The sequence below is a fragment of the Sus scrofa genome, chromosome 9 (genome assembly GCF_000003025.6).
Source record: "Sus scrofa isolate TJ Tabasco breed Duroc chromosome 9, Sscrofa11.1, whole genome shotgun sequence".
In the NCBI taxonomy this organism is placed as follows: Eukaryota; Metazoa; Chordata; class Mammalia; order Artiodactyla; family Suidae; genus Sus; species Sus scrofa.
The window spans coordinates 4,699,607-4,804,942 of record NC_010451.4 but is presented as its reverse complement, the minus strand read 5'-3'; the positions used below and the strand labels follow the sequence as shown (position 1 = coordinate 4,804,942).

General features: G+C 42.8%; 10 protein-coding genes and 2 pseudogenes across 10 annotated transcripts; 10 read left to right on the top strand and 2 right to left on the bottom strand.

Moving 5' to 3' along the window:
* Positions 3,002-4,260, top strand: HBB (hemoglobin, beta). The gene is given in 3 exon segments (NM_001144841.1): positions 3,002-3,145; positions 3,263-3,485; positions 4,132-4,260. Coding segments are annotated over 3 exon segments (444 nt in total). The 5' UTR covers positions 3,002-3,053.
* LOC100621181 (olfactory receptor 51V1) lies at positions 13,098-14,057 on the top strand. Its single transcript, XM_005653640.1, has one exon. The coding sequence runs from the start codon at positions 13,098-13,100 to the stop codon at positions 14,055-14,057; it is 960 nt and encodes a 319-aa protein (XP_005653697.1).
* On the top strand, positions 22,575-24,079 carry LOC100520088 (olfactory receptor 52Z1-like). Its single transcript, XM_013999070.2, has one exon. It carries the CDS (start codon positions 23,099-23,101, stop codon positions 24,059-24,061), a length of 963 nt encoding a protein of 320 aa, XP_013854524.1. The 5' UTR covers positions 22,575-23,098; the 3' UTR covers positions 24,062-24,079.
* LOC100620971 (olfactory receptor 52E4-like) lies at positions 25,961-28,407 on the top strand. The gene is made up of 2 exons (XM_003357161.1): positions 25,961-26,242; positions 27,853-28,407. Exons 1-2 carry the CDS (start codon positions 25,961-25,963, stop codon positions 28,405-28,407), a joined length of 837 nt encoding a protein of 278 aa, XP_003357209.1.
* LOC100515618 (olfactory receptor 52A1-like) lies at positions 35,624-38,162 on the top strand. The gene has a single exon (XM_003129514.3). The coding sequence runs from the start codon at positions 35,951-35,953 to the stop codon at positions 36,884-36,886; it is 936 nt and encodes a 311-aa protein (XP_003129562.1). The 5' UTR covers positions 35,624-35,950; the 3' UTR covers positions 36,887-38,162.
* LOC100519910 (olfactory receptor 52A5-like) lies at positions 46,739-48,266 on the top strand. The gene has a single exon (XM_003129529.4). It carries the CDS (start codon positions 46,739-46,741, stop codon positions 47,693-47,695), a length of 957 nt encoding a protein of 318 aa, XP_003129577.3. The 3' UTR covers positions 47,696-48,266.
* LOC110255365 (olfactory receptor 52A1-like) lies at positions 53,905-54,935 on the top strand. The gene has a single exon (XM_021062367.1). It carries the CDS (start codon positions 53,905-53,907, stop codon positions 54,868-54,870), a length of 966 nt encoding a protein of 321 aa, XP_020918026.1. The 3' UTR covers positions 54,871-54,935.
* On the bottom strand, positions 67,063-68,021 carry LOC110255371 (olfactory receptor 52A1-like). Its single transcript, XM_021062374.1, has one exon. The coding sequence runs from the start codon at positions 68,005-68,007 to the stop codon at positions 67,063-67,065; it is 945 nt and encodes a 314-aa protein (XP_020918033.1). The 5' UTR covers positions 68,008-68,021.
* LOC110255367 lies at positions 75,617-77,470 on the top strand (annotated as a pseudogene).
* Positions 83,835-84,960, top strand: LOC100737197 (annotated as a pseudogene).
* LOC110255368 (olfactory receptor 51V1-like) lies at positions 92,589-93,828 on the bottom strand. The gene is given in 2 exon segments (XM_021062370.1): positions 92,589-93,120; positions 93,123-93,828. Coding segments are annotated over 2 exon segments (954 nt in total). The 5' UTR covers positions 93,817-93,828; the 3' UTR covers positions 92,589-92,860.
* Positions 98,491-99,739, top strand: LOC100737110 (olfactory receptor 51V1-like). Its single transcript, XM_021062369.1, has one exon. The coding sequence runs from the start codon at positions 98,589-98,591 to the stop codon at positions 99,543-99,545; it is 957 nt and encodes a 318-aa protein (XP_020918028.1). The 5' UTR covers positions 98,491-98,588; the 3' UTR covers positions 99,546-99,739.

The following is a 105,336-nucleotide window of genomic DNA, read 5'->3' as shown; positions in this document are numbered from 1 at the left end:
GACAACGTGCAGCCTTGTCCCTTCAAGGTCAGGGACAGAAGGCGAAGCCTGTCTCACCCTCGGTCATACTAAGTGGCAATGATGAAAGACAGCGCGGCTCTTGCCCTGAGACGAAGACCCTGGCGGCTGCAGTTAACTGTTCGTACAAAAGAGTGGCTCCTAGGCCATCTATGGCAGAGGAAGGCAGAAGAAAGAAGACAGAATATAAGAATTTATGAACTGCTACTCAGCCATTGAAAAAAGGATGAAAATTTGCCATTGCAACAACATGTATTCACCTGGAGGGTATCATGCTTAGTGAAATTAGTGAGACAGGGAAAGACACACGCTGTATATTGTCCCTTAACATGTGAAATCCAAAAACCAAACACACGAATATAATAAAGCTGAAGCAGACTCACAGATAGAGAGAAAAAACTAGTGATTTCCAGTCTGGAAGGAGAGGGTCAGGGAGAGGAGATTAAGAGATACGAACTGCGACGTATTAAAAAAACCACCACATTAAGACATGGAAATATGGCACAGCATAGGGAATACAGCCCGTACTATAACTTTAAATGGAGCGTAATCTCTAAAAATATTGACTCACTCTGTGTAGACTAACTATACTTTAAAAAATCAATTAATTAAAATTAAAATAAAGAGAATTTAGGGAAACTGCTTCTGAAAACAGGAAGCGGCCCCTCTTTAAGGACGGGCTGCTCTCTGCCGATCAAGACCACAGCAGTGTAGCCTTGGCAATTTTGCTCTTCACAGGAAAACACAGATGTTTTCCTTATCCTCATTTGGTAAGGTCTAGGAGTTTTCCATGACAGGTTTCCTGCAAAGATACGTTCCAACTTCTCCAAAAGAGGTGTTGCATATACAATATGCCTGACCTCTGATATCAGGGCTGTGAAACAGAGACTTGAAAACAGTATGAATGCAAAAGATAAAGTGCATGGAAGTTTAAACTTCATAAATGAAACTCAAAACCTAAAGGTCACACCAAACATGGGAGCTTTTTAAAAAATTGTTTCTTTTGTTCTTAACATTGAGATCATGCGAAAGACCTCTTTTCCTCAGAGTCAACATGTGGAATTTTTTTCCCCAGGGATGGACCAATCATAAGGCCCTCTTGGCTTCAGGATTTTAGCAAAAGGAATATAAATTGAAAATGTTTAAATGCTATTTTTTTTACCCCTATCATGTTGTATGGGCATGTAATTTCACCCCAACCTCTAGACAGCCAGACGAGAGCTAAGCCTTTTCTGCATGTCTGAGAATTGTCATAGTGAAATTTGTCCTTAATGGGGCTTGGGGCAGGTGAAAGAGAGGAGTCTTTATTTCATCTAGCAATGGGAGCGACAATAAAACTGAGCAACGAGAGTGGGAGTTTTATGAATTTCTTTGCAAACACTTAGAAACAGAGGAGTCCTTTCTTCTTCTAAAAACATTTGAGTCGGAGGTTCAGAGCCTTAGGGCTGACAGGATGAGAGATTCTTCTTAAATATGCGTTGCCAGCAATGGCTCAGGAGAGAGGAAGTGGATGCTAGACATCAAGGCGCCTGAATCAGGAGAAGATTCTAAGGTAGACGAACCACGATGGTTCAAAGCCTATGGCCCTTTTCTTACCGAAAGGAATGGGAATTCGGGAAAAGGGGAGAAGCTGCAGGTGGTGGAGCTGATGGAAGGGAGGGAGATGAGGAACAGGGTCCCGGGGCTGAGATCCTATGAGAGGCTGGCTCAGAAACACGGGCTGCTTCGGCGCTTCTCAGCGCACAGCACACGCCCTGTGTTTCAGCAGGACAAGCAGACGTCTACACTTGGGAAGACTTCCTGCCTAGGAACTTGGTAGGATTCGTTACGCGGGGAAGAGAAAGGGTGAAGGGATGTTGGAGGGATACTGGAAAAGCTGCGTAGGTGGAAGGGTAAATTCTGGTGAAGGCAGGTGTAAACAAACGAAATATACAGAGGAGACAGGACTGTGGGTGATGAGTTTCAACAAAAGACATGATGGTAAGCTCAGCATGCCAAGTGGCCGGGGGCAGAAAGAAACACTCTGAGCCAAGGTGGCAAAGCTGCTCCAAAGCTCCACCCCTCCTTTTATTTTTTTTCATTTTATAATGATTTTTATTTTGTCCATGACAGCTGGTTTACAGGTTTCTGTCACTTCCTTTTAAATCACGGGGAAGCTTCCCTGATTCCCCAGCCCTTTTTCCAGGTCAGCGCAGGGAAAAAACATGTTCTCTGTCCCTGGTTATACTGTTTAGAAACATCACCTCCCTCGGCGTTACTAAAACTTGGGGGTTGCAATTTATTCCTTGCTTCTTTGTATTTCTTACCACATTGAGAGAGCTCTAGGTTTTCATCCGCAGATTCCCAAACCTTCGCAGAGGAGCTGTTTCACAGGACCGTGATTCAAGTTTACTCTACTTTTCCATCATTTATTTGGTCATATGTTTAAATGAAGAAAGAAAGGAATGAAGATACCTGAATGAAATGAGTATTTGTTTTCTTACCAGCAGGACTGAATACAAATGAAGAGAAGAAAAATACGCACATTTAGGACTTGGGCAGAGGTTTTATCCACGCTCTCCTTGTGGTTATTTCCCATATTCAGAAGGCACAGGAGAGGATTCGTCTGTATGGTCCTAAATTGAACCACAGTGGTCAAATCCCTCCACTTTCTGCTCCTTGGATTCTTCGTTTGTGTACTAAGAAAATGGGGAGGCAGTCTCTAAGAGATTGCTACAGTGGGACTCAACTCTAAAAGTTGTACAGACTTGCTAAGGAGGATGAAATTAGTAGCACTTTGCACTGTGAGGATGGGACCTAGAGCTCCCCAGAGAAGGGCTGAAGGTCTGAAGTTGGTGCCAGGAACGCCGAAGACAGGTATACTGTCAACATTCAAGCCTCACCCTGTGGAACCACGCCCTGGCCTGGGCCAATCTGCTCCCAGAAGCAGGGAGGGCAGGAGGCTGGGGGGGCATAAAAGGAAGAGCAGAGCCAGCAGCCACCTACATTTGCTTCTGACACAACCGTGTTCACTAGCAACTGCACAAACAGACAACATGGTGCATCTGTCTGCTGAGGAGAAGGAGGCCGTCCTCGGCCTGTGGGGCAAAGTGAATGTGGACGAAGTTGGTGGTGAGGCCCTGGGCAGGTTGGTATCCAGGGCTTCAGGAGAGGGAGCGGGAGGTGGGCAGGTGGGGACAGAGCCACCCCTGCCTTTCTGACAGGTGCTGACTCCCTCGGGCCTTGCGCTCTTTTCACCCCTCAGGCTGCTGGTTGTCTACCCCTGGACTCAGAGGTTCTTCGAGTCCTTTGGGGACCTGTCCAATGCCGATGCCGTCATGGGCAATCCCAAGGTGAAGGCCCACGGCAAGAAGGTGCTCCAGTCCTTCAGTGACGGCCTGAAACATCTCGACAACCTCAAGGGCACCTTTGCTAAGCTGAGCGAGCTGCACTGTGACCAGCTGCACGTGGATCCTGAGAACTTCAGGGTGAGTCTGGGGGACCCTCACGTTCTCCTTCTGCTCCTTGGTCATGGCTGAGCTCGTGTCATGAAGAGAGGGCCGAAAGGCAGGATGCCGTTTAGAATGAAAAGGAAGCATTCTGGTTACATAGCTGGGGACTCTGCAGGACCACTGAGTTTCTTTTCCCTCTTCTTATTCACAGCCATCATTTCCTCTTACTCTCTCTTGTTCTCCTCTGTTTTTTTTGTTTTGTTTTGTTTTGTTTTGTTTTTTTTCCTCTGCGATGTCTTCTCTCTTTTAAGTTAAACTTTTTGAGTGTTTTGTTAAAAAAAAAAAAACTTTCTTCTTTTAAGCCACTTTAAAAAATGTTATCTAACAGTTGCCCCTTATTCTTTCCTTTTGAGGCAAGAAGGATAAAATGTTTATTGCTTCCTGGCATGGTTCTAAAGCATAAAAAGGATAACATAAATTCAAGACTAAGGTAGAAAGAGAGAAACATTTCTAGCTGTCATTCAGGTTGCCATGGGTGGATTCACATCAATAGTAACGTCTACACGGCAGCTCACTTTCTGTTTATCTTCTAGGGGCTCAGCTTGGGATGAGACTGAAATACTCCTGGGTCTAAGCTGGTCCTCTACTAATCAGGCCCTTCCTTTTTATCTCTCTCCCACAGCTCCTGGGCAACGTGATAGTGGTTGTTCTGGCTCGCCGCCTTGGCCATGACTTCAACCCGGATGTGCAGGCTGCTTTTCAGAAGGTGGTGGCTGGTGTGGCCAATGCCCTGGCCCACAAGTACCACTAAGTTCCCCTTCCTGATTTCCAGGAGGAGCCCTTTTTCCTCTGAACCCAAAAACTGGATATGGAAATATTATGAAGAGTTTTGAGCATCTGGCCTCTGCGTAATAAAAACATTTATTTTCATTGCACTGGTTTTTTAAAATTATTTCAGTGTCTCTCACTCAGATGGGCATATGGGAATGAAAGGTATTATAAAAAAATGTAAATAAATGAGGGGCTAATTGAGACTTTGAAGAAAGCTCTCTGTACCTTGGACCCCATGAAAGGAGTGGTTGTAAAGCACGCATGTGAGTGGGAATACACTTATACCTCTTCCTTTCCTTTAGAAAAGGAATCAAGCTTGATTGGCGAGTTCGATTACTGTGATGTTTCATTAAAATCAATTATTTCACTTAACCTTCCTTGTCAATGTTTGCTCTCTCTTTGATTGTCCGGAATCCACCAGGTTCCTCTGCCTAAAGACACCGTGTTCCTCTAAGACTTTTCCTTGCACGTTGTCCTGCCTCATGGCTCCTCCTCCCCTGGCCACCCTTGTCCTTTCCTCCATCATCTTATAAAGATGCGCAGGCAGGACAGAGCGCACAGGAGCGGTAGTTTTTGCCTCTTCCCTTCAGCCTTTCACAGCCTCTGCTGGAAGAAGGGCTGTGATACAGAGGACTGAAGAGACTCTAAAAAGGGGCTTGATTTTTCACTGCTGTCCTGGAACCCTTCATGGGCTTACACTCAATGGAGTCCATTCTCCTGAGGATGCTCAGGCGTCCACATCCAGGAAGTGACTGGGAGTTGGCTCTCTTCCTTCGTCTGTCCCCACTAGTCTCCATGCGTCTGTCATGGTTAGCATGGTGCTACCGGCAGCCATGCAGGCCAATTTAAGGTTCTCGCTCAGGAGCCACATCTCTAGCTGCTTGACTCTGGAAGTAAGAGATGAATTTCAAGTAGTCCTGGTCCCCTCCTTCATGCCAACCCTGAATCTAGTTAGGAAGATTCTGGAGGCAATGCATCTCACAAGTGACCGTAGATGTGTGTACAAGGCTTGATGGGATCAGAGGGTGACATCCTTGGTGTGAAATGAATGATAAAGATAAGCAGATACTTATCCGAAGGAGAAACAACTCAGAAAAGAAAGGGAGGGTTGGGAGTTCCCATTGTGGCACAGAGGAAATGAATCCAACCAGTATCCCATGAGGATGCAGGTTCAATCCCTGGCCTCGGTCAATGGGTGGGGCATCTGGCGTTGTAAGGTTGCAGCTGTGGTATAGGTTGCAGACAATGCTTGGATCCTGTGCTGCTGTGACTGTGGTGTAGGCTGGCAGCTGTAGCTCTGATTTAGCCCCTAGCCTGGGAACTTCCACATGCCACAGGTACAGCCCTAAAAAAAAAAAAAAAAAAAAAGGAAAGAAAGAGAGGGAGTTCCTGCTGTGGCACAGCGGGTTAAGGACCTGACTGCAGCAGTTCGGATTGCTGCAGAGGCACAGGTTTGATCTCCGACCCCACTCAGTGGGTTAAAGGATCCAGCATTGCTGCAGCTGCACTGTAGGTCACAGGTGTGGCTGGGATTCAACCCTGGCCCGGGAACCTCCATATACCGCAGGTGCACCTATAAAACAAAACTTTAAGAAAGGGAAAATAGCATATGCCAAATCCCTGATGTCTGGGTATTCTTTGAATTTTGAGTAAGTAGGAAAGCCCACTGAAGCAAAACTGCCCTGGAATGGAAAAGGGAGGGAATAGAATAGATCAGAACAGAACAGAACAGAATAGATAGAATATGATGGAATAAACAGAATATGGGTATGAACAGAGATTTTGGTGAACACATGGAATGTATATTTAAAATGAAAAATTCACAAGCAAGAGGATATAATCCAGCCATTATACATAAGATGGCCACAGTTAATTGACAATAAAACACGTTTAACCGTTTAGAACATGATTTTGATATCAGACAGCCTGACTTGAAAACATTACCACTTATTAGCTCTGACCTTATGAAAAATCAGCTAAGTTTGCTGACCTTCATTTTTCTAACCTGTAAAATATCCCAAATGATATATGTCCATCTTTTGGTGCGACGGTAATGATTCAATGAGATCAAGCGTACGAACAAAAAGTTATTGCAACATCTGACACTTTACAATGTTTGACGCATGGCTCAGCCAAAGTAAACTAAATTGTGTTTTTGTTTCCAGGAATAATAAGGGTAGAAGGGCCATCACTGATAATGATGCCTGAAATAGCTGTCTTCTACAAGGGAAAAATCATAACTGGAAATGTTATTTCTTGTCTGGTGCCACCCCTGAACCGCCCCCTCTTACATGCAGGGATCCCTGTGATTTGTTCATCCCCGAATAGCCACAGCTGAATGTATCCGTCGGGGTCCAATGAGGAGACTGAAATCCATCGTTAAGTAGAAGAGAAGATTGAAGAAAAGGAAGACTGACTGATAAGGAGTGAAGAGGACTCGAAAACTCCGAGAGAAGAAGATAGAGGAAGCAGTTACTGTTCCTAGTGCTGAGGTAGAGCATGCAAGCGAGGGACAGGGTGAGAGAGCATGCCCAAGCTCAGTGCATCGCTGCAAACAAATTGAGGCTGCAAAGCTTTCTGAAGGGAGGAGTATACACAGCCGCCCCCTGGAGTGCCATGTCAGCAGCATGTATTAAAAATCGGCTCCCTGGCTGCCGGGGGAAGCTACTCAAGTGAAGGAGCAGCACCGCCATCAAGGGACGACCAAGGGACCCAAGAGGGTGTCAGAGGGAGCCGTTTGCAGGCGGGGCTGCCCTGGCTGTCCTCCACTGCAAAGCCAGGTGTGGTGGAGCCTGGCCCTGCAGAGGCTGAGCACCTGGCCGTAGCCTGGTGCTGTAGAAACGGAGGTGGTGGCAGGGAGCTGCCTGGAGAACCACACCAGAACTAAGAAGAGGATCCCCTCTCTCCTCGGTGCTTCTCTCCAGAACACTCTCCTGAGAAAGTTTAACGTGGTGCCCATTGGCAAAGGAGAATTTTGTCAGAACTTGTATCAGAGTCTACCTCCGTTATCACAGAATGGGCAATTAAGAGTGGGTTAGAATCAAGAGGCAATGCACTGATAACTGACACACCTGACACACAGCAGGTGCTTGTGTCACTTTAGAGTACACAGGGCCACATGTAAGAAAAACCAGATGAGAACTAGCGAATGATGAAGCAGTGTTTAGAGGCTTATGAAATCACTAAAACAGCAGGGCAGACTTTATCACTGTTTGCATTAACCACTTCCCCTCTGTATAAATCTGATATCTTTTTCAGATTATTCAGATGCTGGGCAAACAAACGGTGTATGTTTATTGTCTTCCCACATCCCACAGAAAGATGGTTCACATAACTTTCACTGTTTTTGTTTTGTTTCCATGATGAGCATAACATTTCAGATTCAAGCCCAGAGGCTGACTTTATAGCAGATTCTCAACACCGCTCCATAAACGGTTTTATGTTATTGTTTCCATTTATCTTTCCTGCTTACATTGTTGTCACTTCTAACATACTTAGCAACTGTTCATGTTTTCTTGTAAATGCCACAGTAACATGTTGCTGTTGCTGAGTATTTCCAAGAAGAGATAATAAGAGCATAGAAGCATTGCTGCTGATACACTCTAAAAAAGGTCTAAAAAATCCTGCCGTGCCCAGAAGCTGGATCTGCAGTGAGTCCTTGGGCCCTTTGAAATGTCTCAGGTGTCAAATGGCCCTCACCCGAAACTCCTGTCTGTCGTCTTCAGACTCTGGACTTGGGATGGACCCTGTCTCTTGTTGAACATTCCACAGAGTCACGGGTCCACATATGACTCAGTATGCAAGGAAGCAAACAAGACATCAACTGAAGTGCCTTTGAAAGCCAAGGAGTATTCAGAAAAGCAAAATGTGAAGTCAAGAAAAAGTCAAGGATTGATAAGGGTCTCCACTTCTCTTTGCCAAAGATAACTGGCAAAATTGATAGAAGAGTCTGATCAGGTCTGCTGGCTGCTAGGACATGCCCACAGCCTCGCTGTGTACGCTTCCATTTTTCTTAGATTATCCATGAAAAAACCTACAATTGCACACCCGAGTCTTTACCTGTTCTTCTATGTGCACGATGAGAGAAATTTTGTTACTCGCCACTCTTTACCTCTTTAGTTCAGTTTTATTCAATAAGCATTTAGACCAGTCCTACATATTAACCTATGAAATACGGAAGTCTGGGAGTTCCTGCCGTGGCTCAGCGGAAACCAATCCAACTAGTATCCACGAGGACGCAGGCTCAGTCCCTGGCCTCACTTAAGGATCCATCAGTGTTGCCATGAGCTGTGGTGCAGGTTGCAGACGAGGCTGGGATCTGGCATGGCTGTGGCTGTGATGTAGGCTGGCGGCTACAGCTCCGATTCAACCCCTAGCCTCCGTATGCTGCAGGTGCAGCCCTAAAAAAAAGGCAATACATACATACATATAGACTGTTCTAGGTGCTGGAGGTTTAAAAAAAAATGTCATTTTTGCCCTCACAAAAATATAAGCAATTTAGTCCAAGCTCATTCTGCTTCTTTAAAGATGCTCAGTTACCTCTACCGTTCTCTTCCTCAGATGAATGTGGCAATAGAATATTCCCACGCAGATGTAGGATGCAGCTCTTGGTGCATTTAAGTTGAAGATCGTGCTCACCTGCCCCTTAATACAGTCTGCTCTCCCTGTCGAGCATGAAGCTGCAAATCTGGGGACGGAGAGCTTCGTCTTTTAGAGGAGGATGGAGCTGCACGTTAATGGCAGGACAGGGATGCGAAGTTTCACTATCAAGCAGGTGAAGATGATCATCTGAATTTCCTTGAATAAACCTTGATTCTAGATGTAATAAAATTCTACATAATATCTGGATGTTTTCTAGGTCTCTGTTTGAAGACCTTACTGATTTAATCTGACAGTATTTGCTATTGTCGTTGTTGGTAGCAAAGCTATTCCTTTCCTCTCCGTGAGGATCCGAGAGCACGAGCAGTGATAGAAGATTGTTATTCTAGATGGTTTCACTGAAGCCACAGACATACCTGGAGAGCATCAGGACCTGGAGTCTAGTGGCTGGAATTTTGGTACCCAGTTTCTTAGAAAGTTCCTCCAAGTTTCTTTATCTTGAAATGAAAGGATTGAATTAGACTATGTTGGCCTATTTTGTAATTTTCATGGAAATTTTTTTTTTTTTTTGGCTGCTCCTGTGGCATGTGGAAGTTCCCAGGCCAGGGATCCTGAGCCGCAGTAGTAACAACGATGGTCCTTAACCCACCGTGCCACAAGGGAACTCCTCCAGGTAAGCATTTGAATTATGCGTACCACTTGAAATATTTATACTGCAAATGTAACTGGTTATTATAATTAAACATAGATTTAGTTGTCAGGCCCTTCGTAGTCTTCTGCTTGCTTTTCATCTTTCACTCAGCCTTTGTCATTTGAATACGTCTGATTTTCACTAAGTTCTCTCACATTTTCTTAAATATAAAGTATTAAAATAGTTAAATTTCCCAGAGAGTGCATTTATGCCATAGTCTAAACAAATCATACAAATCATGATGAAAACTTCTCAGACAACCAGATGGCCACAGTTTGATGTATTAATGCAGTATAATTTTTATCATACTTCTAAATTTTGGAAAATCATTTTTTCAATATTTGAATCATGATGAGAGTGTTATTTATAGATATACAATGCAAACATAAAATCACATATATAAATATGCAAATAATGTATAATAAAGGAGAGTATGAGAAACAATGAGTAGTTGTAACTATTCATGGAAACTGGGAATTTAAGCCTATTCGGGGTTTGTGGTGAACAGACTATCTCTGATGCGAGCATACTGAGAGCTCCTGAACAGTCAGTTCTTCGAGCTAGCTTTAAAGCAGGTTCATATCTTTTCAGCCATGCCAAACCCTTAAAGGCCTGGTCCTACTCATATCTGTTTACTTCTGAAACAAACCTGCTTTATGCATCTTAAAAGAAAGGAAAAAAAATTCATGGCCTGCTTCTGCCCCCTGCTGGTTTCCAGGTGAGACCGCTAGAGGAACCATCCATCAAAGAGTGACCACATACTGTATTTTTCAAAGCAGGTCCTGTATGCGTGCCATTAAATAATTATGCTGAAGTGCAAACAAAAATCTGGAATGTCCTGACAAACAGAGAAGTTTTTCATTCAGTGTAATTGTAAAGGTACTGACTTCTAAACTCACCCTCTTCCTCTATGCCTTTAGGGTCAGCAAGGGCTGTGCGGCATTACCAGTCAGGAATCGTTTCCCAAGGACAGAAAAACAGACAGATGCCTGAACATGTAGGTCGGTTTGAATTTGAGAACATAGGAAAAACCTTCCCTGAAAAAATATTCTGTTTAATTTCAGGACCGATATGCTTCCTGCAAATTGCAGAGATACCATGATTCTATCACTGCCTGGGACTGAAATTCATCACTGCTTGTCCTAATTATCTATTTTATGCCAAACATCGTTCTGGTTGCTAGAAATACAGAATGAAGAATTATGCACACTGACTCTGGGGTGGTTACACAGCACAGCCTGATGTTTTGGGAAATGATTTTTTAAATGTTTTTAATTTTCATTTATTTTATTTTTTTTTTTAGGACAAAGCACATGGCACATCTGAATACTCTCCTCTTGAAATCTTCATTTAAGTAGTCTCATCAACACTATCCTCTCCGGAGTCCCATCCAACATCTCAGAGCAGAACACCAAAGACGCTCCAGCATGAATTGCTCTGCTACTGCTAAAATCTTTGTGGCAGTGCCGTTAACATTTGTGGCTAGGTTGAATAAGCTTGGATGAGAGTATGTGCTTTCAATGCCTGTTTGCATTCAACTCACAGAATATTTGCATTTTTGTCATCAATCCCTGGGGCTGGCCTGTATGTCTGGGTCAGGCAGGGCATGATGGAAGCATGTTTGAATTCTGAGTGTTATGTCCAAGGTGAGCAAGAATTCCTGGAGCAGCACCTGTTTTATACATCACACAAATCTTTTTACATATGATGATGCCTAATTGGTAGGGTGTGGCCAGCAAGAATCAGCAGTGTAGCTATTTTATGATATTAGGAGGAAATAGTAAGATAATTGATTTGAGAGAAAATCAAATATTTGATGGTCATAAATCGAATTTTTAGATGAGATACTCAGAAGGAGATACCAAGTAGACAATTGTATCCATGAGACTGAAATCACAGGGCGGGTGGGGACTTGGCTGTGTAAATTTCAGGCTACTCCAGTGAATGAACATTGTTCAGGGAACTTACGATTCAATGGGTAACAGAAACATTAATCAGACAAGTAGGCTAATGAATATGAAATTACAAATTGAATAAGATCCATAAAGATAAACATATGTTACCAAAATAATAGGTATGTGGGGGAAATCTCTCCTCTTAAGGAGTTTCCTGCAAAATGATGATTGAGAGGAAGAGGAACAATTGCAAAATTGTTTCAAAAAAAGAAGCAAAAACTTGGGGAGAACACCATAGGCAGAGAAAACATCAGGAGAAAAAGCTCATGACAAAAGAGCAATGCTGTTTTGAAAAATATACGTGTTCAAAGGCTACCGAATTTTTCCTCAAAGGGCAAAGAAACTTTAAGGATTCAATGAGGGGAATAGATGAAGAATTGCGAACCATGTTATGTAATGCTGAGTTCGGAGCAGGCAATAAAAATAACCAGGCTCCTAGGATAGGGGGCAGGGGGTAAGGGCACATTCAGCCTGAGGAGCTGCCTGGGAGGCCAGGACGACAAAGATGAAGAGTCACAAAAGGAAGCTGCGGAATCTGAAGCTACTTTGACATGTTGGAACAATTACAACAAACACGAAACTCAATAGGACTTTTAAACACCTGCCTACATTATAAAAACCTTTACATCTTTGGGGATGACTCCCAGGGCCAGCATGGACATCAGGAAAACAATGGGAAGAAGCAGCCAATCAATTCTGTGGCACTGGGTCCTTTAAAAAGGCTAGTTATTCGGCACCAGTGTCCTGAGCTGTAGAATGGCAGGTTCTAAGCCAGAGAAAACAACAGCTCATCCTTTCCATAAAAGCCTTTTAAGTGGCTGTTTAGCCAGCTGATAACACGAGTGGATGCAGGGGTGGAGAAGGCTGGGCTGATGTCAGGGGCTGAATGTCTCCACCGAAGTCTCAGAGCGCGAATGGGTGGACCACCTCCTGGAGCGAGAACTCCTGCGGGAAATCCTTCACCTAAGGTCTCATGCAAAGATGTCCCTCTCTGCTTATCCCCAACGTGGAAAATATAACTGCTGGCTCTGCCATTTGGAGTGGGAGAAAACACACACCGTCACTGAGTCCTACGAGGGGAAAGATGCACTCGGAGGCAGCACAAGACGGGAAATCATGGGTGCAAAGTGACTACCTCAAGGGACTTTGGATACTTAACGGCCACCTGGTACTCGTCACTTTAAATGCTGAGGGAATCGAAAGGAGGAAACTAATAATTCTTTGGAGAATCTTCTCTCTCAATTCTACGGGTACCAGCATCTCCGGGAAAATGTCCCGGGTAATATATCCTTTTTGAAACCTGCGGTTTCTCCGGACATCCCTGTACTCAGGCTGTGGATGAATAATTCTGGAGCAGGACATCATTCTCTTCCAGCCAGCAGATAATATGCCTCTAAAAGACAGAGGTGCTTGACCACATTTTGTAATGTGAGTTAACTTTTAGCATAATTTGGTTTACTTAGAAATTCTAGCTACCTCATCTGAAATTGGAGCATTCGCTTTGAAAAATACTTTACTGCTGCCTAGAAAAAGTATCTCAGCTCCAAAACGATTGCTCCTGTAAGCTCTGGCATGAATTTCTCCTCCTTTCTTCTCACCGGATTTTCTGGTCTGGAGCAGCACTATCCCTGGATCTCCATCCCCTTCTCCTGTATCTACGCTGTGATGCTTTTGGGTAACTGCCTGGTGCTGCATGTGATCCGGACGGAGCCCAGCCTGCACCAGCCCATGTTCTACTTCCTGGCCATGCTGGCCGTCACGGACCTGTGCATGGGGCTGTCCACCGTGCACACGGTGCTGGGGGTCCTTTGGGGACTCATGCAAGAGATCAGCCTGGATGCCTGCATCGCTCAGTCCTACTTCATCCACGGTTTGTCCTGCATGGAGTCTTCTGTTCTTCTTACCATGGCCTTTGACCGGTATATTGCAATTTGCAATCCACTGCGCTATTCCTCCATCCTGACTAATTCCAGAATTATCAAAATTGGACTCACCATCCTAGGCAGGAGTTTCTTCTTTATTATACCCCCCATCATTCGTCTGAAGGGCTTCTATTACTGCCGTCCCCACATCCTCTCTCACTCATTCTGCCTGCATCAGGACCTTCTCCACCTGGCCTGCTCGGACATCCGATTCAACAGCTACTACGCCCTGATGCTCGTTATTTGCACATCATTGTTAGATACTGTTCTTATTTTCTTCTCCTATGTCCTGATTCTTAAGTCAGTGCTGGCAATTGCCTCTCAGGAGGAGCGGCACAAGTCATTTCAGACCTGTATCTCCCACATTTGTGCTATCCTCGTGTTCTACGTTCCTATTGTTAGCCTAACAATGGTGCACCGATTTGGCAAGCATCTCTCCCCAGTGGTCCATGTCCTTATGGGCAATATCTACATCCTTTTCCCACCTTTGATGAACCCCATCATCTACAGTGTCAAGACCCAACAGATTCGTAGCGGAATGCTCAGACTCTTTTCTCTTGAAAACGAGACACTCAGGTTTTCAAGAAACAAAAAACCACAACCAAACTAAACACGCAAATATCCATGCAAAAAAAATGAGTCTTGCTCGAATTAGAGCTTTATCCTTGAGTCCATGAGGCTTGATTTTAGAACACACTTTAAATGTAGGTAGAGAATCACCTGCAAAGAAGTCCCTTTACCTATGTCTTGAAAGTGAGGTGTTCTTAGGGCTGGAGGTGGGAGACTCCACCTGAAACATTTTATAAAGCCCTTCTTGATTTGTGTAAACAAGACATAGGTAGGGTATACCATACACATGACCATACTGAGGAAAGTAGAAAACTAGTTAATGTGCCTAGAATGGATTTTCAAGCCCTTTCTTTGCACTAAAACAAAGCAAGATTGAAATACCTAGTCTTTCTAGTCTTTGCCTAGTCTTCCAGGTTCAAGGTGGATAACTTGATGTGTCTTCCATTCTCTGAGACTCAGTTGCTTAATCTTCAAAACGGGGAAAACACTCAACTCACAGAAATGTTGTGATGATTGTATGGACTGTGTTTTTTCAAGAGAATTTTTCTACAATGCTAAGAAATGTTCAATAACATAAGGTAAGAGAGACCAACATAGAACAGTCATCATCCCCGTGGCTGCTGAACCCTTGAGAGTTCGACCAAGTAGTACTACCAGGCAACTACATGTTCAGTTCTCATTAATTCATATTTTTTTGTTAATTCCTATTTAAAAGGTACAAGGCCCTTACCTTGGACCAAGCAGTGGCTACTGTATTAAGCCAGGCAGGTACGGAGCAGAAAGAAGACACCTAACAGAATGTGATTTTGAACTCAATTTTGACCACATCTACTTGAAACTGGAAACCTCAGTTGTTATTGTATTTTATACATGGATTCTGCTGCCATTGGGCTGGAAGTGGATTTTTCTCTGACTCTTTTTGCCTTACATCTAAAGAGGTGAGGGTTCTGAACAGATGCACCTGTTCGTTTATGACAGATTCTGAGTTCAAATACAAAGCAACCTAAACTTGCTCCTGTCTAAATGGATTAGTTTAGTTTTCAAAAGAAGGAAAGAAAGAAATGAATCAGTTATGTATTTGTGTAGCGATAAAGAGAAAAGTGACTGGTTTGTATTTCCATAATCTCTTAGGACCTAAAGAGGAAAGTACTAGCCCTCACCAATGAGCACGTCAGAGGAATTCTACACCAAGAAAGAATTTTAACATACTTTTTAGATGTAACGGTAAACCCGTGTCTTTAAAACCTGCATTTAATCTGTGTTTATGCCCTTCCCTCCTTTTTTGGTACTTAATTCAGTTAAGAAGTCTCTGGTTTTGACTCAGTCTAGAAAGGAATAATACAGGCTTTCGTTTCCAATAGTTTAAGCCTCAACGAGGAAACTAATTCCTGGATAAAGTATCTTGGTCAGAAAGATGAACATAAAATTATCTGTGTGACAATAAATCAGGACTCCTGGGTTAGAGTAGGGGATTAGTTACAAGAAAAAGAGAGTGAATTTTCGGACAACAATGGAGATGTATTATACTTTCTGCCAAAGCTTTCAGATCTGAAGAGCATAAGGTCGGGCCTAAATGGGCTGACAAATGACAGTGTTCCAATTGCTCACTTCAACGGGATTCATCCTTTTGTGGCATAAGGATGATAGGATAATTCATTAAGTTAACATGAATGTCAGGTACCCTCCTAGGAAGAAAATGCCATGTTGTAAAATTACACATATTAAATGTGTGCAGTTTGGGTATATCAATTACACCCCCAAAAAGCTGCAAAGAGACATGGATTTGCTGAAATCTTAGCTAAATCTCATTCTTCTCCAGAATCCTATAATAACGGTATGATCTTCTTTGACTGGGAAATGTCCTCTGGTTTTGGGGTGCTGTCTTCCTCTTTGCAATGAGTCAGTAAACCTCATGTATATTGCAGTTTGTGTCTGCTGTCTTTATATATTGTCATATGTCACATCATATCATGTTTTACTCAATCGTTCAGTTTTAGATATTTAGTCCCACAAAATAACATACCAAATATTCTCTATGACATATGAACACACTACTATAAATTCGAAAAGCTATTAACTGAATATATTTTATATGTTGGATTACTTAATAAATGCATTTTCTTTCTTCATGCTTATCACTCACCATCTATTACTCTGTCAATCTCTCTTATCTGTCTATTGAAAAAAAAAAATCCCATCCGTGTATTTCATGACATCCTTTTCCCCTGATAATTATTCCTCAGTCAAAACTGAATGCTCAAGAAAAGACAGAGTGAATAAATTACGGCATATTCATCTGCTTAGTATTATGTAGCTGTTGCAAACAATTAGATAGATCAACATTTATTACACTGGAGATGTCTATGATTTCTTAAGCAACAACAACAAAAATAAGATGCTAAATAAAATATGCAATATCTTCCAATTGGGATAACACAGATAAAGGTTTTGTGTCTCTGAATATAAGTTAGTTGTCCAAAAAAAAGGAACCCTCCTACACTGTTGGTGGGAATATAAATTGGTGCAGCCACTTTGGAAAACAGTGTATATTCCTTAAAAAAAACCTGAAAATAGAGCTACTATATGATCCTGCAATCCCACTCCTGGGCATATATCTACAGAACATAATTCAACAAGATACATGAACCTCAATGTTCACAGCAGCATTATTTGCAATAGCCAAGACCTGAAAGCAACCTAAATGTCCATAGACTGATGAATGAATAAAGAAGATGTGGTATATTTATACAAAGGAATATTACTCAGCCACAAAAAGAATGACATAATGCCATTTGCTGCAAAATGGACAGACCTAGAAATATCATACTAAGTAAGCCAAAGAAAGACAGATATCATATCATTTATATGTGGAATCTAAAAAAAGGATACAAATGAACTTAATTACAAAAAATACTCCCACAGATGTGGAAAGCAAATTTGCAGTTACCAGAGAGGGAAAGGAGGAGGGAGAAATGAGGAGTTTGGGTTTAAAACATACACACACTATATAGAAAATAGACAACCAAGAAGGGCCTATCATGGAGCACAGGGAACCACACTCCATATCTCGTAATAGCCTATAATGGAAGAGGATGTTAAAAGCATGTATTTACATATTTGTACATATATCTGTGTATGTAGAATGGAATTACTTCACTGTGCACATGAAACTGACACAATATTATAAATCCACTGTATTTCAATAAAAGTAAATACATAAATAAATAAATGAATTTGCTGTCCAAAATAAGGACTATCTGGGATTCCTTTCTCATCTTTCCCTATTTAGGTCCCATAGTAAAATGAAGGCTTTAGGAGAATTCTCTCTACTTTAGCTGAGGACAGAGCACTCAGGACCCTGCCTGTCTATAAGACAGCTAGCCAGGGTCAGTTTGAATCACCTTAAATGTTAAAGAAGATTTAGGGCGAAAATCCCAACTAATCGACAGCCTCAATGTACAGAAAAGCTTAAGGCTCAAGGAATTTCTACCACGATCCTAGTTACAAAGCCCAATCCCATATCCATTCCCTTGAAATCCAGCGAGTTTTGATACTTGAAGCTTTTGGTTGCACAGCCTGACCGAAAGTCATGGCAAAACCATCAGTTAAATATTTACACCTTCTCTGAAATAATATCAAGGTTTTGGATGATGAAGACGTCACCAAGACCCCAGTGATAATGTTACCTGATATCAAGAACATAACCATGCACTTTTCCAAAATCTGAAAAAAACAAATTCCTAAAAAGGTGTGGCTGCAGGATTTCAGATGGTGAACTATAGATATCTGTAAGAGAGAATGCATATATTGAAGGTGATGGATAATGATCAATTCATCTGCAGAGGATATTACTGGAGATGAGTTTGAAACTAGTGACAGTTCACTGCCCTCTTGTGTATTATATGTATATGAAATTATGCACCAAAACTTTGCTCTTTGTCTTTTTAGGGCCACATCCACAGCATATGGAGGTTCCCAGACGAGGGGTCGAATCGGAGCTCTAGCTTCCAGCCTATGCCCCTGCCACAGCCATGTGGGACCCTTAACCCACCAAGTGAGGCCAGGGATAGAACCCCTGTACTCATAGATACTAGTCGGGTACATTAACCACTGAGCCATGATGGGAACTCCAATGGAAATTTTTTTTTTTTGTCTTTTTAGGGCTGTACCTGCCGCATATGGAGGTTCCCAGGCTAGGGACTGAATTGGAGCTGTAGCTGCTGGCCTACACCACAGCCACAGCAAAACTGGATCCCAGCCCCATCTGCAACCTACACCAAAACTTTTTTTAATCAAGGGAGGAAAGTATGATTATTTAAAAAACATGTGCTTGGACTGTGGGATGGAAATCCTGTGAAATCAGATTGTTATGATCATTATACAACTACAGATGTGATAAATTCATTTGAGTAATAAAAAAAATGAAAAAACACGTATCTGAAATCATTATTTAGCAAAGCCTTTTGATAAAAAATGGATAACCCTTCAAGTAAATGGGGCAAATGGAACAGCAGAGTTTCAAAATTTGAAAATATGAGAGAAAGTTATCAGTAGAACCAACAGCCTTCACCTATGGGTTCTATTCATTGCTCTCTTAGTCTCTGCCATACACTCAGATGCTGAAGCCAATTTCTGTTGTCACCTAATTCTTCACTGTTCTTCCCAAGTGTCTTTCCCTTTATTTACTTATTTATTTTTAGCTGTGTCTATGGCCAGAAGATGTTCCTGGGCCAGGGGTTAGCAGTGACCCGAGCCACAGCAATGAGAACACTGGGTCCTTAACGCTAGGCCACCAGGGAATTCCTCTTTGCCTTTAGTATACTTTGGTTCCTTTAAATCATTTCCTAAGGATAGGTGGGAAGATAAGTACTGTTACCATTTTATATCCAAGACCACAGGGAGAAACTCTCCAAGTAACCATCAGTTATGGTTTCAAGAGCTTTGGATGGAAAGTATTTGAAAAGCATGGAACACTGAGCGTCTCTCTTTGCAAACAGGCCTCACTCTTGAGTCAGTAGGATTCAGCCTCTCTCAGCCAGTGAGCACAGAATGTCTAGGTAACTGATTGGGTGATCTGGGCACTAGCTTAGCTCTGATCATCCAAATAAGATCAGCAGATGGCGAGTCATCGTGTTGACAGGAAAGTTACACCAACACAAGTTAAAAAGGTTTCCAGAAAGTCCATGCTGAATGCCAGCAAATCATGACTATCTGGACACCTCCACTTGAATGAAGTCAATGAGAAAACAGCTTCCTCCTCAAATATCTTTCAGTGGCATGGAGTCAGTGTTGAATCCCATTTATAAAGGAATTTGTTTTCACCTCTTCTATGCTCCATCTGGATCCCTCATCGACCTCATCAATGTATCTTTTGAAGGATAAAGGGGCTCTCTATGGTAGCTGAGGGCAATCTGGACCCCTTCAATGCTGACTAGCCCTACTGTGTGACCAGTGGAGAAGACGGAAGCCAAGGAGCCTTAAAATGTCAAGGTAAATAAGGTGACAGAATCCAGCATTAGGTGCCTTCTAGGAAGCATGCAATTCTCCTATAAGAGACATTGACGGATTAAATTTGCAGATATCTCCATGGACATAAGATATCACTGTAGTAGCATGAGTCTCTACCATGTAAAGGAAATGAGAATATTTAACTCAAAGTATGTATTAACTGGGGGATCCAAGCGTGCCAGCCAGAGGAGAAACTGCACAGCTATAAAGGGAGAGAAAACATCAGTGCTCTCCTGAGGACTATGCACCAGAGGCAGCTCACCGCTGTCTCTTTCAGCGAGAGGAGTGAAATTCACTCCTCTGGGGCTGAGGATCTCGGGTCTGAGAGGTGCCTAGGAGGAGATATAAATAGACAGGCCCAGATTTCCTATTTGTGTTTAGGACATCACCTTGCTTTTATTTTTTTCTTTACTCAAAACCAGTTACATATCCTCAGGATCCTAGAAAATACAGGTAAGTAAACCGAGTAGAAATAGACAGCAGGAAAAAAAAAAAAAAATTCAGGACACTGCAGAGGTTGCTCAGTCTTCCTAGAACTTAAACGTCTTGCATTTTTCTCAACCTTGACCTATGAGGTATTGGATATGGCTTTCGCTGGATGTGATCTGCAATTTCACTTTGTGTTCTTTTTACTAAACAGGTCCTCTGCAAAGGGCATCTTTTTCTTTTTCTTTCAGAATGTGTTTATGCAATTGTCTTTTTTTTACATGAAGATCTGAATGTTGCCCTTAGATATTTAAACTTATAAACCAGTAGTTAAAAACAAGGCTCAGTAGGAGTTCTCCTAGGGTGCAGTGGGTGAAGGATCTGCCATTGTCCCTGTGATGGCTTGGCACAGGTTTGATCCTTGGCCAGGATCAAACCTTCACATGCTGCAGACATGGCAAAACAATACAAAAGAAAATAAATAAAATAAAAGGCTCAGTAGTTGAACAAGTTTAGTAATTAAAGATAATGTGTGTATGTACATATACATGAATATATGCATGATTTTTTCCTATGGAATTCACGGAATGTGTAATAAATACCATGTACTGGGTGAGACAGATTAAGAAGCTGAAACCCGGAAAGTTTAACTCCCTTTTGTATATAGCAAAGATGGTACACCAGTGATGTGACAAGAAGAAATCTCCATTTCTAAGCCCAAATTCCATTACTCTGCTAAACTGCTTGCACCTTTTAAAAGTAAAAGAAAGACAGATTCGGGGTGAAAATTATTCATTGATATCATATGCAGCATATAAGAAAGTGAGTCCTGACCTTTGTGGGTACCATAAACCGATTCATATCGTTTTAGTGGATCATGAGCCTGAAGTCCAGAGAATTAAACTTGTCAAAGTAACAATTATTTTGATCTTAATGAAGGTATTTTCACAAGTGACCCACTTTCATCTCTTCTTGGGATAGAAATATATCTGAGTTATGTAACAGCCATCCTAAAATACTAACTTCAGAATTGAGTCACATTTTAAATTGACCTTTACTTGCAGGTATTTTACAAATGAAAACTAAGCTCCAAATTAAGTCGTTTTTAATAGCCATAGTCAGAATATGACTTAACCAGTATTTGAATCCAATTCTAAGCGGTCCTCGGTCCTTGAATCACACTGTTTCTTATGCTGCCTGTATGCATACATTCATACTTTAGTCAGACACTGCCATCAGTAAGAGTAGAGAAGGATGCTACCCCAGGACCTACATATTAGTCACTACAGGCAACAAGGCTACAGTTAAAACAAAACCCAATAAAATGAAACAGATCCCTGGTGTCTCCAAAGGTCACTAGAACAGGTAGAAGAAAATGGGCAACATTTGTTTTCTTTCCTTCCCGTCTTCAAGTCTATGTTTCTTGCTATCATGTAGACTCTTCTCTCCCCCAACCCTAATGTCCTTATGAAACCACTCGCTGTAAGCCCCCTCCCCACAACTACACTTCACAAACATACATGGTTCTGTAATAGATCTGAGCCAGGCATGCTCCCAAATTAATCTTTTCTCGCACTCTCTGAAACATAAAAACCTCATTTAAAGAAATTTTGAGTCATCATTTCAGCTGTATGTTAAACTACTGGTTTCAGTAATTAAAATAGATCCACACACTTAAGCATCTCAATTTTACTACAGTATTTATAAAGAATCACAACAATTAGGGAAAGGCATAATGGACTGACTATTTGAGCATTATATGTTCTAAACGGTAACTCGAAAAATGGAATCCAAACATTTCAATTATGTAAAATAAGAGGTCAGGAGTTGAATACTTCATGAAATAAAAGTAAAGGCAGTAAAACTATACCGTGCAATAATTAATATACTGAACTGCAGTAGAATCAAGGGATGAAGAAGTCATCATTTTTAAAGCCCACATACCATTTCAATTTATCTTAAATTTGTCTTAAATTCATTTATCTTAAATTTAAGCTTTTTTATGAGAATAAGGAGGGAGGGAGGATGGGAGCCACTTGTCATCCACTGTTTTTATGTCTAGGTCTATACCTATACTTCTATCTAGGTGTTATGTACACGTACACACACACACACACACACAAATGCTGTATCTCCTGCCCTGATTTTTAACCCAGCATCTTCCTTGCTTCTATCCACACTTTTTGGGGGGAACTAAAGAAAAATTGTCACCAATAAAAAACAAAAACAAATAAACAAACCAAAAAACCCCTCTTGTTTGAAGGACTCTGGCTTTATAATGAGAAAACACTGTTACCGCTGTCATGGTGACATTTAGAAATACAAAGTATACAGTCTAATTTTCAATCAATGATGAAGTGGGATAGAATAGTTTTTCCTTCACTACATGGGAGGCATATTCGTTTAGGAACCCAACTCAATTTGGTTTTGCACATAGTTTAGGTTTTTCATGTTCATTCTACAATTTTAAGGAATGTGTTGATAAGCAGGCAGCAATTTAATTGACATATGTATCCTCAACGCTAGCATACCTCTTAGCATCAATAGTTCATCAGTGCTGAAGAGGGCATTATGTGCTATATTGCTTGAAGTCAATTTGGTCAAACTCTAATTCCATCCCTCTTCCATAAGCAGTGTCATTTAACTTCAAATGTGTCTGCTTTACTCAGGGATACGATCAATGAAAGATCCGATCATATGTTTTTGTACCTAGTTCAGTTTTATCGGTGGTATTGGTTAAAATCAGAGGTTTCAAATTCACCCAGACAGTGAACCCAGAGGGACCTGGGGGAAGAGGAAGAAAGTCTGGGAGTTAATTTTTTCTCAACTCTAGGTATAAAAATAGCAGCCATGTCATGGATGATTGCAAAGGCCTTTTCAATAGGCTATTGCGAAGATTTAATAACTTAATATATGTAGAGTGCTCTGACGCATTTGAAGGTTAACTTTTTTTTTTTTCAAGAATCAAAATTTACTTTTTCTGTGGAGTGTAATTTTAGGTTAATCCATCTCGCAGTATTTTCACAGAGAACATAAGCGAAAGAGGAATCTGTCCAGACACCCTTCACCCTCAGGTGGTGCTTCTGGATCCTCAGTCTGCCCTGCCGTCTTTCCTTAAAGGGCCTGGGTCTGCAATAAGCCTCCCGGATGGCTCTTCCCTTTGGCAATCACACCCGTCCTCAGGATGTGCGGTACCTCCTGCTTGGAATCCCTGGGCTGGCAGGTGTGCACACCTGGCTCTCCATCCCCATCTGCTTTATGTACATCCTGGCTGTCGCAGGCAACCTCCTCTTGGTCTTCCTGGTCGTGACCGAGCGTCGGCTCCAGGAGCCCATGTACCTCTTCCTGTCCATGCTGGCCTTAGCGGATGTCCTGCTCTCCACAGCCACGGCCCCCAAGATGCTGGCCATCTTCTGGTTCCACTCCATGGGAATATCCTTTGGCAGCTGTGTAGCCCAGATGTTTGCCATACATTTCCTCTTTGTGTTAGAATCTGCTATTCTCCTGGCCATGGCATTCGACCGCTATGTGGCCATCTGTCACCCACTGAGATACACCACAATCTTAACCACCTCTGTCACTGGGAAGATCGGCATGGCAGCCGTGGTCAGGAGCGCCGTCATATGCTTCCCATTCATCTTCCTGGTACATCGACTTGCATACTGCGGGAGAAACGTCATTGCCCATTCCTACTGTGAGCACATGGGCATCGCCAGACTGGCATGTGACAGCATCCGCGTCAACATCGTCTACGGCCTGACCGTGGCCCTGCTGTCCACAGGGCTGGACATCGTGTTCATCGTGACGTCCTACACGATGATCCTTTGCACCGTGTTTCAGATACCTTCCTGGCCTGCCCGGTTCAAAGCCCTGAACACATGTGGGTCCCACGTCTGTGTCATCCTTCTGTTCTACGCCCCAGCATTCTTCTCATTCTTTGCCCATCGCTTTGGGGGTAAAGCCATCCCTCATCACATCCACATCCTAGTAGCCAACCTCTACGTGGTGGTGCCCCCGATGCTCAACCCCGTGATTTATGGGGTGAGGACCAAACAGATTCAACAGCGAGTGGTTTGGGGTTTCTCCTCCGTTTTCACCGCCCGTTGTTAACATGAAGCATCATGCCAAAGACTGGCTATTTCTGAATAAAACACACAATACACTGTTGAAAACTCTGCTCCCATGAGGAAGATGAACAAATAAAATCCACAAAGATTCTCAAACACACACAAAAGGGTAGAATCTGCCCGAAATGCCCAAGGCCAACGGATTTTCCTAACGAACTGAAAGATGTTGAGAAAGCATATTGGGAATCAATCACCTTCTCAGTTCCCCTAGAATCCTTCCATCACGTCTTTAACGTATTATAAGGGAAGCGTCGAGGTAACTCTGAGAAGAGAGGAACATATTTTAGGATTTAACCCGGAAGGACGGTTCCTTGGCAGGCCACGCATGTGAGGGGGTGTCCCTGAGCCTTCGAACTGACAGGGGAAATTCTGCTGAGATAACAGGACTCTGACTGCAACCGTCAAATACTGCCACAACAACGTGAAGCCACCGTGTCACAGGAATTTCCTGTCTGCATCTGTGCCTTAGGTTAAAATAGGAGCTCTGACACCAGGTATTTTCTGAGTCACTGGGGTGCCTACAATATAAAATAGGCACCTAGGAGATATCTATTGAGTTAATTTTCTACATGGTGGGGATTTTAAGTCCAAATCATCAATGGGGACCTCATGGAGGGACTAAGGATTGAACAGTTATAGATCCAGGCCAAAAAAAAAAAAAAAAAACAAAGACAATAAGGGATTCAATAGAATATTTACATAAAATCTGTATAAAAATGGCTCAACACACCAAATGGAACCATCTAGACGCTGTCTCCAGACTGAACCTCAATCCTTTCATTTCACAACATATGTTTTATAATCTCTCCTTTATGAAGGCATAGTCCTATGTCATGAGACTGGGCAATGTAACATTATTGACCCTTAAAGACAAAAACAAATAACCAAACACCTTTGAGGCAGACTCTTGAACACTTGCAACCTTTCTCCGTTAGCTTTGCTTTTCTGTTTCTCTACAACACACACATATGACACTCAGTGTAAGAAATAAAAGGACGGCTCCTTGGCCCTTGGAGTCTTGGATAACTATCATGGCTTGTAATACATTATATTCGCCTTAATTTCAGCAAGAACGTATATTTTTTGGATTAAGGAAAAAACAACACCTCTGAGGTTAGAGACCTCAGTTTTCCTGTTAGACACTCACGGCATGAAACTGACCATGCCACACAAACACTGGCTGTCCACCGGTACGAAGGAACTATTTTAGGACCTTTCTCATTGATTTGATAACTAAATAAAGATGTCATCTGGTGTATTTAGCATTTAATGTTTTTGAAAAACGAAGACAATTTTTATGAACAGAGACACTGAAGAACCCAGTCCACCAAACTGAATCCAGCCCTGCGGTCCTTAACCCACAGAACAATGATGTCCCAGACCCTGGTGTCACAGAAGACGCTGATAAAAACTGCAATAAATACGACAACTCCGATGCAGGGGCACCACTCTTCGAGGAATCAAGGGCAGTAAGAGAGTAAATGGATTCCAGCACGAGGACAGAATAGCTGATTAAGTGGCACGAGCCTTGAGGAAAAGGACTTCTTCATGCTTGATTCCGGCAGTGGGGAAATACGAAAGTGACAAATGCACAGGGAGAACATATGGGATGGGAGAGGAATGAGGAAAACAAGGGAATCCATAGTCTTCATTGGAAGGACACTTCCAGGTTGAGGGTCTGGGTATTTGCAGATGCTGAAAGGGGATTCAGATGTCCCCCTGCTGCTCAAGGCCACATCACTGCATTGTTGAAAGGGACTATGTTGCCTGCATATTGCTCGTTGTTAGGGTAATAAGTCTCTTCAAGATGATCTAGAAAGTCAGTGTAATTCCCAATTAAGAGACACATTCACACACATGTCGGACGTTTCCAAGGATCATTATGCGTGGTTACCTGCTCCTTGAAGAAGCCTGTCTCATCCTGCCTCCCCTGCCAGGCACATATGAAGGGAGGGAGCAGCTCTGCCCACAGCCCAGCGGACAGGAAGCAGTGACAGAGGGGATGCCGCGACCGAGGTGCCTGTGCTCAGTCCCACCTGTGCCCGAGTGTCTGACATCTGGGACCAGCGATCCTCAAGCTCAGGGCTGGACTGGTCCTGGCTTGTACCCGTGTAGGAAAGCTGGTCACGAACACACCAGCCCTGTGTTTAGTGGCACCACGTTGGTAGCCTGAAATCGCTCCGAGTGGGTGTATTTAAACCAAAGAAGTTGGCGACTGGTACAGATGAGGGCATTTTTATTCCGAAAGCTGACTCTTAAACATTCACTCTCGGTCAGTGGGTGGTACTTTACAAAGAGCCCTAAACCTCACCCTCAATCACCATCTCCAAACCAGAGCCAAACCTGAAGTCCATCTGTGGCCCTTACCTCAACACCCAAGGCTCTGCTACAGAGGAGGAGACGTTTTGTCTGAAAAAACCCTGTTGCCAGATAAAGAACCCCTGTCCTGACCCCAGCCCCACCATCATACTCAGCTCGTGTATGGGACATTCTCAGCTTTGACCCCAGATTCCAGCGAGAGATACTGACCTTCCTGCAAAATACAGAGAAGCTTTCGCTATTGTTCATGGATAGCAGGTGCAGAAAGACAGAACTGGTAAGTTGAAAACAGACAGGGGAAAATGTTAAAAACTGGAAGAAACGGAGTTCCCATCGTGGTGCAGTGGTTAACAAATCCGACAAGGAACCATGAGGTTGTGGGTTTAATCCCTGGCCTCGCTCAGTGGATTAAGGATCCAGCGTTGCCATAAGCTGTGGTGTAGGTCGCAGCCACGGCTCGGATCTAGCATTGCTGTGGCTCTGGCGTAGGCCGGTGGCTACAGCTCCAATGAGACCCCTAGCCTGGGAACCTCCATATGCCATGGGAGCAGCCCAAGAAATGGCACAGAGACAAAAAAAAAAAAGAAACTGGGAGAAACTGTTTTTGTTTCTAACATTAAATTGTTTTCATTTCACGAGTTGAATATTTACTGTGTTTCGAATGTAATACTAAATAATTTGCAGACATTACCCTGGATCATCATTATTGTGTTTATATCCCATGCCTGGATCTCAGCAAACTTAGGTAACTTCCCCAACACCACAAGTCCATTAGGTGTTAGAACCATGCATTACCCTTATTCCTGTATTCTCTTAATTTTGCCACTCATTCACTCTGGTGCAAACCACAAAGTCGCCAGATCCTTCAGACCTCAATGTCCACCTGAAGCTGTCATCTTGATGCTTATTGTCATTGCTTTCCACTGCCATCAATAACCCAGATGGATACGTATATTAACGCACAGGTTTCTATTAAACACAGACGTGTTGGAGTTCCCTCTGTGGTGCAATGGCATCGGCAGAGTCGTGGGCGTGCTGGGTCACAGGTTCCATCTTTGCCCCCGCACCTTTAGTTGAGGATCTGGGACTGTAGCAGCTGCAGCTTAGATCGTGACTGTGTCTCCGATCTGGTCCCTGTCCCAGGAATTCCCTATACCACAGGGTGGCCAAACCCTCAAAACAAAACAAAGCAAAACCCAGTAGTGTTGGCATGAGGTTCAGGTACACGTATTCACACATATAATCAGTTTTCTCTTCCATACCTGTGGTTTACAACCGCCTTCTTTCAGAAAGAAGTTCTCCTTCTCTTTTGTAAGAAATGTCTTAAATATGATTATCTGGAGCTCAGGATCTGAGGTCTAACACCTGAGTCGAAATTTATATTTTCCAGCCCCCAAGCACTTTCCATGATTTTCGGATAAGGTCTCTCCATGACTTTTTCAATGGTTCCCTGAGTTCACGCCTGCAACCTTCACTCCTGTGGGCATCCCTGGGCTGGAAGCCGAGCAGATCTGGATATCAACCCCCTTCTGTGTGATACACGTCATTATCTTCCTAGGAAACGGCATCCTTCTTCATCTCATCCGGTCTGACCCTGCTTTGCACCAGCCCGTGTACTTCTTTCTGGCCATGTTGGCCTTTGTGGAACTCGGTGTCTCTGCTTCCACCTCGCCCACCGGGGTAGGCATCTTCCTCCTTGGCATCAGTGACATCAGTTTGGGAGGCTGTCTGCTCCAGATCTTTTCCATGCATTCTTTCACCCTCATGGAGGCAGGTGTGCTTCTGGCCATGTCGGTAGACCGCTTTGTGGCCATACGCCGCCCACTGCGATGCACCACCATTCTGACAATTTCTTGCATCAGCGGGATGGGTGTCACCATTGCCTTACGGCGCGTGACGCTCATGGTCCCACTGCTTCTTCTCCTGAAGCGTCTGCCCTTCTGTGGTCACAATGTCCCCACACACTCGTACTGCCTCCACTCAGATCTGATCAAATTGCCCGAGTTCTGATGGGTTTAGAGCTAAGGGAATGACTGGAGATGCACATATATAATTCCCGTGAAGATGGAAATGTCCTATGTTGTATGAGGAACCTAAGTTACATGGTTGTGTCCATTTGTCAAAATGGTACAACTAACGTTTGTCAGTTTTGCCTCTAAACCTCTAGATAATAACGATAAAAAGAGCAGCAACGACAGTAACAACTGGGCTGCAGAGTGGGTGGACTTATAGAAGATACAAGAATGGCATAATGTTAATACAAAATGAAAGAATGATAACGGTTGAAGCTGGTTGATAGGTAGATGGAAGTTCACTCCGATAATCTGTTTACTTCATATGTATGAAGATTTTGTACTGATTTTTAAAACGTACACTAATGGGAGAGCCAGATTAAGATGGTGGAGTGGGAGCGAATGAAGCTCACCTCTCCCCACAAACAAACTGAAAACACATCTACATGCCGAGGAGAAATTCTCCCTGAAAACTACCTGGAGAAAGACTCTTGTCCAACTGAGGCTGTAAGGAAGATCCATGTGGAAACAGGGCGGAAGGAGGAGAGAGGATCAGATCAGGATCTGTGTCCTTTAAGGAGACACCGGAGGGGAGGAGGGTCCCAGGGCAGAGGTTCTTCCTGGGGAGTGAATGGCCCAGCCACTGGTTGGGCAAAGCCACCCTGATGTCCAGCACCAGGAAGAAAGGCAAGTCCCTGTGGCTGCTTGGAGAGGTGGTGGGACTGCATGATGGGCACTGCAGCCCTCCCAGCACCAGGAAGAAAGGCAAGGCCCTTTGGCTGCTTGGAGAAGTGGTGGGACTGCATGTAGGGCACTGCAGCCCTCCCAGCACCAGGAAGAAAGGCAAGGCCCTTTGGCTGCTTGGAGAAGTGGTGGGACTGCATGTAGGGCACTGCAGCCCTCCCAGCACCAGGAAGAAAGGCAAGGCCCTTTGGCTGCTTGGAGAAGTGGTGGGACTGCATGTAGGGCACTGCAGCCCTCCCAGCACCAGGAAGAAAGGCAAGGCCCTTTGGCTGCTTGGAGAGGTGGTGGGACTGCATGTAGGGCACTGCAGCCCTCCCAGCACCAGGAAGAAAGGCAAGGCCCTTTGGCTGCTTGGAGGGCTGCTGGGTCCACCTGGACGACTGTGTGAAGCTTGGACTCTGCTCCTGAGAGCACACGCCTTTTTTCACCCGTGAAACAGGGCAGAGAGGGGGTCGATTGGGTGACATGAATCTGTTAGTAGTAGACCTACTTCTGCTCAAGGGAAGGAATGCAGAGGAGAAGCAACTCATGTAATCCCTCTATAGGGCCCATGGGGCTTAGCCTTTTTTCCCCAGCTGATTTTGACGTTCCACAAACTACTGTGAATATCTTCATAAATCATTCAGTCTTCAAGGATAACCAGTCAGTTAAGAGAGGTCCCTGTCTTAGAATAAATGAGTGTATAAGGTAAAAGCAGCATCATTTACATATGCACATGTGCAGTTTTTATCTACTTTACTCAATACATTGAGTTTTTTCCATTTTTCACATATCATAGATTAAGAGCGCTCAATTCAGTGAAATTATGAAAATGGAGTAGGATATTTTTAATAGCTTAGTCCTTAAACCTTCCACACAGTTCAAAAGCCATTTCATAACAGTAATTATTTGTAATCTCCATGGAAATACTATAAACTAGACAGCATTATTAATCTCATTATACAAATTAAGAAACTAAAAGGATTTATGTAAATTTATCAAAGCCAGACAATGAAAAAGTCTACTTGCAAAAACCAAGTCTGCTAGTTTATGTTGAAAAGCTGAATCAGATTTAAGTTCAAATCCTGACTATCCCACTATTTTATTTATTTTATTTTATTTTATTTTATTTTATTTTATTTTTTGTCTTTTGTGCTTTCAGGGCTGCACCCACAGCACATGGAGGGTCCCAGGCTAGGGGTCGAATCGGAGCTGTAGCTGCTGGCCTACACCACAGCCACAGCAACACGGGATCCAAGCCGCATTAGTGACCTACACCACAGCTCAGGGCAATGCCAGATTCTCAACCCACTAAGCAAGACCAGGGATCAAACCCGCAACCTCATGGTTCCTAGTCAGATTCATTTCCACTGTGCCACGATGGGAACTCCCTGGCTATCTCAATATTAATATCTATGGAATGTCGCTAATGACTTGATCTGTTTGATTTTAACTCTTCTCATTGGTAAATAGAAGATAAAATAGAGTTTACCCTCGAGAGCTTAAAGATAAATAAAATGATCATCTAGAGTTCCCGTCGTGGCGCAGTGGTTAACGAATCCGACTATGAACCATGAGGTTGCGGGTTCGATCCCTGCCCTTGCTCAGTGGGTCAAGGTTCCGGCGTTGCCGTGAGCTGTGGTGTAGGTCGGAGATGTGGCTCGGATCCTACGGGACAAATACATGAAGTCATTATCAGTACTCTTAGGTGGTACAGATACACAAATGGAAGCCTGCAGAATACAATCATCACGCCCTAAATCAAAGAGTTAGTAAGTGGCAGAATCCAGATTCGAAACTAGACGATTCAAAACTCATCCTTTAACCAATCTCATGATAGGGAATGCTATAAATTAAATTCAAATCTGATTTTAAAATTGGAATACAAATGATAGCAGGTGATTACATGAACCACTTTCTCCTTTGAGATTCATCTGGACAGTATTTATTCACCTCTGTTCCCTCTAATTTTAATCATGCAATGATATCTAAATATTTCTCTTTTTTTTCATAAAGTCCAATTTACCAAATTTTTCTTCATAGATTGTGCTTTTTTTTTTTTTTTTTTTTGCTATTTCTTTGGGCCGCTCCCTCGGCATATGGAGGTTCCCAGGCTAGGGGTCGAATCGGAGCTGTAGCCACTGGCCTACACCAGCGCCAGAGCAACGCGGGATCCGAGCCGCGTCTGTAACCTACACCACAGCTCACGGCAACGCCGGATCCTTAACCCACTGAGCAAGGGCAGGGACCGAACCCGCAACCTCATGGTTCCTAGTCGGATTCGTTAACCACTGCGCCACGAGGGGAACTCCGATATCTAAATATTTCTTTAAGAGGATCTTTATAAAACGGGTCTCTATTTAACACCAGTCTTTCTGATCAGAAAATAAGTCTCATAGGAGTTCCCGTCATGGCTTAGCACAAACGAATCTGACTAGTATCCATGAGGTCACAGGTCCATCCCTGGCCTCGCTCAGTGGGTTAAGGATCCAGCGTTGCTGTAAGCTGTGGTGTAGGTCGCAGATGCATTGCTGTAACTGTGGTGTAGACCAGTGGCTACAGCTCCAATTTGACCCCTACCCTGGGAACCACCCTATGCTGTGGGTGTGGCCCTAAAAAAAAAAAAAAAAAAAAACTAATAAATTCTACTCTGCTGAAGACCAAGGTTGCTAGAATGGTACATGCTTCATTATGAATGTATGTCTATAAAACAAATTAGAATTGATGATCCTTTGAAAATACTCAGTAGCCTAACCACACTCCTCCCCAGCCTACTCCAAGCAGATCGAATTACCAGCACATTTATATAGTTTGAGGTTGAAAAGGACCCAGGATAAAATTTGGGAAAGCACAAAAAGGGTGAGGGGCGAAATAAGTGAAGGAGGTCAAGCGATGACAGTTACCAGTTATAAAAGTAAAAAATAATCACAAGGATGTGATGTGCAATATTGGAAATACGGTTAATATATCAGAGTAACATTGTATATGTGTAATCTACAAAATATCAAATCACTATGTAGTACACCTGAAACGAATGTCACATTCAAGTTAACTACACTTCAAAAAAGTCAGTCGAAGAGAAGAGGAGAGAGCCAAAGTGCCAATTTGTTTGGAATTGTTTGTTGGTGAGTTAAACATAAACTGAAGGTTAGCTCAGATGCCACTCTGACCTCTGAATCAATTCCATTCAACCTGAATCAGAATCATTGGTTCACTCTCCTCCGCAGACAGAGCATTGCCTTTTGAGCCCTATCACTTATTCTCCCTAAACTCCCCTGTGGAAGTCCTTTTCTGACAACTGAACATGTTCTTCCTAAATCCGCCAATGTCTCACCATACACCAAGTTCTCTCTTCAGGTTAGCTATGTATAATAAAGTCTAGGAACCAGGTGAAACACGCCAAGAAGAAAGGTCCCGTGTACGTAAATATTTCTGAGACATTACCATTTGTTCTCAGAATGAAAGGTTACTAATTTATCTTCCCATATTTCTAGAAATGGGAAGGAATGCATCATATCTTCTTTTGCCTCTAAATTAAGAGCACATAGCATGGTTCTCTCACATGTATGAGGCATAGAACAACTGCTTTCTGATGGAAGGAAGAAGAAAAGAGGGAAGGAGGCGTAAAGAAAGGGATGAAGAAAAATTCAGTCTAATGCGCAACACCTTTCTCAGAGCTCAGTGTGGTAGGATTTAGAAATGTCTATTACAGCTAGTCATCCAGAGACTATTACTAAATTTACAAAAGCAGCCTTAATAAAACAAACATAGGAGCAATGAGACCGCAGGAGAACGAGAAGTAAAAGTGTGATAAAAGACAAATTACGGCTATGGATTTTTCTTTCCACAAGCACCTCATTGAAAGGAAGGGTCATAGGTCTATCTGATTAAATAGAATTCATAGGCATAGGAACATGTCTACAATTAAGTGGACTTGAGATGATTTTGCAAATGAGAACAGCAGAAAGCAACTCAGGTAATAAAAAGAAAACGTGTGCATATACATTTTCCTGTATTAGTCTGCAGGGGAAGAGAAGAGGAGAGCAAAGAGCTGTCTGCAAGTTACAGAAATGACTTCAGAGTTGCTCCGTGAGGATGGACTCAGGAGGGCTTATGACTACGCGTTGGGTCCCTTGTGGTTTAATAATCCCTCCGTGTTCACAACTCCTCCTCTCCCTTCATTCTTGAGGGGATATTAAAATTGGTGGCTTGCTGTTCTCCTCCCTTAATTGGAACTCAATAAACTGAAGCTGTGCCCCAGAATAAGTCAGACCTTGCAAAGAGTTTTGTTGGAGGAGGACCATACAAAAACGACCTCGGACAGACCTACAGAAGAAGGATCGCGTTTGTGTTGCCGAGAAAAGGAGTATCTGAAAAGATATTCTAGAGATTGTTACGTATTCCAGATGGACCCAGCACCAAATATAATAGAGCTCATGGATTGACTGGATGCTGCTGCAGAGGATGCAAATAGAAGGAGGAGGCCCTGCAGGACACACGGTGCAAAGGAGGGAGACCAGGATCTCAGGAGGAGAGAAGTGTTGGTGGCTGATGTGTGATCGGTGACAGCATGTAAAGAACTGACATTACCTGCCAGGTATTTGGTGAGCACAGCAAAGGCTCCCAACAGCAACTGACAAGTAAGTCCTACTATTCCCAAGTTTACCTCCATAATTTTTTTCACCATCAGCTTTTCCAGTAATAACCAGTCCACTCCACCCCCCATCATCCCACTCTCTGTAGCTGTCAGGTAGCGCTTACCTGTCAGCTCCTCACTGTTGAATAAGTCAGACACTGTGATTATTCTGAAAGGATTCCTATTCTCATTTTCCTTTTCTTTTTGATTAAGGAAAACTTTACCCCATTAGAAAGAATCAGTGATTTATGGACTGGGGGAGTACTGAACTAAGGGGAGCAGACATACCAAAATCAAAATAGCTAATTCACTAAGTCTATCATAAATGATATGTCAGCTGGTGAGGATTCCTGTCGTAAAGTGGCCTGACTTCATTATTTCACTTGGTGTTTAACAGCTTAAATCACAGCTGTCCTTGCATTCCTGGCATGTTTGTTGACATCCTGTATACCGTTAGTTGATAATTTATGAGCTTGTAAGAAGAAGTAACTGGTTGTATATTTGACTTTTTTAAAGGAACTTTTCCTTCACTGTTTACTTTCTAATTAATCTCTTTTTCTCGAGCTCAAAAACTGACTCACGTCTTCCAGATTATCTAAACACATTAAGAATGAATGAGCCTCGGAAAAAAATAAAAATTATTTTAAAAAATTAAAATCATTTAAAAAAAGAATTAGGAATTCCTGTCGTGGCACAGCGGAAATGAATCCAACTAGGAACCATGAGGTTGGGGGTTCGATTCCTGGCCTCACTCAGTGGGTTAAGGATCTTGCATTGCCGTGAGCTGTGGTGTAGGTTGCAGATGCAGCTCGGATCTGGGGTTGCCGTGGCTGTGGCTGTGGCTGGTGGCTACAGCTCCAGTTCTGCCCCTAGCCTGGGAACCTCCATATGTCGCAGGAGTGGCCCTAAAAGGAGAAAAGACAAAAAAGAAAAAAAAAAGAATTAGTGAGTCTCAATTGGACAAATCTTATGCTCATGAACTACTTAAACCCAAGAAACTAGTCTCAGTTTGGCTAAGTGACCCATCTGCCCATTTGCCCATATCCTGTCATCATCAATGTGTTTTCTTGACCCTATTATTGCTGCTACTGGTTTTTCCAAATCCTAGAGATTTCTTCCCTCTAGGTATTCTGTAAAGTGCATTACAGAATTTCAACTATTTTGAGCACACAACGAACTTTAAGGATTTCAGCTGAGGAGTTATAAGCAAGAATTAGTACAGTTTTATGAGCAATTAAAAAAAAAAGGAGTAAGGAACTTTGACCAAGGTTTTTGCCAAAATACATGGATTTGAATGATCTTTTTTGGAGCTCTTACTTCACATTCTATTGAAAGGCATCTAGTCTTACAAAGAAGAGCTTAGATAGATGATAGATAGATAGATGGTTCGATGGATAGATAGATAGATAGATAGGTAGGTAGGTAGGTAGGTAGGTAGGTAGATAATGCTCTTGGGTGTTGACTGCCTCTACCTCTTTTTTCTTTCATAGGGAATCTTTGACACTAATATACCCACCAGAGTCTGAGAATCTGCTGGTCCAAACCAATCATTCCCGACTTAAAGAAAATTGGCAATAATTAAGTACTTGAGCAGTAGCTAGAATGGACAATATGGATGGATTCAGTAAACTTTAATGAGATCCTGCTGTGTAGCGCTGGGAACTATGTCTGGTCACTTATGATGGAGCATGATAATGTGAGGAAAAAAAATGTATATATGTATGTGTAACTGGGTCACCATGCTGTGCAGTAGGAAGAAAACCGTATTGGGGAAATAACAATAAAAAAATTTAAATAACTTTAATTAAAACACAATTTCCAAGCAAAATAAACAAATCTAATTTTTTTCTTTCTTTTTTTTTGTCCACAGGTCTGGAAAGGAAATAACAGATAGGTCAGCAGTTTGTTCCATTACCCAGGTGATTCTGCTGGTTCTAATGCAGTCAGTCAACTGGCCATGAACATAATACCTCATTGGGGTAGACGGCTCGTGGATGCCCCTTCCCAAAAGTGATGTGTCTCTATCAATCTGTCTTTCCAATAATCTGAACGAGATGGGTGGTATGATCTTAGAGTTCAGCAAAAAATCGGACAATAGGATGACGTTGCATAAAAGCAGGAAGTAGCAGAACAGTAGCCCTGAGTCATTTCCTTCCTTTGCACCAGGAGGTCCAAGGACACTATGTCCATCTCCAACGTCACGATCCCCACGCCCTCTGTGTTGACACTGACAGGGATCCCAGGCCTGGAGTCTGTGCAGAGCTGGATCGGGATTCCATTCTGTGCCATGTATCTCACTGCTGTGCTGGGAAATTCCTGGCTTCTGAGCATCATCAGGTCAGAACGCAGCCTCCGTGAGCCCATGTACATGTTCCTAGGCATGCTGGCAGTCACGGATATCGCACTCAGTACCAGCGTTGTGCCCAAGATGCTTGGGATCTTCTGGTTTCATGTCTCAGAGATTTATTTTGATGCCTGCTTGCTTCAGATGTGGCTCATCCACACATTTCAGGGCATCGAGTCAGGCATCCTGCTGGCCATGGCCATGGACCGCTATGTGGCCATCTGTTCTCCCCTGAGGCATGCTGCCATCTTTACCCAGCAGCTAGTCACTCAGATTGGGGTTGCGGTAACACTCAGGGCTGCCATTCTTGTAGCCCCATGCCTCATCCTGATAAAGTGTCGATTGCACTTTTATCATACAACAGTCATCTCCCACTCCTACTGTGAGCACATGGCCATTGTGAAGCTGGCTGCAGGAAACATCCGAGTCAACAAAATCTACGGTTTGTTTGTGGCCTTCACTGTTGTAGGGTTTGACCTCACAATCATCACTCTGTCCTATGTCCAAATATTCATGGCAGTGTTTCGTCTGCCCCAGAAGGAGGCCAGGCTGAAAGCGGTCCACACTTGCGTCCCTCACATCTGCGTCTTCCTGCAGCTCTACCTCCTTGCTTTCTTCTCCTTCTTCACACACAGGTTTGGTGGGCACATCCCCCCTTACATCCACATCCTCTTCTCTAGCATCTACTTGGTGGTCCCTCCATGCCTCAATCCGCTTGTCTATGGGGCAAAGACCAAGCAGATCCGCATCCATGTGGTAAAACTGTTTTCATAAAACCCACTGTGATTAATCCCTTCAGGCTTTACTTTTTGGGCAATACTAACGATATCTCAAATCAAAATAAAACAACCCACAGTCCATATAATGAGAGGTTTGAGTTGCTTTATACAACTGTTTTGTGAAATTTGCCAGGGTCATAGCTAGGTTTCACATCATCATAGCCCATGACAACTATCAGTTGATGGGACTGTGGATCTTGCTGGGGTGATAAGAATGAGAAGTGCAGAAAGGGCAAAATAGTGAACACATATCACTTCCTTTTCTTTTTTTTTTTTTTGTTTTCTTTTGTTTTGATTTTTGCTTTTCAGTCTCTGGTTGAGCTTCATCCTCTAAGAATTCTTCTCCAGATGATTCACAAATTTTGCATTTCCCACTGGATTTAAATATACCCAAGGATTTATTGCTCTGTGTTGTCCAGGTACTCCATGAATGTAGGTTGCATACTCTGTTTCTTGATGATCTCATGCATTAAAAAAGGTAACATCAGAGGAATTGTATCTTAATATGTTCTTTACCAAAAACAAAACAAAACAATACAAAATAACATTTTACGAATATGATGAAACAAGAAAATCCAAAAATTTCAATAAATTTCCAGGGTTCTTTAGGACTGACAGGTACAAACACTATGAGGACTCAAGGGTTCCATTTTATGCATCAATCCTTCTCAGATGACTTTTTAAAATTCCTCATGTTATCCAAAACTTACAATATTACACATATTATGCTTAGAGAACAGTGGCACAATGGTAAATTTACGGTGCTTACAGCTCATGAGTTTGTCGTCTGAATTAACATTTTAAGGGCTCTATTACTCAGGACTTCACAAGAGACCTTCCAATAACAGGCCATGAGTATTTTCTAACAGGAGTGACTTCATATGAAGAAAGAGAACTTGATGGTGGCTCTCTGTGGTCAGGTATCTAAATCTTTACTTTGGGAAGAACAGCTTGCAACATTCAGCACATCGCCACCCTTCTTCCTGGTAGAGAACTGCCCACAGCTGCAGGCCACTTGTGCTGACCATCCCAGAGTAGCCTCTCCTCTAACGTGGGAATATTGTTCTGACGGCTGCATCACCCTGGCTTGATGGAAAATCAGCCACATTTGGGATGCAGGGATGCAGATGCCTTTTGCTTCATACAAAGCTGTGTCTCTACATTTCAACAGTATTAAAAATACAGATGAAAAACAAATGAAATCCTGCCAATTGTGACAACATGGATGGACCCAGAAAATATCATGCTGGGAGAAATATGGTAACAGAGAAAGATATTTACTGTATAATTTCACTTATATGTGGAATCTAAAAAAAAAGAAGAAAATAACATACCAACAACAAAACAGAAACAGACTCATAGATACAGAGGACAAGTGGTAGTGGCCATACGTAAAGGGAATTACAGAACTAGAAACTTCTAGGGAGACCATGAATAAAGGCTGGGATATAATACACACCATAAGGAATACCGTCAATAATAATGTAATAACTGTGCGGTGATGGATGGTTATTGGACTTATCCTGACGGTCACTTCACAAGGTACTGGAATGCCAAGTCCCTGGGTTGTACACCATCGTACTGTGTGCCAATTATACCTAAATTAAAAAAAGGATACTTTGTCTTCCATCTACCACTTCTATGTATCATCTCAAATTATTGGAATCTGTATTAGAATTCCCCAAAGAAACAGAACCACTAGGAGATAGAGTAGGATATATGTATATCCTAAATGTATACATTCTGAGACAACAGGAAACATACAACTCTAGTTCTTTTCTGCATCCAATGGATACTAAAATTCGCCTTAACCTTTCCATCCCACCATACTAAAGAAATCTTCTGGAGGTCTGTTCCAGTACAGTTTCCACATCCCAATAAGTTAAACCATTTGCCTTTTGATAGTTGATATTTTATGGTTATAAATGTGCTGTTTGAAGCCGAACCCGGAGGTGAACAACTCTAAGTCGCCTGCACAGAGAAACACTTTAAGCAAAGAATGTCTCACAGTGAAAGACTCTATGGGATTCTTTGACCAGGGTCTTGGAGATGCAGTCAGGCAATGGCTAAGAAGGTGAGTCATGAGTTCACAGGAACGGAGGTCAAGTAGTCGGCGCAGATCAAGTTCTACCTGAATATCTGGGGATTGCCCCTAAATAACAGGTATTTACGTATGAATGGATTAGCTCTGATATAGTACCACTAACTGAAAAAAAACCATGGGTTCAGAATCAAATGCCTGAACTGATAGTCCATTTTGACGCCATATAACGCTGTGAACTTAAGCGAGCTGCAAACCTCTGGGCCTCTATGGAATTGTCCCTAAAATAGTCTCCTGAGGAGCTGAGAGGGGGACATGCTGTAGTGCAAGTACGAGGTCTGCACGATTCTTAAACAGCCGCCATAACTCTTACATTACATTCTAATAGCGTGAGAATCCACGGATTATTTTAAGGCCTTCAAAGGAGGAGAAGGAGGGGGAAAACCAAAAGCAGGAGGCAGAGGAACCTTGTGAGCTGACAGACTAACTTCCGCTGCACACACTGCCCTTCCTTCCGATCCTTCTGGGCTCCACGGCTAGACTGCTCTTCCCAAGGCGACTTTTCTTTTCTAGCCCCACAAGACTCTTTGGTGTAACATTCCTTTATTATTAACGTCAGGTTAACACGTGGCATTTATTCCAACGGCTTTGTCCATGTCTCCAACCCCCCAGGCCAACTGCTGTCTCCAGACATAACTCTTTTGACAATTCGGCATAAATGAGGAGGTCGCAAAGACTCAGATCACAAATGCTCACGTAAAGCCAACTGTAATACTGGGAAAGGCCTCGTCTATCTAAATGTTTACACCTCTAACCTGCTTGTGTAACAGCACTAGAATAAAGGAAAATGCTTTCACTGAAATGAATACTGAAAAGCAAAATTATCTTTTTAAAATTTAAGTAAAATACTTTCGAATTCCTGTTACAATGGCACAAACCTTGGAATTTAATTAAATTCTTTTATGTGACAAGGCAATGCTGAGAAGGTAATGGAGGCACCTGACATGGGCTTTAATATGTTCCTCAAAGATTCACGTGTTGATGTCCTGTTGCTAAAACTCAGCCTCTGTCCACTGGTGCCGAATACAATTGAGGAGACAGAGTTTGGGGCAAAGGGAAAAGGAGCACCTTTTACCACTTTGCCAGGCGAAGGAGGCCACCGCAGGCTAATGCCCTGGAGACTGTGCCCTCCTCTAGGAGAGGATAAGGCGTGATCATATAGTTTGAGAGTGGAAAATAGGGCCACGGATAAGGGTCAGAGTAGACGCAGACTGGGGTTCTTCTTCTAAGCTGGCGTCAGGTGGTCCCAGGATGGGTTCTTGTGATCCCTGAGGCCTTCACACTGTGACCTTCTCTCTGGAATGAAGCGAGCTTCCTCAGGTAGTTAACACCTCCCTGTTAGGGTTTTAGCTCCCCAGCAGACCTCAAAGACACTGAGTGTGCTGTGTCTCCCTTGAGGCAGAACCAGGACCCTGCCCCAAGGCTGTACTCAGGCTTCTCCATGGCTCCTATCTCCACATCTCTTCCCGCCTCTGATGAGCAACTGTTTGAACCTGCCCTTTGCAACTCAGGGGAGCTCATCAGGGGCCGAGTGAGGCCTGTTTCCTACTCACAAGGAAGGGGGTACACTGAAAGGCTTTTGCACCTAGGAGCCCCACGAGGTCCTGCGTGGTTTCAGCCCTAAGTCCCAATGGGATGGTGCCTTTGGAGATGAGGCCTTTGAAAGGTAATTTGGATCAGATGAATTCAGAGAGTGGGACACTTATGATGGGACTGGCGACCTTTTAAAAGGAGACACCATGAGCTTGTGCTCTCTCTTTCCCTATCAAGTGAGGTGACAGCAAGAAGGTGGTCAGCGACAAGCCTTTAAGAGCTCTCACACCCAACTGACCGTTTCGGCACCTTAATCTTGGACTTCCAGTTTCCAAAACTGCGACAAAGTACGTACTGTTGTTTAATCCACCTAAATTATGCTATTCTGTTATAGTAGCTGGAGCTGACTAAGACAGAACTCTACACATTTTTACTATCCACAAAAAGTTGGGGGCTATGTTAAAATAAATGTTTGCATTGTTATATAAATAAGGACATTAATGTGAATGCGAAAAAGAACGAACAAGAGAGAGCGAACAGCAGCAAGAAGCCGAATAGAAAGCCCCAACTGCTTTCTTATTCCCACACAGACACCAACTTGGAAAGATGAAGGAAGCAATTCTCCTTCTGAAAAATCCAGAAATCAGTTAACAAACGGCTGTACCCCAAGCAGGTGTAATGCTGGCCGCATGGAAGCTGGTACCAAGACCAACCAAACAAAATCCAAAAAAGTGGCCATATTAACTCACCTTAGTTGGCTCTTCCAGTTCAGGGCCGCATGCAGCAAGATTCAGGAGAAATTCCCCAGCTCGTGGCTTCTCCCTGAGGATGGAAAGAGAGGACTAAAACATGGATCCAGGTTTCAGAATTTTCAGGGATCTACCTGAGGCCCTGGTTTCTGTCTTGCCTGAACTGAACAGCAGACAAGAAAGGGAGCCAGGTGGGTGGCTGCCGAGAACAAAAGCAGTGGTTTGGCCCAGCATACAAGCCCTCTCCATATCCTCTCCTTCTGATGGAAAAAGGATGGGGAAACCCCTAACCCCTTGCTTTTCCCTGGGGAGGGAAAGTGTTGGCTTGTGTGTCCGAGGACTAGATTTTCAGGCAGCTCCAAAGACTGGTTTCAGTCCCCCCTCTCTTGGAACACTGACGGAACCTCATCTAATCTACAAGTCCGGGGGCTGCTGAGAAAAAAAGAGCTGAGGGGCTTTTTGCTCCTCCAGAGAAACCGAATTAACACAAAGAGACACCAGGTCAAGGAGATGAGGGTGAGCTTCTGAAACAAAGAAACGTTCAGAGCCTTCTAATCGGGAAATCACACGCACAAGTCCAGAGAAGACACACCCACAGAAAAGTTTAAGAGGCCCCCAGAACCTCTAGTCAAGTTGATTGGTGAAGGTTGTTCCAGTACGAAGCCAGTTGTTAAAGAATGGAAGAGGTGGCTACTTTTTTTTCAAATGCATAGATTCCAGAACTAAGACATGAGAAATACGGAGAAAGAGGAAAACATGACTCAATCCGAGGAACCAAAGGAATCTCCTAAAGTCAAATAATTGAAGTGGAAAATCATTGAAAATGCCAGTGGTAAAAATGCTCCATGACCTAGGAAATAGACCACATGAGCAAAATGGGAAGACATCAACAGAGACTGAAGAGGTATGTTTTAGAAAGTCAAACAGAAAATGTGGAATTGAAGACAACAACAACTGAGTGGAAAAAGTCATGAGAGAGGTTCAACACCAGACGTGATCCAGCACAAGCGGGAACCGCTGAGCATGAAAATAGGTTTCTGCCTTCGAATGGAGAAGTAACTCACACACCGTAAGATTCACCCTTCGGTGTAAAATCTCTAACGTTCGATGTATTACAATTGTGGAGCCTCACTCCCGTGAAGTTCCAGAACGTTTGCATCACAAACACCCCATTTCCACCAGCGGCCAGGGCCCATGCTGTCCCGTCCCCCGTCTACGGTCCCGCCGTCCACCCTCTGTCTCCACGGGTTTGACTACTCTGGACATCGCATATGAGTGGACCACAAAATTTATGGCTTCTCACCGCTGGCTTCTTCAACACAGCATGAAGTTTTGAAGGTTCATGGGGTTGTGGCATGCATCAGAACCTGATTTATTTTTATATTTCAATGAAATTTCATTGCACGGATGTACCCGAGTTAACTCCCGCGCCAAGGAAGCAGGTCTCTGGCCCAACAAGCTTTGCCATGATCTCTCTCCTATCTGCATGGTAAGGACTCCCATCTCAGTTCAGAAAATGCCACGCATAGCATAGACTTGGCCAGGCTTTCCTATTTTCTCATTTCCATATTTCACTTACAATTATTTCCTCTCACTTGGTGAACTTCACCCACCATCCATAATGAAAGCTGTTCGGCTTCCATTTCTGTTTTATTTAAAGATGAAATGTTTCTGATTTCTCTGGAAAACATACAGAAAGAAGAGCCTCTTCTGAAAATTTGCTATCCGTATTTCCTAATACATTTCACAGAGAGATATACCTTTCCATTAAAATGTGTATTGAGCCAATTATTTCCATTTAAGTTTCCATTTACAATGTGTATTGAGCCATTATTTCCATTTAAGAAGTTCTAGGCAACTATATCTATCACCAAAATAGTCACATTTTTTTTTTTCCTGAAACATTTTATACTCCCATAGTCTGAACAGGTTTTAACTAAATAGCAGCTAAGGAGATTTTAACGCTAGCATTCGATGGCATTACAATTCCTTGAGGTTTAAAGGGTTTTGGTATGTTTCCCAAAGTAGCTTGGGAGTCACTCAGTAGGTCCACACTATTGGTTCCACTGTCTGTTAACTGTGGTCTGTGGACTCCTGAACTTGCTGACCTCGCTCGCCTTGGCCAACCTCGTGTTCCATCTGGAAAATACCCATCTTAATGGGAACGTATTTCCTTTCTTTGGGGGGTCATCTGTTCTTGCTTTGGTGGATGGTTGATGACACTCTGATATATACCGTTTGTTTTCTTGGTGTAAACACTCCAGTTCCAGCTGCTAGCAATCTGCCAACGTGAATCACCAAGAGCAAAGCTGGGAAGCAACACACATAACCAGCTCCCCTCATCCAAGATGAGCCAGCTCCACCATGCAACTGCTCTCAGTGCTACACCACTGGTTTTCCTAGGATGAATTCATACCAAGAGGGAGTCGGAGAGTCTTCCAGGAGAAAAAGAACAGGACTACAAAACAGGGCCAGATCCAATGACACAGAATGAAAACTGTGTGCCTTCAAGTAAAGCCATCCTATCTCTTAGGTAGATGCAAGTAATCCACTCTCATGAGGCTTCTTCTTCCACAACATAGAGAATGGGAGTTTCCCCCCTTTTCTTCTTGGGACTAAAGCTTAAAATTCCTTTTATAAGACACACAGTCTTTTCAACTAAGGAAATACCCGCCATGAATAAAAGATCCCAACAGGGAAGTTGCTAGAGATATCGTGACGGACACTAAAATATTTGAAAATACATACCATCTTTTTATGAGAATTCTGAACATGCCTGGATCAATTTGCTGAGAGCTGGTTTGGATATAGGAATGATTTGTTTCTCCAAAGTTCATGTGCAAGAAGCTCAGAAAGTAAGAGATGATTGAGGCTCTGAGGTGAGCTTTCCCAAATCAGCCCTTTTTGTGGACCTAAATAAGAAATCAGTGCTTCTCTGATTGGAATTAGGCTAGAAAAATATACCTTTTATTTCCCAGTCAGCTTGTCTACACCAATTAGTCTATATATCTTAAGATGTGGAGTTCCTGTCGTGGCTCAGTGGTTAATGAATCCGACTAGGAACCATGAGGTTGCGGGTTCGATCCCTAGCCTTGCTCAGTGGGTTAAGGACCCAGCGTTGCCGTGAGCTGTGGTGTGTAGGTTGCAGACGCGGTTTGGATCCCACGTTGCTCTGACTCTGGTGTAAGCCAGCGGCTACAGCTCTGATTCAAACCCTAGCCCGGGAACTTCCATATGCCGCAAGAACGGCCCAAGAAGTGACAAAAAGTCAAAAAAAAAAAAAATGAGTTCATGTCCCTTTTTTGGCTCATTATTCTTTGTTAATAAGTATCATTGATTTGCTTTATGTTATCTTGGGGGCACTGTATTCCTTTAATAATTTTTAAAAGGAGGTTCATTTTGGTTCCCAGTCCCAAAGTGAAACTAAATTTCAAGAATTTTTTTTTAAGATAGAGAAACACACAATGAATCTTGTGTATTCTGAACCCTATTGTGACTCCTTTTCAACCTTGTTCCAGTTGAACCTAAAAGCTCACCAGGGACTGATGGAGACCAATCCCCCAGGCACATCCTATAGTACAAAACATTTATCCTTCACTATCTGAAGCATCAAAGAGATTTCCACGCTATGGCTTCTACGTGTACTACCACAGACCATCCCTGGTGAGTCTTTGGGCATGAAATTCTGCACTGAGGGTAGGGAAACGGAGGGTTGGTTTGTTTCAAAGAAAACATGTATCCTACGTGATCCAATGTGATGCCAAGAGGATCGAAAAAAGTTATAGAATCTTACAGTAGTTGAGTGTTCAAACTCTAGGAAGATTTTTGTCTCATGCTTTCCAGAACGTTTCTAAATCATTTAATGGCATAACGGGTGACAAATTTTAATGAGGGTGACAACTAGGAGGACCTCTAGGGAATGATCTGGACTGAGAAAAGAATGGAAAGCTCATTTGTTAACAGGTTAGGAAACTACACATGTTTAACCTGGGCATGATTCATGGGGAATGGGTGGAAAGACTAATATGAAAAGACAGTTTTGTAGGCTGCAAACTGAAAAATATTCTGGTCAAACTTACTGTCTGCCTATGACCACAGGAGTGGTCTACCACAGCTTTGGATACTCTATGTCCCGACTAGGTGGACCCTTTGTCTTGATACATCTTTATTCTCCATTAAAGGGTTCATTTCCAAATTCCAACTAAGGGTCACAAAATACCACAGGTGAAAAGTAGCAAACATAACACATCATGGAACAGAAAGAAGTCACCCAGTCCATTTCATCTCACTCTTTGAAAAGGATTTAGATATGTAGAAACTTAGAACCTGATGGCTTGTCTTACATTGACTCTGTGAAAAGAGATAGAAAATTAGAAAGGGGTAGTTAAAATGAAAACAGTAAGATGGCTATTCCATTGTGTGTGTGTGTGTGTGTGTGTGTGTGTGTGTGTGTGTATTCCTTCTCCATTTATTCATTGATGGGTGAGTACGAAGGCTGTTTCCCTGTCTTCACGATTGTGAATAATGCTGCAATAAACATGAGCATGCTGGGTGTGCCTATATCTCTTCAGGATTATGTTTTCACTTCCTTTGGACGTACACCCAAGTGTGTAATTACTGGGTCATACGGAAGATTTTTTATTTTTTTGATGAGCTTCCAAATTGTTTTCCATAATGGTTGAACAAACCCCGATACCCACCAACAGTGTGCAACGATTCCCTTTCTCCAAATATTTATCGGCCCTTTTTATCTACTGTCTTACTGATGAAATCTCTTTTAGCAGGTGTGAGGTAAGGCCTCATGCTGATATTGATTTGCATTCCTCTGATGGTTGGTCCATTCGGCCATAACAAAGAAGAAACTCTGCAATTTGTGACAAGAATGATGGACATGGACATAATTCTTTGTGATTAGTCAGACAAAGAAAGACAAACACTGTATCAGGAGACTTATGTGAGCTCTTAAAATAGAGGAACTCCTAAAAACAGAGTTAAGATGGGAGTGCCCAGGAACTGAGTGGAGGGAAACAGAAGAGATATTACTTAGGGGTACAAACTTGCACCTAGTAGATAAATAAGACTTGGGACCAATGCAGAGTATAGTTTTATAGACAACATACTCTACTATAGACATCAAAAGTGCGAAGAATCTCAGTATTTATTATTACCACCACAGGAAAGAAAAAATTTTTCTGACTTGGACAGGGTGCAACCTGTCCATGTATCAGTAATGTGCGCATTAAGTTTACAAAGATTATCTGTCATATATGTCAATAAAACAGGGAAATCTGTCATATGTCCATAAAAAAGGGGTATCTGTCATATATGTCAATAAAAAAGATATAACTTTCATCTAACTAAAATATATGTTCCTAAAATAAATTTATTTTATCTACTTTTTAACTCATAAAACATTAAAGGAATAAAAAGATGAAACGGCCCTAGCCCTACACACCAGATGAGCATGCTCACCTTCAACGGCTCAGTCTTCATGCCCTCTGTCCTCACACTCATCGGGATTCCCGGACTGGAGTCCGTGCAGTGCTGGATCGGGATTCCGTTCTGTGTCATGGACCTTATTGCTCTGAGTGGGAATTCCCTGATCTTAGTGATAGTCAAACACGAAAACAGTCTCCATCGTCCTATGTGCATTTTCTTGGCCATGTTGGGGGCCACAGACATTGCACTTAGCACCTGCATTCTCCCCAAAATGTTAGGCATCTTCTGGTTCCATTTGCCAGACATCTCTTTTGAAGCCTGTCTTCTGCAAATGGGGCTTATTCACTCCTTCCAGGCCATTGAATCCGGGGTCCTCCTGGCGATGGCCCTAGACCGCTACGTGGCCATCTGTAACCCCTTGAGACACGCCAGCATCTTCTCCCGACAACTCCTGACTCACATGGGAGTTGGGGTGACACTCAGGGCTGCCATTCTCGTAGCACCGTGCCTGGTACTTATCAAATGCCGTCTTAAACACTATCGAACTGTCGTCATCTCCCACTCTTACTGTGAGCACATGGCCCTCGTGAAGCTGGCCGCTGAAGATATCCGGATCCACAAGATCATTGGTCTGTTTGTTGCCTTCACCATCTTAGGGCTTGACATCATTGTCATCACTGTGTCCTATATTTCGATCTTTATCCCTGTCTTTCGGCTGCCCCAGAAGGAGGCACGATTCAAAGCCTTTAACACCTGCATCGCCCACATCTGCGTCTTCCTGCAGTTCTACCTCCTCGCCTTCTTCTCCTTCTTAACACACAGGTTTGGTTCTCACATCCCGCCCTGTGTTCACATCCTCTTATCCAACCTTTATTTGCTAGTCCCACCTTTTCTCAACCCCATTGTCTATGGCGTGAAGACCAAACAAATTCGCGACCACGTCCTGAAAATATGTTTAGATCCAAAACATCCTGATCACTAGTGGCTCCTTCTAAAGAGATTTCACGTTAGTACAACAACGTTGCCGCATCAATAGGCTAAAAGCTGAATCTTGCATAAACTGTGAGTCTCAGAGGCTCATAACGGAAGTGAAATGTATAAGGCATCAAATCCCAGGAACCTGGAGTTCCTCCTTTGAGAAAGAGTAAAATTCTCTTACGCTGTGATTTCAAAAGGTGGGAAACACGTTTCCATTATGCTTCTGTTTCTGGCCTCCCTCTTCAGATGGGGCTTTCTCTCTAGCAACGCTTAGACCTCCCTTGAGAAGAAAATTGCAGAAACCAACACTCAATTGCAGACAAGTTTCAGGGACCATGTCACACAATCACACTCTCATACGGCTAACCCAAACCACAGGCATAATTTTGTCCACGTCTCTTTTCCTAATATCTGCCTATGAATCTCTCTTTTGACACATTTGGAACTACTGCTCTATTTTTATCTCCTTTTCTGAAATACTGATACCTACAACAATAATATACATACGTAATACCAACATCAACAGAAAAACTAATGCGAGCTAGAGTCTCTATACCTTGTTATTTGCACAAGAAAGACAGCACCAAAGAAGGCCAATAAAATAAATTAGGCATTTTCACAAATGTGCTTTTTAGGAAACACAAGTGTCGTCAGTACTTAAATAGAACACCCCCTTCCAGAGGCACATTTTAGTGAGTTGACCCAGTTTGCCTTTTACCCAAATTTGGAGGTTTCATCAACAGATAAATGCCCCTGCATTTAGCAATCACCCACAGCAAGTATCTACAGTGTAGCAACTGTGTCTTATTTACAAGGATAACGCCTCAGACTTCTTAGAACAGGAGTAAAAAGGGCCTTGTCTAATGAACACTTTAAATATTTCCCTGTTGGTTATCAATGGTCTTCAACGGCAACTCACCTGGAGGCTTTACAGTCACACATAACATCCATTTGCAGGGACTATGCCCACTAGAATGTTTATGCCACTATTATTGCTGTAAACAAAGATAATGTCTTCAGTGAATCCGTCTATGACCATGAAGCAGAGTATGAGCCAAAATCACACCTCTCCTGCGAGAAACTCTCTTCCACAACAAAGACTTCACATCTCCTCACTCGTTACTGTGCCTCTGCCCTCACACCTTCCTGCATCTGCTCTCAGGATGTTGCACCCGTAGAGACCAGGTTGAGATATTCTTCAATTTACTTTCCACACGGGGGACTACTAAGAATTTTTCAGAAGCCTCAAGTACACAGGGAAAGACATTTGGTCTCTGATTTTAGACGGATGCATGGTTCATGAAAGAAATAAGCCAAGGACACATTCCATTCCAAGAAAAGGAAGGGAGCATGTTATGAACGATGCATACGTAGAGGAAATTTTGGATAGACACCTGGCTGAGTAAAGCAGAAAGAAATTTGATCCATGATGTGTGTGGGCTTTAATCAGATTTTTTAAACATGAACTGCGAAAGGCCAGGAATGGCACAAAAAAATAGAGAAGGAATACAAAACTTGTTACCGGATAGTCAGAGATACAGAGAGGATATAAGAGACTTGATGAAAAATGAAGACCTAACTCTATGCCATCTACGAGAGACTCATAGGATTTAAGATTTACAGACACACAAAGGCTGACCGTGAAGGGACAGAAGAAGAAATTTCATGCCAATAGCAGGAGTGGCCATCCTTATATCAGACAAAATAGACTCGAATGACCTTAAAAGTCACAAAAAGCAAAGATGTTATATCATATTAAAAGGGTCCAGTCACCCTGAAACTACATTATAAATATGAGAACACCCAAATAGAAGAAGCAAACCTTGGTACAACCAAAGGGAGAAACAGACGACCACACAGAAAGAAGAGCGTTGAGTACCTCAATGTCAATGGTGGACAGAACGTGCAGTTCACATCAGAACTGCCTCATTGAAGGGAAGGGTCACAGGATATTGATTTAAATAGAATGCACTGGCACAGGAACATGTTTCCGTTCAAGTAGACATTAGCCTTAAATTGCAAAGGAGGACAATGCAAAAGGAACTCAGCTTACTAAAACATGTGTATAAACTTCGCCCTTTTTTAGCCCATGGAAAAGAGAAACTAGAAGAGCAGGGGGTGTCTGCAAGCTGTAGTCATGATCTCTGAGACACCAGGTGTGAAAGAACCCTAGAGGCCACAATTAAATCCTTCTGGGCCCCTGGTGGGTTAGCTAGGGGCTCATCAACCCCTCGGTGTGTATTCCCAACTCCTCTCTTGCCACAAATCCCTTAGAAAACATTACAGGAGGTGGCCAGCACCTTCGTTCCTCAAGCCAAGCTGAATAAAGGATGCTCTGCCCCAGAGGAACACAGAGCTTGCCGTTAGTCTTGCTGAAGAACAAACACAAAACCGTGACCTCTGGGAGACTCACACACGAGGGAGGGCGTCGGCATTGCAGAGAGAAAAGAGAAGCCTGAAAGGCGTCCCTTAGATGCCCGCCCATCGCAGAAGCCTCCGGCACCCCATGGACGAGGGCCCCTGGCACTGACTCGGTGCCTTGCAGAGGGTCCAGACAGGAAGAGGAGGCACTGCAGGAGACATCACGGAGGACTAAGGACTGACGAGAGGTGAGCCACCAGGGACGGTGATCTGAAGAGCTTTAGTGCTCTTCGGGGCCTTGGGAAGAGCAGAACCAGCTCCCAACAACTGGCAAACAAGTCTCACTATGCCCAAGTCTACCGCCATACCTATGCCCGTAAGAGCCCCTCCACCTCTTCCACCAGGCTCACAAGCTTCTCCCCTGCTATTCCACTATCTGTACGTGTCAGACCATCCTCAAGTGCTGCTCCTGGTCCCTGAAACAGGCAGACACAGCGACTGTTCTTCAAGCCTTCCTATTCTGATCTCATTGTCTTTGAGAACGAGAAACTTCCCTACTATTAGAGTCAGTGTTGTAATGATTGATCATAAAATTAGTCCAACCTACGGGTATCCAACTGCTTAGGGAGTGACTAGTCCATCTGAACTATATGTGACCTGACACAGGCTTCCTCCCTTCAAACGACCTTTTGATGCTTTCACTTGAGGTTTAGCAGCACAAACCACAGCTGCTTCTGCATTAGTGACTTTTTTTTTTTAATTTCGTATGTGCATATTCTAATGCATCGTGAACATATGGGACTCATCATTTATAAAATCTCCATGGATCTGTGGTATGCCTACAAAATTACATCAATGTCTTAATAGTATTGCAAAAAGCCAGAGTTCAAGTTTCCTCACTTTTGTTATAAATTTGTTTTCCCATTTGTTTTCATTCCCACTGTACAGCGGGGGACCCAGTTACACATACAGGTATAGATCATTTTTTGTCCCATTGTCATGCTGCATTGTAAGTATCTAACAGAGTTCTCAGTGCTACACAGCAGGATCTCATTGTAAATCCACTCCAAGAGCAATAGTTTGCACCCGTTAACCCCAAGCTCCCAATCCCTCTCACTCTCGCCCCCTCCCCCCCGGGCAACCACAGGTCTATTCTCCAAGTGCATGACTTTCTATTCTGTGGAAAGGTTTATTTGTGCTGTATATAAGATACCAGACATATCATATGGTGTTTGTCGTTCTCTTGCTGACTTCTTTCACTCAGTATGTGTCTCTAGTTCCATTCGTGTTGCTGCAAATGGCATTAGGTCATTCTTTTTTATGGCTGAGTAGTATTCCATTGTGTGTATATACCACTTCTGCCTAATCCAGTCATCTGTTAATAGACATCTGGGTCATTTCCATGTCTTGACTTTTGTGAATAGAACTGCATTGAACATATGGGTGCATGTGTCCTTTGTAAGGAAAGTTTTGTCCAGATATACACCCAAGAGTGGGATTGCTGGATCATACGGTAGTTCTACATATAGATTTCTAAGGTACCTCCATACTGATGCCCATAGTGGTTGTACCAGCTTATATTCTCACCAACAGTGCAGGAGGGTTCCCTTTTTTGCACACCCGCTCCAGCACTTGTTATTTGGGGACTTCTTAAGGATGGCCATTCTGACTGGTGTGAGGTGGTATCTCACGGTAGCTCTGATTGGCATTTCTCTAATAATCAGGGACGCTGAGCATTTTTCCATGTGCTTGTTTACCATCTGTTTATCTTCCTTGGAGGAGTGTCTACTCAGGTCTTTTGCCCATTTTTCCTTTGAGTCGTTGGCTTTTTTGCTGTTGAGGTGTGTAAGTTGCTTCTATAGTCTAGAGATGAAGCCCTTGTCAGTTGCATCATTTGAAACTCTTTTCTCCCATTCTGTATGCTGGGAACTATAAGACATTAATCAAGGAAATCAAAGAAGATGGAAAGAAATGGAAAGACAGTCCATGTTCCTGGATTGGAAAAATTAATATTGTAAAAATGGCCATTCTACCCAAAGCAATCTACAGATTCAATTCAATCCCTATCAAATGACCCATGACATTTTCCACAGAACCAGAACAGACAATCCAAAACCTCACATGGAACCCCAAAAAAACCCAGAATTTCCAGAGCAATCCTGAGAAAGAAAAACCAAGTGGGAGGCATAGCTCTTCCAGACTTCAAGCAATATCACAAAGCCACAGTCATCAAGACAGTGTGGTACTGGTACCAAAACAGACAGACAGACCAATGGAACAGAATAGAGAGTACAGAAATAAACCCTGACACCTACGGTCAATTAATCTTTGACAAAGGAGGCAAGAACATAAAATGGGAAAAAGACACTCTTTTCAGAAACTATTGCTGGGAAACCTGGACAGGTGCATGCGAATCACTGAAACTAGAACACACCCTCACACCATACACGAAAATAACTCAAAATGGCTGAAAGACTTAAATAGAAGACAAGACACCATCAAACTCCTGGAAGAGAGGAGTTCCTGTCATGGCTCAGTGGTGAAGGAGTCCAACTCCGATTAGGAACCCTGAGGTTGCGGGTTCAATCCCTGGCCTTGCTCAATGGGTTAAGGATCCAGCATTGCCGTTAGCTGTGGTGTAGGTTGCGGACACAGCTCGGATCCCTCCTTGCTGTGGCTCTGCCGTAGGCCAGCGGCTACAGCTCCGATTCGATCCCCAGCCTGGGAACCTCCATATGCCATGGGAGCAGCCCCAGAAAAGGCAAAAAACAAACAAACCAACAAAACAACCTCCTGGAAGAGAACATAGGCAAACCATTCTTGGACATCAACCTTAGGAATATTTTCTCAGGTCAGTCTCCCAAAGCAACAGAAATAAAAGTGAAAATATCCAATGGGACCTAATCAAACTGACACGCTTTTGCACAGCAAACGAAAGCAAAAAGAAGCAAATAGTGACATATTTTCTGAGGTTCACCATAGGGCTACCATGACCATACACACTGCTGCTGCTGATTCCTTTGCCTTCTGCAGATTCCCCTCCTCTAGCTATCTTGTGATGCATGTTATAGAAGTTTCAAATGCAATTTCAGCACACACTTTTTTTTTAGTATTTCAACTTTTAGAAATATAGGCACCAATAATATGGGTTTATTAGAAATATAGAATGTAGCAGGGAACTTTTCCCAAACTCGCTAAATAGACATGAATTTGAATAATCTTTTCTTAAGCTCTTCCTCACATTCTCATGCAGGACATCTGGTCTTACACAGAGACAGAGAGGATAGATAGATAAAGATTGATGCTTTGGGGTGACACATATTTCCGTATCTGTTATCGGTTGGTGGGATATTTTCACTCTCATGTACAGGTCAGAGTGTGAGTATTTGCTGATCTAAACCAACTCATCCTGATTTAGAGACAATTGAGAAAAATACAGAAGTAAAGCAGTTACCAAGACTAGAGAATATGTATAGATTCATCACGTTCTAATTAAAAGGCACGTTTCAAGCAAAATAAACAAGACTTTTTTTTTTTTTTTTTTTTTTTTGGTCCACAGGATTGGAATGACACGACAACCGAGTTTATTTCCTAACTTCGTTATTTTGCTGGTTTTAATGCAGGTGTGCTGCCCCACACATCACATGTTATTGTGCCACAGGGCTTGTCAACATGTTTCCTAAACACAAGGATGTGTCTCTGTGATCGTTATTTTACATCTCAGACACATGCGATGGATGATGGGACCTAAGATTTCTACCAAAATCATGACTCTGGATAAAAACTAGTAGAAAAGGAAGAAACACTGACGGAGAAAGATCTTTCCTTTGCATCAGGAAACACAAGGACACTATGTCCTTTTCCAATGTCACGATGCTCACGCCCTCTGTGTTGACACTGATAGGGATCCCAGGCCTGGAGTCTGTGCAGAGCTGGATCGGGATTCCATTCTGTGCCATGTATCTCACTGCTGTGCTGGGAAATACCTGGCTTCTGAGCATCATCAGGTCGGAACGCAGCCTCCGTGAGCCCATGTACCTGTTCCTAGGCATGCTGGCAGTCACGGATATCGCACTCAGTACCAGCGTTGTGCCCAAGATGCTTGGAATCTTCTGGTTTCATGTCTCAGAGATTTATTTTGATGCCTGCTTGCTTCAGATGTGGCTCATCCACACATTTCAGTGTATCGAGTCAGGCATCCTGCTGGCCATGGCCCTGGACCGCTATGTGGCCATCTGTTCTCCCCTGAGGCATGCTGCCATCTTTACCCAGCAGCTAGTCACTCAGATTGGGGTTGCGGTAACACTCAGGGCTGCCATTCTTGTAGCCCCATGCCTCGTCCTGATAAAGTGTCGACTGCACCTTTATCATACGACAGTCATCTCCCACTCCTACTGTGAGCACATGGCCATTGTGAAACTGGCTGCAGGAAACATCCGAGTCAACAAAATCTACGGTCTGTTTGTGGCCTTCACTGTTGCAGTGTTTGACCTCACAGTCATCACTCTGTCCTATGTCCAAATATTCGTCGCAGTGTTTCGTCTGCCCCAGAAGGAGGCCAGGCTGAAAGCGGTCCACACTTGCGTCCCTCACATCTGCGTCTTCCTGCAGCTCTACCTCCTTGCTTTCTTCTCCTTCTTCACACACAGGTTTGGTGGGCACATCCCCCCTTACATCCACATCCTCTTCTCCAGCATCTACTTGGTGGTCCCTCCGTGCCTCAATCCGCTTGTCTATGGGGCAAAGACCAAGCAGATCCGCATCCATGTGACAAAAATGTTCCATTCGTGGAAGTACCCAGGATTCATCCCTTCATGATTTTCTTGGTGGGCAATGCCATAATCCTTCACAATGTATAAAATGAACAATCTATGTTACTTGAGATGTTTGAGTTTTCCATTTAATTTTTTTTTTTAATTTACTGGTATGTTAGCATCTTACAGATCCTCTTAGCCCATGACAACGGTCTCCCAACAGGATGGTGGATTCTATCTGGGTAATGAGAGCAGACATAAAAGAGAAAAATAGCAAATATACGTCTTTTCCCTGCTCTTTCATTTTTAGTTCCTGGCTGAATGTCTCCTTGTAAGCATCTGACTCTAGAAGATTCACACGTGACAGATCCCTCACTGAACTGAGATACAGCTAAGGCGTGTTCTGCAGTGTCCAGGTCCTCAGGGAAATCCAGTTCTTAATGCTATTTCTTGGTCACCTGCGTTGTCTTCAAAATCAAAAACATAGGGTGCTGGGGTCCAGCCCCAGCAGCCAGGAGACGACGAACAGCAGGAGGGGCTACAAACAGGCGTGGAAAGAATTGGAGCCAACTCCCTCAGCAAGTGCTGCAGATGACCCGTTTATTGAAAGGAGAGCATCAGCTTTTATACATTTTACTCTTATGCATGATTATACAAACAACAATATATGTTAATTTATTATTCCAAACTATTCTTTTAGTTTTAGATTTTAAATAAAGATTACGTACAAACTGTACTTTCATTCTTAGAAAATAAGTAAATAGCAAGCAGAATAATAGGTATCTAATTTTTACTTTAACAATGATTTGGCATAAGTGATAAATATTCTTGCCTAAGCTACCTATTGTGCTCCTCTAGCAGGCATGAACAGCCATTGATGGGGAGTGGGGTATTCACACGTGGCTTGCTTTCGAGGTCAGGCTGAACTCAAACCATTAGCAGGTTGTGCAAACATAAACTGTCTTAAATAAACCTTATCTATTATAAAGATCTTTATTAATTATAAAATCTATATATCAGAAGAATCTTGCCAATTATAATAATAATTTCCACCTGCTGGGTCCCAACAGGTAGCCTTTATTATAGAAAAAAAAATGTCTTGTCTTATAGTATCCACAATTGTTGGGCCATGGGCAACACCCAAACCACCCCCTAATCTGTCTCCATGGGGACGGACCAGAGTTGAACAAAGATCTCCAGGCCTACGTGGCAGTTCTGCATAATATTTACTATTACTCCTCTGAAGGGAAACTTCCCATTCTTAGGAAAGTTCTTTATGCATGGTTCAATTGTTTTCAACCTATTTGACAAGGGCTTAGGTTTATAAGTAGGTAATGGCCCATACTTGGGTGGAAGCTCAGGAATTTGAGAAGGTTCCCATATTATGAGCCAAGAATGACTCACAACACACATAAGCATCAGACAGAAAAGAAACGCAAGAATAGAAGAGGAAATCATATTTCAGGAATTTTTACTAAACAGGATCAGCTGGGGGATTCTTCGAAACTGCTTTGCAGCTTCAGTTTCTTCAGCCTCTGCTGTAGCTTTGCTTACACTTAGGCCTCACGCAGGATTATTCTTCTTAGCCACTTTGTGGCTCCCAGCAAGAGGGAGGTCCTGTTGTGGCTGAGTGCTTAGGTACCCGGCTAGCATCCATGAGGATGCGGGTTCAGTCTCTAGCCTCACTCCGTGGGTTAAGTGTCCAGCCTTGCTGTGACCTGTGGTGTAGGACACAGGCACAGATCCTCATGGCTCTGGCTGGGGCTGGGGCTGGGGCTGGCAGCCACAGCTCTGATTCGACCCCTAACCTGGAACGTCCATAAGCCCCAGGTACAGCCTAAAACAAAAAGGAAGAGAAGGAGGATTGTATTTTATCTATGTTGTTATCAAAACTAAACAAAACATTTTATGTTTCTAATGAGATAATACAGTCCAGAAACTTCAGTGAATGTGCAAGTTCCTTCGGGGAATGACAGGCACAGAAAGCATGAGAATGCACGTGTTCCATTTTACACATCAGTACTTTCTCTGCTACCTCCACCACTTTTCTAATTACTTCCTCAAGCGTTATCAACCTCCTAAGAATCTTATCCATAGCATGCTGGAGAAGAGCAGCATACTGGTGAGTCTGACATAGGGGTTCATTTCCCTGAGTTCAGAACTTTGGTTGCCTTAAGTTTTGGGAAGAAAGAGATACAGGGGAATGAGGAGAACTGAAAGTGGGTTGCATGAATTCATCTCTAGATTTGGCAGTAAATTCACGCTTTAGGAGAACAGAGCGTCAGTCTCCCATCTTTTGAGAGAGAAACTTTCAGTCTTCATGAGAATTTTGCAGAGTCTCACTCCCTTGGGCCCAGGGATAGAAAAGCATCATCACTGTCTCCTCTGCAAGAGCAGAGACTAAGGGAAGCCCAGCACGAATCCTGAATGGTCTAGCTCTCCAGGTGCCAAGACGTGAGCAAGAAACTGGCAGGAGGTGGGGGAGGAGAGAGGGCAGTGGGTTGTGGCAGGAGAGACAGGCACATCTGAGAAAGCCATGGCAGCTCTCAGGAACTTAGGAACACCTAGGGCCTTGGGGACTCAGTTTTAGGTTTTAACTGCAACTCTCAGACAGCCAAAAAAAAAACAAAAATCTATCTCCATGTTCCCTTGTTTGTGCAATAAATACTAAAATCCACCTTAAATTTGTGGCTTCATTTTTTATGCTCCTGCAGTAAAGAAGGCTGTAGCACTTTGGAGGATGGGAAAATACAATTGAAGTGTGATAACTTATGGTTCCAAATTTGGAAACCACATGGTTTGCCATCAACCCTAGAGGTGAACACGTTTAACTGATCTGCAGAGAGAAACAGTATAACCGGTTTATCACAGTGACAGACGAGATGGCCTTCTCCGACCAGCCTACGTGAGGTGAAGTCAGTTGATCCTGAAGAATGAGAGCCGTGTATCCACTCAGGCAAAGGGCCCAGTGCGGGCCTAGTTCCACCTGAATATCTGAGGATTGCCCTTGGACAGGAAATACCTTACACACATAAATTAAGTCTGTAGAGATCGAAAGTATGGGATTCAGGGTGAGAAGTCTGAGCTCAATTCCAAATCAATGCTGGGAACCTTACCAGGTTGCAGAGCTTTCTACGCCTCTGTGGAATCACCCCTAATACAGTGTCTCCAGAGTGGCTATGAGGGGAATGTATTATCATGCACAACCAGGGCTGGCGCTGTTCTTCAACAACTGTCATTTATTTTTTCACGTACTCTCCTAATAGTATTGGGAGAGAAGGCTTAGACGAGGAAAGTCAGAAAGCAAAGAGGTGAAATTACAGCTGACACCACAGTCATACAAAGGATCCGAACACAACACGAGGAATAGCTAGATGCCAAGAAATTGGCAACCTGGAAACTGACACACTGTATTGATACCTGCATCCCAGGCTGAATCATGAAGAAGTAGAAAATCTGAATAGACAGATCTCTAGTAGAACTTTCAAACCATAACTGGAAACCTCTCCAAGTCTAAGAGTCCCGGACCTGCGAGCTTCACAGGTGAGTTCTACCACAATGTTCAAGGACCATTTAATACCTGTCCTTCTAAACCTCTTCCAAAGTATAGGAGTTCCCGTCATGGCTCAGTCGAACCAAATCAGACTAGTATCCATGAGGATGCAGGTGCCATCCCTGGCCTCGCTCAGCGGGTTAAGGATCCGGCTTTGCGGTGAGCTGTGATGTAGCTCACAGGCATGGCTTGGATACGACGTTGCTGTGGCTGTGGTGTAGGCTGGCAGATACAACTGCAATTCGACCCCTAGTCTGGGAACCTCCATGTGCCAAGTGTGTGGACGTATGAAGACAAAAAAAAAATAACATAAAATAAAAACCACAATTCTTCCAAACCACTGAAGAGGAGAGAATGGTTCCTAAGTCGTTTTATTACGTAAATCTTTCTCCGACACCAAAACATGGAAAGGGCAATAAAAAACTTAAGGTCCAATAACTCCAATGAACTCAGATAAAAATCCTTGAAACCAAATATTAGCAAACTGAATCCCATAAGTCATTAGAAATGTCATATATTACGATCAAGTGGGAATGGATCCAGGATCCAGAGAGGCAAGGATGGTTCAACATCAGCAAATCCAACAATGTGATATGTATCACATTAATAGTTTCAAACGTCAAAACCGGAGTTCCCGTCGTGGAGCAGCGGTTAACGAATCCGACTAGGAGCCATGAGGTTGCGGGTTCGGTCCCTGCCCTTGCTCAGTGGGTCAACGATCCGGCGTTGCCGTGAGCTGTGGTGTAGGTTGCAGACACGGCTCGGATCCCGCGTTGCTGTGGCTCTGGCGTAGGCTGGTGGCTACAGCTCCGATTGGACCCCTAGCCTGGGAACCTTCATATGCCGTGGGAGCGGCCCAAGAAATAGCAAAAAGACAACAACAACAAAGAAGTCAAAACCATAGGATCAGCTTCATCGATGAAAAAAAGTGGATGACAATGTTTAATAATGTTTATGATTAAAACAAAAGAAAGAAAGAAAACACTCTCCACCACTACGGAAAACCCTATGGAGGTTCCTTAGAACTATGGTATTCTTCAGCAATCCTACTCCTGGGCAGTTATCCAGACAAAACTGTCATTCGAAAAGATACATGCACTCCTGTGTTCACTGCAGCACTATTCACAGGAGCCAAGATATGGAAACAACCTAAATGTCCATCAGCACATGAAACAATTAAGAACGGGTGGGACATATATGCAATGGAATACTACTCAGCCAGAAGAAGAATGAAATAAAGCCATTTGTAGCAACATGGATGCAACTGGAGATTCCCACATTAAGTGAAGTACGTGAGAAAGAGAAAGACACATCCCTGATGGGGGAATCTCAACTACGGCACAAGTGAAGCTATCTAAAATACAGAAACAGACCCGCAGACATCATGAACAGACAATGAGGTGGTCAAGGGAGAGGGAGGAAGGAGTGGGATAGACGGGGAGTTTGGGGTTGATAGATACAAATGATTCCATTTTGAATGGATAAGCTTTGAGGTCCTACTATATAGCACAGGGAAATAGGCAACTATATCCAAACTCTTAGGACAGAACAAGATGGAAGACAGATTAAGAAAAATATACTACATAAAATATACAACTGGGTCACTCTGCTGTACAGCAGAAATTGGCCCAACACTGGAAATCAACTGTACTTAGTAAAAAACCAAAACCGTCTCCATAAACTGCATATGGAAGGAACACATCTCAAAATAATAAAGGCCTCGTATGACAAGGCCACAGCAAACATCCCACTCAAAGAAGTGAAAGGACTAGCTCAAGGTCGGGAGGAAAGCCAGGCTGCCTACTCTTGATCCTTATTCAAGAGAGTCTTGCAAAGCACAGGAAGAGCCATTAGGCAACATGTTACCTGAAATACGTGAGGAGTAGCCAAAGGGGACACAGGGACACTAAGGCAGCAAATGCGGTTTGAAAGATGGTGCCAAAAGACGGACGCGATCCAGGGTAGCTGCACACCTTCAATGTGGAAAAAAAAACCCCACAGTGTCTCAGAAGTGCAATCAAAGGACGTGTGCCTGCACGTCATCTCCACGTGTCTACCCGGTATCACAACGAAAAGCAATCCAAACAGATGTGCACCTCCTGTGTGTACTACTTTCTCATTTCTGAGGAATGACTCGCAGACTGCAAAGTATGTGCATCTTAAGCTTGTCTTTTGACAAATGCCTTCCCCACATTCTCATCAAAATGCGGAGCGCTGCTGGCATTCTAGACAAGATCCTCCTCGAGTCCCCTCCCACCCCTGCTTCTCACCTCCCACCCCTGCTGAGGAACAAATCCCTTATGGTTCACTCCCTGATTTCTTTAGCCTCTTCTACTCATCACACGTAGGATCATGCAAGCAGAACGGTCCAGTTTCTTTTCTTCACCAAAACGTCTCTGATATTTACAGATGATACTGGGAGGCCTTCACGGTTCTTCATTAAGTGTCAGATGAAGAATACTGCCTTTTTACTATTAATTTGTAGGAATAACTTGTATACTTTAGATTTAAGTTTTGTGTCATAATACATGTCTGTATGTGTGTATATAGAGTATGATTTCACCACCTATATGGTGCTTACTGAGTTTTTAAAAAGTATACATTTGTAGAAATGAATTGCAAAAATGGTGGTGTCTTAGAGCTTCTCTGTCCTGACATGGAAATATCTGCCTATCTTCAAGACAGAGAGATGTCCTATGTTTTTCTTCTTGATAGATTTGTGTTTAGTTTCTACATTTGGGGTTATTACATTTGGGGTGTGTCAGTTAAGCTGTTTGTACAACTCTTTTTACTCTCATTCTGTGTGTTGAAAAGGGTTTCCGTGGTCTGTTGAATGGCTCGGGCATCTTTATAGAATACAACTGATTATACGAATGTGAGTTTTCTCATGGGTCCTCCATTCCGTGTCATTAATAACGTGTCTTTATTTTCATGGTGATAGCAGAATATCTTGATTACTATAGTTTTACAGTAAGTACTTATTTCAGGTACTGTAAGTACTCAAAATGTATTCCTTTTTTAAAGAATGCTTCATGTTGATCACACTGAGTTTCCTTATACTGATTCTCCATGCAGAATCAGTTTCTAATGCTTGCAAAGGGTGTGTGCTAGGATTCTCTCAGGACTGTTTGAAGTCCTAGGATTCACTGCATGGAACTGACTTTGTAACAATATTGAGATTGCAGGATATGACGGCGGTAGCGCTCTGTCGTTCTTGAGACTCGTCTGCTGTCTCCCGACAATCTCTGCAATTCTTAGTACAGAATCCTTGTGTTTTATTTTACTGTACACATAAACACATCTTGAAGTATCATGTTTTATGCTCAATAGCCAATGGTCTTTTTTACTTTCCAGGGACTTTTTCCAGTCAGTTGATTCACAGAACTCGTTTCGTATGAACTTTGTGTCTTATAACTGAGTGACTGTCTCTTTTGAAAAAAGGCATCACTTTATTCACCTACTCAGGACGTTTCACCTTAACAAACAGGTTTCCACTGTACCGCACAGGGAACTGTGTGTGACTGCACAGCCAAAACCGAAGAAACACTGTAAATCAACTATACTTAAAACTAGTGACATCAATTACTTCATTTGAAAAAACAAATACGATATAAATTTGGCATTGCGTATATCAGCCTAAGGTCTTCCACCCAGGTGATAATATTGCTATTCTCTGATGCAATACACTTCTTCTGGGAGCTGTTGACCTATAAAGTATTCACTCGTAAATGTGGAACATAGCTGTTTATTAGAACCCTTGCATAACGTTTCATTTCAGATTGGCTTCGTGAAAGAAACTCTTTTTTTTTATTATTATTTTCCCACTGTACAGAAAGGGGGTCAGGTCATCCTTAGATGTATACATTGCAGTTACAGTTTTTTCCCCCACCCTTTCTTCTGTTGCGACATGAGTATCTAGACATAGTTCTCAATGCTATTCAGAAGGATCTCCTTATAAATCTATTCTAGGTTGTGTCTGATAAGCCCAAGCTCCCGATCCCTCCCACTCCCTCCCCCTCCCATCAGGCAACCACAAGTCTCTTCTCCAAGTCCATGATTTTCTTTTCTGAGGAGATGTTCATTTGTGCTGGATATTAGATTCCAGTTATAAGTGATATCATATGGTATTTGTCTTTGTCTTTCTGGCTCATTTCACTCAGTATGAGATTCTCTAGTTCCATCCATGTTGCTGCAAATGGCATGATGTCATCCTTTTTTATGGCTGAGTAGTATTCCATTGTGTATATATACCACATCTTCCGAATCCAATCATCTGTCGATGGACATTTGGACTGTTTCCATATCCTGGCTATTGTGAATACAGCTGCAATGAACATGCGGGTGCATGTGTCTCTTTTAAGTAGAGCTTTAAGAAACTCTTTTAAAATCCCTGTGTTAGGAGTCTCCAGAGTAACAACCAAAAGGATGTACAGAGAAATATAAATACTGACATCATATACATATGGGTAGGGGAGAGAGAGAGAGAATGAATTATTAAAGAGAATTGGCTCATATAATTATGGAGTCCAGCAACACACACGTTTTTGCAGGAAAATGAGCAAGCTAGGGACCTGGGAGACCCAATGACTTATTTTCAGTCTGAAAGCCTACTAACAAGGACAGCTGATGGTATATCTCCAGTCTAAAGTCCTGCAAAGTCAAGACATTAGAAAACTCAGTGTTTAGATTCTAGTCCTAACACACATGCACACGCACACACACACACACACGCACACACACACACACACACAGACACACATCCAGGATTCCAACTTGAAGGCTGTCATGCAAGAAGATGGTTCACTGTCCAGAAGAAGGGTCAGCCTTTGCATGCTCTTCAGGTCTTCAGGGGATGGGAGGAGGCCCCCGCCAGCAGGGAGGGCTCTCTGCTTTCCTCACTGCACCGCTTCCGTGCTCATCTCATCCAACCAAACCCTCAGAGACACACCCAGAGTCATCAGAATGGCGTCTGGCCAACGCTCTGGGCGCCCTGTGGCCCAGTCACGTTGACCCATGTAATTAACAACTGCGTCATTTTAAAAGGGTATCACTTTGTCATGTGACTCTGGATACGCTCCTCCACAGTGTTTGCTCCAGTATCTATTTTCCGGTAACTTCTAAACCTTGAACGTGAAGCTCTGCTGGGGCCAGAAAAAGGCCTGCCTGTTTTCTGCCTTGGCTTCTGTGATGGCCGAAGCCACGAAATCCAGTTATTAGGTCAAACGGCACACGGTATGCGAGATTTCACTGGAAGGCTGTTTTAGATGTTTTGAAATATACATGTATATATATTAACACACCCCAATATATGCACAAGTATATGGGTATGCAAAGTATACTACATTGAGAGAGAGAGAGAGAGGAAATTATATATATATAATCCCTTCTTCCTATTTCTCTGGAGAATCCTGACCAATACAGGGTCTGAGAAATGTAAGAATTAGACATACAAGTGGTAGATGAGAGACAGAAGACCATCTATAGTTTCAATACTGTTGAAATGTAAAGACGCAGCTTCGTATGAAAGCAAAAGGCACCTGCATCCCTGCATCCCTGCATCCCAAATGTGGCTGATTTTCCATCAAGCCAGGGTGATGCGGCCATCAGAACAATATTCCCATGTTGGAGGAGAGGGTACTCTGGGATGGTCAGCACAAAAGGCCTCAGCTGTGGGCAGTTCTCCACCAGGAAGAAGGGTGGAGATGTGCTGAATGTTGCAAGCTGTTCTTCCCAAAGTAAAGATTTAGACACCGGACTACAGAGAGCCAGCACGGTCAGTGCATCACGGATACCCCACCTGAAAGCCATCCCTGAGAGAGAAAAGTCACCCCCTGCCAAGAATGGGTCGAACATCAGCTCCCTGAAGACCTCTACCTTCATCTGAAGCCACCTGTACAATACAATGCCCAAGGCCTAGTGAAATATTTCTTGTGGCGTTCCCGTTGGGGCTCAGCGGCTAACAAACCATTAGGATCCATGAGGATGTGGGTTCGATCCCTGGCCTCGCTCGGTGGGTTCAGGATCCAGCGTTACCGCGAGCTGGGGTGTGGGTCACAGATGTGACTTGGATCAGGTGTTACTGTGGTTGTGGCCTACGCCCGCAGCAGCAGCTCCGATTGGACCCTTAGCCTGGGAACCTCCATATGCCGAATGTGAGGCCCTAAAAAGCCAAAAGAGAGAGAAATGTTTCTTGTGACGTCCTGAGGAATAAAGCCCTTAAAGTATTAGTTCACTCAATCAATTTCTCAGATCTTCAACTCAGGAAGAAAAGGACAGAAATGAGAAAAATGGTCAATGGAACAATGAAATAATTCACAGAACATACCACTGAGAACAATGATGACCAGAACAGTCGGAAATGACCTCTGATGCTCTTCTGGTCTCACATCCAAGAAAACCGTGGTACCCGAGATCATGGACCCCTACTGGTAACGCACCCCCATCACACCTAATAACCACAGATACTCAAAGCAGTCTCCAAAGGCACCCCGAGGTAGCCTTGAGAGTCACAAATCCATCCCACCCAATGGCACTGAGAAGCCCCGATCATTAAACCAGCCAGACTGCCACCATCTCTATGACGTGTACAGCAGCATTTCCAACATACACAGTGATTTTGTTTTTGTATTGCAGTTATTCATTCTTCTGCCACGCCCATGGCATGTGGAGATTAACAGGCCAGCGATGGAACCTGCACCAGAGCCGCGGCTGTGGCAATACTGCATCTTCAACTTGCAGAGCCACACAGGAACTTTATTCACAGTGATTTAATGTCCTAAATCAAAGCATGCAGGCGCTCCCCTTGTGCTTCAGAGGGCAAAGAATTGACTAGTATCCATGCGGATGCAGGTTCGAGCCCTGCCCTCACTCAGTGGGTTAAAGGACCCAGCACTGCCGTGAGCTGAGATGTAGGTCGCAGATGGTATCGGATCTGGTGTGGCTGGGGCTGTGGTGAAGTCAGCAGCTCCGAATAGACCCCTAGCCCTGGAACGTACACATGCCACAGTGTGGACATTCAAAAAATAAATGTAAAAAGGCATGGACACCTTCACACACGTGAATACTGTTCAGCACCTTTATTGAAAAATGACCAATAAGCTGACGTTTTCAGGAAAAATCCACCGCTGGTAAGTTCTAAAGTCCTTAATCCTTAAACAGAGCAATCACATATTTACAAAAATTATAACTTAGCTGTTTAAAAGGCATGGTAATCAATACATGCTGGCACATGCCCAAGGAGATACACACAGAAACACACACACGTGCGTCCATCTCATAGAGAAAAGCTCTCGTAGGAGACATAATGGTTTTCAGAATAAAGTTCAACCATTTTGCACAATGTCCATGCCCATTCGTAATATTCATGGTGTTTCCTCAAAGTGCACCTTACATTGCAGAACACAACACAACACCACACCCTGTGCCCTGCCCTTCACCACTTTCTCTCTGTGACATCGCCTCGGTCCCGCACCTGGCATGGTGGGTCCTTCCGTCCGGGGTCACGGGTCATCCTGCCTCAAGAATCACACTCCCTACTTCAGAAACAAGAGCGAGGAGATCTATGACTGATGCTTTGGGCCAGATCCTCATGCTCCATTCTCTTTGCTCGCTACACATTCTGTGGGGACAAGGACTACTTCCCTCCCCATTTCTCTGGCCCTCTCTCCCAGAAATGAGAGCTTACGACAGCTACAAACTCATGAAATAGACATACTACGTCAAATGTACCACTAGGCCACTACTCTCTAGGACACTATTTATGAGAGTATAGGTGTGTGATAACCATCGATGAATTGATTAAGAAGGACAGGATGGAAGAACCAGAAAGAAGACTGAAGTTAAATGGGAACACAGGGGATTTCAAGGGTGTTATGCTTGTAACTCCTTGAGGAACCTTGGGAATGTAATGAGACCTTCAGCCTTAACTGTCTCAGTAGATGCACAATTTTGGATAAGAACATGACAAAGAACACAGAGGCTGCTTTGTGTTTTGTTGTTGATTTTTAAGATGAGCGATTGGATCAAGAAAGAAAGGGAGGCAGCTACTTGATTTCATGCAGCACCTGATTACTCTAGAACAATGAGTGTTTAAAATCACTGAGAAATCCATAATCTATGAGCCCTGCGGGAGGAGCATGTTTGTTGTTTGTGTGGTTTTTTTGGTCTTTTCAGGGCTGCCTCCATGGCACATGGAAGTTGCAAAGCCAGGAGTCAAATCAGAGTTACAGCAGCCGGCCTACCCCAGAGCCACAGCCACAGCCACGTGGGATCAGAGCCTCGTCTGAACCCTACACCACAACTCACGGCAAGGCCAGATCCCTAACCCACTGAGGGAGGCCAGGGATAGAACCTGTGTCCTCATGGATACTAGTTAGGTTCATTACCTCTGAGCCACAATAGGAACCCCTGGAGGAAGACTCTCAGAGAAGATAGCTCAACCTGGGACGAAAAACCACAGAGAAAAGGAAGCAAAACACGTGCACTGTTTTCCTCTTTCTGCGATTCTCACTCTACTTTCACAGTGAGAATCCAGAAACCCACTGATTGGCCTCAGGGGCTATGAAACTCTGAAAACCAGCTTTTCCAAAAGCAATTACATGGAAACCTCAAAGATCTCAGACAACACGATTTCTGCAGCTTATTTTTCTTTGGAAAGATGGTTATTATTAGACAAAAAGGAAAGCAGAACAGTAGTACTCCTGGTTACTTTCGCGAACGGAATATTTTTGTCACATGGATGCGGATCTGCTTGGTCTTTGCCCCATAGACAAGCGGATTGAGGCACGGAGGGACCACCAAGTAGATGCTGGAGAAGAGGATGTGGATGTAAGGGGGGATGTGCCCACCAAACCTGTGTGTGAAGAAGGAGAAGAAAGCAAGGAGGTAGAGCTGCAGGAAGACGCAGATGTGAGGGACGCAAGTGTGGACCGCTTTCAGCCTGGCCTCCTTCTGGGGCAGACGAAACACTGCCATGAATATTTGGACATAGGACAGAGTGATGACTGTGAGGTCAAACACTGCAACAGTGAAGGCCACAAACAGACCGTAGATTTTGTTGACTCGGATGTTTCCTGCAGCCAGCTTCACAATGGCCATGTGCTCACAGTAGGAGTGGGAGATGACAGTTGTATGATAAAAGTGCAATCGGCACTTTATCAGTAGGAGGCATGGGGCCACAAGAATGGCAGCCCTGAGTGTTACCGCAGCCCCAATCTGAGTGACTAGCTGCTGGGTAAAGATGGCAGCATGCCTCAGGGGAGAACAGATGGCCACATAGCGGTCCAGGGCCATGGCCAGCAGGATGCCTGACTCGATACACTGAAATGTGTGGATGAGCCACATCTGAAGCAAGCAGGCATCAAAATAAATCTCTGAGACATGAAACCAGAAGATTCCAAGCATCTTGGGCACAACGCTGGTACTGAGTGCGATATCCGTGGCTCCCAGCATGCCTAGGAACAGGTACATGGGCTCACGGAGACTGCGTTCTGACCTGATGATGCTCAGAAGCCAGGAATTTCCCAGCACAGCAGTGAGATACATGGCACAGAATGGAATCCCGATCCAGCTCTGCACAGACTCCAGGCCTGGGATCCCTATCAGTGTCAACACAGAGGGCGTGAGGATCGTGACGTTGGAAATGGACATAGTGTCCTTGGACCTCCCGATGGAACCAAGAGAAGGTCGTCAGGGTACTCTTCTTCTTCTACTTTCTAGGTTTATCGAATGCCATCACAGTGTCAGAATTTTGTTGCACTCTACGATTATACCATCCACTCCATTCACAGAACGAAAGGAAAAGACAGATCCTCAGAGATCCTTCACCATTCTCAGGAAGTGCATCCACACACACACAGTACTCAAGGCGGCATATGCAGGGTGAGCCACCTGCATCAGAACAGGCCAGACACCTGGGCAAGGGAGTAACTGCTGACTTCCGTTATGCTTTTCTGCACCTGAGGACAAAAGAGACTGGCTTGTTTCCTTTGTAAATCTCCTCTGAATATGAGTGAGTCTCTGTTCAATCTCTCCATCTCCCATAGCCAGGGACCTTAGGGCTCTGTTAGTTCCTGTTGTCTTTCACTCACGAACTGTTGGTGTGGACTCCTGATTTCTCAGACTTTGGTAGTGTATTGGGAGAAAAGTCTACCTATGCGAGAAAATAGAGATAGAAAAGTGGACACCCAAGAGTTCCCTCTGTCTGTCTGTCTATCTACGTATCTATTTTGTATGGATAGATGTTCCTTCAAAAGCATGTGAAGGGAGAACTTTAGAGAAGATCATTCAAATCCATGTATTTTGGAGAGTATGGGTCACGGTTTTTGCTAATTTTTACATGTCTAGTAAAATTACACTTCATTTTTCATGCACATTTCACACCTGAAACCCTTCAAACTAGTTGTGTCTTAAAATAGCTGGAATCCCATAATACACACTACAGAATATCCAGAGTCGAGGAATCGCTAAGAAGCAAGAGAATGGGCAGCAGTGACACATGAGGTTACAGGACTCATGCTGGATGGCTGTAGACTATGGGAGAACAGTGACGTGGGTGACTTGGCCAGATGGAGGCTGGCTTCTTGGATTTAAACTGTTCAGAGCTACAATGAGCATGCGATTCAGCCAATGTCGTCTCATTCACTCTGAATGAAGTACAGAACAAGAGAACACTGGAATCATTTTATGAGCTGAGACAGAAGACGTTAATAGAGAATAGAGGGCCCAGGGACAGGCTCCCCCAAAGGACAGGCTCCCTAAAAGGAGTCACATGTAGAAAGAGACAAGAAGGCAGAGCCGATCGTGGTAGACCTGAGATGACTCAGTACAGGGCTCCAGAGCAACTGACGACAACTGAATCCTTTTTCAATTCACGGACTACGGGTTTTTTTTCATAACACATGAACTCTTAGGCTTTACATGAAACTTCTTTTCTGACCAAACTTAGTACCTTTAAAAAATGACACGTTTTGAATCAAGATGCTAAAGCTATACACCTGAGAAACGGGTGTGATTATGTGAAACATAGAGTTAGGTTATTTTCTTGTTTTGTAAACTCTCCAGAGTGTGGCTTTGTGTCTGTAAGCTAATGATCCGCCAGCTGTTCACTGCATGTCACCAAACAAGCCGATGATGCAGGAAGCAGTTGGGATTTATGGTGCTTTAAGCCTTACATGATTGAATATAGTCAACGGGAGTCATTCTAAGACAGAAGGCTGGGCTGGTTGACATATATTTAGGACAGACGAGTCAGTTAAATAAGGACCTTGATTTCCACCGGTTTTCTCCCCAGAGCTTAATTCGATGATGCTGCAATTCATGGGCCATGGCCTCTTCCTGAGAGCAGTAGAGGTTTCCCTCTTCCAAGAGGGGCAGAATTAGAAGAGGAACCTTGAATAAAGACCACACTGTCTGACTCTCTTAAGGGGTCAGAAGATGACTTGGGAGCATTCCCTGCCAGGTACAGGTAGTGGGATGGCAGGTTGCGAGCACATCACTGAACGCACGGCTTTTGAGAAGGAGTTACTAGTATTGTAAAAACTGGTAATGAAAACGCATGGGATTCCACGCGGGGACACCGAGAATTACTTGCCAGTTGCTGCTGGAACCGGGTCTGCTCCTACCTGACTCCCGAAGAGTAATCTTAGTTCTTCCTTTTCCTGTCACTCATCACGTCTCACTCAATTGCTCTTCTCCTGGGAGGTCAGCCTCACTTCCTTGCATTCCGTGGGCCGCGTGGCCTCTTCTACCTCTGCCCCCTCGGTAGCAGAACCCAGTGAAAGTCAGCAACTCCAATACGTTTGGCGCTGGGACCGTGTGCCCATGGGTGGACACCTCCAGCATCGGCTTTCAGGCGTCTCTTTTGCCTCCGCAAGACAGACACGCTCCACCTTCTGCACGTCTGCCTGAGGTCACGGTGGCATGTCCATCCTCTGACAGAACGCACAGCACTGGCTGTGCTATTCGGAGACACAGCATCAATTTAGGGAGCTCCAATTGGAGAAGAAAGCTGCTAGGCACCAATCTCAGGGTTCCCTGATGAGCAGGTGAAGAAGAGGGACTTAGAGGATTTATTAGCCCCTAAGGAAAAAACCACAAGGGACCCAACCGATTTTAACTGAACTCTCTGAAGCTCATCTGCACCGAATGTCCCTGATGTCATTTGTACTAGTTGCAGAAATCTCCTGGCTGTGCTTTTCTCCTTTCCCACAGCCTCAGTGCAGATACATTCACAATATACACAAGGTTTCTTTCCACAAGTGGTGTTCTTTTTGAGCTGCCCTTCTTTGCAAACCATGAGGTCCTCTTAAACGTAGACATGTTCCTGTGCCAGGAGAGCTCTATCTACATAAGTGCTCTTCTGACCCTTCCTTTTACTGAAGCACTTCTGGAAAGAACATGTTCTCCCCGTAAGTGATCATGTGCTACATTTTCCCATCTAACTCTCCTGCAGGGTCATTACTCAGATCTGTTTAAATGAACCCATTTCTGCAACTTCCAGCATTTCTCAGAACGACCAACTCTGGTGCCATTTCTATTTCTTCCCATGCTGAGCTCTGATCAAGGTGTGGCATATTTGAACATTTTTCTCTGGCTCCCTCTCTTCCCCTTCAACAGATTCTCTGTATGCGTGATGTATGTGGATGTACCTTGCAGTTTGAGAAGGAGAGGTGTTAGATCTTCTCTAAATGTTAGAAGGAATTCATCACGAAGCCATCTGGTCTTGGACTTTTGTTTGTGGAGAATGGTTGATTACTGAGTCCATTGCATGACTAGAAATTGATCTGTTCATATTTTCCATTTGCTTGCCAGTTCAGCCTCAGGAAATTGTATATTTGTAGGAATTTCTTCCTTTCTTCTAGGTTATCTATTTCATTGGTGCATAATCGTGCATCACAATCTCTAACGATGCTTTGTGCTTTTGTGGCATTGGTTAGGACCTCTCCTTTTTCATTCCTGATTTTATCGATTTGGGTTCCATTCTTTTTTCTTGTGAGTCTGTCAAGGAGTTTATAAATTTTCTTTATTTTTTTCCAAAGAAACAGCAGCTAGTTTCACTGATTTTTTTGTTTGTTTAGTTGTTTTGGAAGTCTCTATTTCATTTATTTCTGCCGTGATCTTTATTATCTCCTTCATTCTACTACCTTTGGGTTTTCTTTGTTTTCCTATTTTCTACGGTGGAAGATCAAGGTGTTTATTGGAGATGTGTCTTGTCTCCTGAAGTATGCTTGTGTTGCTATGAACTTCCTTCTTAGAATGCTCTGCTGTAACCCATAGATTTGAATCATTGTGTTTTACTTTCATTTGTCTCCACAATGCATGGGACTACACTGGCCAAATCTCATGCTCGTCGTAGCTCTGAACAGGTGAAATCCAAGGAACAAGCCTCTGTCTGCTAAGCTGCCCATTCCACCACTTCCCTATATTCTGTAGTCATCAGGAAGGAAGCATCTTCCCTCACAGGTGGCTGCTGCCTCTTCTCTTGCTTTGCAGCAACTCCTCCCCACAGACACATTCTGCAGTGTATACTGTAGAGTTTCAGCCCTTTCAAGACACAACTCATTTTAAGGATTTAAGAAAACATTCAGGATTAATGCAATCCTTGAAGAATTAATGACTATCAAGGAGAAGGGGAGGGTTGGTTCAGGGTTGAGAAATGTCATGTTTCTCAATAAGACAGTTACACATTTAGTCTACCTTGTGAAAGGCATTTAATAAGTCATATCACATAGCATTTTTACATATGTTAGGATTCAACGAAAACATCTAAAAATGGAAGGTAAATAATTGCACAGAAACAAAGCCAAACAAGCAAATGAAAAACATAAGGAAGCAAAAGAAATACAGAGGAGCTGCGGCAGATGAAAGAACTCTGAAGATACGTCCCTGTTAAGTCACCGTGCGGTCCTGTGTTGGATCCTGGGCAACAACAAAATGTCACTAGTAGGAATCTTTGGACTCTTATCCAACTGTGACTTTGAACTGCCAATTAGCTTAGAGTATTATCTCAGGATTAACAGTTCTGATGTTACCATATGACCCAGCAATCCCACTCCTGGGCACATATCCGACAAAACTTTCACTGAAAAACATACATGCACCCCTATGTTCATTACACCATTATTCACGCAGCCAAGACACGGAAACAACCCTGAATGTCCATCCACAGATAAATGGATTAAGAAGATGTGGCATATCTACACAATGCATACTGTGCAGCCATTAAAAAGAGCAAAATAATGCCACTTGCAGCAACAGGGATGGAACTAGAGACTCTCATCCTGGGTGAAGTACGTCCGAAAGAGAAAGCCCAATACCATACGATGTCACTTCTATCTGGAATCTAATACATGGCACAAATGAACCTTCCCACAGAAAAGAAACACATGCCCTTGACGAACAGACTTGTGGGTGCCAAAGGGAGGCGGAAGCAGTGGGATGGACTCGGAGTCTGGGGTCAAGAGATGCAGACTCCTGCATTCACAGGGGATCAGCAATGAGACCCTGCTGTACAGTACAAGGAATTACATCCAGTCACTTTTGATGGAACACGATGGAGGACGATGTGAGTACAAAAATGTGTGTATACATGTACGACGGGGCCACGTTGCTGAGCAGGAATAATTGACAGAACACTCTACATCGAGTATAATGGACAAAATAAAAATCATAAAAATATACGAAACATTCTGAGGGCTAGGGTATCACAGAATAGTTACACAATAGAGTATCACTTTCCTTGGTAAATACAGGTAGAATTATATAGGAAGAAAGAAGCACCATGTCTTCAACTTAATCATAAATGATTTGGAGCAAAAAAAGCAAAAAACGATCTCTCTCTCTCTGATCATCTACCTCTCAAATGAAAATGGGGCAAAACAGAAGTAATTTGTGACTCTGGCCAAGTGTTACATTGGAATCTCCTGACCTATTCTGCAATAGTCTATGCAATGAATGTTATATCAACATCAACCAATTTTGAGCACTGTTCTTGAAAATAACCTCAATTCAGAAAAGCTCACCATGAGTCACACACTTGACCCATCCAGAAATGTACTCATTTGCTTCTGATGATGGCCTGTACCAGTTCCTACTCAAGCAAAGTCCTAGGCATTGTCTCTTAAAAACAAAACAAAAGAAAGCAACAACTCCAGTTTTGATCCCCCCTCTCTATTAGTTCTTACTCACTCCAATAGTCCATCTTACAGAACGTCTCATGAGAAGGAAAATGTATTTTTCATGTTTTACTGCTTGGTATTTCTTACGTATGTCCTACTTTTCAAAATTACCAAACTTAGCATTCTAAGTCTAAACACTAGTCTAGCATCTTCATGCATTATACATTGCTTGTTTTCAGGGGGTGCTTTAAATTACTTGACTTTCTACAGAAAATGGCTACTTGAGTATTCTGGACACTGTTTCTTCTATTATGTATAAAAACATGGGTGCTTCTTTGCTGGCTTAACTGCTGTCCAGCTTTTAGAATTTAGGTAGGTGTGTAGGGGAATACAGGAACTTTGGCCATTGTCATTCTTTTCTCATACCCGCTCCTAAAAGCTCCACAACACGTGCAACACTACCCGTCATTTTCAGTTTATGTAACTACTCCATCTCCGTAGATCACGTCCAATTTATCTGTATGCTCCTGACCCACATGGTATCTGACACTTGGTGACAGCATGCAGGAGAGGAAGACATGCGAGAATAATGACACATCATTTTAAGCAATTCTGCAAACCTTTTTTAAAAGTAAAGGATACTTTATTTACGATGTTTCTTGGAGTTTTGTTGTACAACAATGGGACAGAATCACACACATTTCCCTGTGCTGTACAGTAGGGCCCCGTTGCCCATCCATTCCAAATATAACAGTTTGTATCCCCCAAATCCCCCAAATGGCCACCCATCCCACTCCATATTATGCCTCATCCTTGTCTCCAGGGACCCTAAAAGCTCTCCAGGGATTGGTGGAACCACATTCCCAGGTGCATCCTACACTATAAAGCATCCCTCCTGCACCATCGGAAACATCAAGACGATTGCCACTTCATGGCCTCTATGCGAGTTAACACCGGTGGTCCCTGGTAGGTCTGTGGGTTTGGGATTCTGCATGGGCTCTAAGGAAATGAAGGGTTGGTTTCAGAAAGTGTCGCTGTATCATGTGATCCAAAGGAATTCCAGGATGAGAAAAAGCAATATGATCTTAGAGTGTTTGAGTTTTTAAACACTAGGAAGACTGTGTTGCACATTTGCACAGTATTTCTGAATCAGCTAACGTCACACAGGGCGACAAATTGCAAAGAGAGGTTGACAAATAGAAAAAAAGATCTAGAGAATGACATCTGTGCTGATGGATGAATGGAAAGTGTATTTGCTAAAGGTATTATACATGTTTAGACTGGGAAGGACGCAAGAAAAAAGATGCCCTTCAGCTAATTCAGGAGAAATGCTCATTCGAGCAAAGCGCTCCTCAAATATCTCAAGTTCTTTGTGAGCCAAAGATGAATGTCCACTAATTAAGTGTGGACTTTTATTGACAGATCAAACACTTTATGTTTCTTCCAACTCTTTAGAGGGATTATGTCCTTTAATGTGCACAGTCATACTGTGATGTGTTTTTATCCATGATCCATCCTTGTTTCACCAACACAGAAACAGAGACAATGAGATGCTTTAAAATTGGCTTTAGAGCCTGTAAAGCAAAGTGGTGGCATCCAGGATTTACCTTCTCCTGGCAGACTTCAGATCCCGTGCCAATAACTGCCAAGATCCACAGCCAATGGGTCTCATTGGAAAGCAGATCTGGGGTTTTAAGGAGACATTAAGACATTAAGGCATTTGCTGCTCAATTCAAAGACTTAGTCCACATTTGCAGCTGTCTTGCACTGTGGCACACGATCTCAGAGAACTAGGAGGGCCCTCACACTGGAATTTATATATTTATATATATATATATATATATATATATATATATTGATTGATTGATTTGGAGAAGAGATAAATACAGGTTGTAGGGAATTGGCAGGCAGGAAAGTCCCCACGTTTGGGAAAATGATAAGGCAAGCCACTTACAGGAGGCCCTGGAGGCACACAGTCTTATGCATGAAGGAAGCAGTGAAGGGCACAGAGGAAGAAGGGAATGGAGCCAGTCCTGTGAAAACCAGTGTGTAAAGGAAAATGTTCACCTGTATAGAAAGTGTGTTTTGAGTGGATATAAGATGCATAAAGCTATACGTAAACACTACATTTAAAGGGGAGTTTTGTTACTGTAAATAGTTATGAAAACATAGGTATTCAGGCCGAAAGACTGTGGATAAGGAGAGAGAATAACTGAAGACAGAGGTTGATACTGGAACACAGGTGATGTGCCCACAGTCGGGCCTCCCACAGACAAATCTAAAAGAGACTGGTAAGGATAACACCCATGAATTTAAACGTGTGGATTTATTGTCTCAGAGTTTAAGAAGGAAAAGTGTAAGATGTATGGCTGGTTTTGGGAGAAACACTGAAAGTTTGAAACATTGGATTGAAAGCATCCGGGGAGAATCTTTTGCAGAGTGTTCAGACCATGGAGAGACTAAGCTGGCTAAAAAACTTAGGGAGTTGCAAACCTGAAAAACATTCTTTTCACAGTTGCTAATCTGGTTATGATCAAGCAGAACGATTTTCTACCATTGCAGATTCCTCATAGCTAAGCTGGCTATAGAGTCCAGTTCCTGAAATACCCTTACTCTGAATTCAATGAATTTTGTCCCTCACTTCCAATTAGCCGGTGATGAAGAAGCATAGAAGATGATAAGCAAAGATGAGTTAAAGGGATCTTGTTTGTTCCCGTAGTCAGGGACCAAAAGGAAGCCATCAGGTCCACTTAATACATTTCATTGAAAATTAGGACGACATGCAGATACATAGAACCGGAGGACTGGTCACATAATGACATTGGAAAAAGAGACAGAAAATTAGCGAGAAATAGTTGGGATAGAAAAGATGAGATGGGATACCCCTAACTAAGGTCCATTTTACTACAATAAACTAACTTTGTCTTATCTTTAACTTATGAAGGCTTCACAGGCAATAGAAGGTGAAGCAGCCCTTGCCCTAGGCACCAGGTGAGCATGCTCACCTTCAACGGCTCAGTCTTCATGCCCTCTGTCCTCACACTCATCGGGATTCCCGGACTGGAGTCCGTGCAGTGCTGCATCGGGATTCCGTTCTGTGTCATGGACCTTATTGCTCTGAGTGGGAATTCCCTGATCTTAGTGATAGTCAAACACGAAAGCAATCTCCATCGTCCTATGTACATTTTCTTGGCCATGTTGGGGCCACGGACATTGCACTTAGCACCTGCATTCTCCCCAAAATGTTAGGCATCTTCTGGTTCCATTTGCCAGACATCTCTTTTGAAGCCTGTCTTCTGCAAATGGGGCTTATTCACTCCTTCCAGGCCATTGAATCCGGGGTCCTCCTGGCGATGGCCCTAGACCGCTACGTGGCCATCTGTAACCCCTTGAGACACGCCAGCATCTTCTCCCGACAACTCCTGACTCACATGGGAGTTGGGGTGACACTCAGGGCTGCCATTCTCACAGCACCGTGCCTGGTACTTATCAAATGCCGTCTTAAACACTATCGAACTACCGTCATCTCCCACTCTTACTGTGAGCACACGGCCCTCGTGAAGCTGGCCGCTGAAGATATCCGGATCCACAAGATCATTGGTCTGTTTGTTGCCTTCACCATCTTAGGGCTTGACATCATTGTCATCACTGTGTCCTATATTTCGATCTTTATCACTATCTTTCAGCTGCCCCAGAAGGAGGCACGATTCAAAGCCTTTAACACCTGCATCGCCCACATCTGCGTCTTCCTGCAGTTCTACCTCCTCGCCTTCTTCTCCTTCTTCACACACAGGTTTGGTTCTCACATCCCGCCCTGTGTTCACATCCTCTTATCCAACCTTTATTTGCTAGTCCCACCTTTTCTCAACCCCATTGTCTATGGCGTGAAGACCAAACAAATTCGCGACCATGTCCTGAATGTGTTTTTTTCCAAAAGACATCTTGATCATTAGTGGCTCCTTCTGTAGAAATTTTAGGTTGGTTCAAAGACGCAACCTGAAGATGGTGAACACCTGTCTACATTTGAAAAAAACATTTAAACGCCAATGCTCAGAGTTTAAGGAAGTGTTTAACAAACTCTCAAATACTTAAGAATTTTGATTTGCTATTGATATAAAGAAAAACTCTCTTAAGTTGCAATTTTAAAATGTTTTTGTAATTCTTCTGTTTTGGTCCTGTTTGTTTAAACCTGGAATTTCCCGTATGGCAATAAGTATGCCCATATACAAAACAAAATTGTAGAAAACACTTCATTTCAGGAAAGTTCCCAGAATACATTAATATGTTTTAACTGCTTCACCAATCCATACTATAACTCTGGCTAGGTCTCAATTTCAAATATCTGCTTGTGCATCTACCCTTTGATAAATTTGGTATCAGGTATGTATTTTTATCTACTTTCCCAAAATAATAATGAATATATAAGTAGTGTATAAACGATAATATCAACACCAGCAACACAAAAACTGGATGATGCTAACCAAATTCTGTGAACACTGAGGAGATGGCATAGGTACGAATAAGAAAAAGTTAATAAAAATATTAGGTATATGCAAAAACATATTTTTTAGTCAAATAATTTGCTCAGTACTTAAATAGAAACCATCCTTCCACAGACAGACATTGTAATGTTTTTACCCAATTTGAGTTTTACCTGAAATTAGAGGTTTAAGTTTTAGCCCTGAACACTTACACCAAAACATTTCATTGCTTTTGGAAATTTCATACTGCAAGTATCTTGAGTACAGGAACTGTTTCTAATTTATGTTTGTGTTAACAGTAAGACAATCTCTGAGCCTTCTTTGAAATTCAGGAAAAATAACACTGAATAATGTACAGTTCAAACATTTTCCTGCTGTTGCTCAATGGTATGCAAAAGCAGCAAATCTAGAGGCTCTAAGGTAACACACACCATCATCTTACAGAAAATTTGCACGGTAGAGATTATGCCGATATTAGTAAAGTAAACAAGACGATAACTTGAGCGGATCATTATATAATCTTGAAAGTATGAGCCAGATACGGAACTGACATAGGAGAAACTGGCTCCTCAAAGAGGGACTTCAGCTTTTTCTTCATTCGCTGCTGTTCCCCCCCCCACCACCCCTACGCACGCCTTCATCCTTCTGCAGGATGCTGCATCAGTAGAGATGCAGTTTAAATTTACTTCAATTAGTCTTCAAGACTCAGAACCAATACGATGATTTTTAAGAAGGACCAAGTAGACAGACGTATCTGGATCTCTAGTTGTAAAATTCGTAGTTAGAAAAGACATAACCTATGGAAGTAGTCCACTACCAAAAGAAAGAAAGAAACAAAGAAAAAGAAAGGGATAATGACATTCAAGAAGCAGAGGAAGAGAATAATTAAAAAAAAATCTTGAATGAAACAGAAGTGTGAGTCATAATGCACTTAATTTTTAATAAAATTTGTCTAAATATGATGTATATGAAGAAAGGAAAAATACAGCAAGAGAAGTAATAAAACAATGTATTAGTGTATATCAGACATACAGACATATGTTGCATGAGATAATAAAAGCTTAATTTACTTGAATTTCATCTTAACGCAGTAAGTGTTTCAAAAAGTACTGGCATCCATATTGCATAGTGGGTAACTGGTGAGGACCTCAACAGCTCAAAAGAAAGTAAAATGGCAAATACGCGGATTCTTTCAAAAAGATCGTCATGCAGAAAGGACACAGAATAGGGGCAGAAGTATACGATATTCCTGAATAAGGAACCGAGGCAAGCAGAGAGTAATGACAATAAGAGATTAATGATGCGTGACCGGGAGAACCAGATTCCAAAGTATAAAGCACAAAAATGCATCGAGGAACAGAAAGGACCTTAGTAACATAAAGGGTGTTAAACAGCTATGTTTAAAAAGCCCAAGTTAGGTAGAAAAAACAACCTCGTTGTTTGAAGAAGACAAAATTTTCTCTTGGCTTCAGATACATGATTGCATTTATCTTCCAGAGGACGAGGAAAGGCAAACAACAGAAACCATAAAAATGCATTATGATACAGAAAAAGTAATTTTCAAATGAGATTGTGAGGTATAACTTGGCCATGGGTTGAAAGTCCATCTTCTTAAGCCTATAATTCATTTGAGAGGACAAGAACAGGGTGCAATAATCGAGCCACTACTTTTTGTCTTTAAAGGAGAAGATGAGATATAGGTTAGTTAGTAAAGCTAACAGTTCCGTTGAAAATACAAGCAAGGTAATGACTTTACCTTTGTAAGAATAAGGAGAATTTAGTCTTTGATTGGGGTGATTAGAAAGAAGTAAGTAATACAGCCACTAGGGCAGGCATGTTTCTTTGCTTTTTGAAATATAACCTCAAAGGAAAAGTGCAAATAAATTACCATAAATGTGAGGACATAAATCATTTTTCATATCCCACAAGCCTTGTATGTGTCCCATTGCTCATTACAATCTCTATCCTCCCCAAAGGTATCTTTATACGAATATCCAATATAATTATATGTTTGCTTGGCTCTATACTTTTTGAAACTAAGCATGCATTCTTAAATGTTATAGTTTATTTTGCTTCTTTTTAAACTTGATATAAATAGAAGCACATACTATATTTTTTTATTGTTCTTCTTATGGATTTTTATCCTGGATATTTTGTGTGCCTCTTTTTATGCTCTTCTTCTTCCTGCATAATGTACTATGGAAAGAATAACATTTCTTTACCCATCCTATGCCTGGAGAAGAGTCAAGTATGAAGAACAGATTTATAATCATTCTCGTACATGGATCTTGCTGCACTTAGAGTGATGACTTCTGCATCTAAAAACGGCTAATTCATAGGGTACCAACACGTTCCAACATGAGTAGATAATGTAACACATTTCTGAACTGCTTGCGTCAATTAAACCCACTGGCAGAATCTAAGAATCTGCATTACTGGAATCTTTACTAATACATGATACAGCCCTTCATAATTTTAGCCATATAGTATATATATAAAAGTAGCATTTGCGACTGTGGTTGGCACTTTCCAAATGAATAACCAGATTGCATTACAGATAGGACACACACCAATCCGAGAAACATCTCAACTCTCCACCTGATGCAGGGGTCATCTGCTACCCTAGACTCTGTCTAATGAGCTGAGTCCTCCGCTGAAAGGCACATCAAATCTGGGAGTGGCGCAGACCCTCGGTGCCTCTGTAGGCAGTATCATTTTGGGACCAGTCCTTAGAAGGGCTCTGTGCTCCAAGATCTGCAGCATGCAACAAATCTGACCTGGAAAGGGGAGGAAAACACAAGCAAAACGCTCAATAGATCCACGTGCTGACTAGTAGCCTACTTGAAAGCAGCCCGACCACGGCTTTGCACGCTGTATGAAGGCTCTTCAATAGACCAGCTGGGTTTGTTCAGCAGAGAGGACAGGAGAGAGAATACTGTGCTCTGAAAAGCCATCCCTAGGGATGCTGAAGGTAGGTTTGGATATAACTAGAACATGGGATTCTCAAGCGTATATGTATCTTAAATTAAACTACATATTAAACATATTTTAGAGTATCAAAGTTCCTGTGACCCAGAGATGCTGAAAAATCCCATGATCTCCGTCTCTAAGCAGAAGCATCTTCCTTCACTCCATCTGCACACACAGGAAGCATAGCACCTGGGCACTGCTGATTTTTTTCAGCTTGCCCTTTGTCTTAGCAAGTCTTACTTCTTACAGAGCTTACTACACAATCAGCCCTGTCTTTCCAAACCTTTCCAAACACACTTCTGCCTGGGGTTCTGAAGTGCATCTGGAAATCCTCTGAATACCCAAGGATGGCCAAGAGGAAGTGAGAATAACTAAGAAGAGGCGGTTATGTGTTTTGTTTCCAATTTCCTTTCCTTGAAAAGCATGCAATAAAGCAGGCCAATTTTCTCAGTCAGGGAATGGAGTCCAGCTCTACGTGCACCCCCACGACGGCCTTCCTTTTCTCTGCCACACATCTAAGCAGGAGAGGAGCCACAACCTCTGGTGCTGAAAGAAACACAACTGCACTTTGACTAAGAGAACATTGTCATCTCCAGGCTGGACTCGATATTATCAGGCCCCCTGGGAAATGAGGAAGAAGATTGTGCTGAGAAATTCTGGTTGCCCCTCTGGTCCTAAAACTCCTTCCTTGCCCTAGAGAGTAAAACGTAACTCTCAGGATTTGCACGAGGCCATGGAACGTTGGTCAGCAGGGAAAATTATGTTAGAAAACACAAATCATCCACAGCTGAGACCAGCAAAGAACAGCCTCCTCCTGCACTTCCCACTGCTGCTCTGGATGCTGAGTAAGTGGATGCTTAGGTACGTGTATCCAGTTAAGGGGAGATAAAAGCAGGTGTCTTGAAGTACAAACACAAGTACAGGCAGTGAAGACAGACTGTAGGGGGAAAAAAATCCAAGTCGTAAAAGGAAAGAGTATAAATATATTTTTGATAAGGTCTGATTTTGAAGTTCTAGGAAGTATGATTCAAGAACAGTACTAATAAATTCGAGACTCTGCGTGGGAAGATGGAGGGTTGAGGGCAGGTAGCAGCCACTGGGGAGGCCGAGGAACCTGCAGATGTTTGACCTGAGGAAGAAAGCATCTTTAGTGCCTTGAATCTTTGTGCTAATATATCTGAAGACACAGAATTCAAAAAGCAGGACGCTCGTTCAGAGAAGGCATCAGCTCAAGACAAGGAGATCTTTTTGTGAGGCTTGTGCATAATTGGACAGTCTTGGGACGTATGCTCATAGTCAGATGTCAGGAAGCAAGACTGAGGAATTCTGTTCGAAGACGGTGATTTGGCAGCATAAAATTCAAAGCATTCCGAATTTAAAATTTGAAGAGTTTGAGAAATGGAGAGTTTGAGGGGGCGGTAAAGAACCAAGAATAATATCCAGAAGCAGGGACTTGACTTACAGAGAAATACGTTGGAATGCTTAGGACAACAGCACTTTGAAAAATTACAAATCTGCTTGATTTAGACAGTTAATCCCTTATGCAACCAACCTCTGTCATGTCGCTTCAAAAGGAGATTCTGCTGTGTAGCACTGGGATCTATGTCTGGTCACTTGTGACGGAGCAGGATAGTGTGAGAAAGAGAATGTATATGTGTATGTGTGACTGGGTCACCTTGCTGTGCCGTAGAAACCAGCTATAATGGAAAAAATAAAAATCACTACTTAAAAAAAGAAAAAAAAAAGATAGATTCATCAATGCATGCTCTTGTCATCCGACAGCTGACCTATCTAATGCATTGCTGGTATTCAGCGACTGGAAAATGTCAAGGGCTGCAGCCTCTATTTTGCAGTGAGAAAGTTGTTCCAGGGCTTCCTCTTTCGGTCTCTCCTGGCCCCCAAGGTTTGTCCACCTGAATGCACCATGTGCTACTCTCTATGGAATATCTTGGACGGTTCTCAACCAGGCCAACTCCCTCATGTTTTCGGTTCGGCTTTCACAGAAAGTCAACCTTTCCACCCCCTTCAGCAGCAAGTAGCCTTGATTTCTGTGTAAGCATCATCTCTGTCAACACCACCTCCACATGGAGACCTCGGCTTCCAGCGTCAATCATTTCACCACACCTCTAACCAGCCAGCAGCTTCTCACGCCGCTCCTGGAGAAATGCACGAGGTCTCTCCTGTCCTCCACTGGTACTCGCTAACCTCTTCATTTTATTAACTGATACTGCAAACTGTCTCTCTAAGTCTGGAGAAGAGGCTGTGTGAGGAGCTGCAGATGCTTATCTAACTGGCGAATATATATGACTTTGTTTCCTGAATCAGAATTCCCATGGTCAAAAAAACACACTGCAGCTGCCACTGTCTATCTCCAGCTGACTGTCTGCGTCCTGAAGCCATTTCATATTTCAAATATCTTTGGTGAGAAGGAAGTTCAAGTTCGGAGAGGCCATTGATTAGAGTAGTCACAACCCTAGAAAGGGGCCTTCAACCAATGTTTTTAAAGAAGGATCAGCATGTTCTGTAGAAATAACCAGCCTGCTGGTCTAAGGTGAATGGAGAGTAAAGAGGACAAAGAAAATATACATTGGGGGTGGGGGAGTGCAGGGAGAAAACAGTGAGGTACAAGGGTTCCGGTATCTCTTTGTTTAAAGCATTGTTCCCTTTTCTTTTTTCCCGCTTATTTCCACCAACTGATTAGAAGCAGAAAGGGAAGATGGAGTGGGGCAGGAAGGAGACCCCCCACTGCACAGCCTGATCACATTGGCGCCATCCCAAGCGTGGCGTCCAAACACTCAGCTTTTATGCTCTGGGGACCACTGGGTGTGGATGGATGCTGCTGCTGCTCAAGTGTACACTGGTGAAGCTTTCCCTGGGTCTTCATGTTGGCAAGTCTCATTCATTTGTGAAAGAAAAAAGATAAATAGGCTTATGAGGTTGATTCTCCTACTAATGGCCTTCAGTAATTGTGTGACTGGCTGAGAACAGGATTAGAGTAAGTCCCAGGTTGGCAAAGGCTGTCCTCTTGCTAAGACCCCTGCCATGCCTATTGCTAACGGCACCGTGTTAATGCCCTCCGTGCTGGCCCTCATTGGGATCCCCGGCCTGGAACTGTCCAGGTTGGATAGGGATTCCGTTCTGTGCCATGTACATCATTGCTTTGATGGGGAACTCTCTCCTTTTGGTCATCATCCAATCGGAGCCCCGTCTCCAGGAGCCCATGTATATCTTCCTGGCCATGTTGGGAGCCACAGACATTGCCCTTAGCACCAGCATTGTCCCCAAGATGCTCGGAATCTTTTGGTTCCACTTGCCAGAGATCTATTTTGATGCTTGCCTCTTTCAGATGTGGCTCATCCACACATTTCAGGGTATTGAGTCGGGCGTCTTGCTGGCCATGGCTCTGGACCGCTACATAGCAATCTGCTATCCTCTGAGGCATGCTACCATATTCACTCGACAACTAGTCGCTAACATTGGCGTTGGAGTGACATTGCGGCCTGCTATGCTGTGATCCCATGCCTGCTGCTCATAAAGTGTCGCCTGAAGCTTTACAGAACCAAGCTGATAGCCCACACTTACTGTGAACACATGGCCCTTGTGAAACTCGCCACGGAAGATGTTTTCATCAATAAACTTTATGGTCTCCTTGGCGCGTTTACTGTTGGAGGCCTTGACTTCCTTTTGATCACTCTCTCCTACACACAAATATTTATCACTGTCTTCCGCCTGCCTCAGAAAGAGGCGCGTCTTAAGGCATTTAACACATGCATTCCCCACATATGTGTCTTCTTCCAGTTCTATCTCCTTGCCTTTTTCTCCTTTTTCACTCACAGGTCTGGGACTTATTTCCCATCATATATACACATCACCTTGTCCAACCTGTACCTACTGGTCCCACCCTTCCTCAACCCCTTTGTCTACGGGGTAAAGACCAAACACATCCGAGACAAGGCGATAAAAATGTTCCGTTCCAGGGAATTCCCTCAGTGGCTTAGAGGATGATGAACAAGTCCAGGATCCACGAGGATGCGGGTTTGACCCTGGCTCGTTCAGTGGTTTAAGGATCCGGTGTTGCTGTGAGCTGTGGTGTAAGTCGCAGACACGGCTCGGATCCCGAGCTGCTGTGGCTGCGGCATAGGCCAGCAGCTGTAGCTCTGATTCGACCGCTTGCCCAGGAACTTCCATTTGCCACAGGGCAACCCTCAGAAAAAGTTTTAAAAAATGTTCTGTTCCAAAGACCAGGCTTAGCATTTGATGGATCTAATCCCTCCTATAAATGTATCGGCTCATCCATTGCGCCTGTGTGATCTAAGCGTCTAGCTAATGGTTGGAGCATCGTGCTACTTGAGGAATCCATTAACAAGCATGTGAAAGATCGTGTTAAAGAACTCCACAGGTTATCGAACTTAAGTCAGAATGCAGTTAGAAGAAACTGAGGGAGCAATGCCACTCCTGGGCATCTATCCAGAGAAAACCACGACTCGCAAAGACACATGTGCTCCGATGTTCACTGCAGCACTATTTGCTACAGTCAAGACATGGAAACAACCTAAATGTCCACCGACAGAGGAGTGGATCCAGAAGATGGGGTACACAATGGAATGCGACTCAGCCATTAAAAAGAATGACACATGGATGGACCTAGAAACTATCATGCGAAGTGAAGTCAGCCATACAATGAGACACCAACATCCAATGCTTTCACTGACATGTGGAGTCTTAAAAAAGGACAGACTGAACTTTGCAGAACAGATGCTGACTCACAGACATTGAAAAACTTATGGTCTCCGGAGGAGACAGTTTGGGGGGTGGGGGGATGTACTTGGGCTGTGGGATGGAAATCCTGGGAAATCAGATTCTTAGGATCATTATACAACTACAGATGTGATCCATTCATTTGAGTAATCATAAATAAATAAATGAATAAATAAAGGAAGAAATGGAGGGAACCAGATGAGAAGATGCTTGAAGACTAAGCACTTGTCTATAACACACGACTCTCCTTGTCACCTGAGGTCAGGTCTGGATGAAGTAAACAAATGTGGAGACGCCTGTGCAGATCACAGTAAAGAATAATACCGACACGGACCTTTCTCCTACTTGGAGCACCAGGACCAACCTCCTCTGTGTTAGTGAACTAGTCTCTCTACCTTCTTTCTCCAACCATTGTAAAATCTTCCTTAGTGATTACTTTGTGCCACCAAAATCTATCCCTTGAATAGCTCCTTCTCGTTAATTACAGATATAAATATCTTCTTCTTGAAGGCTGTTCTCATTAAGTAATTCATGGTATTAAGTTTGTGATTCTCATGATGTAAAATGTACTTGCACAGACAAATTTAAGACTGGGCCACACAATACTAGGCTTCCTTTCCGTTGTTCTTAAATGCTCATTTAATTTCTTCATTTGTTTAAAGAGCAATGTGAATAAAGCTTTGGTATTTGAGGTTTGCATGAATGTTACAAATGTGGAGGCATGTTGTAGACTTACTGCAGGGAATAGTATTCAAAAGTTTGTTCAATTATTTTCCTAAGTCAACAAGCAATCACCTTTTGACCTACTAAGGATGGAGTTAGACCTGGACAGAAATAATGGAAGTTGAGATTCTCACTATATTGGTTTCCCAAAGACTCTTTCTTTTTCTTTTTTCCTTCTTTTCTTTTTTTTAATATAAAATAAAAATTACTTTGTTCTGCATTAAGATGCTCAAATGCTAATGATAAAATTTCATGGAGAAACTACATTTTGCAAGCCCATCATTAATGACTGCATGTAATCAAATGTCTACCGAGAATATTTAATACAAAAAGCAGATTGAATTTTGTCAGAAAAAAAATCAATGAGGAAGTGGTGATATGCATGAGTTCAGAGTCAAATGAGCTCAGCTCGAAACTTCATTTTGCCACTTCCTAACTATGTGAATTGGAAAACAATTTATTGTCATAAATTAAGCTGCCTAACCTATAAATATAAAAGAATAGCACATGTTTCTCTGGGAATTAAAGACAGTGGTTTCAATAGTGTAAAGCAGTGGGTATCTGCATGCAATGGACTTCTCGTGCCGCTTGGTAACTAGTAAGGACTCGATTGTCACGTGATCATTTTCATTGTCTTCATCATCACTAATGTTTTCATCATGAAAATCATTATCACTCCTGTTGTGCTTGAGTCCAAACATTATGCGCTGCTTTTCAGATGGTCCAATATCCCACCAAATTCAATGTAAACTTTTTTCATGACCCAGTCTGTTGTCACTTTGGTTGACTTACCCATGCTGAATGCAGTGTTACTGTTGCCTGTTTCTATTTCCGTGTCTATATATCTATGTGTACATAGTCAAGTTGTTAATTTTACGTGATTTTATCACTTATCATCTTAGAGTCCTTTGCTTGTGTTTTTAGCTTTCGATCGAAGTGTATTAAAAGTTCCCACTAGGAATGCGATGAGTGTCTTTTTGATGGGTGTACTTTTAAGCTATGAGTAGTTAGATACTCCTTATTATTACGTACAGAAATATTTAAAGCTAACGCATCTTCCTGCTTGATTGATCTTTGTATTATCGTGAAGGGTTTCTCTTTCTCCAGGAACATCTCTTGCCTCTGTATCCTTAGTCTTGTTATTTCCTATAACTCTTCTAATGTACTAATTCCTCTCTTCTGTAATTGTCTTTTCCTATTTATTATCTTTAGCTTTTATAGTTTGTAGTTTTATAATATCCCTCTGATTTTTTTTCCACTCTCTCTCCTTTAATTTTAATGTATTATGGTGAAATTTCCAGTCCTCTCATTGTATTTACTGATTTATTTATCTATTTGTCTATTTCCTTGGACATATTAAACATCATTACTTGAATGCCCTGACTGATAGTTACAATAAATAACAATTGCGGATCTGTTTTTATTAGTTTTTCTTTCTCTTTGCTTTAAAACTTACATTCCTATTTCTTAGAAATCTCTCACTGGGTGTCAGACATTACACACACTAAATTATGAAGTTGTATTTTCCTCCAGTGATATGCTCTTGCTCTCTGACAAGCCCCGTATAGATTTACCAGCTTAATCTAAGCAAGGATCTGCCTGGGTTGGAGCTTCTTTTCTATTGTATGGGCCAGTGCAGCCCTGGCTTTGCTCGCCACGGCTCTCGAATGTGACCGAGGAGTGCAATCCTCACCCTAGATTATAATCCCTTTCTGTCCACCACTACTTGTAAAAAAAAAAAAAATCTCTTTATTTTTCAGAGGCTCTCTGCTTCTTTGGCCTTCCATGCTATGCAGGTTCAGAGGTGAGCAAACGTTTCCCGTGAGCTCTAGCACGCTATCAGCATTTTGTCTCTCTTCCTTTCCCACCTGGAGTCAGATCCTTATGCTGCCCTCTCTTTTTCTTTCCTGCCCTGAATGCATTCCAAATTCTCTGTTTTTCTGAACCTCCGAACTGGCTTTTTGTAGGAAAAATTGTCCTTCTTGGCCTCCTGCTCCATGCCCAGGACTGATCCGAGACTCTCAGCAAGTGTGGATTCACACCATCGGCTCTCTCTGGTCTCCAAAATCCTCCTCCAGACCTCTCATGGCTTCAGACTGGGTTTCATGCATTTTAACTTCTTTGGTAATAAATGGATTTGCTTGTTTGTTGGGTAAATTTTTGCCTCTAGGTACCCTTTCATGTTCCTCTGGACTAAATTACACTTAGGATTTTATATGCAAAATATTTTTATTTACCTTATTTTCCCCTTTTAACACGTTTTTAAAATTACGCTTGGAAAACTTTGCAAATCTCAACATTATATATGGTCTTTAATATATATGAGATTGTTTGTGATACCTATGCATATGAAAAACCTATCCGCAAGGTAAAATTATACCCGATTTCATGAAAAATCCATAGAATGTTATTCTTTGAATAAATATCTATTTAACTTAATACCTTTTATTGTATAAAATGCAAAAAAATGTAAATCCTTCTTCTGTTTTCTTTCCTTGTTCTCTCAATAGAGCTAATGAGTGTGATATTCAGGCTTTTTTCTATCTGAATGCATGCAGACTTATTTTTAATAAAAATGAGATCATATCATGACTATTATTCCTCTGCAGTTTTTCATCTACCGATATATAAAAGAGACAACTCCGTAAATCACAAATTTTGGATTTCTTTCATTTTAAAAATTCCCAAACATTGAATATTGTAGAAGCACTACAATAGTCAGTTAATTCAGTTAATTTTTGCCCTAAATAAACCTTTTTTCAAACATATTGATTATGCTATAAATGTGTGTATTTTCATAGGTGGGTAAGCATTTTTCCTGTATATATTGATAGAAATAGAATCTCTCTCTCTCTCACACACATACACACACAGTCTATCCTCGTTATTTTCTGTAATTACATTGTGTGAAGTCACTGCAAACACTGTATTAGTAAATTCTGAGCCATTCTGCTTTGGAGAAATATAGCAATAAGTTCCTTTGGGCTTCTGGTCACATTTTTATCAACCAAATTAAGATAATATTTGTGTGTGTGTGTGTGTGTGTGTTTCTGTTTAAAGACACATTTTCATATGTATCAAAGGCTCTTCATATCTATTTCTGACAAGTAAGGAATCGTAGGCAGTATTTCATTATAATAAAATACTAGCTGAGAAGAGCTGAGCATTTCTCTGACCCTGGGTACTGTGTCTAAATTTCTTTGGATTTCATCCCAACAAGAGTGTCCATCACACCTTTCGTCTGTTCGTTTTGTCCACTACATCTTATTTAACTAATTTCACTCGTGGATCCACAGAGGGAGCCGTTTTCCCGTTTTGTCAGAGCTTCATCACACACTGAAGATGTGACGTAAGCTCTTGTCCGAGAAGCCGCCCATGAGGCTTGCACTTTGCCTCCTCCTTTGCCGGAGGCACAGGGGTTTCCGTCCATCACCATGGACCACACGGACCACACAGACCACTGTGGTCTCGCGCCTCAGGGAAGCTCATCGCACACCCATATTTCTCTCACAAGGTCCATCGCAGCCTGTGTCCCCAGGCAGCCCTGCGGCCCTGTGCTGGGGGGCTGTTTTAAACAGGAAAATCACCACCAGAGAAACTGAGAAAAACATAGAACCAAATAGACTGCCAAAAGGGTGCTCACAAGAGCTGAGTCAAGAAAGCAGAGTGTCACCTTGCTGACCGGGCTGAGGACACACACATTGGGCCACCCAAATGTTTTGCTGTTCTGTCCACCAATGATGATGAAAACCCTGAGGACTGGTTCGGGTTTCAGATAAATTTTAAGAAGCAGGTGACATCACAAACACTGAATCTCTAAATATAAGGACCATATATATAAAAATATATATGCATATACAAATACAAATGTATATGTGTAGATACATATTCACACACAATGCATTAATGACTAATGTCTAATTATAAGTTATCAATGTATTTTAACTTATTAAAATAAAGAATGAATGTATAAAGAGAGCATTTTGACCCTGACAGTTCATGAATCACTTTTATTCAAACTTCTCCTTTTTCACTATTAATTTACTTGGGCTCATTTCAGTGTACTATGTCTTGCAATCAGTTTTTAGAGTGAAGAAATTGAGGGGAAAATTTATAATATAACATTTTATATAAATTAAAATACTATAAAACTTATTTTCTCAGAATTACTTATGGAGAAAAAAACTCAACTTACACAAAATGTAAAGCTCCCCAAACCCATTTTACTGCTGGATAAAACGGGGACAATATTATTGTCCTTGGCTAACTCAGATAGTTATTCTTCCTTAAAAATCTGACTTAGGATACGCATAAAAACATTTCGTTTAAACATGAATGTACATAATAGGAGAGAGGTCGTTTACATAACCATCATTCATTAATATCATCATTGAAGGTGAAGCTTCCTCCCCACCCTTATTGCTGAAATCATACATATTCTCCCCTATAACTAGAGGAAGCTAAGTAACAATGCTTTGCAAATAGGCTCTTTAGGAAATGGGTTACCAGGAGAGGGACAGGACCAATGGGAAAGGCAGGGATTCTGACATGAAGAAGTACCATCACAGGGAGCTCAAAAGAAAGGAAACCGTAAGAGGAAAGGAATCTGACGAGCACAGAGCCCTGTAAGCAGACTGAGCCACAGGGACGTGTGGGGCCATGATGAGTGGGGACGCTTCCGAAAGGCCAGAGTCACAAATTCAAGAGTCTTTTAATTAAAAGGAAAAACCAATCATATTTCTTACCGCATAGTAAAGCATTAAAAGACAACCCGAAAGCTAACAAAGCGACGATTCATTTCCAAATTGAACAAGCCTATGTCCTCTAGAACATTGTCCTCAGAACTTTATATGCTGGAAGGTGAACACGTGACAGTTCGTTTCCTCCAATCTACGCAGCTTAACTGCAGTAAGGCTCTGCTGATAACTTTGCTGCCTCAGTCACGGCTGGAACACAGCCAGGATTAAGTGGGATATTTAAAGAAAGAAAAAAACATATTTTTTAACCTTAATATTTCTTAATTTGTTGGGAAATTAAAAAAGTAAAGAAAGAACCATGTACACCTGCATTTGATGACTGATTGTACCTAGGAAGAGGATGAGCTGTAGAAATAAAGCATTTGTTCAAAAGACTCCCAAAACCACAATTCTACCATGGACTTGGAGAAGAGACTTGTGGCTGCCCGACGGGAGAGGGAGGGAGTGGGAGGGATCGGGAGCTTGGGGTTATCAGATACAACTTAGAATAGATTGACGAGGAGATCCTGCTGAGCAGCCTTGAGAACTATGTGTAGATACTCATGTTGCAACAGAACAAAGGGTGGGGGAAATGGATACATGTAAGGATAACCTGATCCCCTTGCGGTGCAGGGGGAAGGAATAAATAAATAAATAGAAAACAAAACAGAACAAAACAACCACAATTCTATCCCCTGTTCAGCTACTAATGTTTTACTTAGTACCTCCCTGCCTCACCATCCTCTTCTAAAAACGAAGGGGTTGGTTAATCAAACTGTCTTGATATTAAAGTCAATTGATATTAAACCAAGATTGATAATCAAGCCTATTAAAGTCAGTGAGCATCCCACACTATTCTCAATTCACTCCAAAGGACCGACGTATGTCTTTGGGAAGACTGGGTGGAGGCATGTAGAGATGTGAAAGCTGATGAGCTGCCACTGTTCCCCAGATCTCTGCATTAAGCCATGCGGTCTAATCTGCCAATATCGGACATTCTATGAGATGAGCAGGTCGAACTCTCCAGACACTTTTGTTTAGTTATAAGTAAGAGTTACAAGCAGAAATATGAATGAGCTCTACACAGACAACCTGTGACACATGAAAATAGTATGTAAAAGCTGCTTGCTTCATACAGAGTAAACACATATAAGTTAGATGCAAAAATGAAATATGGCTCTGAACTAGAATTCAAAAATCTTACATGCTGGGAGTTCCCATTGTGGCTCAGCAGTAATGAACCCGACTAGTATCTATGAGGATCTGGGTTCAATTCCTGGCCTTGCTCAGTGGGTGGCATTGTCGTGAACTGTGGTGTAGGTCACAGACGTGGCTTGGATCCTGAGTTGCTGTGGTTGTGGTATAAGCTGGCAGATGTAGCTCAGATTCGACCCCTAGCCTGGGAGCTTCCATAGGCCACAGATTTGGCCCTGAAAAGCAAAAAAAACAAAAAAAGCATAAATGGTATTAAAAATTTCTAAATTTGTAAAGTCCTCATTGACACACTATGGAATATAATTCACTTTTTATTTAATTTTAAAATTGGGAAACAAAATCAATAACACTCCCTCTGCCTATTTCTCTAATTTACTATGTACGTTAGAAAATTCACAATCACTCTGCCTTTACGCTGTCGAGCATTACACGTAAATGTACTATTACTACAAATCACGAGTTACTTCTTTCGCAAGTACTACCTTCCCTCCCGTAAAACTCATCAACCTCGAGTGCTCAGGCTTGTTTTAGGGAACCACCTCCGAATCCTGCCACGGATCTGCTGGGTCTTCACGCTGTAGATGATGGGGTTCATCAGGGGTGGGACGATGATGTAGACGTTGCCCATGAGGACGTGGACCACGGGCGAGAGGTGCTGCCCAAAGCGGTGCACCATGGTCAGACCAATGACGGGGATGTAGAAAACCAGGACGGCGCAGAGGTGGGAGACACAGGTCTGCAAGGACTTGAGCCGCTCCTCCGGGAGGCGATGGCCAGGACAGAGTGCAGGATCCTGATGTAGGAGACGAGAATGAGCACGGAATCCAGAAGCAGGGTGCAGATCACCAGGGCCAAGGCATAGACGCTGTTGAAGCGGATGTCCGAGCAGGCCAGCCGGAGGAGGTCCTGGTGCAGGCAGAACGAGTGGGAGAGGACGTGGGAACGACAGTAGCGGAAAAACTTTAGGCGGATTATGGGAGCCACGATGAACATGAAACTCCTAACTAAAATTCCAAGCCCAATGTTGATGATCCTGGCGTTGGTTAATATGGATGCATACCTCAGAGGGTTGCAGATGGCAGTAAAGCGATCAAAGGCCATGGCGAGAAGAACAGAGGACTCCACGAAGGACAGACCATGGATGAAATACGACTGGGCAATGCAGGCATCCAGGCTGACTTCCCGGCTGAGCCCCCACAGGACGCCCAGCACCGTGTGCACGGTGGACAGCCCCATGCACAGGTCCGTGACGGCCAGCATGGCCAGGAAGTAGAACATGGGCTGGTGCAGGGTGGGCTCCGTCCGGATCACATGCAGCACCAGGCAGTTCCCGGAGAGCACCACGGCGTAGATGCAGGAGAAGGGGATGGAGAGCCAGGGGTAGTGCTGCTCCAGGCCGGGGAAGCCCGCAAGGAGAAAGGTGGAGTTACTGAGTTTGGAATCAGGTCCAACAGACATTGATTTAGAAGGAAAAACGCACGTTAGCACTGATCAGGATCCATGTGTGTCTTCCCTGCCTCAGTGTCAAGTCTGAAGTAACAGCGACAATAAAAATTGGATTAGCATAACGGCTCACTAGATATAAGACCAATACCTGTATTTTTTTAGAAGCTCAATATTCTCTGAAACAGACTAAATTAATTGATGCCTACATACGAAACCTGCTTTTTATAAGAATCCACCCATCAGAAGGATCAGAATCCACATTTACAAATCATCACTTTTCTCTCAATACGTCCAACAGCAAAGACAAAGTGTCTTGGCTTCTGGGGGCACAGTCATGTTTAAGCGTACAAAATAGAAAAGGAAAGCGCATTGGGGTTGTTCGCATATAAACCCGCTGCTGTTGGGGTGTAGGATTAGCCATTGCCTGTTACATAAGCCACAAAGTCATTTAGAGGAGGCATTTATCGGTCACCTGGTCCATTCTGACCCCCGTGTTTCAGGGACTTAATCAAGAACAACTATCACTCACAGCAGAGATGCTCTTGCCAATCTTGAAAATCAGTCTCACTCCTTGCCCGTCTGTCACAAGGGCTTTGAGAGTCTCGGAGAAGCCAGATTTATGCAGGTGCAAGAAGTATCAGAGCTGCTGGAATAAATCCTGGATCCCAGAAAATTGTGAGAGCAAGGGATGCTACATATCGTGCTATTCCCCTTCACCCCTGGGAGTGAGAGAAAACCCATGGGCAGGGTGTGCACAGCAGGCTTTGCAAGGTTTAAATATACTTACAAGTGCAAATTATAGAAATAATTCCTTCACCCTGATGGATCTTAAAATGAGCTTTGAACAGAGAGACCTAGAAACCTCTCATTGTTCGCTTCCTCCATGATTTGTCTTTACATTTTATGTGAGGGGAAGCAGACATATTTTAGCAAATTCTTTCTACTAATGTAAGATTTCATTTTATTTCCCTTCATTTCAGCTACAAGCTGTCCTTCTCGTCCTTGAACCCATGGCTTAAGTACTGAAAGAGGTCATGTGCAGACACATATAAAACATGTATATAAATCATATAATTTGGGATAAGACTGATGCTCCTTAGAGGGGCTGACTGAAATCAGAGCCTCGATTTCCATGATGACGACACTGCTGAACATAATTTTAACATTTACTCTGGGCTCGGAGTCTGACCACTCTTTAATTATACTCAGAATTAAAGCAGTTACGTTATTCCATTTAATTGCTAGAGTTCTTTGAGGATTACACCTTTTATTAGTGTATAAAAGCGTCACTGTTTTTCTGTGTGTTGGTTTTGTACCCTGCAACCTACTGCATTTGCTATATTTACACTCTTGAATTTTTATTTTTTTTAATTCTGCATTACTATTGTCTAACTCCTCCTCACTGCAGGGGAGACAAAAAACAAAAAACAAAACCAAAAAAAAAAAAACCCCAGAAACTATATTTCTCAGATTCCGCTTATCGGTTTGATTCCTTGTTAAATTACTCTATTGAGAAGACTATCTACCAGATTTGGACAGGAGGGTATGGAGGCCAGATGTGGCAAGTTCACAGATTCTCTGACATCCCCCCCCCCCTTTTTTTGTCTTTTCTCTTTTTAGGAGCACACCCACGGCACATGGAGGTTCCCAGGCTAGGGTCTAATCGGAGCTGTACCTGCCGGCCTGCACCACAGCCACTAACCACGGTTCACGGCAACGCCAGATCCCCAACCCACGGAGCGAGGCCAGAGATCAAACCCGCAACCTCATGGTTCCCAGTCAGCTTCATTTCTGCTGCACCACAACGGGAACTCCATAAGAAATTGCTTTTTAAAGGATAGTCTGGATCAAAAATAAAATCAAACAAAATGAAGTAAACGTGAAGATGAATGTTTGGGATTATTCTCTGCCTTTATTTTTTAGCCCATGTTTTTCCACTGAGAATGAATTCACAGATAAAAAACTTAAGTTATTTAGCAGGTAATCTACAGGGTGCAAAGGAAAGCATGTGTACCTTACTCTAGACAGAACTAAGTATGAATTAGAGATCTGAGCTGCCAAATTCTCATTTAACACCAGTCACCCTTTTGGAGTTTCAATTCATTCTATAAAACAGTAAGAGCAGTAATTCACTTACAGGTTGATGCGAATCTCAAACTTCACACTTAGGAACCACCTGTCTCATAAATGCTCCTCTAAAATAGTATGTTTTCTCAATAACTATAAATTAATCATATTTTATTTATAATTCTGCAGTTCAATATATTTAGTTTAGCAAAAATGGCCTTAGCATACATTTAAATCTCAAATGAAATTTTTATCTTCATTTTCTCTTATCCCATATATTTAAAAATACCAAATAATATCAGCTCTTATAACTACAAAATATCATCTCCTTTGTTATCGTTAAGGCTTCAGAATATTTTACTAAATATTTTTCTCTTTCTGATACAGGAAGGATATGTAGGAAGACATTAAGTTAAGAATATAGGGATCGTGGCTTTTACAGAAAGAGTGAATGATTTTGAATACCGAATAGGAAGTGGAATCAAATTTTCAGTTACTTATATGCAGACGGATATGTGAACATAAAATATATATTATTTATATGCTCTTACCCTTCAGTGACAAATAATTTGATACCTCATCTACTGTGTGAAAAACGTGAAAGAAGTTGGAAGGGGGAGTAGGCTGGGAAAGTTGGGAAAGGGGGGGTCGTTGAAAGGGAATGATGCCTGAACGTCTGCTCAACATTCCGTCTGACCCAAGTCATCCACCTCCTGCCTGTTTGCCCTGGGCAGGCTGCTTAACCTCTCTGGGCTTCGGGTAATACTGTAATAAATCTGTAAGACTGGGATAGATATGAGCCTTCATAGGCTTCATCATGAAATTAGCTATTTTTTTTTTAAATGCTTAGAAATTTTCTTCACAAGTAAAAATAAATCCAAGCGCTGTGTTTTGCTCTTATTGGAAATATTACTAATTGCAAAAACGGACTGCTATCTGTCTCTGCGACTTAGTCCTACCTAAAATTAATTCATACTTGGGTTGATTTATACCACTTACAACCTATGCTGGTCCTTAAACATGGGGGTAGTGTTTATTAAATATCAAATGTTAGAGCATGCCAACAGTAGAGAGTGGACTTTATAATTTAATCAAGAATAAATGTTATTTTTCTGATTATTACTATTTTTATCCCTATTATACTCTGAAAAGAGCACTGTCTAGCTGAAGTTCTAATTTTGTGGACAGCACAATTTAGATCTGATATTTTGTAAAAATGGTACGACCTTCTGATAACAATAAAAGTGATAACATCGTATAGTTGCAAAATCACTAACATTTATTTAGTGTTTTAATCAGTACAGAATAAAGGAAATAGGGGATTACAATCGGATTTGAGCTGTTTATATACAAGGGCAAGTTTTTCAACAAGATTATATCTAGTGCCTTTGACGACGTGGGTCTCTCTTGAGGGCAACATCAGTTTAGACAAAAACAAGCAGAAAAACGATTACTTCAATCTCCTCAATGGCTAGAAAAATAGCAGTTCTGGTAGGCAGAACAGACATACTAAAATCAAGCAATAATGCTTTGTAGAAAGGGAATACTTGACCTGTTTATAGCATCTTTAGTCTACAGTGGTTCTTAGGCCACATTCCATCATTCACAACTGTTACGCCTACTGTACAAGTCTGAGGTGCAGGGGAGAACATTACTCCCACATGTTTACTGGAAAAAAAATCAAAGGAAGGTTTCCTTCAGCTCCTAAGTGAGGAGGATAAAATGTGAGCTGACGGATTCCCAGAGAAGATGCAATGAAGACAGAGCCTGGGAGCTCAGAGTATGTGCTCTGGGCTCAGACTGCCTGCCTTCGCATCTTCACCACTGAATCACTGTATGACTTTGGCAAGTTACTCAGCCTTTTGGAACTCAGTTATCATTGTTGGGGAGGGGGAAGCATGGCTCATGATAGCACCCAGTCCTTGAGGTTGATGGGAGGCTTAGATTACTGAATATATTTCTTTAGTTTTTTTATTGTTATTTCCCCAGTACAATTTTTTTTTCTACTGTACAGCATGGTGACCCAGTTAGAATATTTTTTAAATGCCTAGAAGAGCACTGGAAGAGTCCAAGACACTAAACAGACCAAGTCTTTGCTAAATGAAACATATTCACAGTCCTTGGATAATTCTGGACTACAGTCAGGTAATAGTTGCTTTCATCATTTCATGTTATTGAATATCCCTGGGGACACAGGGTCCATTTATATCCATTAGCCTCTTTCTGAATGTCACACACCACAGCCCTCCAGCTCTGTCTTGGGGGAAGGATTTTAAAAAGATACAGTCCTCTTTCCTGGGAGCAGACAAGCAAAGAGAAGAGAGATGGAATCACCGGGTGCGTGAAAAGGTCCTCTGAGGTTAAAGGTAACTGCCCTGCACAGTGATGCTGAAGGATCAACATGCTCATTGGGAATCGAATCCTAGCAGACGTTCTAACTGCTTGAGAAAAGACAACATTATTGAGATCACTTTCTCCTTTGTCCTCCTTCAACGTTTGTTTCCAGGTAGAAAAGGAACAGATTTGCATACATGGCCAAATATCTGGATGATGGATGGGAACGACCAGAATGGTGACCCTCTAATCGAGAGACGTGTGTGTTACACGAAGACCCACTTTTGCGCGAATTGATTCTGAATGAGAAAATAAGCTATATAAAAATCATCTGCCAAATGGGCATAATTCCTGAAGCATAGAGAAAACCTCACAAATTATCCATGCCAGCTTTTGCTGCTCGTGACACCAACGCCTCCACCTTTCTCCTTGCGGGCTTCCCCGGCCTGGAGCAGCACTACCCCTGGCTCTCCATCCCCTTCTCCTGCATCTACGCCGTGGTGCTCTCCGGGAACTGCCTGGTGCTGCATGTGATCCGGACGGAGCCCACCCTGCACCAGCCCATGTTCTACTTCCTGGCCATGCTGGCCGTCACGGACCTGTGCATGGGGCTGTCCACCGTGCACACGGTGCTGGGCGTCCTGTGGGGGCTCAGCCGGGAGGTCAGCCTGGATGCCTGCATTGCCCAAACTTACTTTATCCACGGTCTATCCCTCACAGAGTCGGGAGTCCTTCTCGCCATGGCCTTTGATCGCTTTACTGCCATCTGCAACCCTCTGAGGTATGCATCCATATTAACCAACGCCAGGATCATCAACATTGGGCTTGGAATTTTAGTTAGGAGTTTCATGTTCATCGTGGCTCCCATAATCCGCCTAAAGTTTTTCCGCTACTGTCGTTCCCACGTCCTCTCCCACTCGTTCTGCCTGCACCAGGACCTCCTCCGGCTGGCCTGCTCGGACATCCGCTTCAACAGCGTCTATGCCTTGGCCCTGGTGATCTGCACCCTGCTTCTGGATTCCGTGCTCATTCTCGTCTCCTACATCAGGATCCTGCACTCTGTCCTGGCCATCGCCTCCCGGGAGGAGCGGCTCAAGTCCTTGCAGACCTGTGTCTCCCACCTCTGCGCCGTCCTGGTTTTCTACATCCCCGTCATTGGTCTGACCATGGTGCACCGCTTTGGGCAGCACCTCTCGCCCGTGGTCCACGTCCTCATGGGCAACGTCTACATCATCGTCCCACCCCTGATGAACCCCATCATCTACAGCGTGAAGACCCAGCAGATCCGTGGCAGGATTCGGAGGTGGTTCCCTAAAACAAGCCTGAGCACTCGAGGTTGATGAGTTTTACGGGAGGGAAGGTAGTACTTGCGAAGGAAGTAACTCGTGATTTGTAGTAATAGTACATTTACGTGTAATGCTCGACAGCGTAAAGGCAGAGTGATTGTGAATTTTCTAACGTACATAGTAAATTAGAGAAATAGGCAGAGGGAGTGTTATTGATTTTGTTTCCCAATTTTAAAATTAAATAAAAAGTGAATTATATTCCATAGTGTGTCAATGAGGACTTTACAAATTTAGAAATTTTTAATACCATTTATGCTTTTTTTGTTTTTTTTGCTTTTCAGGGCCAAATCTGTGGCCTATGGAAGCTCCCAGGCTAGGGGTCGAATCTGAGCTACATCTGCCAGCTTATACCACAACCACAGCAACTCAGGATCCAAGCCACGTCTGTGACCTACACCACAGTTCACGACAATGCCACCCACTGAGCAAGGCCAGGAATTGAACCCAGATCCTCATAGATACTAGTCGGGTTCATTACTGCTGAGCCACAATGGGAACTCCCAGCATGTAAGATTTTTGAATTCTAGTTCAGAGCCATATTTCATTTTTGCATCTAACTTATATGTGTTTACTCTGTATGAAGCAAGCAGCTTTTACATACTATTTTCATGTGTCACAGGTTGTCTGTGTAGAGCTCATTCATATTTCTGCTTGTAACTCTTACTTATAACTAAACAAAAGTGTCTGGAGAGTTCGACCTGCTCATCTCATAGAATGTCCGATATTGGCAGATTAGACCGCATGGCTTAATGCAGAGATCTGGGGAACAGTGGCAGCTCATCAGCTTTCACATCTCTACATGCCTCCACCCAGTCTTCCCAAAGACATACGTCGGTCCTTTGGAGTGAATTGAGGATAGTGTGGGATGCTCACTGACTTTAATAGGCTTGATTATCAATCTTGGTTTAATATCAATTGACTTTAATATCAAGACAGTTTGATTAACCAACCCCTTCGTTTTTAGAAGAGGATGGTGAGGCAGGGAGGTACTAAGTAAAACATTAGTAGCTGAACAGGGGATAGAATTGTGGTTGTTTTGTTCTGTTTTGTTTTCTATTTATTTATTTATTCCTTCCCCCTGCACCGCAAGGGGATCAGGTTATCCTTACATGTATCCATTTCCCCCCACCCTTTGTTCTGTTGCAACATGAGTATCTACACATAGTTCTCAAGGCTGCTCAGCAGGATCTCCTCGTCAATCTATTCTAAGTTGTATCTGATAACCCCAAGCTCCCGATCCCTCCCACTCCCTCCCTCTCCCGTCGGGCAGCCACAAGTCTCTTCTCCAAGTCCATGGTAGAATTGTGGTTTTGGGAGTCTTTTGAACAAATGCTTTATTTCTACAGCTCATCCTCTTCCTAGGTACAATCAGTCATCAAATGCAGGTGTACATGGTTCTTTCTTTACTTTTTTAATTTCCCAACAAATTAAGAAATATTAAGGTTAAAAAATATGTTTTTTTCTTTCTTTAAATATCCCACTTAATCCTGGCTGTGTTCCAGCCGTGACTGAGGCAGCAAAGTTATCAGCAGAGCCTTACTGCAGTTAAGCTGCGTAGATTGGAGGAAACGAACTGTCACGTGTTCACCTTCCAGCATATAAAGTTCTGAGGACAATGTTCTAGAGGACATAGGCTTGTTCAATTTGGAAATGAATCGTCGCTTTGTTAGCTTTCGGGTTGTCTTTTAATGCTTTACTATGCGGTAAGAAATATGATTGGTTTTTCCTTTTAATTAAAAGACTCTTGAATTTGTGACTCTGGCCTTTCGGAAGCGTCCCCACTCATCATGGCCCCACACGTCCCTGTGGCTCAGTCTGCTTACAGGGCTCTGTGCTCGTCAGATTCCTTTCCTCTTACGGTTTCCTTTCTTTTGAGCTCCCTGTGATGGTACTTCTTCATGTCAGAATCCCTGCCTTTCCCATTGGTCCTGTCCCTCTCCTGGTAACCCATTTCCTAAAGAGCCTATTTGCAAAGCATTGTTACTTAGCTTCCTCTAGTTATAGGGGAGAATATGTATGATTTCAGCAATAAGGGTGGGGAGGAAGCTTCACCTTCAATGATGATATTAATGAATGATGGTTATGTAAACGACCTCTCTCCTATTATGTACATTCATGTTTAAACGAAATGTTTTTATGCGTATCCTAAGTCAGATTTTTAAGGAAGAATAACTATCTGAGTTAGCCAAGGACAATAATATTGTCCCCGTTTTATCCAGCAGTAAAATGGGTTTGGGGAGCTTTACATTTTGTGTAAGTTGAGTTTTTTTCTCCATAAGTAATTCTGAGAAAATAAGTTTTATAGTATTTTAATTTATATAAAATGTTATATTATAAATTTTCCCCTCAATTTCTTCACTCTAAAAACTGATTGCAAGACATAGTACACTGAAATGAGCCCAAGTAAATTAATAGTGAAAAAGGAGAAGTTTGAATAAAAGTGATTCATGAACTGTCAGGGTCAAAATGCTCTCTTTATACATTCATTCTTTATTTTAATAAGTTAAAATACATTGATAACTTATAATTAGACATTAGTCATTAATGCATTGTGTGTGAATATGTATCTACACATATACATTTGTATTTGTATATGCATATATATTTTTATATATATGGTCCTTATATTTAGAGATTCAGTGTTTGTGATGTCACCTGCTTCTTAAAATTTATCTGAAACCCGAACCAGTCCTCAGGGTTTTCATCATCATTGGTGGACAGAACAGCAAAACATTTGGGTGGCCCAATGTGTGTGTCCTCAGCCCGGTCAGCAAGGTGACACTCTGCTTTCTTGACTCAGCTCTTGTGAGCACCCTTTTGGCAGTCTATTTGGTTCTATGTTTTTCTCAGTTTCTCTGGTGGTGATTTTCCTGTTTAAAACAGCCCCCCAGCACAGGGCCGCAGGGCTGCCTGGGGACACAGGCTGTGATGGACCTTGTGAGAGAAATACGGGTGTGCGATGAGCTTCCCTGAGGCGCGAGACCACAGTGGTCCGTGTGGTCCATGGTGATGGACGGAAACCCCTGTGCCTCCGGCAAAGGAGGAGGCAAAGTGCAAGCCTCATGGGCGGCTTCTCGACAAGAGCTTACGTCACATCTTCAGTGTGTGATGAAGCTCTGACAAAACGGGAAAACGGCTCCCTCTGTGGATCCACGAGGGAAATAAGTTAAATAAGATGTAGTGGACAAAACGAACAGACGAAAGGGGCAATAAAAGAGGCAAATAGATTTTCGTTCATTTTATTTCTCAAGGGGTGCTATGTTTTTGAGTTTTGAGTTCGGTTGATTCTGGGCTTGCTGGGTATGAGTAGTTTGAGATTTTTAGTTGGAATAAAATAAATAATGTTATAATTATTGATGTAATTGTAATGAATCATGTAGATGTATCTAGTTGTGGCATACCATTGAGGGGAGATTTAGGCTCCCGATCTCTAACTTAAAAGGTTAGTGCTGACTAGCTTCTCAATGAACCTGTTAATATTGATGTTGACCATTTTTCGAAGTACTTTAATGGGACAAGTTCAAGTACAATGGGCATGAAGCTGTGGTTTGATCCACAGATTTCTGAGCACTGTCCGTAATAAAGGCCAGGTCGTGTGGATATTAGAGTTGTTTGGTTTAGTCGTCCTGGGATAGCATCTGTTTTTAAACCGAGGGATGGGACAGCTCATGAGTGTAGTACGTCTTCAGAGGACACTAATATTCGGATTGTTATTTCTATTGGCAGAACAACTCGATCCGCCGCAGGAAAAAAAAGGCGGGAGAAGTCCCGGCAGAATTGAAGCTGCTTCTTTGAATTTGCAATTCAACATGACATTCACCACGGAACTGGCAAAAAGAGGGCTTAACCTCTGTCTTTAGATTTACAGTCTAATGCTTACTCAGCCATTTTACCTATGTTCGTAAATCGTTGACTATACTCAACAAACCACAAAGACATCGGCACCCTGTACCTACTATTTGGTGCCTGAGCAGGAATAGTGGGCACTGCCTTGAGCCTACTAATTCGCGCTGAACTAGGTCAGCCCGGAACCCTACTTGGCGATGATCAAATCTATAATGTAATTGTTACAGCTCATGCCTTTGTAATAATCTTCTTTATAGTAATACCCATTATGATTGGGGGTTTTGGTAACTGACTCGTACCGCTAATAATCGGAGCTCCCGATATGGCCTTTCCACGTATAAACAACATAAGTTTCTGACTACTTCCACCATCCTTCCTATTACTACTGGCATCCTCAATAGTAGAAGCCGGGGCGGGTACTGGATGAACCGTATACCCACCTTTAGCTGGAAACTTAGCCCATGCAGGAGCTTCAGTTGATCTAACAATTTTCTCCCTACACCTTGCAGGTGTATCATCAATCCTAGGGGCTATTAATTTCATTACCACAATTATTAACATAAAACCTCCCGCAATGTCTCAATACCAAACACCCCTGTTTGTCTGATCAGTACTAATCACAGCCGTACTACTTCTACTATCCCTGCCAGTTCTAGCAGCTGGCATTACTATACTACTGACAGACCGCAACCTGAACACAACCTTTTTTGATCCAGCAGGTGGTACAGGGTGCCGATGTCTTTGTGGTTTGTTGAGTATAGTCAACGATTTACGAACATAGGTAAAATGGCTGAGTAAGCATTAGACTGTAAATCTAAAGACAGAGGTTAAGCCCTCTTTTTGCCAGTTCCGTGGTGAATGTCATGTTGAATTGCAAATTCAAAGAAGCAGCTTCAATTCTGCCGGGACTTCTCCCGCCTTTTTTTTCCTGCGGCGGGAGAAGTAGATTGAAGCCAGTTGATTAGGGTGTTTAGCTGTTAACTAAAAGTTTCGTGGGTATGTAATCCCACCAATCTAGTGAGGATTTAGCTTAATTAAAGTGTTTGATTTGCATTCAATTGATGTAGGATGAATCCTGCAGTCCTTAGGTTTTCAGGAGTTAAGTACTTTGTACTTACTTAGAGCTTTGAAGGCTCTTGGTCTGTGTTAACCTAAATTCCTAGTTTAGGGACGAGAGGGCTGGTGTTATAGGTAGGATTAGTGTCGATAATACAATTATTGTGGGAAGTAGTTTTATTTGTTTTGTGTGTTCGAATTGTCATTTTATTTTTATGTTATTGGTGGATGGGAACATAGTCAGTGAGGAGGAGTAGGCTAGTCGTATGTAGAAATAGAGGTTTAGCAGTGCTGTTATTGCTATGAGTGTTGGCATGATGATGCTTTCATTTTTTGTTATTTCTTGAATGATTATTCATTTTGGTATAAATCCTGATAGTGGAGGCAGGCCTCCTATTGAGAGTAGGGTTACTATTATTAGGCTTGTGATGATGGGTATCTTGTTTCATGTATGGGATAGGGATATTATTTCTGCCTAGGAAAAAGGACGATTTACTCTTATCCAGAAAAATTTTATTTCATAAGAAATATCTCCAAGAATGTTATTCAAACATAGATGCTATATCTATCAATGGAGGCACAGTTTTTTCACCACTTGGTATGGTTGCCTTGATCAATATGGAAGTGAAAACTGGTCCTTAGAATTGGTCCTTAACTTTTTTTTATTTTTATTGATTTTTTTGTCTTTTTCAGGGCCGCACCGGTGACATATGGAAGTTTCCAGGCTAGAGGTCGAATTGGAGCTATAGCCGCTGGCCTATGCCACAGCCAAGAAACGTGGGATCCGAGCTGCATCTGAGACCTACACCACAGCTCATGGCAACGTCAGATCCTTAACCCACTGAGCGAGGCCAGGGATCGAGCTCGCGACCTCATGGTTACT

What these genes read in the sequence shown, in the direction of transcription:
- LOC100621181 (XM_005653640.1), top strand. Translation starts at nt 13,098, where the DNA reads ATGAATTTCTCCTCCTTTCTTCTCACCGGATTTTCTGGTCTGGAGCAG.
- LOC100520088 (XM_013999070.2), top strand. Translation starts at nt 23,099, where the DNA reads ATGGCTCTTCCCTTTGGCAATCACACCCGTCCTCAGGATGTGCGGTAC.
- LOC100620971 (XM_003357161.1), top strand. Translation starts at nt 25,961, where the DNA reads ATGCGTGGTTACCTGCTCCTTGAAGAAGCCTGTCTCATCCTGCCTCCC. An exon ending in TGTTTAGTGGCACCACGTTG is followed by an intron (nt 26,243 to 27,852) that starts GTAGCCTGAAAT and finishes TGGTTCCCTGAG; the next exon opens with TTCACGCCTGCAACCTTCAC.
- LOC100515618 (XM_003129514.3), top strand. Translation starts at nt 35,951, where the DNA reads ATGTCCATCTCCAACGTCACGATCCCCACGCCCTCTGTGTTGACACTG.
- LOC100519910 (XM_003129529.4), top strand. Translation starts at nt 46,739, where the DNA reads ATGCTCACCTTCAACGGCTCAGTCTTCATGCCCTCTGTCCTCACACTC.
- LOC110255365 (XM_021062367.1), top strand. Translation starts at nt 53,905, where the DNA reads ATGTCCTTTTCCAATGTCACGATGCTCACGCCCTCTGTGTTGACACTG.
- LOC110255371 (XM_021062374.1), bottom strand. Translation starts at nt 68,007, where the DNA reads ATGTCCATTTCCAACGTCACGATCCTCACGCCCTCTGTGTTGACACTG.
- LOC100737110 (XM_021062369.1), top strand. Translation starts at nt 98,589, where the DNA reads ATGCCAGCTTTTGCTGCTCGTGACACCAACGCCTCCACCTTTCTCCTT.